The sequence below is a fragment of the Peromyscus leucopus genome, chromosome 14 (assembly GCF_004664715.2).
Source record: "Peromyscus leucopus breed LL Stock chromosome 14, UCI_PerLeu_2.1, whole genome shotgun sequence".
Taxonomy (NCBI): Eukaryota; Metazoa; Chordata; class Mammalia; order Rodentia; family Cricetidae; genus Peromyscus; species Peromyscus leucopus.
Genome location: NC_051075.1, coordinates 48,174,828 through 48,304,198, shown reverse-complemented (window position 1 = coordinate 48,304,198; position 129,371 = coordinate 48,174,828). Strand labels below are relative to the sequence as shown.

Genomic DNA, 129,371 nt, shown 5'->3' with positions numbered 1-129,371 from the left:
AAAATAAAGTTTCTGCCCAGCAAAGAAAGCAGCCATCAGAACAAACAGACAGCCCACAGAATGGGAGAAAATCTTTATCAGCTACATTTCAGATGAAGGGCTGATATCCAGAATTAATAAAGGGGGCTAGAGAGATGGCTCAGAAGTTAAGAGCACTGACTGCTCTTCCAAAGGACTGGGGTTTAATTCCCAGCAACCACATGGTGGCTCATACCCATCTTTAATGAGATCTGGTGCCCTCTTCTGGCCTGCAGGCAGAGCACTGTATATATAATAAATAAATAAATCTTTTAAAAAATGTATAAAGAATGATAGAAATTAAATACCAATGAAATATAACTGCTGAATAACAAATGTTCTAATAAATTAAATTGGTTAAAAAAAACAAACAAGGGGCTGGAGAGATGGCTCAGAGGTTAAGAGCACTGGCTGCTCTTTCAAAGGACTGGGATTTAATTCCCAGCAACCACATGGTGGCTCATACCCATCTTTAATGAGATCTGATGCCCTCTTCTGGCCTGCAGGCAGAATACCATATATATAATAAGTAAATAAATCTTTTAAAAAATGTATAACGGATGGTAGAAATTAAATACCAATGAAATATAACTGCTGAATAACAAATGTTCTAATAAATTAAATAGGTTAAAAAGAAACAAACAAGGGGCTGGAGAGATGGCTCAGAGGTTAAGAGCACCAACTGCTCTTCTAGAGGTCCTGAGTTCAATTCCCAGCACCCACATGGTGGCTCACAACCATCTGTAATGAGATCTGGCACCCTCTTTCGTATACACAATAAATAAATAAATCTTAAAAACAAACAAACAAACAAACAAACAAAAAACAAAAAACTCACCAAGCGGTGGTGGCACAAGTCTTTAATCCCAGCACTCAGAGGCAGAGCCAGGTGGATCTCTGTGAGTTCAAGGCCAACCTGGGCTAAAAGTGAGTTCCAGGAAAGGCGCAAAGCTACCACAGAGAAACCCTGTCTTGAAAAACCTAAAAAACAAACAAACAAAACAAACAAACAAACAAAAAAAAACCTCACTGCCAGGCAGTGGTGGTGCACGCTTTTAATCCCAGCCCTCAGGAGGTAGAGGTAGGCAAATCTCTGAGTTTGAAGAGCCTGGTCTACAAAGTGAGTTCCATGACACCTAGGACTACATAGACCCCCTCTGGAAAAAAATAAAACTAAAACAAATCCTTCACAAATGACCAATAACTTTTACATTTTTTTTTTTACAGTGCTAAGAATTGAACCCAGGGTCTTGTGTATACTAGGCAAGCACTCTACCAATGAATCTCTAGCCTGGATGAATAAGCAATCTATTTTTAAAACTATTTAACATCCTTAGTTGTCAGCGAAGTATGAATTGAAACTACTTTGAGATACCAGTACACCCAATCAGAATGACTATATCAAGAAATCGGACAATGTTGAGGATGTGGAGAAAGAGGAACCCTTATTCATCACTAATGAGAGTGAAAATTAATACAGTCATTATAGAAATCAGTTTGGAGGGTTCTCTCCTAGACCTTATGTAGCTGGAAGTTTCTCTGGTCCCGCCAGGCCCTGTGATCCTGCAGCCACTTATAAAAACAATCATTCAGAGGCTTATATTAATCACTAATTGTATGGCCTTTAGCAGGCTTCTTGCTAGTTAGCTCTTATAACTTAACCCATTTCTATTAATCTATAAGTTGCCACATGGCCATGGCATTACTGGTCTGCTGGCATCTTGTTGCTCCTTTGACGGTGGCTGGCATCTCTCTCTCTCTCTCTCTCTCTCTCTCTCTCTCTCTCTCTCTCTCTCTCTCTCTCTCTCTCTCTCTCTGTCCCTCCACTTAGATTTCCCACCTGGGTGTAAACTTTCTTGCCATAGGCCAAAACAGCTTTATTTACTAACCAATGAGAACAGCATATAATGGTGTACAGAGAGATATCCCATAGCACTTATACCCAGAGAAACCATATCCTTTCATTGAGATAGCTGCATACCCACGTTTATTGCTGCTCTATTTACCAGAGCAGGAACCTAGATGCCTATCAGCAGATGAATGGATAATGAAAATCTGGTACATATATGAAATTGAATATTCAGCATAAAGAAAAATGAAATCTACTACTAGCCTTGGGAGTATCACTCACATATCTGTGAGTTCAAGGTCAGCCTGATCTACAGAGTGAGTTCTAGGACAGCCAGGACTGCATGGAGAAACCCTGTCTCAAAAAAGAAAGAAAGGAAGAGGAAGAAGGAGGAGGAGGAGGAGGAGGAGGAGGAGGAGGAGGAGGAGGAGGAGGAGGAAAGAAAAATGAAATCACAAAATTTGTATGAGATGGTGATGGTTGGTTTTAATTTTGAGATAGTATCTTACTCGGCAGCCCAGGTTTGCATGGAACTCACTTTATAATCCAGGCTGGCCTGAGATTCATGGCAGTCGTCACCATTCTGTCTCAGCTTCCAACATGCTAGGATTATAGGTGTGAGTCAGCATGCCCAGAGCAAAATAGACTTTTGTCCCTTATGGACTATTATATAAGGAATTTTCTCACAATGATAGAAAGCTTACTCTCAGATTGGCCAGTCAAAAGACTACAGTTTGAATTGCACTCTATTAAACTCCAGGTTTCTCAAACTGATCAACCTCAGTAGATCTTCCTTATGCTAGAAACTACCTCCTCTCTACTCTACACATCATATTTATGTAACTCTCTCCACTATTGATCTAGCTATTAAAGACAAACCCTGTCCAGACAGGCACAGTGGCACATGCTTGGGGAGGAAGGAGGACCAGGGGTTCAAGGTCATCCTTGGCTACATAGGGAACTCCAGTCTAGCCTGGACTACAAGCAACACTGTCTTTAAAAAAAAAAAAAAAAAAAAAGCAAGCTAGAACCATGTGAAATGTCCTAAATTGCTGTCCCTCCATGATTTATTTTGAGAGTATGACTATGTACCCTGGCAGGCTTCAAATTTGCAGTCCTCTTGTCTGGTAAAATCACAGGCCTGTACCATAGCATGCCCACTCTTCCTCAGCTTTTGTAGGTCATCTGAGCAGTGGTCGTCTAACTATGAAGAAGTCATTGCTCCACTTCAAAGCCACCCTCTGTGGTCTGCTGGGTGAAGCTATGCTAGGATCACTGGAGTCTTCCTTTGCTTCCTGCTCTGGCAGGTGCTGCCAACACTGGAGGATCTAAAGGGATTATGAAGGGAGAGAAGACTTACTCCTTCCTGTTGCTTCCTGTTCCTATTAGTGTCACCCAGGCAACAGCTCCTCATGCCAACCGCAGCACTTGGATCCAGCTCAGATCCCTGCACCGTCATCATATTCCTTCCGAGATACTTTCACCTGTCACCTAGCAGCCAATCTTAAGGGTCACCACAATGCAGGGACCCTCCTCTGAGCTACTGGGGTACCACTATAAATAGGACATCACATTCTCTTCTGGATGTGGGTGTCTGCTATGTAAGGCTTCTCTTTCAAGTTGTTTGGTTGCAATGGTCTCAACTTTTTTTTATTTTGTTTGTTTGGTTTGTTTTCTTTTTCTTTTTCTTTTTCTTTTTTTCCGAGACAGAGAGGGTTTCTCTGTGAAGCTTTGTGTCTTTCCTGGAACTCACTCTGTAGCCCAGGCTGGCCTCGAACTCACAGAGATCCTCCTGGCTCTGCCTCCCAAGTGCTGGGATTAAAGGCAAAGGCATGTGCCACCACCGCCCGGCTTAATGGTCTCAACTTTAACCTTTTATTTCCCCATCTATTTCTTTTTAAAAAAATATTTTTAATTATATGTGTATATGTGTTGGTGGCTGATTATGTGCATGTGAGTGAAGGCGCTCTCAGAGGCCAGAGGTGTCGGATCCCCCTAGAGCTAGAGTTACAGACATTTGTGAGCTACCCAACTTAGTTACTGGGAACCAAACTTGGATCCTCTATAAGAGCAGTGGTTATGCACACCTTTTATCCCAGCATTTGGGAGGCAGAGGTAGGAAGACCTCTGAGTTTGAGGCCAGTCTGATCCAGGAAACCCTGTCAAAAAAAATAAAATAAAATAAACAAAAATGAAAGATCAGCAATGTGTTCTTAACCACTGAGCCATTTCTCCAAACTCCACCCATTTCTTGATTTCTTACAATGACTACCTCTTTCTCTGCTTTCCCCTTTTAGTTCTCCTTTATTGTATCTTCAGCAACTCTTTTCTCTGTACTGGGATTAAACCCAGAGCCTTGCTCCTGCTAGGCAAGCACTCTACCACTGAGCTATACCTGGAACCCTGTATTCTAAATTGAGATTTCAAGTTGACTTACTCATAACTTGGGGGTCCCTGAAAGCTCTACTGTTGATAGGGCAATGACCAGGATGAGGCAAGAAGGAAAACTAGGTTCAGCATGACTTAGCTGGGCTGGATCAGACTTCTGGAGTCTAACAACAGGTAGTTTATTTTAGACATATTTTAAGATTTATTTATTTTTATTTGTTATGTGCATTGGTGTTTTACCTTCATATATGTCTGTGTGAGTGCAACAGATTCCCTAGAACTGGAGTTACAAACAGTTGTGAGCTGACATGTGGGTGTTGGAAATTGAACCCAGGTCCCCTGGAAGAGCAGTCAATGCACTTAACCACTGAGCCATCTCCCCAGTGCCTTATTTTAGACATATTTAAGTAAAGTATAATTATTTGGAAATAAGTGCTGTGGGATGGTCTGTATGTCAAATTGCTCTGATTGGTCAATAAATAAAACACTGATTGGTCAGTGGCCAGGCAGGAAGTAGGTGGGACAAGGAGAGGAGAATTCTGGGAAGTAGAAGGCTGAGTGAAGGAGACATTGCCAGCTGCCGCCACGACAAGCAGCATAAGCAGCTTGTGAAGATGCCAGTATGCCACAAGTCATGTGGCAAGGTATAGATTTATAGAAATGAATTAATTTAAGCTATAAGAACAGTTAGCAAGAAGCCTGCCATGGCCATACAGTTTGTAAGCAATATAAGTCTCTGTGTTTACTTGGTCGGGTCTGAGCAGCTGTGGGACTGGCGGGTGACAAAGATTTGAACTGACTGTGGGCAAGGCAGGAAAACTCTAGTTACAAATAAGTTTCCTGGTAACAACCATCCCAACCCAACTTGCACAATAAAACTTAAGGTGTGACTACATTAAAACTCCTTTGCAAAGTACATGTGACCATGAAGATGGGTTCTATAGCTTAGGGCCTAGGATCTGGTGTGGTCTCTGACCAAGCTATTATAGAGGTCAGCAGGCTATAAAGTACATGTGACATCCCCCCTAAGGATGGGTTCTTTGTTTTGAAAAACAAAGCTAAAGATAAAGGTCTAGTGTTTTTAACTGAATCTCTATGGTTTGATTTTATCAATAGACTCAAAAGCCAGATGCTGGGGTGAAAACCTGCTAGCTCAGAAGGCAGAGAAAGCACCCAGATGCTTCCTCCTCCACTGTCATACCAGAAAGAGAGCTTTTTTCCTACACCTTCTGAAACAAAACTCCAACTGGATGTCCCTTCCTTCTGCTTCCTTTTACATTCTATGTTTTTTCCCCTGTGAACTGGTTGCTTGCTCCACCTTTTGACCTATGGTTGATTTTATTTAATCCTAATTACAATATCCAAGCAGAAAGCTCAGAGATTAAAGATGTGTGCTAGGGCTGAGCTACACCATAGCTAAAAGCAGGTTTTCCTACTAAATAGTGCAATCTCAGGGTTCACAGTGTGATCAAATATCCTGCAACAGTCTAGGGAGGGAGAGTCTAGGATAAACATTCTAGGGGATTTGGGTGAGGCCTAGCTCTACAGATAGCAAAGCTCACCAGATCATTAACAACATCCACTTCAGACTTCTGGATGGAAAACAGGTATTCATTTCCTCCATTGAGGAAACAACCCTGAATTGTAAACAATTCCTGGTTTCTCCAATGCTTATATACAAGCACTCATGTCTTCTATACATAGTACCATGGTACTGTTACATTCAAATGTGGTGTTGAGTAACTTATCAATGAGATATGGACTAGACTAGCATCACAAATAATCAGCTGCTCACCTTTAGTCAACTGTTTATAAAAAGACGTACTTTGGAGCAACATTTGATTTTTTAATAATAATTTCTACAACTGCAGATTGAAGGTGGCTTCATTTAAACACACTGAAGACTTGAAGAAATGATACATTCACGTGATTTAAGTATTAAGAAAACAAAAATTTTCATGACAAGTCTAAGAGAATCCCTGATTTTTGTCTTTACAGATGAATTTTTTTTGAAAGCTCAAAAACAAAATTTACTTATGCAGTTCTCAGAATAGCAAAGTAAGTTAACTTCACAGTATTGCTAAATCTCTCTAGAGAAAAATAGGGCACTTGTAGGTGGAGTTTCTCTGTATCCTGACAGCTGCTCCCCAATAATCACACAGAGACTTAATATTAATTATAATTATTAATTATAAATGTTCAGTTGATAGTTCAGGCTTGTTAAACAACTACATAACTCTTACATTTTAAGTTAACCCATATTTCTTATCTACTCACTGCAATGTGGCATGGTACCTATTCTCAGTATGGCAAGTTCATCTCCTTAGTCTAGTTCTTCTGCCTAATCTTATCCTGCCTACCTATTGATCAGTCAGCTTCTTTATTAAACCAATCACAGTGACATATATTCATACAGTGTAAAAAATATTCCACATTTCTCCCTTTTTGTCTAAATAAAAAAAGGTTATAGCTTTAACATAGTAAAATTATATACAACAAAAAACAGGTATCAAGTAAGAATTACAGTTACAATATCCACTTCATTTGTATTTAGCAAATATAAGGAAAATATTCTACTAGCTATCTCATCTTTGTGAGTCTAAATTTATATATCTAATTTACTTCTATCCTAACTTGTAATACCAACCCGAAACTATCCTTTTATGTTTCTCAATCTTATACACTTTACACCTCTTCTGTGAGTTTCTTTTCTGAATTTGGCAATAAGGGAAACTATAACTATCTAGTCTTCAACTCTATCAGAGATCTGAGAAGGATATAATATTACTTGAGTAAACAGGAAGTGAAGAGCAAACAACTTCCAAAACTATAGAAATGGCAGAAACAGCTGGATGTCTGGACAGTCACCCAAGTTTCCTCTGCAACACTGGGGCATCCATCTTTGGCATACAGACCTAGAATATCTGACAGACTTTTCTGTAAAGTAGGAATTTTAAAGTATTGTTCTGCCTTGTCTTGGCAAAGTTTGGCAGTTGCATTCTTTTGCATCCTACCTGTCCAGTTTGGACAGTATACTGTCAGGAATTGAGGCAAGGGGAGTTTTTTTCCCAAATGGCTAGCTTTTGCCATAAAGAAAGCAAACTCCATATGGAGGTTCTTCAGTGCCCATCATTTTCTTTTGAAGTAAATTGGTGCTATCAGGAGAAGACATGTCCCTCTGTCTTGAAAAGCCTTAGGTTATTAAACATATTAAAACATCATATTCTATAGGACGTTGAAGTGTTTGAAGACCACCTATCTAAATATATCTGTTTAACCTTGAAAATATACCTAATATGACTACAAGTTTGATTATTATAGATGACTATTAATCTGTATTTCTTAATTATACATTGCATTTTTAAATGAGCTGCATAAGCACAATACCCCAAATAAGAGTAGAAACATGCATACAGTATAACAAAACTAACTTTAAATTTGTGTCAACAAATCAAAATTCATACCATTCTAAAATATTTTGTCATTAATAGTTACTTTTTGGATTAAAATATATTCAATAATATACCCTTTTATCTCATCATTTCTATAGCATATCCTCCTTTTTTCCTTTAGAGAGAGATCTTTGAATTTAACTCCTTTGTTTAGCTTTCTTCCTGACTATGACTAATAACAACTTGTAACCAACCCACTTTAAATGATGACAAACATCCATAATTAATGTTTTGGGAATGTGAATTTTTTTCTAGACTGTTTCCTGTTGTCTGGAGGTGCTAGCATCTTTGAGGGACCCTGAGAAAATTTAGGATAATGGCTAAGTCTTTAGTATTTTGTGAGGTTGGACTATCTTAGCCAGCAGCCTTGAAGCTGTTTTGGAAAATATAACAGAGGCATTTTGAGATGCTTAATCACCTGGGTCATCTGTTTTCATTGGTGTCTGATCTCCTTGTTCTGAAAATATATAATTTTTTTTTTTTTTTTGGTTTTTTGAGACAGGCTTTCTCTGTGTAATTTTGGTGCCTGTCCTGGATCTCACTCTGTAGACCAGGCTGGCTTTGAACTCACAGAAATCTGCCTGGCTCTGCCTCCCAAGTGCTGGAATTAAAGGCATTCACCACGACCACCCAGCAAAAATGTATAAACTTTTGAAGATAACATACATTTTTTATATTAATACAAGTATAGACTGTGTGTTGTATACACAAGTTAACCAACAATAATTTTTTTGTTTTATGTTTGAGCAGGTAAAATATACATTATGTGTTTTGTTGTTTTTCTAGGTTTATTTCTTTATGTCTGTAGTCAAGATTTCAGCGGGGGGGGGGGGAATCTTCCCTGATAAAACCTGATCCATATCAACCTAGAATGAATCCATAGCCTCTTATTTCCTGTGGAAATAAAAGCATAAACTCTCCCCCAAAGCAACACATTTTTTACTTCCTTTTTTTTTTTGTTTTTTGTTTTTTGTTTTTTGAGACAACGTTTCTCTGTGTAGCTTTGTGCCTTTCTTGGGACTCACTTGGTAGCCCAGGCTGGTCTCGAACTCACAGAGATCCACCTGGTTCTGCCTCCCAAGTGCTGGAATTAAAGGTTGGCTTCCATTTTGAAGTCAAGAAATTTTTAAAATATATAGGTTGGTTTAATATACTAGTTTTAATAATCCAATGTCTCTTAGCAGCCATTACTTATTCAGCAGTCAAAAAATTCAAAGACGTAGGGTGGTGGTGGCACACACTTTTAATCCCAGCACTTGGGAGGCAGAGCCAGGTGAATCTCTGTGAGTTCCAGGCTATCCTGGGCTACCAAGTGAGTTCCAGGAAAGGCACAAAGCTACATAGAGAAACCCTGTCTCGAAAAAAAAACAAAACAAAACAAAAAAAATTCAAAGACAACATAATAGCATACAGGATACTGACTCTCTGTGTATTTCCTATCTTTATGTGGCTTATTTTTTTTTATTACTTATTCCTTTTTTTTAAAAAGGACTTTATTATTTTTAAAATTCTGTTTGTTTGTTTTGGTTTTTTGAGACAGGGTTTCTCGGTGTAGCTTTGGCATCTTTCCTGGATCTCACTCTGTAGCCCAGGCTGGCCTCAAACTCACAGAGATCCGCCTGCCTCTGCCTCCTGAGTGCTGGGATTAAAGGTATGCGCCACCACCGCCTGGTTTATTTTTAAACTATTTTTTAATCTATGACTGAACAGATCCTTTTTCTTTTCTCTCCCAAGCTATGTGTGTTTTTAAACACACTGTAACCCATTTAGAGGCTATTTTCCATCTAGATATGTCTTTATTGAGCATTTGTGTTGTTCTTGGATTGCATGAGGTGAGTCTTAAACTGCTAGGTCAGCCACCGGCACTGCTCAGCTTAATGAATGGTGCTAACGCATGCTGGCTCCATCCCACAGGCAGTTGCTGGGAGATGTGTCTCTGGACTGCAGCAGGCATGAGAGACACAAGACTAGGAAGTCGCGTTTGGCTCTGTTTTTGTGTGTTTAGAAATTTTTAAACCTTTCTCGGGTCTTATGTGGATGTAGATGCCAGACATTTGGGTACCATTTGTAGGTGGAGTTTCTCTGTGTCCTGGCAGCCACTTCCAAATAACCACACAGAGACTTAATATTAATTATAAATGTTTGGCTGATAGTTCAGGCTTGTTACTACCTAACTCTTACATTTTAAATTAACCCATATTTCTTATCTATTCTCTGCCACATAGCTTGGTACCTTTTCTCAGTATGGCAAGTTCATCTCCTCGCCATGTCTCCTCATGACTCCCCAGACTTCCTCCTCCTTCTTCTTCCCAGCATTCTCTTAGTCTGCTTCTCCCAACTAACCTTATCCTGCCTAGCTATAGGCTAGTCAGCTTCTTTTTTAAACCAATCACAGTGACATATATTCACACAGTGTAAAGGAATATCCCACAGGCACAGATTGACAGTGTAACACTGAAGCTTGGAATAAGGGTCTTAGGTCAATTTAGAGTTAAGATGCAGTGATAACCAAATTTCTTCACAAACTTCCAGTGCCAATGAAAGTGGCTTTTCTCTCCTTCACAGAAGTACTATAACTATCCCCAGCACTGAAGGGGAAAAAATAGCTTTAAAATATATTTAAATTCATGCAGGGCAGTGGTGGCACATGCCTTTAATCCTAGTGCTCAGGAGGCAGAGGCAGGAAGATCTCTGAGTTCAAGACCAGCATGGTCTACAGAGTGAGTTCCAGGACAGTCAGGGCTACACACAGAGAAACCCTGTCTCAAAAACAACAAAGCAAAACAAAAAAACCATTTAAATTCAAGGTAAAGCATAGATTATAGTGCATCTTTGGGGAAGAAGAAAAAGAAGGAGGGAGTAGGAAGGACAGGTAGATGAGAGGGGGAAATTGTTGCATCTGTGGAATTCATCCATCTTTCCGTATACATCATTGTCCATAACCTGCTGGGATGATGAACCTGCTGACTAATGGCTACAGCTTCAATGCCAGTGCTAGGGAGAGATAGCACCTTGAACAACTGGGATTCTTATCATAAAATTCATAACTGTCCAATAAGAACATACATTCTTCCATATATGTTGCTGCTTCTCCACAGGCAGAATACATGGATCCAGGAATCAAGGGTTAAAGATGGAAATGAATTGTCTCTAAATAGCCACTTCCATGATGTCTACTTCCATTTCTGCAACTTTGACTCCTTCAGCTTTGTAAGTCTTAGTTCCCAACAGAGAAATGCTTCCATCCTGAAACACAACAGTACCCTTGAATAAAAATTGAGACATTACCTAGCCACTTTGGGCTTGTCAGGCCCTGACCAGTAGCCAAGAAGAAAATGGGGTAATTGATCCTAATTATAATATGGGAATTGGATTTCTTTTCTTTTTTTTTTCTTAAGATTTATTTATTTATTATGTACACAGAAGAGGGTGCCAGATCTCATTACAGATGGTTGTGAGCCACCATGTGGGTGCTGGGAATTGAACTCAGGACCTCTGGAAGAGCAGTCAGTGCTCTAAACCTCTGAGCCATCTCTCCAGCCCTGGATTTCTTTTTTAAAAAGTGTGTGTGTGTGTGTGTGTGTGTTGTGGTGTGTGTGTGTGTGTGTGTGTGTGTGTGTGTGTGTGTGTGTGTGTGTTTGTGTGCAGGCACCTGCTGAGACCAGAAGAGGGCCTTGGATCCCCTGGAGGTGCATTTACAGGTAACTGTGAGCTGTCCAATTCGGGTGCTACAAACAGAACTCCAGGTCTCAGAGGAACAGCAGGGGCTCTAATGGCTGGATCACCTCTCTGGCCTCTGAGTTTCTGTTACCTGATGGGGACCAGTACCCAAGTTTCTCTGGAATCAGAGACTCTCTGGTCTTCAGCATGCTGTCATAGTCTCTGTGACTTCATGTGTCCATCCCCCCTGTGTGTCTGGGAGATGCCATTTTCTCCAGTCATCCACCCGCTCTGGCTTTTTGCCTTTGGCCTCATGACTTCCCACAGAAACTAGCACAGGAGCCGCTGGGCAGCTTCCTTCTTTTGAACGTGCTCGTTTACCTTATGTGTACCTGGGAGTGGGGAGTGCCACACCATGCATGGGAGGTCGGAGGGTAAATCACAGGAGTCGGTTCTCCCCTTACACCATTACAGTCTCAGGAGTTGAACTCACAGTCATCGTGAGCGAGAGTATCTACACTTGGTGAGCCGGCTTGTTGGCCCCTCTTCTAACTTCTTTTTCTTTTTCTTTTTTTCCTTTGGTTTTTCAAGACAGGGTTTCTCTGTAGTTTTGGTGCCTGTCCTGGAGCTCACTTTGTAGACCAGGCTGACCTTGAACTCAGAGAGATCCATTTGGCTCTGCCTCCCGAGTGCTGGGATTAAAGGTGTGTGCCACCACCGCCCGGCTCCTCTTCTAATTTCTTATGCATATTCAGAAAAAAAAACTCTCCTAATTCAATTTCTTCTTCTTCTTCTCCTCCTCCTCCTCCTCCTCCTCCTCATGTGTGTGATGTCTATGGATGTGTATATATAAAGCAACAAACCCACTCGAGTCTGTTCAAGAAGTATTAGGGAAATTTATTAAGGTAAATTGAGGAAACACACTCACGAATACAGAACGGAGTAGACAGCTGAAGTCCTCCTCTGATCTGACCGGGAGCAAATCCACCTCACAGGCAGGAGCAGGGAGAAGGGGCATGTGACCCTTCTCCAACTCCTCATAGGAGGTCACTTACAACGCAGGAAGTACCACCTCCTTCGGGCCCTATAACCCAAGGTCATGGGAGGAGCAAATACCAAATATATGTTTGCAAGTGTGTGTTTACTGTGAAGGGGCCCCAATAGCTTGACCACACAGCTGCCATGACAGGCTTAGGGGCCTAGACACAGCTTCTGTGACAGGCTTACTGGCAGGCAACACCCAGGTCCAGGAAAAGCCTTAAACTGATACCACCCAGGGATCCACCAAACATTCTAACCACTAGATAAGGTGGCCAGATGTCCTTGAGTCTAGCACACACCTATTTTTATTTTACAGATATCCCTAGACAATTGTCAGCCAATCAGGGTCCTGGACCCTGGAAATTCCCTCACCCCAACCTCTGCTATGATAAAAACTCTGTCCCACCTGAGCTCAGGGCTCTCTGCTCTCACCGCTGTGTTGGACAGATAGAGGGACCAAGCTCCAGAGCTTGAAATAAAGGCTCTCTGCTTTTACATGCGGGATTTGGTCTCCGTGGTGGTCTTTTGGGGGTCCCCGAGATCTGGGAATAAAATATTACCTATAGATGGATACTCTAATTTACTAATAAGTGTAAGTTTCCTCTACTTACAATGGTCCTCCCAGGGCTGACAAGATGGCTGAACGGGTAAGAGCACTTGCCACACACCTGATGACCTGAATTAGACCCTAGGACTCACAATGTGGAAGGAGAACTGACTCCCACAAGGTGCTTACCTCCACGCTGTCTGCCTTGTTCACATACACACACACACACACACACACACACACACACACACACACACACAATAAATAGATAAATGTAAAAAGAATGCTCCTCCCTAAATAACTAAAATTGTTCCTCTTTCATCTCATTTAAACCTTTAGTTTTTTTTTTGTTTGTTTGTTTGTTTTTTTATGTGTATGAGTGCTTTGTTTGTCTATGCACCAGGTGCATGCCTGGTACCCTCGGAGGCCAGAAGAAGGCGGTGTCAGATGTTCTGGGACTGGAGTTACAGAGAGTTGTGAGCTAACATGTGGACGCTAGGAATGGAACCCTGGTCTTCTCAAAGAACAATCTATCAGTGCTTTTAACTGCTGACTGCTGAGCCATCTCTCCAGCCACCAGCCCCACATTTCCCTCAACATCTTCCCCCTATAACATACACACAAAGTCTCACAGTGTAGTGCTGGCTGGCCTGAAACTCATAGAGATCCATCTGTCTCTGCCTCCCTAGTGCTGGAATTAACGTGAGCTAAACATTTTTTTTTGTTATTTTGCCTTTTTTCCTCCCAGAGCTGAGGACCGAACCCAGGGCCTTGCACTTGCTAGGCAAGTGCTCTACCACTGAGCTAAATCCCCAACCCCAACATTTTTTAATATTGGGAATTATTTGAACACACTTATTAACTTTGGGAGAAAGGCCACTGACATACAACGTATTAACATAGAAGAGGAAGCAGGGGCAGGTGACTAATGGGACAGGCCAATGAAAAGATCAAATGGGAAGCTTCTTTGATGAGATGGTATTTAGAGAAGAATTTTGCAGTGGGGAGACCTGAAATTCAGGCAGGTCTCAACCACATGATCCTTGAAAAAGGGCAGGGAGGTCAAGGCTGAGGACAACAGCTTGGAAGTATACTTGATCTAGAAATGTTACTTTTTTTTTTTTTTTGAGACAGGGTTTCTCTGTGTAGCCATAGGCTGTCCTGGAACTCACTCTGTAGCCCAGGCTGGCCTCAGCTCACAGAGATCCACCTGCCTCTGCCTCCCCAAGTGCTGGGATTAAAGGTGTGCAAAATCATCTGAGGCTGGTTTTGAACTCCTGATCCTCATGGCTCCAGTTCCTAAATCCTGAGATTTCAAGTGTTTACTATCACATACTGTCACACTCACTGAAAACTTGTTTTTTAACGTTAGGTCAGTCCAAGGAGATGTTTTTATCTCCACTTTGCAATAGTGTTCCACTTTAAAATGTGCCAGCTCACTGGTTACCTAATTTTCACAAGACTACACAGCTGATGAGTGAGGGAGCCATTTGGGGGAGTTCTAGTTTGACTTTTCTGATTTCAGTTCCCTAACTGTGTATGTCTCACATTCTTCTGTAACACGGACAGACAGGGCCTAAGCCACCTCATCCTCTAATACACTAACCTTACAGTAGAGTGGGGAGGGTACATCCACAGGGCGTGTGAGTCATTTGAATGTGGAGGATATTTCTCTTCCCCATCTGTGTGTATGGGTATAATTTTAAAAGATTTTATTTATTTATTCATTTATTTATTATTAGACAGTATCTCACATAGGTCTTGAACTTCTGATCCTATTTTGTCTGCCTCTGGAATGTTCAGATTATAGTAGTTTTTAAATCTAAGGGAAAAAAACCAAAATAATTCAGCTTTGTTATCTACTACATAGACAGATTTTTTAAAAGATTTATTTATTTATTATGTACACAGAAGAGGGCACCAGATCTCATCACAGATGGTTGTGAGCCACCATGTGGGTGCTGGGAATTGAACTCAGGACCTCTGGAAGAGCAGTCGGTGCTCTTAACCTCTGAGCCATCTCTCCAGCCCTAGATAGATGTTCTTATCCCTATTTTGTCTGGATGGTTTTGAGTCATTTTGGTGTCTTTCAAGACATAACATTCTTGTGGTTCAGATGTTCAGATGGGAGCTATTGCTCCCCGAGTAATATTTTTGTGGGGCCAAGATATGATGGTAATTTTTGTAGGAACATAAATCTTACATAGTAGGGTTTTTCTTTCTTTATTAGAAGATTTTATTTTTTAATTATGTGCGTCTGTATGTGGGTATGTGCACATGACGTCAGTGCACTCAAAGTCTGGAAGAGGGTGTTGGATCCTCCAGAGTTGGACTTACAGGGAGTTGAGAGCCATCCAGTATAGGTGCTGTGAACTTAACTTGGGTCCTCTGCAAGAACGGTGTGCTCTTGACCTCCGCATCACCTCTTCAGCACCCCCAGCACCTTCACAGGAGCAGTGGTTTTCAACCTGTGGGTTGAGACCCATTTGGGGGTCACATATCAGATATTTACATTCCGATTCACAACAGCAGCAAAATTAGTTATGACGTAGCAACACAAGGAAGTAAGTTTATGGTTGAGGTTGTCACCACACGAGGAACTGCATCAAAGGGGCGCAGCATCAGGAAAGTTGGGAACCCTGCATTACGGTCATCTACAAGGAGACTGGTTCATCCGGAAGGGATTGGTTTGATCCAGGGCTATGATAGGTGCTTCTTGTCAGGGTATTAAAATAATTGTCAAGATCTATAAATAACTTGTGCTTTTACAAAAAGTCAAGCATTAACAGTCTGCTGACTTTGTCAATGATAATAAGGCAGCTGTCAGTGGTACACTACTTTGCAAATACTAAGAAACAATATTTTTAAATTCTGTTCCAATGTAGGCTTGGCATTTTGACAAGTGAGAAAACAACTGCTTTTCAAAAGCTGTTCCAAAGAATATTTTGAAAAATGATATTTAGAAGTATTTCCATTATGGTATGTTTTCTGTTTTGTTTATTTATTTTTTTAAAAAATGCTATGGTCTCTGTGTGACCCTGGCTGGTCTGAAACTGACTGTGCAGAGTATAAAACAGGCCCAGAACTTGCCACAATCTTCCTGTCTCCACTTCTGTAGTGCTGGGATTATAGTTGAAGTCATTTTTCTCTTTATTTATTTTTCTTTTTATTTTTTGGTTTTTTGAGACAGGGTTTCCCTGTGTAGTTTTGGTGCCTGTCCTGGATCTCTGGCCTTGAGAACTCACATTCACCTGGCTCGGGCTGGGATTAAAGGCGTGCGCCACCACCGCCGCCGGCCTATTTTTTTTGTTTTTTGTTTTGGTAAATTTGTCATCAGGCATGTTGACTCACATCTGTAATCCTGTAATCTGTGACACTTCAAGGTCAGCCTGGGTTTCATACTGAAATCCTGTCTCAAGAACACCCAAAACTTAGCTGGGCGGTGGACTACCGAGTGAGTTTCAGGACAGGCTCCAAAGCTACAAAGAGAAACCCTGTCTTGAAAAACCAAAAAAAAAAAAAAAAAAAAAAAAAAAAAGAATACTCAAAACAACATATATATCATTAATTTCTAAAAGCTCACATATATCCGCATAAAAATAACTTTATGTAACCCTGTATAATGGTAATTTTTCAATGATTACATTCAGAGTTGAGGTGTAACTTTGCATGCTTGAGGTCTTAGGTTGAATCCTCAACACCAGAGCAGGATATGGTGGCTTCTCAGTACCTCTACAAAGATCAGTGTGTCAGTCTTTGAGGTTATGGAAACACTGAGAAGTGAGCCCTAAGGAATGTATGTTAGGCTACTTTCTTTTCCCCCAGTCAGGTTTCTCTGTGTAGCCCAGATGTCCTGGAACTCTCTCTGTAGACCAGGCTGGCCTTGAACTCAGAGATCTGTTTGTCGTTGCCTCCTGAGTGCTGCGATTAAAGGCATGCATCATTATGCCCTGGCAACTAAATATGCATTCTTGAACTCTTTTTTAAAATTATTGTTTATATACCATGTGTATGGATGGTGGAGGTGGGGTGCACATGCACACTAGTAGAGATCAGAGGACAATTTAATGGAGTCATTTTCTCCTGCCAACTTTATGTGGGTTTGAGGTTTGAACTCAGGCTGTCAATCTTTCAAACACCAGGTAACAATTGCCTTTACCTGTTGCAATATCTCACCAGCCAGTACTTTACATTCTTTTTTTAAAGATTTGTTTTTAACTGGGCATGGTGTTGCACACCTTTAATCCCAGAACTCAGGAGGCAGAAGCAGGCAGTTTGAGGCCAGCCTGGTCTACAGAATGAGTTTCAGGACAGCCAGGGCTACACAGAGAAACTAATTCATATCATCATCATTCCCCCCCACCCCCCCCCCCCCGCCCCAGAGCTGAGGACGGAACCCAGGGCCTTGCACTTGCTAGGCAAGCATTCCCCAACCCCCGAGAAACCCTATCTCAAAACACAACAACAAGATTTATTTTTAGGTCATGTGTATAAGTGCTTTGCCTGCATGCATTGCCTGTGGAGGCCAGAAGATGACATCAAGTTTCTTGAAACTGGAGTTAGAGCTGGTTATTAGCAGCCATGCGGGAGCTGAGAACTTCGTGTGGATCCTTAGCAGCCAATACTCTGAACTGCTGAGCCATCTCTACACTCTTAATATAGGCAAATAAATAACGTAGTGCTTCACTTCCTGAAGTCAGTTATTATAAGTAGTTAATTTGACAAATGAAAAATATAGGATACCCCAGCTGAGCTTCAATTTTGGATGAACAATGATGAATTACTTAAAAAGTATACCCCTGATAGTTCCTGGACACACTAATACTAAAACACAACTCCCCATTCATCTGAAATTCATACTTAACTGAATGAGCCGCCTTTTATTCTCCCTGGCAACCCTATTTATAGAAATGGGGATAATCCAGAGAAGCTGAGGGTGTAGTTCAGTGGTAGAGCACTTGCCTAGCATTCACAAAGCCCTAGATTCAGTCTCCAGATTTGCCAAAGAGAGGTAATAAAATCTGTCCAGAATAGCAGTAGGCTATAAAGACTAGGTGGTCCAATATCTTTGCTCCAGTTGGTCAATGAACAGTTAGGGAACTTTCCAGCAAAGCCCTAGAATTGAGCTAGCTTGTGACCAGATCCTGAACTATTTTTAGGCTGAGGTTTTTCCAGGGATTGGGGGGAAAGAGAGTCATATTTAAAATAGCGGATTAGAGTTATGTACTTAAGAGGGGGAGAAGAGAGTGTGCCTTACATTATTGACAGAGTAAAGGCCACCTCAGACACATCATTACTCGGCCTCTCTCCCCTACCCTAAGCAAATAAGGCAGGAAGGAATGATGGCTTATTAATTCAAAGCAGCCAGAGGGTACTTTTTAAATGTGTAGTTGAGTATGTCAGGCACAGGAACTGAGATGGGAAATAACCTTGCAATGAATAAATAAAACTTTATTGTAGTTTTGAGACAGGGTCTCTTGTAGCCCAGGCTGACCTTGAACTCCTGATTATCCTACCGCTACTTCCCAAGTTCTTGGATTACATCCATACACCACTGTGTGCATAGGATAAAACCTTTTCTGTTTTTTGTCTTTTGAAACAGGGTTTCTCTTTGTAGCCTTGGATGTCCTGGTACTCACTCTGTAGACCAGACTTAGCCTCTAACTCATAGAGATCCGCCAGGCTCTGCCTCCCAAATGTTGGAACTTGAAAAACAAAAACAAACAAACAAACAAAAATTACATATTTTCCTATTTAAAGGAGTATATTCCATTAGAGTTCTTCTTTTTGGATTTGGTTTCTCATAAGTTTAGAATGTTATAATATGGGCTTTCAAATTAACTATTTGCAAAAAGGCATAATTTTGCTTGATAGGTGAACCTCTTCCATGTTCATCCCATTTTCAAGAATTTCTTTAGTTCATTTTTTCATCAATGGTTGTATTCAACCACTCTTATGCCATCTCTGGTGCTGAGGATGTAATTCCTGCTAAACTGAAAGGGAAAAACGACACCTGCCTATTTCAAGAGTTAATTACCACTAATGACCGAGGATAGTTTCTTGGAAAAGCACTACATTGAAAAGGGGACTTTCAACTGTACCTGGTAAAATTCCAGTGCACTTACCCAGTTTCCTCACCGAGGTCAACTTGGGGACTCCTGCACTACTGAAAGGCGGCTACTTCTGGCCCGTATTGTGGCTGCTGGCTAACAGCTGTGCATCCTCAGGGCTCCACACTGGAGACCTTCGGCCTTACCACTATGAAATAAGATACAGCTATGTTCCTATAATGTTTCTTGTGGCTTGCAAATGCATCTGGAACCAATGGACACAGGACTTTCTCAATTTAATTTTGGCAATTTTCTTTGCACTTTCTTCTGTGGGGGCGTTGGTAGTGCTAAAGGCTTGAACTCAGGGCTTGAAGCATGCTAAAAGGAGGTGCTCTACCACAGAGCGACAGGCTCAGTCTCTTCTTTTAACCCCTTTCTCTTTTCACCTCCGTATACCAAGTGTCCTATCAGATTGAACAATTCGACCTTTTTTTTTTTTTTTAACCGATGGGTTGGGGGTGGGGCGGGTGAATTAAGAGAACTGAATTGGGGAATAGAAGGGTAGCGATAAATTTTTGGAGGCGGGGGGGGGGGCAGGTGCACTGACAAACACAGACAACCTCCTAGACGTCCAGTTCCATCCGGGGTTCCCTCATTTGGACAGGGACTGGGCGCCCCAGGGGGGCAGCGAGCAGCTCTGGGCGAAGCCGCTGCCCCTCTGGCAGGGGGAGGAGGAGGAGGAGGAGGAGGAGGAGGGGGGAGCCCGCCGCAGCCCGGCTGCCACTCTGATTGTTACGCGTGTCCAACTTCACAGAGTGCGGCGCGCCTGGGGGTGCACCGGGGCCGCCGTCCAGCGCCAACCGCGGTTCGGGGCGCGGGTAGCAGCCGCCGCCCGCCGTCGCCCCGGGCAGCGGCCCGCGGGGGAGGGCGGCCGGCCGGCGCCCGCGTTCTCCGGCCCGGCGGCCGGCGGAAGGGCCCCCGCACCGCGGAAGCGCGACCGTGGCTGGCGCGCGCGGGGGGGGGGGCGGCGGCGGCGGCGGCGGCGGCGGCGGCGGCGCGGGGGGGGGGAGATCAGCTGTTGGAGGAGGCGGAGAAGGCGGAGCCTAGGGGGGGAAGGGGAGGGAGGGAGGGAGGGACGCGACCGTGAGGAAGCCGCGAACGCCGCCGCCGCCGCCGCCGCCGCCGCCGCCGCCCGTCTGCACACCTCGCTCCGTCTGCCATGGCTGGTTAAAGGAGGCTCGGGCTCGCCGCGCGCGGGGAGGGCCGGGAGGGGAGCGGCGCGGCCGGGCGTGCGGCCGAGGGAGGGGCGGCGGCGCGAGCAGCAGCAGCGGCGGCGGCGGCGGTTCCAGCATGAAGAGGAGAGCTGGCCTGGGGGGCAGCATGAGGTCAGTGGTGGGCTTCTTGTCCCAGCGGGGCTTGCATGGGGACCCCCTGCTCACTCAGGACTTTCAGAGGAGACGCCTGCGGGGCTGCAGAAACCTCTACAAGAAGGACCTGCTCGGCCACTTCGGCTGTGTCAATGCCATTGAATTCTCCAACAATGGAGGCCAGTGGCTGGTCTCAGGTAAATCAACCCCCTTCCTTCCCCTCCCCGCGCCTCCCGGTTCCCCCTTCCAGCTGCCCCTTGCCCCTTCCCCACCATCCTCCTGCTGCCCCCCCGAGTCCCCACCCCCGCCCTTCCCAACCCCTCTCCAGCGGTGGGAAGATTTGGTGTGAAATTAATACCATTGCAGGGGGGGGGGGAGGGAGGGAAGGGGGAGGGAAGGAAGGAGGGGGAAGGAGAGGATGTCTTCTATATATTTATGGACCTAAAATGGTTGACAGGTCCTTAACGCGCTTTATCCCAAGTGCAAAGTGGTCCCTCCAGACGCCTGCCCACAAGTGTGGGTCGGGGAGGGGGGCGAGGTGACGGCTTGACTTAAGTTGGATGGCAAACTCTTCCTCTGCGTAGTTTAAAAGGTGCGGGGGGCACTGGGGGGGTGGGGGGGGAGAGCTGGCCGTGGGGAGAGGCCGTGGCGCGCCGGAGGCCAAGGGAAGCTCGAGCCCCGGTCCTCGGTGTCTCGGGAATTAAAAAAAAAAAAGGGGGGGGGCTCGGAGCCTGAGGCCGGCGGTGACAGGGAGGGACACGGAGGGGCCAGCGGGGTCGGGGCGGGTGGTGACGGGCCGCTGAGAGGCGTCCCCTCCCCCGGGCTCCCCGAGGGCCCAGTCCCCTCTCCTCCTCCCTTCTGGCCGTGGTAGCCTCTTCCGCGTCTTGTGTTTTTATTATGGTTCCGAGAGTGGCGAGGGCGCTGGAGACGGAGGGACCCGCCAGCCTGAACTTGGATGGGCTGCTGCGCCAGGGGCCAGGGGTTCGGGGCGACCCCCGAGGGGCTTGCTGGCGGGAGGCGGGCCCCAGCATCCCCCCCCCCATTCAATCCGAGGCTCCTGGGGGCAGGGCCGCTCCCCCCCCAACTACCCCCCGGTTTATCTAGGCCTACTTGCCTCCAGGGTCCCACCTCCCCCCCTCCCCCCGCTGGGGTGGGGAAAGTGGTGCAATCGAGGCCGGGGCTCCGGCCGGGCGATGTAGGCCTTGCTCTCTCGGGGCTCCTAGCGACAGGCAGCTGAATCGATAGCCTATTGCGCCCGGGGAGGCCCGGGCCGAGCGGCGGCGGCGGCGGCGCCTGCGTACGCCGTGGTCGGGGTCGCCGGCCGCCGCCGCCCGCTCTTCCCTGGGGTCGCGGCCCCGAGCGGAGGCGGGCGGGTGGGGCTGGGCTCTCGCCGAGGAAGGGGCGGCTCCCAGAAAACCCGACTGCGCTGCAGAGGGCCTAGACCAGCTCGGGCGTTCCCGCTCGCCGCCTTCCTCCGCTGGGAGGGTGGAAGCGGGGAGCCCGGCACTAGACGTGGCGCTTAACTTCACCCAGGTGGCTCCCCGAAGGGCTTCCTAATTTGCGTCCGTGGGCCAGCTCTCCAGAAACTTCAGCGTTTAAGGCAAAGCATCTGTCTTTGCGAGTAACAGGCGGAAGTGACACCATGAGTCTGGTCCAGTGTGTGGGTAGCAGAGGTAAGAGGTCTGTGATTAATTCAGGATAAATCAGGGATTTCTCCAGAACTGACCCCATCTTTTCACACTAGATCATATTCTCCTTGCATAGAGTTTGGACCCTAGATGACACCCTACTCCACCCCCAAGAAACCTGATAACACCACTTCAAAGCAGACCCATCATTAAAAAAAACTTCCACACAGCGCCTTAGTAGAATTTTATCTAATAAGTTTCAAGAACAAAAATGGAGAAAGACCCCTTCTTTAAAGGCTGTTTCTGTGTTAGTAATACAACTCTCCTGAGACTAATGCTTTACAGCAGAGAGGCTCCCAGACAGTTTACCTATGGAATGAGCGACTCCGAGGATACCCTTAGAATGAGCTAATTAATCATAACCGATCACACATAGCCCCAGCTTAACTCACATTAGATATAAACTTGAAATATAATATACATACCATAAAGTTATCCCAGTCAAAGTTAATGCACTTTACACCTTTTTCTTTTGTTTTTCGAGACAGGGTTTCTCTGTGTAGCCCTGGCTGCTCTGGAACTCAATCAGTAAACCAGGCTGGCCTCAAACTCAGAGATCTGCTTGCCTCTGCCTCCTGAGTGCTGGGATTAAAGACGAGCTCCATCACTGCCCTGTGCATTTTACACTTAATCCTAGCCAAATGGCAGAGAAGTAGAGAAGTAATAGTTACTACATTTTTAAAAGCACCAGAAGGGCCACAGAGCTGTATGTACTCCCAGCATTATTTTGTGAGCCTTACCTTGAGGATCTTTTGTTGTTGTGTGGGAGACAGGGTCTTGCTCTGTCACCCATGCCTTTCTCTGTATCCTCTATATTGTAGAGATAACCCCATTATCTCTAGTCTTGGCCAGTTCATTTCTTTTTAATTTTTGTTTGAGAGTGAGTCTGTATAGTTCAGGAGGGTCTGAACTCCGTATGCCACTGAGGATGGCATTGAACTCCTGACCCTGCTACCTTTACCTCCTGAGTGCTGAGTTTACATTGCTTTATTCCTTTTTCTATTTTTAGGAGCCAGGGCCTCACACTTCGCCCAGGCTATTGTGGAACTCTCGTTGAAGTTCTGGCGGGCCCCAGGGCCCTCAGCCTGCAGAGTGCTGGGGTTGTAGGTGTGAGCTATGGTGCCAGGCTCCTACCTTCAGTTTATACTGTAGAGCAGGACTAGTTGCATAGGGGCAGGCCCTGGTTTTAGGTATTTGTTTCCTTTTCTAGTCCTGAGTTCATCCCTGTCCATCAGTCAGTACTTCCTGGGTTCCAGCTGGCCTGCCCTCTCCCAACACTCCTTCTATCCCTGTTCTTCCTGGTGTGTGTGTGTGTGTGTGTGTGTGTGTGTGTGTGTGTGTGTGTGTGTGAGAGAGAGAGAGAGAGAGAGAGAGAGAGAGAGAGAGAGAGAATCTACTACTGCCCTTGCTCGTAGTCCTTCCAGCGTTCAGTTCTATTGGCCCTTCCAGTTTGACTCAGGTATTTATTCCCAGAATACAAGTTTTTGTTAAAAGCAATTCACCTTCCGTTATCTGTACACAGCTTGTGTTTTAACACAGAGTTCTTCCTGCTTGCTTTTGACAAGGAAGCCCCTTGGGGGTTCATAATACACCGTCACTCGTTAAAGCTAATTAAAAAATATGTTTTCCCTTGAGAAGTCCTTAAGTGATCTTCTCAAGTTTAAAACTATTTGAAGTGTTATATTTACATGCTTTTTTTATTTTCCATTGGTTTGTTGAGACAGGGTCACATAGCCCAGGCTAGCATGGAACTCGGTACGTAGCTGAGGATGACCAGTGAACTCCTGATCCCCTGCTTCCACCTCACAGGTGCTGAGATTACAGGCGTGAGAATCCCTCCCCTTTGTAACTTTCAAGTTCAAGGCTCTCTGCAGTTCTCCCACTCTTGGATACACACACACACTCCTTGAACTTCTGATCCTCCTCTCTCCACCTCCCCAGTGCTAGGATGGTAGGTGTGTGCTGCGACCATGACTGGTTTCAAGGACAATTAGAATATTTCCATCAAAAAAGTTACTTTTATTATTTTTTTTTTATCACTGACAAAAAAAAAATACCCCATGAAAACAAAACTAGTATCACTATGATACCTCCCGTGGAAGCATTGTGGTATGTGGCATGACAGGTAATTAAAATCGTTGCTAGGCTACTTAACCCTGTGACCCTAGTTAGGTTGCTAAGCTTCTCTGTGGTGTTTCCCTGGTCTGTACAATGGGACGACCAGGGCCTTCCTGAAGGGCTGTTGTGAGACTTACAGGAAGCAAAGTGTGTGCTGGGTGCAAACATCTCATAATAAAAACTGTTGGCTTCCTTTGCTTTTTGGTGCTTGCATGGTGTCCTCATAGCTGCCAATGTGCTCTACCACTGTTGGTAGTGGACCTGTGCAAGTTAGGCAGACAGTATGGTTTTTCGACTTTTTTGTTGCCATGCTGAGGACTGAACTCAAGTATTTGAGGCAAGTGCTCTACCACTGAGCTATATTCTTAACCTTTAGTGGATTTTGTTTTGTTTTGTTTGTTGAGGCAGGGTCTCACCATGTAGCCTTGACTGGCCTTGAACTCATTGTTTAGACCACACTGCCCTTTAACTCAGGATCCACTTGCCTCTGCCTCCCGAGTTATTGGGATTAAAGGTGTGCACCACCATGCCTGGCAGCCCTTAAGTATTTTTGAGATCTCTCTCTCAGGCTGGCCTTCAACTCTGGATCCTTTAGCGCTGGCTCCGAAGTGCTGGGATTCCAAGTGTTGTTAGTTTTATGACTTTGTGAAATGAAGAGGCAATGTGATATGGAAAACACCTGGGGAAGGCTGACGTGATTTGAAGTTAGAAGTCTTAGCAGTCACAGATTGTGTGGATTTAGGTAAATTACTTTATTCTTCTTAAAATAAGGGTAATAGATTGCCCTAACTGCAAGACAGATGGTAACGAATGGTCAGTGAAATTGCTATGCCTGAAAGTGCTGAGGTTACGGATGTAGTTCCCTTAACAGACGGCTCATCTAGCAGGCACGAAGCCCTGGGCTCGATGACCATCACCACATAAACCTGGCACTGGATAAAGCTGTTTAATCACAGGATAAACCATCAGTCAGGGTGGTTCATGCCTGTGATCTTAGTACTTGAGAAGTAGAACCAGGAGGATCAGAAATTCAAGGCCATCCCTGGCTACACAGTGAAATTGAGGCCAGCCTAGGTTCGTGTTTCCAAAGTCTAAAGCAAACCTACAAAAGGGCACACAATAAGAAAAAGGAAAAAACTGAAGAGGTAGTGAAGAGTGTACATACAGGACCTGGGAATGTAGTTCAGTGGTAAACTACTTGCCTAGTGGGCCTGAAACCCTAATTTCAAGCCCCACAACTACAGGTAAATAAACCACACCAAAGTTCCCCTACATAGCTAAAAGGTTAAATCCAGGATATCATATATATATATATATATATATATATATATATATATATATTACTCTAACCCTATTAATATCATTAGGATTGCTTGCAAGAAACACTCATCCCTTGAATAATAATGCAATATATATAATATGCATATATATAACTAATTATAAGGCTTAAACTTTTAAAAGTAAGGTTTACACAGCTGGAGAGGAAGCTCAGGGGTTAAAAACACTGACTGCTCTTGGAGAAAATTCAGGTTCAGTTCTTAGCACCCTATTCACAGTCATCCATAACTGTTTGGATGATTATGAGTAGCCTCCAAGTGAAACATCTTTTTTGAGATTTGTTCAGAAGACCAATCAGAAAATAGCTCTGTGTGTATCTGACATGGATTATAAAACAGCCTTCATACACACACACACACACACACACACACACACACACACACACACACACACACGAGTATGGGTGGTTTGCTGCAGGTGTGTCTGCACCACTTGTGCCTGGTGCCCAGAGGCCAGAAGAGAGAGTTAGCTCTCCTGAACTGGAGTTACAGATGGTTGTGAGCCACTGAACTCAGGTCTTCTGGAAGATGAGCTAGTGTTCTTAAACACTGAGCCGTATTTCTGGCCCCGCTTACATCTTATTAATGTAAAGGTTTGTGTAAACAGAATCTTAGCAGTTTAAGAAAGGGATTTCTGCTCTTTGGGAGTGATAGTTTGCTGTAATAATATTTTCCCTTCATTGAGGTATTGGACTCTGTAGAGCTAGAGGATTAGTAGCCTATATGTGCTAAGTTTTATATACAGTAAGATTATTTGTTACCTCATTCTAGTGCTTATGACTAAAATGTTAAGAAAAGTACTTCCAGCTGGTTGATGGTGGCACACACCTTTAATTCCAGTACTCGGGAGCAGGTGGATCTCTGAGTTTGAGGCCAACCCGGTCTACAAAAGTGAGTTCTAGGACAGCCAGGACTGTTATACAGAGAAACCTTATCTTTCAAAAATGAAAGAAAAGTACTTCCAGAAGTTTTCATATGGCAGCTATGTTGTTCCAAAGTGAAGGTTGTGACTAAGGAGAGAGGTTTAGTTTTTGGTTATAATGTTTTATAAAGGGGGATAGCAATTTCGTCAATTCCATGTACATGGACCGCCAACATCAATGGTAGGAATCCATAGTTATGAAGAGACTGAGATTGTTCACTCTTGCTAACTTCGTTACTGCCTTTGACAAGTCCTTTGTCCTCTGTGTCAGAAGGTCAGCAGTATCTCATGGGCTGTGATGAAGACCGAATGAGCTGACACAGGGCCTTAGGCCTGGCCCTTGTCTGGAGGTCCTACTGCTGCTACAGTTGCTGTTTCATTTGAACCTCACAAATGAACAAAAACAAAGACGTGCTCAAGTAGTGTCACGCTCTCTGAGTGGGTTCTTTGCCAGTGTAGTCTATCTGCAGTTTCATTGTCCTAAACATAGTTGTTTTTATTAAGCTGGTGACCCATAAGGGGAGATTTTGCAGGGTAGAGCTAGGCATTCTCTCCTGCTGAGTCTTCAGTATTAAGCTGAGCTATACTTCTTTTACTTTGGCAGGTCTTTGTTTCCTTTCTAGAATATTACTCAAGAAGAGGAATTTGTTTTTCATTCTTAAGACTGGTTTCATGCAGCCTGGGTAGGCATTGAACTTACTATGTAACTGAGAATGACCTTGAACTTATGATCCTTTTACCTAAGTGCTGTGATTACAGGCATAGGCTACCACACATGGCTCAGGAGGAGGGTTTTTTGTTTTTTTTGTTTTTTTTTTAAATCTAGATACCTGTCAAAATCTTGTTGCACAGCTTCCTTTATTCTGAATTCCCATTCTTCCAAGTCTTTATCGAAATTCTAGTTGTTTCATTTGGCTTTACTACTGAAGGTGGAGTTTTTCTTTGGGATCACCGACTCCCCAAATAACCACACAGAGACTTATTATAAATGCTTGGCTGACAGCTTAGGCTTGTTACTGACTAGCTTTTGTAACTTAACCCATGTTTCTTATCTACACTCTACCACGTGGCGGTGCCTTTTTTCAGTATGACATATTCATCTCCTGCTTCTTCTGTATCTGGCTGGTGACCTTTTCCCTAATGTTCTCTCAGTCTTAACCTCTTTCTGCCTAGCTATTGGCCAGTTGGCTTTTTATTAAACCAGTGAGAGTAAAACATCTTCACAATGTACAAAAGGTTTATCCCACAGCACACCACTTAATTGGTACCCCTGAGGATTGTCTTTCTTAGTGACAGATAAGTTGACTGAGTTTGATGACTTAGTAAAAATACTTTAAAGGTTACTTTGCACAAAAATACTTTTAAAAGGTTACTTTGTACATGTGTGCACATGTGTGCATGCATGTGCAGGTATTTGATATTTGAGTGTGGGTCCCAGAACGTGTATCAGGGTCAGAGGACAATTGTGGAGTTGGTTGTCTTCTTTCACCTCTAGATGGTGTCCAGGGATTAACCTCAGGTCTTCAGGCTTGTACATCAAGTACATTAACCACTGAGCCGTCTCCATAGCTCACTTTATTACTTATTGCTGTTAACAGCCTCTGGCAAGAACAACTGAAATGGGATGTTTGGCAGCTTTGGTTCAGTCCCAGAGTACTGGTGGGTGGGTAGTGACTGGTGGGGTCTGTATTGATTCAATCTTAGAATTGTTCAAAAAGATAAAGAGCTTATGGTGTTAATTTTTCCTTTGCAAAGAGTTTTGTAAAAGTATAGGCAAGTACAAAAATGAAATCATAACTGCTCAGAAGGTGTGCATGGAGTGTCTGGTGTAATCAGAAGAACTTACAGTTTTCTACATCAGAAGAGTTGAGACTGGAAAGAACAGTGGCTTGTGGTCTGGGAATGTTTACATTTGCAGCAGCTACTGTCTTAATTACTCCTCCATGGATCCTTACTGTTTAAGCACTGAAAAAAACTGTTTTCAGTGTCTAGCTCTGTTCTAATTGCTTTTGTTCTTTTGAATGTCAACAATTCTATACTTGGGTCATATAATTCAATAACGACATTCACAATAGTTATCAGACTATGACAGTTATAAGATAATCCTCCCATCCATTTGTTATTTTTATTTTGTTTGTTTTGAGACAGCATATCACTTTGTAGCCTAGGCTGGTCTTGAACTCATAAATATCCAGCTGCCTCTTGAGTTCTGGGACTAAAACTGTGTGCCTTTTATTTTTTATTTTGTGTGTATGTGTGAATGTGGACACTTAGGAGTCATGACGTGCATGTGGAGAGCAGAGAACAATGCTTAGAGGTCACTTCTTTCCTGCCACTTTGGAGGATCTAGGGATTGAGCTCAGGTCATCAGGTCTCTGTGCAAGTGTTTCTGCCCGCCCGCCCGTACCATTTCTCCATGCTTGCTTAGTGTTTTGTTTGTTTTGTGTGTGGTAGGGGAGGGAGTGTGGGGGATGGAAGTCACTGTCTCATGAATGCTAGGCAAGCGTTCATTCATTGAGCCCTACCCCCAGCTTCCATTTATTATTTTTGCAAACATTTGCTAGTGAAAAAAGTAATTCTGGGGGCTAACGGACTAGGTGGCTCAGTGGTTAATAGCACTTGCTGCTCTTCCAGAAGACTGGAGTTCAGTTCCTAGCACCCACATCAGGCAGCTTCTAACTGCTCATGACTTCAGCTCAAGGGGATCTGAGAGTCCCCTCTACCAGCATCTGCACACATGTGGCGTACAGATGCACAAACACACTTAAATAAGGCCATAAGTAAATGAATGAATGAATGAATGAATGAATGAATGAATGAATAAATAAATAAATAAATGAAAAGTAATTCTTTCTACTTTGGATGACTATTGTTAATATCTGGAACATATTTTTAGCCTTTTTTGGTATGTGTATGTACTTTTTTTATTTTATTTTATTTTTTTAGCTAGAGTCTCATGTATCCCAGGCTGGCTTCAGACTCTATTTGTAGCTGATCCTCCTGTCTCCATCTCCTGAGTGCTAGGAGTGAACTGTGTAGTGATTTGACTAAGAATAGTCCCCATAGGCTCATCATGTATTTGAATATTTGGTTCCCAGTTGGCAGACCTGTGTGGGAACAAAGAGGCATTGCCTTGTTGGAGGAGGTGTGTTGCTGAGGGCAGGCTTTGAGGTTCCAGTGATTCTGAGTCTTCTCTCTCTGCCTCGTGGCTATGGATCAAGATGTGAGCTCCCTGCTCTTTCTTTGCCCTGTCGTCAATGGGCTTGAACCTCTGAAACTGTAAGCCAGACTAAATGCTTTCTTTCATAAATTGCCCTGGTTATAGTGGTTTATCAAAGCTGTAAAAAGTAACTGAAGACATGTGCTTACAGGTGGGCAGCACTGTGCCTTGTAAGCCCTTCATTTGGGGCCAGGGTCTCATTATGTAGCTCAGGATGACCTCTGTTCTTTCATGTCAGCCTCCCTGGTGCACATATATTTGTGTGCCACCATGCCAACTCTATTTTCAAGTTATTTATTTATTTAATTTTAGATGAGGTCTCATGAAGCTTAGTCTTGAGCTCACTGTGTGACTAAAGCAGGATCTTGAACTCCTGATCTTCTGTCTCTGTTTCTGAGTACTGGGATTATAGGTATATATATCACCCTGCCCAGATTTATGTATATGTTTTTAAAATAAAATTGGAATGAGTTCATCTTCTATTGTTTTGCAACATTTTCTAATTAAAGTGAATATTTTCTTGATATGTTGACTATTCTGAAGAATATTTTTCTTTTAACTTAGTAATATTTCCATGGGGCTGAATACATTTTTGTTAAGGTGGGCTATTGTGTGCACATGAGCAGCCTCTCCTTAGCCTTACTCGTTATATCCCTTTGGTAACTAGTTCCCAGTTGTAACAAGGAAAAAATGTCTGTAGATATGCCTAGTGCTATGGGGGGCAAAACCACTTGGGTTAAAAAAAAAAATTGCCGTAAAATGAAATTCTCAAGCTTTTGGTCTAAAGACTTTTTTATATTGAAATCATTGAAGATCTCAGAACTAGTTTCTCATCTTTATGATTTATTATATTAGAAATATGAAAAAGTTTAAATATTCATATAAAACAATAATAAATGTGTGAGTGAGAGAGAGAGAGAGTGCATGTGCATGTATGTATGTGTGTATGTGTGTTTCTATTTCTGTTCATTTGTCTTGGAGATAAGGTCTTGGTATGTAGCTCAGGCTAGTCCAAAACTCACTTTATATCCCCACAGGCTGGCCTTGAACTCGTGGTCCTCCCACTTTAGCCTCTTGAGTACCGGGTTTATGTGTGTGCCTTGCCATTACTTGGTCTTAAAGTTAATTTTTATTTTGTTTTGAGACCAGGTTTCTCTGTGTAGCCCTGGCTGTCCTGGAACTTTCTCTGTAGACCAGGGTGGCCTCGAACTCAGAGATCCACCTGCCTCTGCCTCCCAAGTGCCAGTATTAAAGATGTGCGTCACCACACCCACCTTTTTTTTTTTTTTCTTTTCTTTTCTTTTTAAGTCAGACTCTCATGTTTTCCAAGCTGGCCTTGAAATCAGTGTGCAGCCTAGGATGACCTTAAACTTTTGATCTGCTTACCTCCTGAGTGTTGGCATTGAACGTGTGCCCCCATCCTGTGGTTATATACGGGAACTAACCCCAGGCTTCATGTATGCTAAGCAAGCATGTTACCGACTGAATCACAGTGCTGCCTTTTTAAACCTTTAGAAGCCATCCGTCTGTCTGTCTATCAATTGATTTATGTATTTTTGTGTGAAGGATGTCAGAGGACAACTTGTAGGACTTGGTTCTCCCCTTCCATGGTCAGGCTTAGCAGTAAGTGCCTTTACCCACTGAGCCGGTTCACTGGCCCCTTAAACTAAAAAAAAATTAAATCACTTTGTTAATATTGCCACAAATTTCATCAGAAATATCTTCACACACTAACAAATATTGAGTTAACTGTGGCAAATACAAATTTTTGGAAATTCTTTTCACTTGAAAAGTTGAATTATATCATTGGCTATATATACTGCTAGTTATTTTCTCTGAGATCAAACAAAGGCTTATCTTGTTCATTTTTCAGAAAATATTGCCAAGTCCTTGAGTCTTGAAAACCCTCGTTTGTCTGTTTCAGTAAAAATGGAAATGACATACAGTTCAGCTAATGATGAGGAAATCATTGTTCTTCTGCGAGCTTGTGTTTTATTGAGTACTTTGAGTTTTATCATAGAGTGTTAGGGAGTATTCTGTGGTTGAAATTTGATTTAATTATTTTTACTGATTCTAATAGGTTTTTTTTTTTTTTTTTTTTTTTTTTTTTGGTATCCCAATAGTAGGATTTTCTGACAGTGCAATAAGCCAGATCAAGCTGAATTAAAAAGACCAGGTTTATTGAGCCAAGCACTCTCAGGTGATCTTTCCAACTCCCCAGAGGTGAGGCAGGGGAGGGAGGAGGAGAAATCACATGGTGCACTTACATACCTACAGACAAAAGACTCAGACTCATAAGTAAAAAGCCTAAAAATATTGTAAAGAATATACTGACAGTACAATTTGTGTTACTGCTCTAATCAGCACTAAGATATCAGTGGTTTACTCATCATTACTTTTGGAATGTCAGTATAGTGTCAACACAATTTAAAAAAATGGCTGATGAGATGGCTCAGTTGGCTAAGGGGACTCGCCATGCAAGCTTGATATCTGTAGTTTGATCCCTGGAACCCACTGGATAGAGAAAACCCAATCCCAAAAGCTGTCCTCTGACCTTGTGGTGGTTTGAATTAGAATGGCTCCCATAGGCTCATAGATTTGAATGCTTGGTTCCTAGTTGATGGATAGTTTAGGAAGGATTAGGAGGTATGGCCTTGTTGAAAGAGGTATGCCAATGGGAGTGGACTTTGAGGTGTCAAAAGCCTATACCTGCTCTCAGCTACTGCTCCAGCTCCATATCTGCCTGTCTGCCTCCATACTCCCCACCATGGTGCTCATAAACTCACCCTCTGAAATTGTAAGCCAGCTCTAAATGCTTTCTTTCTTTCTTTTTTTTCCGTCTGTGTAGCTTTGGAGCCTGTCCTGGAACTCACTCTGTAGCCCAGGCTGGCCTCGAACTCACAGAGATCTGCCTGCCTCTGCCTCCCGAGTGCTGGGATTAAAGGCCTGTGCCACCGCCCAGCTCTAAATGCTTTCTTTTATAAGTTGCTTTGGTCATGGTGTCTCTTTACAGCAATAGAACAGTAACTAAGAAATTGTTGCCAGTAAGTGGTACCTGTTGCTGTGACAGGCCTGACCACACTGCTTATTGGTAAAATATAGACTTTGGCTTAGGAAAGTGGCTGAACGCAGTAAATGGGGATTAATGAGCCATCCTAGTATGAGCATGGGAGACAGTAGTCCTGAGAGCAGTGTGGGCTATGAAGGCCCTGCTCAAGATTTCAGAGTGGAATGATATTAACAACTGTGCTAGAGACCATTCTTGTGATGTTTTGTTGTTCTAAAAATCTGCCAGATGTTAAATTGAAGAGTTTTGGACTAATGCCACTAGCAGAGGAGATTTCAAGACAACCTAGTATGAACTGTGCTGTGTGGTTATTAGTAATCACTCTTATGCAGATCTGCAATGAAAAAGAACAAGTGGGGGAAAAAATTCTAAATGTACAGTGTAGGAGAAAAAGAGCACAAGGAAACGTAATGTTGGAGCCAAGTCCTGTGTTCAAGGAAATGAGAACTAAATAAAGGGAGTGGTGCCCTCATGGCAAGACCCCACCCAGCTAAGCTTCCAAGTTGTGAAATGCCTAAGAGATCTTCTCCTAAAGCAAAAGAAAGTTATTCAACAAAGGAAAGCATCAACAAAAATCTATGCAAATGTAACTCATGGAGGGGGCCAGATTCCATCTCAAGCAAGCAGAAGAACTTGGCAGCTTCAACCAAAGCGGTTCTAGCTTTAAAGCCAAGGATACAGGAGTAGAAGAGTTTTGGAATCTTCCTCCACAGTTCAGGAAAGCCGCTGAGGCCAAGTGTGTGCAGGGGTGTCCCTTCATGAGGCCCAGAGAGACCATTGAGTGAAGCTGTGAAGGTGAAGTCTGGATTTCTTGGAGATCCCAAGATGTTGAAGATGCCAGAGCCATGAGGTACCTGCCAGGGAGAGCCCAAGAGAGAGTAGTAGTTGCAGTCAACAAAGCTGAAAGGAGCTGGAGATTTGAAGAACGATCAATCTAAGAAGCCCTTTGACATCAGACATGGAGTTAGAGGGTTTGGAGTTTGACCTGATGGGTTTCAGTCTTGCTGTGGTCCAGTGTCCCCTCCCTGTGCCCCCTTTCCTCCCTTTTGGAATGCTAATGTATATTCTGTGCCACTGTTGTTGGAAGTGTGTAATTTGCTTTTTGATTTTCCCAGGGGTTGTAGTTAAGAGTTTGCCTTGAGTCTCAGAACAGATTTAGGACTTTTAAACAGGTTTGAGACTGTGAAAGACTATGGAGATTTTTGGAATTGGACTGAATGCATTTTATTTTATTGTATGACTATAGGCCTATTGGGCCAAGGAGTGGAATGTGGGTGGTTTGAAAGAGAATGGCCCCCATAGGCTCATATATTTGAATGTTTGGTTTTCAGTTGGTGGACTGTTTAGGAGGGATTAGGAGGCGTGGCCTTGTTGGAGGAGGCTTGTCACGGGGGTTCCAAAAGCCCATGCCAGTCCCAATCTCTCTCTCTCTCTCTGCCTTGGACTTGTGGATTAGATGTCAGCTCTCAGCTACTGCTCCTGAACCACGCCTGCCTGTTTGCACCTTCCCCACCATGATGGTCAAGGACTCGCCCTCAAAACTGTAAGCAAGCCCCCAGTTAAGTGCTTTCCTGTGTGGCTTGCCTTGGTCATGGTGTCTCAGCAGTAGAACAGTAACTAAGACAGCCCTCTGTGCTTTTGAATGTCTATTCACACACACATTGCTTTTTCAAAAGCAAATAAAAATTTGTCAGGCTTGCTGAAAACATAATAATCCCAGCTATTTGAGTGGGTAAGGCAGGAAGATTTTATTTATTTATTTATTTATTTATTTATTTATTTATTTATTTATTTATTTATTTATTTTTTGATTTTTTTCGAGACAGGGTTTCTCTGTGTAGCTTTGTGCCTTTCCTGGAGCTCACTTGGTAGCCCAGGCTGGCCTCGAACTCACAGAGATCCGCCTGGCTCTGCCTCCCGAGTGCTGGGATTAAAGGCGTGCGCCACCAACGCCCGGCTATTTATTTATTTTTAAAGACAATGTTTCTTCACATAGCTCTGGCTGTCCTGGAACTCGCTTTGTAGACCATAGACGGGCTGGCCTCGAACTCACAAAGAGCCACCTGCCTCTGCTTCCCGAATGCTGAGACTAAAGGTGTGCTCCACCACCAGCTAAGGCAGGACGATTTCTAAGAAAGAGTTGTCTAGGCCAATTATCTTAGTGAGACCCTGTCAAAAAAAGGCCTGATGGTGTAGCTGAATGGTAGAGTGTTTATGTAACATCCTCAGGCCCTGGGTTCAACCCTTAATACACTCAAAAGGAAAATGAAAAGTTGGTTTAGCTTTGCAGACTTTCTCAGGTTCTCCCAACACACTTTGAGACCAGCTGTTCTAAAGCATATTCTGACAGCTTTGTTTGTTAAACATCTGTGTTAAAATTTAATCAGTCCTTTCTCGTTCTACTTAATTTTTGCTTTTTAAAATGATTTATTTATTTATGTATACAGTGTTCTGCCTGCATGGATGCCTAAACTGCAGAAGAGACAACCAGATCTCAGTGTAGATGGTTGTGAGCCACCATGTGGGTGCTGGGAATTGAACTCAGGATTCTGGAAGAGCAGTCAGTGCTCTTAACCTCTGAGCCATCTCTCCAGCCCTAACTTTTGCTTTTTTCATACTCCTTGTAGCTAGATCATCTTGGAAATTACTTTTTCCTTTAGAACAAGTCTTTAGAAACATAATTTTGAACCAATGAGTATGAATATTTTTTTGTATTTTAGAAGTGTTTTGTAGTTTGGTATTATAGCATACTCCTATAATTCTTGCCCTTTAAAGCTGGAGGCAGGGGACTCAGGAGTCCAAAACTAGCTTCAGTTACATACTGAGTTTGAGGTTAGTCTAGGCTACATGAGATTCTATCTCAAAGAACCAGAAAAATAAATAAAATACATTTGACATATATCACCCAATAATCTTCTAAAGATGCTAGAATCAACTTATGTCCAGTTTATTCTAAGAGTCTATCATATGTATTGATGGGCATTATTTTATATTCACCCAATCAACCAGTATGTGAAAGTGTTGTTACTAAGTTTGTTGCTGAAGTTCTCTTAGAGCTGCCCTTGGCTACTAGTGAGGTCAAGACTTGTATCTTAAGCTTTGCCTGTTGTGTGGCCTTGGTCTGATTACAGTGCAGCTGATTTCATTGTAACCTTTCAACTTTGTTAAAATAGTTTTTCTGTGCCTTCTGAGATTATTCCATGCTTCAGGTGTTTGCCTTAGGGAGTGTCTCTGCCTCAGATTAGAGATTCTCTCTTGAGGTAGTGAAGCTGACTGGTAATTTGTTTTCTAAATTTCAGAAGTTTGAACTCTGATTTTTGTTTTGTTTTTTAATTCCCATCATATTTAAGGGATGCTACTCATGCTGTTACTTAGCTTTCTTTTTCTTCAAAATTTACTCCATTTATCTTTGTGTGTGTGTGTGTGTGTGCACGCGCGCGCGCTTGTGCACACACATATATGGAGTTGCCTGTGGAGACCAGAAGCACATATTGGTTATATCTTTTAATCACTCTCCACCTTACTGTTTGAGAGAGTCTCGTTCTGAACCTAAACTCACTAATTTGACTATGTTGGGCTGTCTGGCAAACTCCAGGGATCCTCTTATCTCCACCTGCTGGGCACTGGGATTACAAGTATATGCCACCCCAACCCCAGCTCCCACAAGAAGCCATAATTTTATTGGTGATACAAAAGGTGCAGATTTCAAACCAAGCTGTACTTCCACTTTATTTTATTTTATTTTTCTTGACAGGGTCTCCCTGTGTAACCCAGGGCTGGCCTGGAACATAGTATTGTAGACCAGGCTAGCCTTGAACTCAAGAGGTTTACCTGTCCCTGCCTCTGAAGTGCTGGGATTAAAAGCATGTGTACTCCTGTCTTGAGTTCCACTTTTGAAATGGGGAACAAAAGGGTCCTTGTTTTAAGATAGTTACATTGTTAATTCCATAACAGCATTTAAGGATCCCCATTGTCATTTTAGGGCTCCCACAGTCTTTGCATTAACACATCTACTTGTGACTTGACCAATTCTGGTTTTAACTGCCACACCTGTTACAGCAGCCCCTTCCTCTTCTTGTGCAGTTGGAGTCTTATTTTCTTGAATGTTTGAAATACCTTCACCTTGTTTCTCAGTAGGTGTCAACTGTGTGTGCTGAGATAAATCTTTAGTATTGACTTCCCACAAAAGTATGTAGGTGTCTGAAGCTGGGCTCCTGTAAACATCTGGCTTTGTGATGAAAAGAGGATATTCTTAGATTTCTGTGTAATGCCTCTTGTAATCCCTGGAATCTGTGGAAGACCCAGTTGGGACACAGACTTTCATCTCATTACTGATTGGTTCTTCATTGACTTCAGCTGCCGCCGCCACCACTGCTTGTGTGTGTAGTAGGTGTGACTCTTAGTCCTCGAGTTCTGGTACTGATCACTATTGAATTCTGTGCAGACCTGTCTCAACCTGAGGCAACTGTAGCAGAGGTGGTTTCTTTGGATTCACTGGGCATTTTGTGCAGAGAACATGGACCCAAGATGGTGGAAGAAAAAGAACAATCCCTTTGTTGTAGAATATTATTTTAAGGTGTCTTACTTTTGTTTATGCTCTGGAACATTTGTTTAATGATGCAAAGATATCTTTGAGTAAATAAAATTCACCTGTGGTCAGGAGGCAACTAGTTGGCAGGAAGTGGTAGGGAGGAGCCAGGTGGAGAATTTTTAAGGAAGGGCGAGGAGGGCTTTTTGGAGGACAGGAGCAAGGAGAGGAGGTGACCTACTTCCTAGTCAGCCTCTCTGGATAGCAGAATTCCACCTTAACCTTTGAATCTTGAGTTCTTTAGAGGGACAGAGGTTTAGTTAAGTTTCCTTCATAGCTTTGAAAGAGTCAATGCCTGGGGGAACAGAATCCCCTCTGGCTATGGCCCTTGCAGGCTAACAGCTGGCCACCTGGCTGTTGGTAGTAACAGAGTTGAAGTTGCTGATTTGGACAGCTGTGGCTTAAAAGGCAGCAACAATTAATTAAAAGGACAACAATTAATGCCCCATATGGGGCGCAAAATTGTTAATGCTTGTTCTTACTCTTTTTTGGGGTGGCCGCCACCCAGCTCCCAAATAAATCACTCACAGAGATCTTATTCTTAATTATAAATGCTTGGTCTTAGCTTGACTGGCTTTTTGCCAAGTTTTCTTATCTTAAATTATCCTGTCTACCTTTTGTCTCTGGGCTTTTCCTGTTCTCTTCTGTAAATCTTATTCTTACTCAGTTGCTGGTTGGGTGGTTGGGTGGCTGGGCCCTGATGTCCTCCTCCTTCTCTGGCTCCTCCTTTTCAATCCCTCTTCCCAGATTTCTCCTTCTTTTTATCCTCTCTGTCTGCCAACTCCACCTATTTCTCTCTCCTGCCTCACTATTGCTTGTTTAGTTCTTTATTAAACCATCAGGTGTTTTAGATAGGCACAGTAACACAGCTTCACAGAGTTAAACAAATACAACATAAACAAAGTAACATACCTCAAAATAATATTCCCCAACAGCCCTTGGTTGATGCTTTTTGTATTGTTATTTTTTTTTTCTTTTTCCAGAGCTGAACCTAGGGCTTTGCTCTACTACTGAGCTAAATCCCCAACCCTGTATTATTTTTTGATGTAGGTGCTAGGAATTGAGCTCAGGTCTTGCAGAAACAGAAGAAATCTACCATGCTTGAGTGTGCTTTCTCCTCACCCCAGTCACAGAATAGGGTTGGAAAGGTACCTGGGAGATCATTTTTCCAATGGCCCCATTTTGCCTATCAACAAACAGATACAAAAGAGGTTAAGCTCACTAGTCCAAAGGACTACCATCAATTAGAGGAAGAGGGGAATTGAAGTCCAACATGTCCCTGTGATTCTTCTCTTTCTGCTCAGGAATTAGGGACATTGACTGGATTTGAGTTTGGATTTTAAAGCTTGGATGCCCACTTCCTATTGAATGTAAAATGCTCCACGCCAGAAGCCAAGACAAGTCAGACCTCACTTTCTTCTTCCTCCTTCCTGAGGCAGGATCTCATTCTGTACCTCAGCCTGGCTTCACATTTCCCTCAGTTCTCTTGCCTCTTAAGTACTGGGATTACAGGTATGTGCCACCGTGCCCAGCCCTTATCTTTTGACTCCTTTAAAATGGAAATAACTTTGCTCTCTTACCTAGTTGAGGGTATGAAATAAAATTAGATAAATAGGTTTCTCTTTCAAAAGAAAAGTACTAGAGAGGATGCAGCAGAAGTTAGTTCTAGTAGATTAGATTAGATTAGATGTAGATGCTATTCCAGCTCTGGCTTAGTCTGTAGCCTAGGGATGCCTTGAAGTTTTCATCCTTCTGCCCCAGCCTCCAGAATAGTTTTAATTACAGGACTATGCAGCAAGGCCTGACTCGGCCTCTGGCAACCTCTGCAGTAAGGTGCAGAGTCCATATGTCACCCTTGTCTCTTCAGACCTGCCAGTATGTGCCATTTGATTCCCCTTATCCACAGTCCCGATTTAAGAAGTGAACGCCAGCTCTGTGCAGTCACCGAACCTTGCTTACCTATGGACAGAATGCAGCCATCATTCAGTCTACAAACACTTGGGCAGGTGGTGTAGCTCAGCTGGTAGAGCATTTGCCTAACATTCAGGAAGCCCTAACCTAGTACCACACAACCTGATGACGTCTTGTCTGTTGCCTATAATGGAGGCAAGAGGTTCAGGAGTTCAAGGTCATTTTTAGCAGCATTGAAGTTTTGGGCCCAAGCCAAATTAATTACATAAGACTGTCTTTTTTTAAAAAAAAGTTCTCACCTTGGCTATTTAATCTGACTGGTTTCAGGAACTCTTCATTGCCTGGTCTCTACTCAATAGACTGGATTGGGGTAGAATAAAGAGTGGTCTCTGGAGCCAGATTACCTGGATTTGGAGCATTGTATTTTTTCATCGTTCATCTGTAGGCCAGATTGGCCTTGAATCCTGATCCTCCTGCTCTGCTTGCCAGGTGCTAGAATTGCAGGTGTGTGCCACCACGCCCAACTAGTATTTTTAAAAATATTTATTAATTCTTTGGGAATCACACATCATGCACCTCGATTGCACTCTTTCCCCGTCTTCCATGTCTGCCTCCCTATGACCTTCCCCTCCCTCCAGAAAAAGACAAATCCATTTTGTGTTGTCCACATATTCACTGGAACATGATCAAATTTGTAGTGGCCAGCCCGGCAAGGTGAGGGAGGATGAGTCTTTCTCCATCTGCATCTGTCATAAGCCATGAGCTGAGGAGAGCCATGTGGTGGCTGGAACTGGGTGGGACTAGCTCTCCCATGAGGGACAGGGCCAGCTCTCCTGCATCCACTGCTGTTGCTGCAATGTGTTGCCACAGTGCGGTTGCTACTGAGGGGCAGGATCAGGTCCCCCATGAGGGGTGGGGCCAGCTCTCTCTGTGCTCACAGACAGTAACATGGCTTCAGGTGTCAGCCCCGACCACAGACATCAACAAGACCCGGGGCTGTATCAGGACCACTGACTCACTTATGACCTCATTGGCTGCACAGACCATGAGCCTCAACATGGTCTCAGGCGGTTACACATGCCACTCACATCAGCAGAGCTCCCAAAGGCAGCAGAGCCTGAGGATATCACAAAGGCATGGGGCATTGCATGGACTGCATATATACATATGGATCTCAGGCTTCAAAGTGGCCTGGGACATGAGCATGGACCACAGACACCAACATGGCCCCCTGTGGTACCTTAGACCACGGTGGTCCTTTGAGGAGGTCCAATCCAGAAAGTAAACCTTTCTTCATCTCAGGCCTCCACCTTTGCCCAGAGCCAAGGGCATCCCGAGGCTGGCCTAGCGGCAGGTTTCAGGAGCTGAGTCTGTGTCTGCATAAGTTCGAGCCTGTTGTACATCATCCTGCCACCCTGTACTGCAGTGACAGCATGTAGACCTCAGCCCTCTCACCTGTCACTGCATCATGTGTCCAGTCCTGCCTCTTTCCCTAGTGCACATACCACTCTATTTTCTTCTATCTTTCCTACCTCTCCATCACATATTTTTCCCCCTTTGGTTTTGGTTTTTCAAGACAGGGTTTCTCAGGTGCTTCTAATATTTTTGTTTTTGTTTTAATATTTTATTTATTATGTATATAGTGTTTTCTGCCTGCATGTATCCCTGCAGGCTAGAAGAGGGCACCAGCTCTCATTACAGATGGTTGTGAGCTGCCATATGGGTGCTGGGAATTGAATTCAGGACCTCTGGAAGAGCAGCCAGTGCTCTTAACCTCTGAGCCATTTCTCCAGCCAATATTTTTGTTTTTAAAATGAATATGTGATTTATAGTCTGATATTATCTAAAACATTTGAAAGACAAGGATAAATTCACAGATGATACATTATTATTATTATTATTATTATTATTATTATTATTATTATTATTGAGATAGAGTCTCTCTACATAGTCCTGGCTGTTCAAGAACTCACTGTGTAGACCAGTTTGGCCTCAAACTCAAAGAGATCCACCCCTCTCTGCCTCTTAGGTGCTGGGATTAAAGTCATGTGCCACCATGCCTGGCTTAGCATACAAGCGCGCTGTGTGTGTGTGTGTGTGTGTGTGTGTGTGTGTGTGTGTGTGTGTGTGCGCGCGCGCATGCATGCATGCATGCATGCATGCAATACCCACAGAGACCAGAAGAGGGTGTTGGATCCCCTAGAGTTACATGAGGTTGTGATCCACCTGAGGTTGTGATCCACCTGAGGTGGTTGCTGGAAACCAAACCTAGGTTCTCTGAAAGAGAAGCAAGTGCTTTTAACAGCTGAGCCATCACTCCAGCCCCTATTTTGGCATTTTGAAACAGGGTCTCACTCTGTATTCCAGTATTGCAACTCAGTATTCATATCTCAGGCTGGTAATCCTCAGTCTCCTGAATGTTGGGAATACATCACTACTAAACAATGATTTTAGCTGGACTTTAGTTGCTGGACATTTAAATGGTTTTCAGTCTTGTCTTTTCAAGCAGCTTGTGCTGAGGAGCCTTTCCCAGAGTGTCAGGGTAATCCTTCAGTCTTGGCCTGTGCTTGCCTAATTTCTTGAGGAAACTAAAAGCAAATTGTTTCCTTCTGTGCTCAGCTGTTCTGGACTATAAAGAATGTCAACTGACTGCTTTTCTAATAGCGTGGTGTAGGGTTTGCATGGTTTGCTGCTTAATGCTAAGGACCTTCTGGGAAAGGGTGCTCTTCTGTAACTTCAGAGCTTCTCTATCATCATCATCATCATCATCATTATTCCTTAGTGATTTTGGTGCAAAGTGAAATGAACCCAAGTACCCAGTAGCTGCACTTTCTTCCAGTTCTCAGAGAAGCTGAAGCTGTGCAGTGTCTGAGGGAACGGCCTAGAAAAGCTGGCCTTTGCTGTAGCTGCTGCCCAGTGCAAGAGCACTCCTGTGGCACGTGGAAGCCCAGGGTTGGAGCTCTAGTGCCCACCCACAACAAGCAAGCAACAATGAACACACACCTGAGTCTGCTTGTCTGTTGTGTGGTGCTATGGTCCAGGCTTCTGTGAGGTACCTTTGTGCTTCCTCAGGCACCCAGGAGAGGTGGGGCCTCTGGGAACTTGACCCTGGTTGGAGTGATGAGGCAGTGAAGGGCAGACGCACATGTAGGGCAGTTGCGATCCAGGGGGCTGCTCACTCTTGTGGAGCAGTGCCAACAGCACAGCAGCCTGGAGCAGCAGCATGGTGAAGCACACACACACACACACACACAGCACAGCAGCCTGGAGCAGCAGCATGGTGAAGCACACACACACACACACACACACAGCACAGCAGCCTGGAGCAGCAGCATGGTGAAGCACACACACACAGCACAGCTGGAGCACCGTGGGAGGGGGTAGCTAGTCTGGGGAGAAGGTCTCTGCAGCCGAGTAGTCTCAGGCTGCAGCCATTCAGGAGGAAGCTGCAGCGCTGAGTTTTGTTTATTATTATTATTATGCGAATGAGTGTTTTGCCTGCATACCTGTCTGTGTACCGCGTACATGCTTGTCAACATGAGCCCTGGACCAGAAGAAGGCTTTGCCACTCCCAGGGGTTGAGACATTGGGATCTTTGACAGGACTGTGACCATGTCAAACAGTCTGCATTCACTCAGGACTTTGTCTGCTCTGTTCATATTCCCTCCTGGCTTCCTTGTCTCTCCATACTAGACCTGGACTGAGCCTGAATCTGTAAGCAGCCTCATGCCAGGCTCATGAGCTACCTTACATGATTATATTTTTCACTTGGACTGTTTGCAGGTCAGACAGTTTTGTTTTTTGTTTTTTCCAGACATTCTTTCTACCTTTTAAAATTGACTAGATGGGGCTGGAGAGATGACTCAGTAATTAAGAGCACTGACAGCTCTTCCAGAGGTCCTGAGTTCAATTCCCAGCAACCACATTGTGGCTCACAACCATCTGTAGTGGGATCCGCTGCCCTCTTTTGGCATAAAGACATACATGCAGATAGAGAGCACTCATACACTTAAATTAATTAAATAAGTAGATTTTTAAAAAAATGGCTAGATGAGGAGGCTGGAGAGATGATGCAAGCATAAGGATCCCAGTACCCCAGAAAGCTAGTTCTGGCAACATTTGTGGTAACCCCTGTGCTGCAGGCAGAAGGGTTTCAGAGGGACACACAGATCCTGGGAGCTTGCTGGCCAGCCAGTCTAGCAAAAACAGAGCCACTGGTTCAGAGAGAGAGAGGGAGAGGGAGAGAGGGAAAGAGGGAGAGAGAGAGAGAGAGAGAAGATGGAGCGCTATAGAGCAAGACATCTGATGACCTCTGACCCCAACACATTCATACATGTGTGAGCACACTCCCACATGAGTGAACACATAACACATACACACAAATAAAAGTTTAAAAAATAGATAAAATTTGTAGTGGTAGAGCACTTGCCCTAGTACTCAGGAGGCCCTGGGTTCAATCCACAGCACCACACATACGAAGGGGTTGGGATTAAAGAAAGCAGGAATACGGTTGACTAGGGAGAGCTTGGTGTGATACTCATCTGTAATCCCAGCAGGGACTAGCAGTTGAAGGCCAGCCCTGGCTACATAAGAGCCTGCCTTGGAAGCAAAGCAGCAGGGTTTGGTAAGGGATTTGGGGACAGGAGAGTCCTCGCTCAGGCACGCTGCCCTGCTCTCTGCTGACCTAAAAGCAGACCTCAGTTTGTGCCACTGAGTTTCTTTGCCACATGTGGTTGAAAGTGTGGTCTGGGCACAGGGTTCTTAACACCTTGCTTAAGGATGCCGAGGAGACAAGAAGGGGTGAGGTGGAGAGTGTGGGTGAGGGTGGGACTTCACATTTCACACTTAAGGCAAGCGCTGCCACTGTGATTTACCTCAGTGATTCCAGCCTCCCATGGAGTTTGCAGCACATCATCATGTTTTGTGGAAAGGTCATTGTTGCTAATCCCAAGGCACTCAACAAGTAAATACTTGGAAGAATTAAATCATCCTGCAAACGCCCACAGTGATTAATGATGATGCTATTGGATGGTGACACAAGCCCCGACTTTAAGTGTAAAGGTGACACACGTTGATTTCAGCTGAACAGTTTTTTCTTTTAAAATATTGTAAACGTTTATTGTGTGTGCACATGTGCCAGAGCATGGGTATGGAAGTCAGAGGACAGTTTTCAGTAATCCTCGTGGGTTCCCAGGATTGAACTCAGGTTTGGAGCCAAGAGTCTTTCCCTGCTGAACCATCTCACTTCTCCTGAATGCCTCTTTTTGTTTTGTTTTTGCTTGTTTGTTTTGAGAAAGGGGCTCACTATGTAGCCTTGCCTAGCCTGGAATTAAATATGTAGACCAGGCTGGCCCCGAACTTTAGAGATCCACTCACCCCCTGCCTCCCAAGTGCTGGGTCTAAAGTCTAAAGTTGTGTGCCACCACTCCCTGCCTGTCTCCCCCACCCCCGTGTGCTCTAATTCAATTCCGGCTGATGTTTTAGTAAGAGGTGTCCTCCATTGCTGTATTTCTTTGCAATAAGTATTCTGGCCCATTGCATAAAGCCTTGTTTTCCTTTTCTATTGTGAAATTTAGAAAGTCCAGAATATTTTATTACAGAATTGTGGTGTGTGTGTGTGTGTGTATGTATGTATGTACGTATGGAGGGCATAAGAGGGTGTCAGATCCCTGGAGTTAGCGTTACAGGCATTTGTGAGCTACCTAGTGTGGGTGCTGGGGATAGAACTCAAGAGCAGCACCCAGTCTTAGCCTCTGAGCCATTTTTCCCACCCCATCTTTTGGAAATTTTTTTTTTGTTTTGGTTTGGTTTTTTGTTTGTTTGTTTTGAGATAGGGTTTCTCTGTGTTGTTCTTGCTGTCCTGGAATTCACTCTGTAGACCAGGCTGGCCTCAAACTCACAGAGATCCACCTGCCTCTGCCTCCCAAGTGCTGGGATTAAAGACGTGTGCACTACTGTGCCCAGCAGAAGTTTTTAATCATACACAAAGGGAGAATATAACTATAGCACCATTATTCCTATAATTCCTTATTTAAATGTAAAGAACTATAAATACAAATCAGATTTGAAAAAATGTTGATAACTTGTTAGATTTACTTTTAATCATGTTTGTTTACCTTTTTATTGAATATAGATTCTTTCCTCATACAGTAAGTCCTGGTTATAGTTTTCCCTCCCTCTACTCCTTCCAGTCTCCCCGCTCCTTTCCCTTCCCTTCAGTCTCTCATTAGAAAAGAACAGGCTTCTAAGAGATAACAACCAAACACGCTAAGCCATCATATGGAAGTTGGACACATCAGCTCGGTAGGAGGAAGAGTCCAATGGCAGGCTCAAGAGGAGTCAGAGACCCACCCCTTCTCCAGTAGGAGTCCATAAAAGACCAAGCTAATACCTATAATAACTGCAGAAGACTGGCTGTAGCCCCAGACAGGCCCTGTGCTTGCTGCTTCCGTCTCTGGGAGCTCATATGCTCCTTACCTAGTTGATTCAGAAGGCCTTGTCCTCCTGGCGTCCTCCATCCCCTCTAGCTCTTACATCTCAGGGATTCCCTGAGCTCTCAGGGGAGGGATTTGATGGAGATGTCTCATTAGAGACTCTCACCACATAACGTCTGGCTGTGGGTCTCTGCATCTCTTCCCATCTGCTGCCAGAAGAAGATTCTGATGAATGGATAAGACCCTGATCTGTGAGTATAGCAGATATCATTAGGAGTCATTTTATTGATTTTTGTTTGTTTGTTTCACCCTAGGTCTCTGGGGTAGCTAGTCTCTGGTCCTTGGTTACCCCAGCAGTGCCGGGTATGAGTTCCTTCTTGTGGAGTAGGCCTTAGATCAAATCAGACATTGGTTGGCCACTCCCACGAGTTCTGTGCCACCATTGCCCTGGCATATTTTTGAAGACAGGACAGATTGTATCTTTCCATACCAAACAGACTAGAATGTAGGGGTGAAAGCTCCATGTAGGCACCAGCCTGACTACTTCATGTTCATGTTGCCCTTAACAGTGTCCCCCCCTTTGTAAGTCTGCAGAGAGCAACCCTTTGTCTTAGCAACAGCCTAGGTTGTTTGGGGATTTCTGTAGACCCCCCTTGGCCAACAATTCAATTGAATGTCCCACCTCTCTCTGGAAGCCTCCCCTAGCAGCAAGAGATGACCAGTTAAGATTCTATATCCCCCATTACTAGGTGTCCTCATTAGGACTACTTTTATAGATTCCCCTGTACTAGGTTTCCACACCACCCCTCAAAAGTCTGCCAATTCTAGCTGTCTCTGCTTGCTCTCTCCTTCTCCCTCTCCCTCATCTTCCCCCTACTTGACCCTGCAAAGACACAATTCCTGGATGCATAATAAAAGTGTCTTTAGTTCTGTAAGAAACCATCACAGTATCTTCCCAAGTGGCTGTCCCATTTAACTTCCCATCAGTCTTTGTTCATTTGGTGTTACCCAGATTTGAGCACTTCAGTAGATACAGTAGTACCTAATTATTTTCATTTCCCTGGTGATGGGTTGCTTATTTCCCCTTTGCTTATCTTTTTTTGATGACGTATTTGTCATTTTAAAGTTATATTGGTTTTTTTTGTTGTTGTTGTTTGTTTTTGTTTTTAAGGGAGAAAGAGTTCATTTAGGTTCAGAGTTCAAGGGTATAGTCCATCGTGGAAGGGGAGCCAAGGTGCAGGAGCTAGAGGCAGCTGGTCACGTGGCATACATAGTCAGAAGAGCAGTGAATGTGTGTTCAGTGCCCCCCTTAGATATTCAGATTTCTTCCCGTTATCTAGTTCTAAGGGTCCTTTATATAATTTGAATAACTTACCAGATAGTGCCTGTAATTCTTTTCTGCTCTGTGACTTGCTTTGTTCTCTTAACAATGTAAGATGTAGTTCTTTTCCATTTTTACCATATTGAAAAGAAGTGTCCCAACACTGGCCTAACAGTCACAATGGGCACTGCAGCAGCTTCCTGTAAAGCACCTAGGCATGGCTGTAGGGGATGAGCAGAAATGTGCATGCATAGTCATGTTCAGGGCTTACCTTTAAAACGATTTTTATTTTTAACTTTGTGTATCTATATGCCTTTGTGTGTGAGCGCAGTGCCATGGGAGGCCACAAGAGGGTGGTGGACCCTCTTGGAACTGGAGTTACAGGCCATCCTGAGCCGCCTGATGTGGATGCCGAGCCCTGAACTTTGTCACCCTGTAAGAGCAGTACCTGCCCGAACTGCTGGGCCTTCTCTCCAGCCCAGCACTTGTTGGTTCACTCATTGAGGTGCAGGCAATTCTACAGAGAACAAAACTGCCAAAATTCCTGCTGTTGGGTAGCTTGAAAATAATTTTTTTACACAAATGGATGATGGAGTACATACTCCTTTACACCCAGTTTTTACCCTTAGCAAAGACCTTTGGCTATCTCTGCATTGGCCCTTACAAGTCTAGTGGCGTAGTGCTCTGTGGCATGACCGTGTATAGAGGAGCTGTAAGTAGTGCTAAGTACGTAGTCAGCCCAGCACAGCTTCACCACCAGCTTGGCTGTTCCATTCATCGTAGTTCCAATCTTGTGTAGGTGGGGAGCCAGAGGCTCAGAGCTGCTGTCATTTATTGCTCTTGTAACTTAATTTTTTTTGGAGGGGGGAAGAGTATGTTATTGGCTTATAAAAGTCAAGCAGGAGGTGTGGGAGAGATGGCCCAGCTTTGGGTGCTCTTCCAGAGGACCCACATTCAGTTCCTCAGCACCCATGTCAGGCAGCTCACAACTATGTCTTCCAGGAGATCCAACACCTTTGACCTCTGCAGTGGCTGCACTCATGTGCACATAACCACATGCAGATACACACACCCACACACACATTTTCTTAAATCAAGTAGGAATGGGTATAATAGTTCAGTGGTGAATACTTGAACCTTGATAGCATGCACAACAGGCTCCAGTAGGGGGCAGCAGTGTGTGTGTGTGTGTGTGTGTGTGTGTGTGTGTGTGTGTGTGTGTGTGTGTGTGTGTGTGTGTGTGTACACCAAGTGATAAATGTAATCTCTACTTCTGTTTCCTGGAAGTAATCTTTGTTAATAGTTTGTTCTTCCTCCTAGATACTTTTTAACACATCTGCAAATATATAGAACAAGTATATTCTCATTCTCTAGGAGCTAGCTCATACAGTATGCTATTGCTTTTGCAATTCAGACCTCTGAGAATTACACAGAGGGAAGAGTTGGGCTCCTATGAGAGCTGGGTTACATCAGCCTCCTATTAGGGTCAGGCAGGCCCTTAGTTGTCCATATACCATCTCATAGTCACTAAAACCTCATCAAGATTGCTTTGCAAATTATTATGCTAGAAATACTAAGAGTTCTTGGTTGCCAGCAGTAGAAGCCAGTTCAGGTTCTATTGGCTATTCCCTGCTCCCTTCCCAAAAGGTAATAAACAAATATTTAAATACCATGTCTCTAGAAAGACAGGACAACACAATGGTATTGGGTGCGGAGTGTGTTCTCAATGTCAGTGCTTATCCATTTTAATTTCTGTGTTATCTGTTTAAGAGTCAGACTTGAAAAGGGATGGGACTGTAGCGGTAGAGCACTTGCCTAGTGTACACAAGGCTCTGGTTTCCATCTCTGTTACTACTAAAATAAAACAGGCAACCAGACAACAAAAATGAAACCCAAACAATTCCTGGGAGAATGTGGATGATTTAGAGTTCAGATACCTCACGGATAAAAAGTGTGCCTTCTCAGAATCTTCCATAGCTGGGGAGGTGTAGATTCAGAAAGGATGGGAGTTAGTCTTGCACTATCAACGGTTTAACCCTAGCCTCTTGCTCCCTGCTAAAGGAGGAGATGACCGCCGAGTTCTGCTCTGGCACATGGAACAAGCTATCCATTCCAGGGTCAAGCCCATACAGCTGAAGGGAGAACACCATTCCAACATTTTCTGCCTGGCTTTCAACAGCGGGAACACCAAAGTCTTCTCTGGAGGTAAGGAGAGACTCTACCTTGGGAATTTAGTTAAACGAGTGGTAGGATAACACATTTTTCTTCCTATGTCTTACTGAGCTGTGGAATTACTGCCTTCCTATATTTTGTTTGGACATGTGAATTAGAGTTCCATCCTCCTCCTCTCCCCTCTGTTCCTCCCTCCCTCCTTTCTTTCCTTCCTTGGTCCTTTCTTTGGCAGAAAATCTTCATATTGTAATTTGTTGCAATATACACAGAAGAAGCAATAACCTTACCGTGTATGGTGCACTGATTTTGCTTTCTGTTCTGTTCTATCTTTTCTGAGATTTTATATTTGTTACTACTGTATTTATTTTTAGTTATTACTACACTCTTTACATAGCTTCCAGGAATTGAACTGGAGTCACCAGGCTTATGCAACAAGCTTGTTTACCTCCTTTTTTATTTTTTGTTTGTTTGTTTTCTTTTTTTTTTTAAAGATTTATTTATTTATTATGTATACAGTATTCTGCCTGCATGTATCCCTGCAGGCCAGAAGAGGGTGCCAGGTCTCATTACAGATGGCTGTGAGCCACCATGTGGTTGCTGGGAATTGAACTCAGGACCTTTGGAAGAGCAAGTAGTGCTCTTAACCTCTGAGCCATCTCTCCAGCCCCTGTTTGTTTGGTTTTTTTGAGATAGGGTTTCTCTGCACAGCCCTGGCTGTCCTGAAACTCATTCTGTAGACCAGGCTGTCCTTGAACTCACACTCTACCTCCTGAATGCTTGGATTAAAGGCATCTGCCACCACCGCCTGACCTTTTACCTCCTGACCCATCTTTCCAGCTATAAATACTCATCTAAAAAGAAAGATTTGACCATGACTTTGTTTTTTGAGACAAGGCCTCATGTAGCCAGCGCTGAGGATGACATTGCACTCTCTGACCTTCTGTGTCTGCCTCCTGAGTGCTGGGATTACAGGCCTTTCCTGCCTCCCTTGCTTTCCATCTCTGCTGCTGCTGCTTGGTCGATTGATGACCAAAGTCTCAGATAGCCCTGGTTGACCTTAAACTCCTACTTCAAGTCATGGGATTGTAGACCAGTAACACTAGGATTGATTTAAAAAAAAAAAAAAAAAAACTTAAAAAAAAAATTTTCATTTGCTTATTTGAGGAGCACGCCATGACAAGCATGTGGAGATCAGGAGATCAGAAAACACTAAAGTTGGCTAAAGTTGGTTCTCTCCTTCTATCATATGGGTCCTGAGAATCAAACAGTGGCCCATCAGGCTTGATTTTATATATATGTATATGTATATTTGACATGTATGGATGACACACACATACATACATATATATACATACATATATATATACATATATATATTTGGTTTTTCGAGACAGAGTTTCTCTGTGTAGCTTTGAACCTTTCCTGGATCTTGCTCTGTAGACCAGGCTGGCCTCGAACTCACAGAGATCCACCTGGCTCTGCTTTCTGAGTGCTGGGATAAAAGGCATGTGCAACCACCTGACACATTTTTTCAATTATGTATTTTATATGTGTGTGTGTGTACGCGTGCGCGCGCTTATGCATGTGTAGAGGCCAAAGAATACCATTGCATCCTCCAGAGCTGAAGCTGTGAACGTTTGGGGGATGCCTAGCTTGTTAGGCAGGCTGCTGGGATTCCAGCTCCACTCCCACGACTGGATAACAAGCACTCTCAACCACTGAGCTATCGTTTTATCCCCCACTACTAGTTCATTTGTAAAGATACTGGTTGTGACTCAAGTTGGTGTCCTGGCCTATAGATGACTCTTGTTTGAAAAGGTAGTGTGTTAGGGTGCAGTTGGAGTGGCTGATACGCCACGTGGTGATGGCTACTTCGTCAGATAGTCTGCTGCAGCATTTCTAGCCCTGACCTTCTGTTAACTGCAGATTTCCCCGTTGGCTGTCTCCCATGTTTCAAGGCACTTTGAATGCACCTGGCTGGCAGGACACTTGCCTAGGACATGCAAGGCCCTGATTGACCCTCCGCATGGCCAAAATAAGGGTAGAGGGGACAACAGCTGTAAAAATCAAGTGAAGGAAACTGCTGCACATATTTCAACTTGTCAACAACGCCATTTTTATGAGGTTCCCATTTATCTTGATTGATATTGTTTTGTGATAAGGTTTCCTTTAGTAGCCCAAGCTGGCTTGAAGCATGGGATTCTCTGCCTTAGCCTCCTGAGTGCCACCATGCCTGGTTCCATGGCTCATCTTAATAGTAGCCTTGAATTCACTGTATACAAGGCAGGCCTTGAACTCCTGTTCTTTATATCCCACCTTCTAAATTCTGGGATTATGGATGTGAGCCACTATGCCTAACTCATCAGTGACCTTGAATTTACTCTCCAACCTGCCTTTTGTTTGTTTGTTTTTTGTTTTTTGAGACAGGGTTTCTCTGTGTATTTTTCTTTCCAGTGACCTTGAATTTACCCTCCCTTTTGTTTGTTTGTTTGTTTTTTGTTTTTTGAGACAGGGTTTCTCTGTGTATTTTTGGTGCCTGTCCTGGAACTCACTCTGTAGACCAGGCTGGCCCCGAACTCACAGAGATCCACCTGGCTCTGCCTCCCAAGGGCTGGGATTAAAAGCATGCACCACCACCCAGCCCAACCTGCCTTTTTTTATTTTTGTTTTTGTTTTTTTGTTTTATAGTCTGTCAGACCTCTCACTCTTCAAGTCATTGATTACACAGAGTTTCATTCATTTACGTGTTTAGAATGACTTCTTAATTGGTCGTGTGTGCACAGGATGTAAGAGTGCATTGTATCTACAGCGGTGAAAGGGCAGCTGGGGTCGGTTTAGCCCTTCCACCTTGATGTGAGTCCAGGCATCAACATCTGTTGCCCCTGAGCTGTCTCTCTCTCTCTGGCCATAAATTTTCATTAAAAAATATTTGCTGCACACCTTTAATCCCAGCACTCGGGAGGCAGAGCCAGGCGGATCTCTGTGAGTTCGAGGCCAGCCTGGGCTACCAAGTAAGTCCCAGGAAAGGTGCAAAGCTACACAGAGAAACCCTGTCTCGGAAAAAAAAAAAAATTGCCGCACACCTTTAATCCCAGCACTTGGGGCAGAGGCAGGTAGATCTCTGATTTTGAGGCCAGCCTGTTCTACAGAGCAAGTTACAGGACAACCCAGGCTAAACAGAGAAACCCTGTCTTTAAAAAACAAACAAACAAACAAATTGACCGTGTTTTTCTTTGTCCCAGAGAGTAAGGTCTAACCAGTTGACTCTCCAGACTCGGTTCTCTTGCCAACTAGACTACTTGATGACTTGGGTGACATTGGGCTGCTTTATTTGCCTTGTTCCTCCCCACCTTTTCAAGTTTCTTGAGGCTGGGTCTCACTACAGCCCAAGTTGACCTAACCTGGCCTACTGCTCATTGTGTAGCCCAGGCTGGCCTTGAACTTGAAGAAATCTTCCTGCCTCTGTTACCTCAGTACTGGGTTTATAGTTCCCAGCCACACATCCAGCTTATCCTTGTCCCATTAGCAGGAGTTTAAAGTTGCTTGAGTGTCTGATTCACCCATATACTTTCTCTCTGAACATGAAGGGGATAATTGTCCCATTTCCCCATAGTTCACCCTCCTCCTCCTCCTCCTTTGTGTAATTGGACTCAATTCTTCCCCCCCCCCCTCTCTTTTTCTGTTTAACCCTGGCTGTCCTGGAACTCACTCTGTAGAACAGACTGGCCTTGAACTCACAGAGATCCACCTGCCTCTGCCTCCTGAGTGCTGGGATTAAAGGCGTGCGCCACCACCCGGCCGGACTCTCACTTCTTAAAGGACTGGACAGAATCTTATTCTCATGTCCCCAGTGCCCCACTGTGCTGGGCCCTTGGAAAGTGTTAGTGTGAGTTCTCTTATGTCGTTAGTGTGTACCCACTGGAGAATTGATAGTTAGGACTTTGAAAGTTGAGATGACTTAGATCCCGTCCTTACTGCTGTTTTTGCCTTCTATTTAGATGGCTTTGGGCTATGCATTTGAGAGTGGGATATGGCTTTTGTTTTACACGTGCATGCTTTAACTTTTTTGGCTTTATAAACCATTTGAAGACATATCATAAATATAGTGTTTTAGATTCTTAGAATACGAATATGGGAAAGTTGTGGAAGAAAGCTTTACCCTCATTTAGGATCACACTCATCAGATTTTAATGCTATGAAGGATTAACTAAAACAAACATTTATTGGGAACCTATCAAGTGCTCAGCCCAATTCTGAGTGCCTTTATAGGCTCATATCCTTGTAACAGCCCCATAAAGTAGATGGTTATTATTCCTATGTTCACATAGACAGCCTAAGCCTAGAATTGTTAAGAGATTGTATTCCAAGTTGTAGCCGTTGATGGTTGCTTTGCCCTGGGTGTGAGGTGGCTTAGTGTGGATGAGTGAACTGTTTGATTACTCACTCTTTTCCTGAGTGGCTAACAGTTTATTTGCATCTGATCCGAATAATGCATTCTAAGAACTGTTACCAGGATATACTTGCTTTTTAAAGAACACAAAACAAAAACTCAAAAGACCGCTCTGTCCTTAATGGTTTTTTGTTTGTTTGCTTGCTTTAGAGAAAACATGTGGCTTTTGAGACAGGTTCTCATGTGTCCTAGGCTGGGTCTGAGCCTCCTCACCCTCCTGCCTCCACCTCACCCTCCTGCCTCCACCTCACCCACATGTTGGGATTACAAGCAGGTGGTACTATACCTGGCATCTTAAATGGTCTTCATGTATTTTTCTAACTTAACACTCCTACTTTGTATTTTGTATCATGTTGTATTTTGAGAGTGTTGATATTGTGTGTGTGTGTGTACACACAAGTGCCAACCACAATACACATGCTATGGCACATGTGTAGGACTACTTTCAGGATTAGTTTTTCTCCTTCTACCATGGGTTCTGGGGATTGAATTTAGGAAACAGGCTTCCACCTACTGATGTCAATATAGGAATTTTTTCCTGAAAAATTTAAAATCCCATATTGTCATGTGGAAGGGACCATCTTGCAGGAATTATGAAATGTCTGTCTTTTTCCTTTGTAGGGAATGATGAGCAAGTTATCCTCCATGATGTTGAAAGGTAAATAAATTATTGGTGTATGATGACAACTCACCATTTTCTAGATGAACAGAAGCAAATATCTCCTTAGATGTGAATTTTAGACCTTGAAGAAAATAATATAGAACCAATATTAGTTTTCTGAAAAAAAGAAAATGATTGCTATAATAGTTTGAGGGATTTTTTTATTTAAAAAAGAAAGAGATTTACAAAGTTGGCATACAATTACAGAGATAAGAGGGAAGGATTTTTCCTCTTTATTATACTTATTTGATATTATTTATACATAATAAAATTAGTAGTTAATAATGACTAATATTGATTGAGTTTTTACTGTCCTGTGCCAGACACTGTTCTAGGGATTTAATGCACTGATCAGTTTAACGTCACTTTGGTTTTGTGAGGTCCTGCTGTGACATCGTGACATGAGGGAACAGAGGCGCAGAGTTGTTGGTGCCATAAGGGCAGGTGATGCTGGGGCTTGTGCCCTGGCTCTGTACAGCTCAGAGCTCTGCTGTCAATCACCATGCTAGTCTGCTGTCACCAGGTCCGGCTGCTTTTAGACCACCCCTTTGTCTTTGGAATTCTGTACCACTCTCAACTCTCCGTACAAGTAGATGAATTTGTGATAAATAGAAACATTAAATATGCTTAGTATGAAAAGTATAAAGATGATCCCTTTAAATGTATACGTACATATTTTATGCACATACATTATATACTTATTTTTTCATTTGAACATTGAACATTACCTTTTAGCTAATTCAGTATCTTGTTGGCTTACCTGGGTTAACTTTGTCCTGGGAATGAAAGAAACTGAGCTAGTACCGTAGGGCTGGAGCTCTGCACCATGTCTGTGTGTGTGTTTGCGACAATGTGCTTCTCTCCTGTTTCTCAGCAGTGAGACCCTGGATGTGTTTGCTCATGAAGATGCAGTGTATGGCTTGTCAGTGAGCCCAGTGAATGACAACATTTTTGCCAGCTCTTCAGATGATGGCCGGGTTCTCATTTGGGACATCCGGGAGTCTCCCCATGGAGGTAGGTCACTGTGTACAGAGTTGTTGGGTTGTGCCGAGCAGTCTGATAGCAAGCTCCTTGTGTGTTTGCTCTATTTATAATCTGCGTGGGGTTACATCCGGGGAACAGAAGTCTAGGACGCTGACATGTAGCACAGATGTGACAGTGGAGGTCCCATCCTGGCCGGAGCAGTCGGAAGGAGAACACATTAGCAAACATTCTGCAGCTGCCAGGGACTGTACAACCCAGCTCCTTGGCACTCCGTGGCCTGGACGCAGAAGATGTGTTGCTTCATTGTGGAGGGTAGCTCCCAAAGCTCCTCTTGGCGCTTGTCCACACGTTTGGGTTGTTTACGGAGAAGAGGGATGCTGTGTACTTCTTGTTTAAAAGCCACACAGACCCTCCCCAGACTCCATGTGGGTAAGTGGTGGCAAGCACACTCCGCCTCTGAATAGTCAGTGAACTCCTCCTCCACAGTGCTCTGCAGGATGACTGAAGGACTTGATTATTGCCTGGAGTTCTTCAGGAACTGTATCTTCTTAGCTTATTTCCTGCAGAGGGGTTTCTCTCTTCCTGTTTCTTCTGATTCTGCCACCGTGCCCGCCTCTGTCCTTAGTTTGATTCTGTAATGGTCAAACTAGGAACGTGTGAACCCACAGTTACTGTCTTGCCTTCTTCGTCTGGCAGAACCTAGGTCTGTATTTGCTCATATATCAGACCTTCACAGGTTCAGGATAGCAAAGAAGCCTGTCCCCGGGGTCAGCAGAGCTGGTCACAACAGACAGTATTCATTGCTGCAGTTCTGGATGCTTGTATGGACACTCTTCCCTTTTCTGCATTGCCGATCTGTCAGGTGGCTGAGTACTTCCCCTGCCCAGGGCCCTAAGCACAATGTATTTGGAAATCATAGATGAAGAGGTGATCTTTGTCTTTGATTATAAAAGATCCCAGAGGAGTATGGGAGTATTCTTCCCTCACCAGGAGCTGATAATATATGTAAAGGGTGCAGGAGTCAGGTCAAGTTGATTAGGAACTGGCTGGATTCAGAGGCAGCTCAAGTGTTAAACTTTAAAACAAAAACATAATCTGGGTCTTCCTATGTAAGCTGGCTTTAAACTCACAATCTTTCACCCTTAATTGCAGAAAAGGGGTACCAGGCTTTTTTTTTTTTCCTTTCTTGAGACAGGGTTTTTCTGTGTAACATCTCTGCCTGTCCTAGAACTTACTGTGTAAACCAGGAACTCACAGAGATCCACCTCTGCCTCCCTGGACTTAAAGGTGTGCACTGCCACCACCACCTGGCTCAGGCTTTGTTTGTTGGTTTGTTTGTTTGATTCTGGAAGTCAAGCGCGGTTCTGCCCACCAAGGGAGGAGCACCATGAACCAGAAGGCAACTGCACTGTTGCTTGGCTTTGTCTTAATTTTTCACTGTTTCACTTTGTCTTCATTAAATCTATTTGTTTACAAAACGTTGCCAAGCAGTGGTGGCGCACGCCTTTAACCCCAGCACTCGGGAGGCAGAGCCAGGTGGATCTCTGTGAGTTCAAGGCCAGCCTGGGCTACCAAGTGAGTCCCAGGAAAGGCGCAAAGCGACACAGAGAAACCCTGTCTCGAAAAACAAAAACAAAAACAAAACAAAACAAAAAAAAAGTATTAAAGGTATAGTAAAAACTTTACCAGGAGTTGTGAAATTTTTTTAGTGGAGTTCATTTTTCTCTAAACAGGTCACTTTTCCCTTTGAAACACTGGGATCTGAGTGTTATACTTCAAGTTTGACTGTATACATTTAATTGGTATTGGAGGGCTCAGGGAGACATGATGGTAGGGTGCTTGTGGGGTGTTCACTACACCGAGTGGCAGCATCTTGCATTCACACTGCTGCTCAGCTGTCTGCCCCTAATAAACGGTGTCTCATTTCTGTTTTCACAGAGCCCTTCTGCCTGGCAAACTATCCATCAGCCTTTCACAGTGTCATGTTTAACCCTGTGGAGCCCAGGTTATTGGCCACAGCCAATTCAAAGGAAGGAGTGGGACTATGGGACATTAGAAAACCTCAGAGGTAAGACCCAGACAAGGAAGAACTTCAGATTTTGCCTTCTTCGTTTCTCAGGGAGTAGAATCAGCCAGCAAGTGTTGCAAGAACTTGTGTAGCAGCTAAGCTCAATTGGGCATCTCTTCTTTCTGTTTTGGTTTGTTTCTTTGTTTTTCAAGACAGGTTTTCTCTGTGTAGCCCTGGCCATCCTGGAACTCTCTTTGTAGACGAGGTTGACCTTGAACTTACAGAGATCCGGTTGCCTCTGCCTCCTGAGTTCTGAGATTAAAGGTGTGTGCCACCACCATCCAGTTGGGCATCTCTTAACATGTCCTGCTTTTTTAAAGCCAGCAGACAGATGAGAGATTCACTCTCCTTCCTGTGGAATCAGAAGTTGTAGTCTGGACTCTAGACAGGTAGTTTCTGGACAGTTCTGTGAAGAAGTTAAAACCTCCCTTAGTGCCTCTGTACTTGCACAGAAGCTCTTCTGGGTGGGCTGGGGTCTCCACGTTCCCTGCTGCCGAGCTAGGCTTTGTTAACTTCAGGCCACTGGGTGTCCCTTGGTAGGGCTTTAGTAGAACTGTGAACTCTATGCCACAAAAGGCAGAATGTGGATTCCCTCTGCCAGCCTGTTCCCAGCCTGCTTTCTATGCCACTTAGAGTTGCAATGAATGGCTGGCTATTGGGGTGGAGCCCTGGGGTTGTCTCCAATAGAAAGCTTGAGTAATTTATGATATCACAGCAGTGTCGTGAGGGGAGTGTTAGCCACCTTCTTAATTCTGGTCCTCCCCCAGGCCCCCCAGCCAGTTTCCTTCCTGCTGTGCACTGGATAGGCCCTCTTTCCCCCTCTCCTTGGCTCCTCACTAAATATGATTTCTTTTAAATTTTCTAAGACATACACCATCATGTTTGCTAAGTAGTAGGGAGAAGGTGAAAAGATATTTAAGAGCAATTCCAGGTCTATATGGAAGGGTGATGTGCAGAGGAACAGATGAGGTGGGAGAACAGAGCCTGTAGGAGGGGTCCGGCCCCTGATTGTTGTTTTATTTGTACAGTACCATTTATTGGATGTAGAGCTTTTATGTAGAAAAGTGTAGAGAGAAAGAAGGAAAAATCCGTTTGAGTACATCAGTTCATTCTTCTTAGTCTGTGGTCACTCTAAAGGTAGCTAGAGTGTACAGTTTCTTAATGTGTCTATCTTCTTAGATATAATTTAATGCAGACACCACAAGTATACATCCTATGAGTGAGGGAAATGTAATAATACCCATGCTCTCAGCTTTCCCTCCATTTATTTATTGTATACATGTATGCATGAGTGCACACATACATACACATTCGTGTTCCACAGTACATGTGTGGAGGTCAAAGGACAACTTTTGGGAGAAAGAACATTCTTCCTCTACCATATGGTCTCAGGGATCAATCTCAGGTCATCAGGCTTGTCTATCAGTAGGTGCCTTAAATCTCTTAGTCATCTCGCTGGCCCTCAGCGTTAATTTTTTTTTTTCTATTTATCAATTTATCTATTAAGGCTTTGGATGTCTGGGAACTCACTATAGACCAGGCTGGCTTGGAACTCATAGAGGGCCACCTACCTCTGCCTCCCAAGGACTGGGGTTAAAGGTGTGGGCCACCACATCCAGCTTAATTTCTTTTTTTTTAGGTATGTGTATATATTAGAGATTTATTCATATCAGCACTACAGATCTGGCACATTCTTCAAGGGCTTCATATTCCATTAATAGTATGTACTCAAAGGCTAAAACTTGTTTCTGATAAACAAAGCTATGTTGAACCTGGTTGCCTATCTATTTGACCTACTTTACAAAACACCTGTGAGGAATTGGCGCACCAAAGAGTGTGTTTTACTTTAAAAATTACTTATTTGTATAATATCTTTATGTGTACGCGGGTGAAGGTGAGGGGTGGGTGCTATAGTAAGCATGTGGGGGTCAGAGGACAGAGCGAGGAAGTTGGTTTTCTTCACTGTGGGGGTCCAGGGCATTGAACTCAGGCCATCAGGCTTGGTGGCATGCATTTACCCACTGAACCACCTGGAGGTAGGGTGTGGTATTTTAAGTCCCTCCCTCCTTTCCTCTCTCCCTCCCTCCCTCCCACCCTCCCCTTTTTTTTTTTTAAGGTTTATTTATTTATCTTATGTATATGAGTGCTCTATCTGTGTGCATGCCAGAAGAGGGCATCAGTTCCCACTATAGATGGTTGTGAGCCACCATGTGGTTGCTGGGAATTGAACTCAGGACCTCTGGAAGAGCAGCCAGTGCTCTTAACTTCTGAGCCATCTCTCCAGCACCCCCCCCCCCTTGTTTGTTTTTTGAGCCTGCATTTCACATGGCCCATTGCTGTGTACCCCGACTGAACTTGAACTCGCGATCCTCTTTACCTGGCTTCTGAAGCACTAGGATCGACGTGCACTGTTACTTTCTGTTCTCTCCCCTCTGTCTTACTTCCTGTCCCTTTATCAGGAGCTTCCTTACTGCTAGCCCGGGCTGCCAACAAACTTAAAGCAAGATGTTAGTTTTACTGTTACTCCTGTTGTTGTTGTTGTTATTATTGTGGGAGTGTCTTATGCCATGACGTGCACATGAGGCCAAGGACAGCTTCCAAGAGTCAGTCCTGCTTTCTGCCTTGGGTCTAGGGACTGAACTTAGGCCTTCAAGCTTGCCTTGCAAAAGTTTTTACCCAGTGACCATCTTGCCTCCTTGAGCTTTGAACTTTGATCTTCTCATCTCTACCTCTGAGTGATTACAAATGTGTGTCACCATGCCAAAGGAAGTGTGATTACAAATGTGTGTCACCATGCCGAAGGAAGGTGTTTTCTGATTTAAAAAAAAAAAAAGTCAAATTGTACCCTCACCACCAAAGGCTACAGTGATTTACAATCTACCAACTGTATTAGTGGCTGTGTATTTCTCCAGACCTGTACCAACAAACTGCTAGTCTTCAGGCAGAAGACGATATTTATTGTTTTGATTTCTTTAGTTATGGCTGGACTTTTGTGTTTTTTCTGGTAACCTACAGTTTTCTAAGTACATGTTAAGGAAAAGCATCTACTGAGGCCAGTGGCAGCCTAGCCTGGTTCTGTTTTTGGCACCAGCGGAGCACAGTCCCATGGGAACAAGATCTTTCCTTGTTATTTCAGCTCTTCTAATGTTCTAGAAGGCTTTGTTGGTGCTGGATAGAAAGGGGCATGGATACTCTTAGAGGCTGAGTTATGTCACCTGTCATTACCAGCGATAATGACAACATATGAGCTCTCTTTCTCTCTGTCTGTCTCTCTGTGTCTCTCTCTCTGTCTCTCTGTCTCTCCGTGTCTCTGTCTCTGTCTCTCTCCCCATGTCTGTCTGTCTGTCTGTCTGTCTCTCTCTCTCTCTCTCTCTCTCTGTCATTCCTATGTAGCCCTGACTGTCCTGGAACTACAAAGCAGGCTGGCTTTGAACTCACAGAGATCCATCTGCCTCTGTCTCTGGAGTAATGGGAGTGCTTGGACTAAAGGCGTGTACCACCACCTTCCAGTGGAGTAATTTCCAGCTTTACTTTTTATGAGATAGGTTCTTTTTGTTTTCTGGGTTTTTTGTTTGCTTGTTGGTTTGGTTTGGTCTTTTGGTATAGGGTTTCTCTGTGCAGCCCTGGCTGCCCTAGAACTTGCTCTGTAGACCAGGCTGGCCTCAGATTTGCTGTGTAACTGGGGATGACCTTGAACTCCTCGTCCTCCCTCCCCTGTCTCTTACAGGCCGGTGCCGGCGCGTGTGACTAGGTTCTAAGTGCTGTTTTTGTTTGTTTGTTTTTAGTATTATCCTTTAAAAAAAGATTTGCTTATTTTATGTGTATGAATGTTTTGCCTATACACACACACACACACACACACACACACACACACACACACACACACAAGCACGCCACTTTTAAAAAGTCAAAATATCTTATGTATCATTGAGCCTTTTTTTCTGTAGTAGCAGCCAAAACGGAGTTCAAGGTTCTCCTTTAAACTTCGTGGTGTCTTCAGGCTCCCATCATTTTTTTTTTTTAGATTGATTTATTTTCTTTTATGTGTATGGGTGTTTTGCCTGCATGTGTGTCTGAGCACTGTGTGTGTGTGCAGTATCTGCAGGAGAGGGCACCGGATCCACTGGAACTGGAGTTACTTACGATTGTGAGCTGCCTTGTAGGTGCTGAGACTAGAACCCAGGTCCTCTGGAAGAGCAGGCAGTGCTCTTGCCCACTGAGCCATCTCTCCAGCCCCGACCCACTTCTTGAAGGCTTAATATTAATCTTAAACCCTCACATTTCTTGCCTGGCCCTAAAAGGGAAAGTTCAGCATTAGGAGTTTGGGTGGTGATGACTGGGCCACAGGGAGGGAACTTGCATAATTGACTAAAGGAGAGAACTTCACACCTACAGGTATATCTGACATGTTCAAACAAGATTTGACTGGTTCCGTTTCGGTGTTTCTATGGGTCTCCACAGTGTCCCTCCTTGTCGTTGCCAACATCCCACTTAGGTCATGCTCGGACCGTTCAGCAGTTGGAAATAGTTTTAGACCTGCGGTCCTCTATCTACTGTCTGGAGACTGGAGAGAGAGCGAAGCTCCCCAGTGCTCTGCCTATCTCACCCCATCCACTGCTTGTTTCAGCTGTCTGCTCACCCACCATCTCTTTCCCTTTCCATCTTTTTAGTTTCTGTCAGGAACTGTTAGTTTTATGCCAAGTAGGAGTCTCTAGCTTTGACAAGGACATTGGAGAAAGTGGCTCTCTCTCACTTAATAATAAAACTAGGCAAGGCAGGAATTCCTATAAAGATTTACCTTAGTTGATGGTGTTTCAGACACTGTATAAATGACACATGAAAAAATGAGCATCGAGAAAGTACACATTGCTACTTGTGTGGTTAGTTTTTGTCAACCTACACAAACCTAGACTTATTTGGGAAGAAGGAATCTCATTATGGAATTGCCTCCATCACATTGGCATGTGAGCATGTCTATAGGACATTTTCTTGATTGTGGATTGATGTGGGAGGTCCCAGCCCTCTGGGGTGCTCCCCCCCCCCATGCGGGTCCTGGGAAGAGGTGTAAGGAAGGGATCCTGAAGCAATCCAGTAAGCAGCAGTCCTAGTCTCTCTTCAGTTCCTGCTCTGGGTTCCTCACAGGCTTTCCTTGCTGATGGGCTGTAGCCTGTGCGCCAAGTAACACCCCGCCCCACCCCAAGCTGCTTCTGTCAGTGTTTACCACAGCAGCAGAAGCAGACCAGGACACCACTCTCAGAGGAAATTGCTCTTGGGACCGGGCCTTGCTCTTGGGATTGCTAGGTTAAAGAGTCTGCTCTTTGAGACCTGTGCCAATCCTACGTCAATAGAGACCAAAATAAATGTAACTCCTTGCCTTCTGGACCAGCCAAGAAATGTGTGCCATATTGCATTTGAGGTTACTCATATAAAATGTTAAAACTTGGCATCCAACATTAAAGCCTTGGGGGTTTTCTTCAACTTGAAAGAATGAGGCTCTCGACCTAGACCTCTGTCCTTATCAAAGAGGACAAAGAATTTGAGACAGGGTCTTACTTACTATGTTGCTCTGCCTGGCCTGGAATTCACAATATTGACCAGAGATGTGTCTGCCTCTGCCTCTGCCTCTGCCTCTGCCTCTGCCTCTGCCTCTGCCTCTGTGTTCCAAGTGCTGGAATTAAAGGTGTGTACCACCATGCCCAACGAAGTAGATAGTTTTCTTAAATAAGCAGTTGGGCACTCTGGCCCCCCAGGCACTTGAACCCACATGTACATATGCACACTCACACCTAAGTACTTAGCACTATTCATAAAAGAAAGGGTTACTAAGGCTGGGCAGTGGTGACACACACTTTTGATCTTAGCATGCAAGAAGCAGAAGCAGGTGGATCTCTGAGTTCAAGGCCAGTCTGGTTACAGAGTGACTTCAGGACAGTCAGGGCTACACAGACAAACCTTGTCTCCAAAAACCAAATTGGATTTCATAAATATTAAGAACTTTTGTTAATTGTTGTGAAATGGCGCATGCGAGGCCTCAGCAGCTTTGAGCCGAGGTGCCCTGGCGGCCATGCAGATGTGGCGGGCTGCGGCATGATGCCGTGGAAAGCTAGACATGGCATCCATGCAGAAAGTTTTATTATTAAAGTGGAAAAGGGGGGAGGGGAAGAGAGGGAGAGGGAGGAGAAGGGAGCGGGGGGGGGGGGGGGGGAGGTGTGCACTACCTCATGGCAAGAAGGGGAGGAAGAGGAAGGAGGGCTTTTCCTCTTAAAGGGGACTTTACATAAGACTGGGCAGGTCCCTAAGGGGTGGTTCAGAATGCTAACATTAATCAAAGACAACATTACATCTGTGAAAAGATAAGCCAAGGACAGGTACTATATGTTAATACATATATTGAATAAGAATTCATATCCAGAGTATATAAAGAAGTATGAATCTGTAAAAGAGATTTTTTTTTTTTTTTTTTTTTTAATTTTTCAAGACAGGGTTTATCAGTGTAGTTTTGGTGCCTGTCCTGGATCTCGCTCTGTAGACCAGGCTGACCTCAAACTCACAGAGATCTGCCTGGCTCTGCCTCCCAAGTGTGGGGATTAAACACATGTACCACCACCACCTGGCTGTAAAAGAGATTTTTAAGTAAGACTGTATATGGGTATTTTCCCTACATGTATGTCTGTAAGCTGCGTGTGTGCGTGCGTGCATGCGTGTGTCTGGTGCCCAAAGAGGTCACAAGAAGGTATAGGACTCTCTGGAATTGGAGTTACAGACAGGTGGGTACTGGGAATCTAAGCCAGGTCCTCTGGAAGGGCAGCCAGTGCTCTTAACCACTGGGCCATCTCTCCAGCTCTTAAGTTCCATTCTTTAAAATCAGCAGAAATGCTTTATCAAATAAGATAACCAAATGACAATAAGCATTTGAAAATTTAAGGTTTCTGGCTCACAACTGCAATCCAGTACTTGAGAGATGAAACTAAGAGGATCAGGAGTTACAGGTCATCTTCACCTGAATGGCAGGTTCAAGGCCAGCCTGAGTTAATGAGACTTTTAAAAAAGGAAAGAAGAAAAGTTAAAGGTTAAAGTTTTGCAGCTTCATTACTCACAAGGTGACTGGAAATGCTCAGAATGATTACAGTGGAAAAAGATTGGTAGTATGAACAATGCTGTGGACCTTAGGAAGCCATCATAATTTGGGCCAATCTGAATAGGTACAACTGTCAGGGCAAACTGTAAACGTCTACCAAGGCTAACCAGAGGACTCAGCAGCTTCGCTCTTAGATCTACCTAAGGGATAGGATTATGTGTTTCCACTAAAGGTAAATGTGAGAATATTCCCAGCTGCTTTGTTCATAGCAGCCAAAAGTAGAAACAAGCCTAAATGGCCACTACAGGAAATGGGCAAGTAAAGTGTGTGGTGGCCATGTACTGGAACCCTGGCCATACCGTGAAAGGAAAGACTGTTGATACGCACACTGATGTGGATGAGCTCCTGGTTATAATTCCGAGTGAAAGAGGACAGCTCAGCCACAAAGAAGCCTGTCCTCTGTGACTGCATCTGTGTGGTGTTTACGGACAGGCGGACTACAGGTGTCAGTCAGAGGTCACCCCAGGGTAGGAGCGTCACTGAGCTATGCTGTGTTCATTGTTGTGTGTAGGTGTGTGGCACAGAGGATCAAACCCTGGCGCCTCACACTTGGTAAACACTCTGCCAGTGAGGTACATCCCTAACTTATGTTGTATCATAAAATAAGTTTGATAAAAATGAACCCAAAATGGAAGCTGCAAACCAACCATGTAGACAAAGGAGAAAATGTCTTTTGTCTGCAGAAGGCAGCGATCCTACATGAAAATGGAGGTCTCTGTCTGACTTAGGACAGCTGGCTAAGTCTGATCGTTCACCTCCATACAGCCTTTTAAACTGTCGCTCTGAATACTGTTTTCCTCGGTATCTGCTGAGTAAATGTACTATATTATATTACAGAAGTGAGCAAAAGAAACCAAGTGAAGTACTTCTCCATTCAAAAGATAAAAAAGAAAGGGAAGAGAAACAAAAAAAAAAAAAAAATCCAAGGCTACTTACTCTTGCTTCTAGGAGTATTTACCCTGTTCCCTGTGAGGCCAGTGCTTGTAACAACCTCATTAGCCCTATGGAGAGCTGACTTGAAGGTACAGAGAACAGAGTCAGAAGGCCCCAGAAGTTTAGATGACATGGTAGGGAACCCCAGCAGAAAACCAGGCCTCACTGGAGTGGTTGTCAGAGGTCAGCTCGTAAGTGCCTCTGTCCTTCTCCACCCCTCCCCTCCCTTTCCCTTTTAAATTTTCTTTGTATTTTGAGACAAGATCTCACTGTGGAGCCCCAAATAGCCTTAATTTCTGGCAGTCCCCTGCTACATCAGCCTTCCAAGTGCTCGGGTTACAAGAGTGAGCCGCCATACCTGGCTTAGCCGTTCCTCTTCTCTCCCACTCGTCTTTACCATGCAACCCTTATGTAAGTGCTCCACCCACTGGGACGCTTGCTCAAAGCCCGCTTTCTCCCCCAGCACTGTATTCCGTTCTTTGCTTGATCAATGCTGTCCTCGTTCTTACATAGTTCTGGGTGAAATCCTAGAGTCCTGTGTAAGTTTCCCATCTTTACCCATCATTATTATGCCTGGGACCTCCTGAGTTCCAGGACCCTTTCTCCATCTCATAGCCGCCGTCACCTTCTTAACATCCATGCTGTCTGTACTGGCTCTTGGCCTGTTGTGTTTAGTGCAGAGCCTTAAACGTCATTTTTGCTGTTCTCTCATACCTTGCTTGTGTTATCTTTGTTCATATACATATCCCCAGAACCTGTATTGTGTAGGATGCTATAAAAATATAAATTTTTTTAACAGACTTAATTCACTTTTATTTTTCTTGTATGAAAACCCTTATGTGGTGGTCACAGCTGGAGCCTGTGTCCTCTGAACAGAGGCTCTGGTGTGGGTTTTCACAAGATCGCCAGTGAACTTCTGATAAGGAGACTTGGTGAACACTGTCTCCTTCCAGAGGTCGGGGGTCAGGTAGCTGTAGGTCTTAGAGATGGCATCACAGGTGGCCTTGGCAAGTTGTCCAGGGTGGCAGTGCAGCCCCTGGCTGTCATCAATACCATAAACAGCAGCAGCTTGGGCACAGGAGCAGAGATGAAGCCAGTGCCTCTGGGGGCAGGAATGAGGCGCACCAACACAGAGCCACAGCGGCCTGTCACTTTGCACGGAACAGTGTGAGCCTTGCCAATCTTCTTTCCCCAGTAGCCTCTTTCTTTGCACAGGGACAATGGAAGGCTTGGCCAAGATGATGGCCCTGCGGTGGCAGTGGCTGCCTCCTTGGAGCACTTCATACCAAGACCAACATGACCATAGTAGTCTTCAATAGTGACAAAAGCCTTGAACCTGGTCTGCTGACCAGCCTGATTCATGCTGACCTGGCATGATCTTTAGAACCTCCTCCTTTAGGGATGTACCCCGAGGAAAAAAAGACCAGGTAGTCTAATAAAGTTGCTTTCTAGCTTTAAGTCACAAGGTGGCGCTGTGAAACTAATTTTGCTCATTGGTGGACTCCAGGCTGGCATATCCTCCTGACCTCATGATTATCAAATATCAGAATCACCTGGTTGCTACTTAAAGCAGTCTTTAATGAAATTTGTACACAGGGGTTGAATTGTTGGTCTAGAGCAATGGTTCTCAACCTTCCTAATGCTGTGACCCTTTAATACAGTTCATGTCATGGTAACCCCCCAGCCATAAAATTATTTTTGTTGCTACTTCATTACTGTAATTTTGCTACTGCTATGAATCATAATGTAAATATTTTTGGAGCTGGAGGTTTACCAAAGGGGTCGCTACCCATGGTTTGAGAAATTCTGGTCTAGAGAGACCTATGAGCTGCTGTTTTAAGTAAATACTCTATAAGCAATTTTAGCAATTTGGCTTTTTTCCAACAGTGGAAGGTGTCTGTGGTTAACTAGAGAGGTCTGTGTTGAATGGTCTCCATGGCAAGTTCCAGGACAGCCAGGATTACATAGAGAAATCCTGTCTCAAATTTTTTAAAAAATATACACACATACACATCCATATAATCTATGGGCTAGGTATTCCATTTGATTATGCAGAGATATCTGTCAGAAATGTAATTAACTCCTTCAGTAAAATTTAAATTTCTGGATGTTAAAAACATGAACTCAAACTCATGGAGAATCAATCACTGGGGACAATAAATTTGTGCAGTCACAGATCGAAGATTATGATGTGATTTTTCTCAGGCTAGTTGTTCAGGCCTGTTCCCCCTCTGGGAGGTTTCATTCTTGGGACTAAGGGTCAGACTATTTTGGAAAAACAAAAGTGTCTTGTGGTCAGGAGCTTGATGTTTGAGTCTCGGAACATGAGGCCATACTCGAAGCAGAGAGAAAAGAGGGGAAGCGTGTGTGTAAAGCCAGCTGTGGGACAGGACAGCTCGTGGCAAAGGACGGGGAGGGGAGGGGCAAGCTCTTTGCTTCCCTCCCAGCTCATATAAAGACACAGTTAACGTTCATCGGGTTACTAAGCAGAGTTCAATGGATAATATTATACCTATTTCTTGTGTCTCTAGGATTCTTTGTATTCTGTGTATTGAACTATAGAGATTACAAAATGGGCCAGGTTCCATATTGGTCATCCTAAAGCAGAAACTCACATGGAGAGATTTTGTCCCTGTGGTTGACTTGACTTCTGTCTCTCTGCTTGCAACATGAACCGGCTCTGATGCCTGAGTGGTAACAGCAGTGCCTTGGCCCAGACATAGACTACTGGGGGAACTGGTGCCAGGGTGTATTGGAAATCTTGTTGGCAGCATCAGATGAGTTACTTAGTCATGGATTTATGGTAAGGTACTTTGTGGGGTCTACGCTTGGAAGCTTTTTCAGTTCCCCATTGTGGTGGTTAGAATGAGAAGTCCCTATTTGTCCCTGTCCCGTTCCCCCATTCCCCCTCCCCTCCCCTGCCATGGGCTCATGTATTTGAATGCTTGTTCACCAGGGAGTGGCACTATTTGAAAAAAATTAGGAGGTGTGGCCTTGTTGGAGGAAGTGTGTCACTGCAGGTGGCCTTTGAGGTTTCAAAAGCTCAAGCCAGGTCCAGTGGCTCTTTGCTCCTGCTGCCTGTGGATCCAGATGTAGAACTCTCGGCTCCTTCTCCAGCATCCTGCCTGCTGGCATGCCCCCATGCTCCCTGCCGCGATGACAATAGACTAAAGCTCTGAAACTGTAAGCAAGGCCCATTTCCATGCTTTCCTTACAGACCTGCCACGGCCATGGCGTCTCTTCACAGCAGCAGAGCGCCGACTAATACTCATACTGAGCTAGACACGATGTTCCTAATCACTTCCTCGGCCTGTTTTCTTTTCTTTTCCAAGGCCTTGGCCAAGTGTTTTTATCCTGCTAGAGCCATAAGAGGTCCAGCTGAGTGTTTTCTTCCTGAACCTGAAAATATTGTGGAAATAACCTTTTATTCTCCCGTTAGGGATGTTTCAGTTGACTCATTTTAATGTGTTGACCAGTGCTTCAAGAGACCCCTCACGTGTGGGTGTGCAGCAGCAGCCGCAGCCATTTCTTGAGCAGTAGAGATGGCGGCAGCTTTGTCATTGGTGGTTTGAGCTGGGCAGTGGTGATACATACACACCTTTAATTCTAGCACTTTGGGGTGCAGCGGAGTACAGGGGCAGGCAGATTTCTGTGAGTTTGAGGCCAGCGCGGTCTACACAGTGAGTTTCAGGAGAGCCAGGGCTACATAGAGAGACGTGGTTTTTAATTTTTTTTTTTAAAAAAAAGGTGGCTTTCTGAGAGCAAGGAGAGGGCACCAGATCTCATTACAGATGATTGTGATTAGATAACCATGTGGTTGCTGGGAACTGAACTCAGGACCTCTGGAAGAGCAACCACTGCTCTTAACCTTTGAGCCATCTCTCTAGCCCTGAGCCATCTCTCAAGCCCTGAGGCAGTCTTCTATAAAATGACTCAGTTCTTGCTGGGTGTGATGGCACACACCTTTAGTCCCAGCACTCTAGGAGACAGAGACAGGCCGGTCTACATGAATTTGACACCAGCCTGGTCTACAAAGTGAGTTCCAGGACAACCAGGGCTACAAAGAGGAAACCCTCTCTCAAAAAACAACAACAAAAAGAAAATCACTCAGTCCTCATAGAGGAATGAACATTTTCAGGGAATATGTTAAGAATGGAGGGTGGGGTAGAAACAGACATAGGAGATATTGTTGGTGGAGTGGTACTGTGATCTCAAAAGGAATTTTCTGGTAATAGACAAGAGGCTGTAAAATTTTCCATATTGTTTGGTTTGCATTTCATTGAGACTCTGGTAATCTCTGTCTATCTTGCTCAGCCCCATTCCAAAATAGAATCATGTTTCTGAGAAGTCCACATTAAAAAACACTTGTTTATTCTTTGACAATTTCCTATGTGCATATGTTTCATAGTCAGCGCCCCACTGTCCTCTCTGACCTCCCTCCCGCTGCCACCCAACCCTTTCACCCCAGCAAGCCCCCCTCCTGCTTTCTGTTTCTTTGTTTTCAGACAGAGTCTGACTGTGTAACCCTGGATGTCTGGAGCTCTTCATGTAACCAGGCTAGCCTCGAACTCACAGAGATCCCTCATCCCTGCCCAAGTGCTGGGATTAAAGGCATGAGTTTAATTAAAGTTGCATACATGAGCCTGGTGTGGGCAGCTCACCAGTGGCCACCCTACTGGAGACAGTGACTCCTTCTCCCGGTGGTGACCACCAGTAGCTCTCAGCCAGGGGTAAAGCTCATGACTGAATGTGTCAGGCTCAGCCTTATGCGGTCGGCACAGCTGTTGTGAGTCAGAGCACAATGGCCATGTCCTGCTCCGAAGAGCACTTCAAAGCACTGTTTCCTACCCTCTGGCCCCTAAATGGTTTTTATCACCTCTGCAACAGTGTTCCTGAGCCTTGTGGGTGGTAGGCATGCCCTATTTAGGGCTGAGCACTCAGCAGTCACTGACCAGTTTCGAGTTTCTGCATTAACTGCTACCTACTCTTAAAGCTTCTCTGACCACGCCTTGAGCAGTACTCACCTGTGGGTATAAACATAAATATTTAGGTCTGGCGAGATGGTTCAGTGGCTAAAGTCACTTGCCACAAAGCCTGATGATCTGAGTTCAGTCCCCAGGACCCACGTGGTAGAAGGAGAACCAATTCCCACATTCAAGTACCCATACACCTGCATACACACAGAAGAGAGAGAAAATATAATAATCATAAATATCTGAAAGACCATTTGGCAACATATCCATTTAGCAAGCGATAGTAATGTATTCCTCCCTAGAGCCTATGGCCTTCCCAGCCATGATCCTTTGACCAAGTTTACAGTTTACAGGGGCTGGATTCTCTCCTGTGAATGCAGGCCTCAGATTCAATAGGAGTGTGGTTGGTCACTCCCATAGCAGTCCCCTATTGCACAGTGGGCACATCTTGCCTGGGAGGATGGTATTGTAGCATAACACGCGGGGTCCCCTCCTGGGTAAGAGACTTGGATGGCTTTCCCCCCCAGTAGCCTGCATATATAGCATCTTTCAGCACTGCGAAAGCTAGCCAGTAGAGAGGGAGTTTCCACTTCAGTTCGAGCTTGATTTCTGTGTCCTGCAACAAAGTGTAATGTTTTCAGCAATAGGACCTTACCATCTAGTTCTGGTGGGCAACCAAGAGCAACAATGATAGTGTGTATTCTTTGGGGGCTTCCCCAATCAATAACTCATAGGGAAGTATCCCGTGGAGGGAATGGATTTTTATCTAATAATCTGAAAGCAAGCATTATCCACCAATGCAAGGGACCTGAGTTCAAACTTTTTTCCTTTAATTTTTTAAAGTTAGCTTACTAAAGTAAGCTGATTTTCTAAATTTAAAATTTTTATTGGGGTGGTGGTGGCACACACCTTTAACAGACTCCCAAGTTACACAGAGAAACCTTGTCTCAAAAAAACAAACGACCCCCACAATATACATTTGTGTGTGTGCACACATGTGTGAGTACACACATGCCACAGTGCACATGTGGTGTCCGAGGACAGCTTTTGGGAGTTGATTCTCTCCTGCCTTGTGAGTCTGGGGATGGATCTGGAGTTGTCAGGCTTGGTGGCAAGTACCTTACCTGTGGAACCATCTCTCTAGCTCTCCATATAGCTTTTTGAAATGTCCTTGGTTTTAGTTAACTTTCCCCTCACCACCTCTTCTCCTCTACCTCCCCACCCCCACTTAAACCTTTGTACCCCCGGTGCCCCTCCCAGTACTCACATCACTTGTGTTCTACTACTCCTACCATGACTACCCAACCCCACTCTGCTGCCTTAAGTCCCTCCTGCCCCTAATCTGAGCCCTTTTATCTTACTGGCCTCTACAGAAATTTCAAATTAAACATATATCTAAAAATTCAAAGCTAGGATGTATATGTGAAGGCCTGGTTTACCACACTCAGAATAATACTTTCTAGTTTCATACATTTTCCTGGAAATTTCATAATTTCAGTTTCCTTTACAGCTGAATAAAATTCCATTGTGTATTGATGGACATCCAAACTGATTCCATTTCCCAGTTATTGTGAATAGAGCAGTAATGAACATGGATGTACATATCTTCGTAGTAGTCATTTGGATATGTGCCCAAGAGTGGTATAGCTGGGTCATATGGAAAGTTAAGATCACCTTTAATCCCAGCACTGTAGAGGCAGAGGCAGGCAGATGTCTGTGAGTTCGAGACTAGCCAGGTCAACATAGTCCGTTCCTGGACAGTCAGGACTATGTAGAAAGACTGTTTCCAAAAAAATAAATTTTTTTCAATAAAAATAGAGTTGTAGATATCCTCCCTCCAGCCCCTAATGGGGTCTTGGCATGTAGCCCATGCTAACCTTCAACTTGTGTCTCCTGAATGTTGGGATTATAGGAGTATGCCATTCATTATGCCTGGTCTCTGGTCTCTGTGTGTGTATGTGTTATGTATTTGTACACTGGAGACCAGCAGAGGGCAGTAGGTCCCCTGGAGCAGAAGTGACCGGTGGTTATGAGCCCCATGACCTGTGTGGTGGGAACCAAACTGAGGTCCTCTGGAAGAGCAGTGCATGCCCTTACCCCCTGAGCCAGCACTCTAGACCTGAGCTGCAGAATCTTGAGCAGTACTCTGTCCTGACTATGAAGATAAACTGCTGTTAAACCTTTTCTCTTGGCAAAATAGATCATTCCTTATTCTCCCTGGGTGTGGCCAGCTGCATTCTCTTACTTTCTGGAGTTAAGGTATCATTCCATCCTTTCGGAAGGAATCATATTTTGTTCCCTACGAAGCAGCCCTAACTACAGCAGATTTTTAGGCACCCTCTTTGTGTGAGAGATGAATGTTCCTACCAGAAGCACAGTAAGGAGAAAAGTCACAGGAGCCACAGAAACCTGCACTGTAACCAAATTACAAAGGACTGATGAAGGAACTCGGGTGGGAATAGAATAGACCCACAGGCCAGTGCTGGGCAGGCTCTTCTTGGGGCCTGACTAGAATGGACAGAGACAATTGCTGTTAACTGATGGAAAGGGGCCTGGCAGAGGCCCTGGCTTCCCGTTGGGGACTTGAGCTAATGCAAACCCTGCTGCCTTGCGGTGGGGCTGGCCAGGCTGTTTCTGTTGAGTCTTGTTTCACCCCCACCCACCCTCAGTTCCACAGATGCTGACTGGAGACTGAAAGCCGCTCATTGTGTTTAAACTCTTGTTTAGATAACAGCACATGCCTGTGGTGGCCAGAGCACCCTGTCAAGGAAATGCCTGGGCTCCAACAGCCCTGTCTTTCTTTCTCTGTGTGAGTGTGGCTTGTGCTCAGGACATTATACGATCACTTCTTTCGACGCAGGGTTTATTACTTGGGGACTTGAGGGATTCTAGGCTTCTCCTTGGTACTTGGAATGCTGGCATGGTTTTTTGTCTTCCTCCCTTCCATCCATTCCACCCAGGAGGATTGCAGGCTATTTTATCGAAGCCTTGTTTGTACGCACAGCTGGACCACAACAGCATTCCTCCCCTTGGTGAGACGATTGCCTGGGAGGGTGAGGTAGGCAGGACTGTGGCTGGTGTTGGCAGTGGTTTTTATGACGGTGGTAGACCTGCACTGATATTTCCGGGGCGACCCTTCCATAGCTATCTTCATTCCTCTCTCTTCATCACTCTCCCGCCCCCACAAGCTTCGCTGGGATGGCTCAGTAAGCCATAAGAGTACTTACTGCTTTTGCAGAGGACCCAGGCTAGGTTTCCAGCACCGTCTTGGTGGCTCACAGTCATCTGTAACTCCAGTTCAGCGGGGCTGATGCCCTCTTATGACCCTCGTGGGCATCAGGTACACATTGAGTCACATACCTATTTGCAGGTAAAATATACATGATACATAAAGTAAATTAATATACAATTTTTTAAAAATCTAAACCTGCGCTGGATATGTTCATTTGGTAGTTATTGTTTGCCTAGCATGCATGAAGCCCTAGGTTCAGTCCATAGCACCATGCATGTATGGCCTGCTGTGGTGCCACTCATCTGCAATGCCAGCACTCAGGAGGTGGAGACCTGAGGAGCAGACAGGCAAGTCAGGACCTTGTCACCAAAAGAAGTTACTGAAAAACATACGGGTTTGGTTTTGTTTTAATTTCATATCTATTGGTGTTTTGCCTGTGTGTGTATCTGTGTGAGGGTGTCAGATCCCCTAGAATTGGAGTGATAGACAGCTGTGATCTACCATGTACTAGTACTGGGAATTGAACCTGGGTCCTCTGGAAGAGCAACCAGTGCTCACCAGCCCCCACCTCTATGCCCACCCCTGCCAAAAACAAAAAACAAAAAACCAACTTTTTTTAGCTGTGTGTGTGAGTGTATGTGACATGTGTGCCATCGTGTGTGTGTGTGTGTGTGTGTGTGTGTGTAGAAGTCAAAGTAAGTATAACTTTGGGGTTCTTTTTTTTGTTCTCTTTTTACCATGTGAGTCTCAGGGTCTGAACTCAGGTCCAAAGGCTTGGCAGCAAGTGCCCTTACCCACTGAGCCATCTTGTCCTTGATAATATTTTCTTGTAAAATTATTCAAAATTTACCTTTGGAGGTTGAAAGAAAGGCTTACGTTTTAAATAACTTATTTTAATGTAATCAAGGAACCATCCCCCTACCCAGAGGAGCTGTTCTTTTTGTTGTTGGTTTGGTTTGTTTTTTTTGCTTTTTGTTTTTTGTTCTTTTATTTTGAGACAGGGTTTCTCTGTGTAGCCCTGGCTGTTCTGGAACTTACTCTATAGACCAGGCTGGACTCAAACTCAGAGATCCACTTGCCTCTGCCTCTGAGTGCTGGGATTAAAGGCCTGTGCCACTACAGCCCAACTTCAAGGAGCCATTCTTAACATAATTATTATATCTAATAGAAGATACTCTTACATTTAAATACCTTTGGGTTGACATTCTGATATAAGCCCTGCAGGACAGCCTGGATGCATCTGAAGAAGCTAATTCAGTGTGTGTTATGCCCCCCCCCCCAGACTTGATCCTTGTCCTTTGCCTTCCTTCCAGTTCCCTCCTGCGCTATGGTGGCAACCTCTCTCTCCAAAGTGCCATGAGTGTGCGATTCAACAGCAACGGGACCCAGCTCCTGGCCCTGCGGCGGCGCCTGCCCCCTGTGCTCTATGACATCCACTCCCGCCTGCCCGTGTTCCAGTTTGACAATCAGGGTTACTTCAACTCATGCACTATGAAGAGCTGCTGTTTTGCAGGGGATCGTGACCAGGTCAGTGCCTTGGCTGTCTGCATCTCTCCATGTCTTACTGTATTGTTCTCAATTTCTCTTTTGTACCACACGAAGTAGAAACTTTGGAGGGGAAATAGTGATACTGATATATATATATATATATATATATATATATATATATATATATATATATGTGTGTGTGTGTGTGTATGTATATGTATGTATATATATGTATATATATAATTTTTTTTAATGTGTTTTGTCTGCATGTATGTCTGTAAGGATGTTGGATTTCCTGGAAAAGGAGTTACAGACAGTTTTGGGCTGTCATGTGGGTGCTGGGAATTGAACCCAGGTCCTCTGGAAGAGCAGCCAGTGCTTTGAACCACTGAGCCATCTCTCCAACCCCTGATTCTGCTTCATAATGACTGTCTTCATCCAGGATGCCGGGGGTGCATTCATGCAAGGCACACCCTAAACCAAGGCTAGCTACAACCATGTTTCTAAGCAGCTGCTCTGCCACACTTGTGAATGGATCTTGAGATTCTAAGAATGTGCCATTTGAAAGGAAAGAGGAGCTGGTGGCAAATGAGCCTGCCAGTGGAAGGTGTTTCAGTACCACAGTGATGAATGAAAACCCACATGCCGTCCGAGAGACATGTCTCTTGAATGGCTGCTTGGATGGCATCATTTTCTTGGATGAAATGGCCTCAGCAGCCTTGTTTGAGAAAGAGCCAGCATCATAACAAGAACTTTCTAGCCCTAGCTGTATGTTTCTAGTCTTTTCTGAATTACTGGGATTAGAGATACTGATGTTGATTTAATGGGGGCAGTTTAGGGGCTGTTGAGAAGGCCTAAGGGTTAAGAGAACTTGCTGTTCTCATAGGGGACCTGAGTTGGGTTCCCATTACCCACACCAGGCAGCTCACAGCCACCTGTAACTCCAGCTCCAGGGGATCCTGTCTTCTTCTCACCTCTGAGAGCACCCGCACAGGTGCACCATGCATAGATACGCAAATGTACACTTAAATGAGTTTAAAGGGGGCAGTTTAAAAGTGGACTTGGTCCTCTTATATCTGTCTGAGCCAGAGAAATCCTGAAGTAGTTGTCAGTGATCATTTGGACTGGCTTCAGCAATTGAGCTGAGTAAAGAATCTATTGCTAAACTGGGAGGTGTGGCGCACGCCTTTAATCGCAGCACTCGGGAGGCAGAGCCAGGCAGAGCTCTGTGAGTTCGAGGCCACCTGGTCTACTGAGCGAGATCCAGGACAGGCTCCAAAGCTACACAGAGAAACCCTGTCTCGAAAAACAAACAAAAAGAATATTGCTGGTGACTCTGTGTAGCTTTGCGCCTTTTCCTGGGACTCACTTGGTAGCCCAGGCTGGCCTCGAACTCATAGAGATCCGCCTGGCTTTGCCTCCCGAGTGCTGGGATTAAAGGCGTGCGCCACCACCGCCCAGCTTGCTGGTGACTCTTGAGCAATATAGCTTTCTTCTCAAGGTTCAAGGATAATGAGTCTTATTGCTCCTTACATCCAGATAGGGAAAGAAATGCTAGTGTCTTATGAGTACTGTGGCACATTTGACATTAAAGTTGACATGGGCAGCGGGGTGTGGTGTCACACGCCTTCAATACCAGTACTCCAGAGGCAGAGGCCGGGGAGTCTCTGTGGGGTTGAGGCCAGCCATTTACCTACATTGTCAGGTCCAGGGCAGCCAAGGCTACACATCAAGACAGTCTCAAAATAAATAAATTAGTTAATTAGTTAAAGTCTCATAGACTGTGCCTCATCGCTTCAGAAATATTTGTTTGCTTTTGGAAAGAGGCATAAAAGAAAGAATTCTTTGAGAATCTTGAAAGAGCCTGGTTTTCTTTTTTGTTTTTTGTTTTTGTTTTTTTGTTATTGTTTTGTTTTTCAAGACAGGGTTTCTCTGTATAGCCCTGGCTGTCCTGGAACTTAATTAACTCTGTAGCTCAGGCTGACCTCGAACTCACAGAGATCCGCCTGCCTCTGCCTCTGAGTGCTGGGATTAAAGGTGTGTACCACTACTACTCAGCTAAGATAGTCACCTTTTACAGGTAGAGAATAGGTGTCCAAATTTAGGATTTGTTCTCAATTCGGAATCCTAGGGCCTACTTAATTGAGATCTACATTGAACACTACTAGATGGTTAGATAAGGGATGTCTCCTAGGGAAGGCCACAGAACCTGAATGATTTTGTTCTTATTTGCCTGTGTGGTATTATAGACTTGAGATAAAATTGTGTTTGTGTGTCTGCATGAGTATATGAGCCCCAGGTGCATGTTTGAGCGCACAGAGACTAGAAGAGGGCATCGGATTCTCTGGAACTAGAGTTAACGGGGAGTAATGAGCCACCACTCGAGTGCTGGGAACCAAACCCGGTCCATTACAAAGAGCAGCAAATGCTCTTAACCACTGAGCCATGTTTCCAGCTCTCCACTCCCACCCCCCCCCCTTTTTTTTCTTCTTTTGAGGTGGGGTTTCATGTAGCTCAGACTGGCCTGGAACTCAGCATGTGGCTGAGAAAAACCTTAAACTTGTTAATCCTCTTTCCTTTCTTCCTGGGTCACATGTTGGGGTTACAGGTATAAATCACCAAGCACAATTATTGCTGCTCTGGGGGTAGAACCCAGGGCTTTGTGCATGCTAGAGAAGTACTCTATCAACTGAGCCATGCCCTCAGGCACAGATTTTTTTTTGAATGAAGGATGAAATAGGTAAAGAAAGTAGATGTTCTGTTTTCTTCAGACGATATTAGCATCCAAAGCCTGTCTTCATGGTATCCTTCAAACACCCAGAACAAAGGCCTCTGCCGAAATGTAGAGCGTGTAGGACCACGGTCTCAGTCGTAGCACTGTGAGTAGTTTGGCTTGATGAGTCTTTGTTATGATGGGTTGTTCTGTGTGTTGTAAGATGGGTAGCAGCATCCCTGGACTCTCCTCACTAGATGCCAATAATGTCATCCTCTTTTGTCCTCCTAAGTGACAAAAGATGGCCAGACATTGCCAAGTGCCCCTTTAAAAAGGAACGTGTTCCCTGGTTGAACAACTATGATCTAGTAGATTGTAAAGATCCAGCATGCCCAGAAACACTTATATTGCCAGAGCGGAGCCATGTAAACTGTTTTGAAGATATGACTGGGTTTTGCTTTGTAGATTAATATGTAATGATAAAAAAGATGGTGTGCCTTTTGGTTTTCTCTGTTGAGATTTGACTAAGTTATGTGTAAACATTATAGTCTCTTTGATAAATAACATTGCTTTTTTATTATAAAAAATGGCTTTTCTTGGATGAAAAGGATGTAAAAGTTATTGACTCTGGCCTTGAATCAGTCTTCAGTCTACTCATGTCACCCTTATAGATTATCAGAGACACCTAATCTAGTGGATTAGGAGATAGATTTATGTTTGACATTTCTGTTCACTCCTTAGGGATGACGAACATAGCCAACCCTCATTGTCTTGTCTCCAAGTCCTAGGATGTAGTAAGAGCACAATAAAAATACTTGTTGAAGTGATTCTTGGGTGCTTTTGATGGATGTGGTGTTTAGTGCTCTGGACAGAAAGCTTCTACAACTATAAATCAGGATTGGTAATTATTTCTCCTGTCCAACTCCTAGAGGCCTTGATTAGGATGAATTAAGTAATGTAATGTATAGTGAAATAGTCAACTAAACTTACAGTTTTAAGTGGCAAACAGACTTAATGTCCTAGCATTGGAACATGTCTCAGAGGTGATTCATAGGCTCTGATTTCTAGGGTCAAGGCTTACTCAACGGCAGCCAGTCTGTGATCTGTACAACTGGGAGTTTTTCACTAGTCCAGACAGGATCTTTTTTGCTGCTTTTAAGTTGTTTGGGACAGGATCTCAATATATTTGCCTAGTCTGGCCTCAAACTCACAATCATAATGTCTCAGCCTTCTAAGTGGGTAGGATTACAGGCATTTGCCACTGCATCCAGCTTTATATTGACATCATTCCTATGTCCATACTCTGAAGACTCCTGTAGCCTGGGGCTCTGTACTGTGCACTCTTCATTTAGTCACAGGCTGGGTAATCATTACAGAGAGGAATTTGAGAATTTCCATAATAGGAATGAATGAACATGGATGATCCCATCTATCTGGAATAGCCTTCTAGCTTTTAATTACAAGAAGATTAGTCAGGCCCCATGAATGGATCCAAATACTGTGCCAGAGGGCCTGAACTTTTTTTTTTTTTTTTTAAACCATCCTACGTTCACTAGGTAGTCCATTTGCCTCAAAATGAAATTAATATTTTGAGAAATTAGACTCAAGGAATAACGTATGAAATAATGCTGTGCCCACTTTGTGGCCTACAAGTTCTAACCACAGAGCTTTCAGAGGTCATTTTGAACCAACTCTTCCTTTTGAGAAAGCTGTGATTCAGAAAGGTAAGGTGCCCAAATCGCCACATGTGTTCTTGTAGCTGAGTGAGGACTAGAACTCAGACTCTTAGAAGCAAGATAGACTGCGAAAACGAGTCAGTTTGTCTGAGTGTACAGTAAGGAGCAGTGGGAGCTGTGGTTACCTGGAAAGCCTGTGTTCTGTCAAAGTGGGATGGTTCCCACTCCGTTTGTCCGTCATTCCAGGGACGGCCTCCATGTTGCCAAGTATTGGATTTTTTTTTTAAACAAAGGTAGATTTTCTTGTGAAATACTGCTTTTAATTACTGTAACAAGTTGATACCTCATTGTAGTATTATAGCAAATCTGTGTATTGTCTGTATTCTGATGTAGGCCACCTTGAGATCTCTGTGCCTTACTCCACAGGATATTTTATCTCATGGTTGGTTCATGGTCTGTCTGATTAATGCTTGAGTGAAAACAACATTTCCTAGCTTTATGCCTTTTAAAATTAATAGAGCAGATGTTTGGTGAACATTTATTATGCTCCAGATGCTATGGTGGACCAATTCACATGGCTTTGCATGGTTTGATTTTCATTCCAAGCTCTTTATATAGTCTTCCCTGCTTTAGGCTACTAATGCATGGTTCATTTATCTCTAGTATATATAATAATATTCACTGCTAGATTAGGGAACAGTAGCATTTAATTTGCTGAATATCAACAGAAACAAAACCCTAACAAAAGATTTGAGCTTTTTTTTTTCTTTTTGAGACATGGTCTCACTATGTAGCAGGTTTTTTTTGGCCACCAACCACCTCCCAAATTACCACATGGGGACTTATTATTCGTTATGAATGTTTGGCCTTATCTTATGTTTGTCCCACTAGCTCTTATAACTTAATTTTACCTGTTTCTCTTCATCTATGTTTTGCCTCGGAGCTTTACCTTTCTTTCTCTCTGTTTTTTTGTTTTGTTTTGTTTTTCGAGACAGGGTTTCTCTGTGTAGTTTTGGTACCTGTCCTAGATCTCACTCTGTAGACCAGGGTGGCCTTGAACTCACAGAGATCCACCTGGCTCTGCCTCCCGAGTGCTGGAATTAAAGGTGTACGCCACTACCACTAGCCTTTCTTTCTTTCAGTATGTCTTACTCTGTGTCTGGCTGGCTGGCTGGCTGGCCCTGAGTGTCTCCCTCTCTTTCTTCTTTATTCTCTCTCCTCTCCCTCAAGCCTAGATTCCTCTTCCTATTTATTCTCTCTGTCTGCCGGCCCCACCTATCCCTCTACTGCCTAGATACTTAGCTTTTATTAGACCAGTCAGGTGCTTTAGGCAGGCAAAGCAACACATCTTTACATCATTAAACAAATGCAGCATAAATAAATGTAACACATCTTTACATAGTTAAATATTCCATAACACTATATGGCCCAGGCTGACCATGAACTTTTGGCCTAAAATGATCCCCCAGTCTCAGCTTCCTCCCTTGAGCAGCAAGGGCTATAGGCATAGGCTGACTGCCCCATTCTTGGAGTTGATTTTCAGCAAGTACACCTAGTCCCAGAGTCTAGTGAGTGACCTTGCAGCAAAACAGCATTCCTACCCTAGAAGTCACTTGAGTTCAATAGTTCTCTCCTCAGTCATGAACCCTTACATTTTGTTTTGTTTTCTTCCTGAAGCTGGACTGGCTACACATTCTGTTCTAAGCTTTACAGTCTCATGTATACCCTGGGCGAACTAAGCTCTTAACAGGGTTAAAAGAATGTTAATACTCCACCTGCTGGCTTTGCTGGTGTACACTCACTCGCCTTTTATTCTCTTGATCTTTAAATGGCTCTTGTCCTAGCCTGGGTCTAGCGGAATGCCCAGGCTTCTGAGTAGCCAGTCTTTCATGCTAACAGCTTGTGTACCTGGAAATGGACGTGCTGATTATTTACAAATCTTCTCTCTTTAGTCTCAATTAATGCCTGGGCCTGCGTGTCCTATATCTTGCTGAAAGAGGAATGGGGAAGGAAAGAGCAGGATAGCCAAGTGTTCTTGAAAAGGCTGGGCAGCAGGGTGACAGAGCATTGGGATCTCTTTCTTGTGGATTTGACAGTTGGCAAGGGCCTCCAAAATCATGGTAATGAAATCATTTGGCCCCTCTCCCAAAGGGCTCTTGTACTCCCTGAATCCAACAAAGTTTGTGACCTGGTCAGACATGATGTCACTGCTCACCCTCTCTCTGCTGATGCAGTGTGGGTAGGACGAGCATCAAGACTGTATGTGTAAGAACTCACCAGACTGGAGAATTGCCCTGTAAACTGTAGCTCTACTTTTCTGGGACTCTTGTCTGTCCCCCTTTCCCCTAACACACACAGCCATGTGACTGCACATGTGATATGCTCTTCTTCATAGGAAATAAAAATAGACTTTTCTACAGGAAAGTTGAACTTTTGGGTTCCGTCCTTTGATTTGTGTTATGACTTTCGGCTAATTTTTTCTACTTTCTTGCTTTCTGTTTTTCCTCTTGTATTTGAATCCACATAGCGACCTTCAGGTATAGTTGGTTTCATCCCCCTTGAAAGTAAGGCCTAGAGTGGTTTGAAATGGCTGGCCGTGTCAGGACTGAACCAGGGTTAACTCCACATCCTTCCCTGTGATTATGGCCTCTTCTCGTTACCATGCTGCCTCCTGTGTGGCTAAGATCAAGTGGTCTTCGTGGGCCAATGGGGAGCTGCACACAGAGCGTGTGGTCAATGAATCCTTGTATGCATTGTTTAGGGAGTGGATTTTTAAAGGAGTTTTTGTTTTTGTGTGTGTACACATGTGCCACAGCACTACATGGAAGACAGCCTTCAGGTGGTGTTCCTTACCTTTCCACCTTGTTTGGGATAGGGTCTCCTCACTCTTTGTCAGTGTGAGACAGGGGAGTGTTGTCAGAATTTTAGACAGTCTTTTAATAAAAAACCCAGAGCCAGATATCAGGGTAAAAGCTGAAAGATTAGAGAAGCAGAACAGCCAGCCACTAGTTCTTACCTCTACGAAATCCTCAGCCTCAAGAGAGTGAGTTCCGGTTTCCTCACACCTTTCTCTGCCCAAATACCACTTCCTGGGATTAAAGGCATATGTGCTTCCCAAACAAAAGGCATGAGATTTCAAGGGCTGGGATTAAAGGTGTGTGCCACCACTGCCTGACCTCTATGTCTAATCTAGTGGCTGGCTCTGTCCTCTGACCCTCAGACAAGTTTAATAAGATATACAATATATCATCACAGGGGAGTCTTCTGTGTCCGTTTCCTGTTTTCCTCTAGGGACATCCTGAGCATTAAAGATGACTTTTGTGTGGGGTCTGGGGATCCACAAGCATGCCAAGTGCTTTTACCCACGGAGCCATCTCGCCAGCCACTAGGGAGTGGATATCTTATTTATTTGTTTTGTTTTCTTGAGACATGGTCTTACTGTGTAGTGTAACCCTGGCTGACCTGGAACTGGCTACAAAAGCCAGGCTGGCCTGGAACTCATGGAGATTCATTTACCTCTGATTAAAGGCATGTGCTACCATGGCCTGTGAGTGAATATTTTAGAAGATTTTGTTTTAACCAGGTGCAGACCTGTAGTCCTAGCTGCTGCAGAGGCTGAGACAGGAGGATCCTACCATCCCCAAAGGAAGGACTAGGAAGGGCTGTAGCTCAGTGCTGGCATGCTGGCCTTCCATGTGTAAGGTCTTAAGATCTGATCCCCAGTACCAAGAGAGGAAAGGTGAATCGAAGAGCACTTGTTTATTAAATCAGCTGTTTTGAATTCTCTTAAATCTTGGGCCATTTTGAAAATCTGAGCACTGTGAATACTGTCAGAAAATGTATATAGCTGAGTGATGGTGGTACCTGCCTTTAATCTCAGCACTTGGCAGAGGGAGGCAGATATCTGAGTTCAAGTCCAGCATGGTCTACAGAGTCCGAGGATAGCCAAGGCTACACAAAAACCCTGTCTCAAAAAAAATAAATAAAGTGCATATAACTGCATAATGTTGTAGATAATCATAAAGGTTTTCAGGACGCCAGGGACCTAGATGCTCAGCTATTACCAATCTTGAACAAAGAAGTTTTCCCTTGGGTGAGGTTCATCTTGTAGTCCATTTACTGATTCAGTTTAAGAACTTAGAAATCATGGAAAGCCCACTAGAGGTAGTCTAATTAATAACTGTTTGGCTGAAAAAGAACACAAGGCAATCTGGATTTGTTCTTAGGTTAGGAATAAGTAGAATTGTTGCAACCTGGTAACAGGACCTGACAGTTCCCCTTTAAGCACAGCCTTAGCTAGGAGTGTGGACCCAACTGGACACCTTGGCAGACATTAACGAAGTAGGACCGGTCAAAGTGCCTGCCAGTCTCCTTCGCCATATGACCCGGTCAATAGCTTTGCCTCTTCTTCCTGCTCCTCAAGCTTCGGAGAAAAGGGGAAATCATCTAAGAGTGCTTAGAGCCTTGACTTGAGTAACCAGTATAGTTGGACTGAAGTGAGATGGTCCAGTCCCCGGCTACCAAAACTGTGACCAGTGGAGGGAAGACTGGGTACTGATGCCAGCTGGCTAATGCTGCGTCAGCCCAAACCTGGCTTTCCAAAATGAGTTTCCACAAATTCTTGTCTTCAAGTAAGGCAGGCTACTTGCTTATAGCACCTGCTGTTGATTTGGATGGAGCTTTTTGTAAAAGTTTTCTTCCTTACTGATTATTTGAATATTATCAGCTGCTGTTATAAAATACTTCTTAACATATTTTTCCCTACTCAGACCTCATAAAGTTTGGTTATTAATAAACCAAAGAATTCCAGAAGTTTAATAGAGCTAAAATGGCAAGTGAACCAAAACAACAAGAATAATCTAATTTCACATGCAAAACCAATATTATTCTTGTGGGTATGAATATGTATATATGCTCTCATCCTCTGGGTATGCATGTATGTATGTTTTCATTAAGAGCCAATACAATTCTATTTGTCTTATCACCAGTTAAATCTGTCGCTTGCCCATCTCCAGAGAAAATTTGCTGTAATGCTTTAGATAATATTTGTGGCAGGGACTAGTATAAATAAATGTATAACCAGACATGTGTTTATACAACTAGTAAACCTTCCTCTGGAAATGATCTCTAAAGAGTCTTCACAAAGTTGTACTGTCTTATTTTTTCCTCCCTTCTAACAAAGTTCAGGGGAACTAAAGAGCTATGTTAATTAAATAAAAATAGCAGTTTCTCTTCTATTACTGATCCTGGCCAAAGAGCCATCTGGTTTTTCTAGCCTAGTCAATACAGTTAATTAGACAGGCATGCCATTTACTGGAGAATAATTAATCAATTACTGTGGAAGGAGCCCTTGGAGAGAACTCTAAGTTGATCAACATGCACTGAGTAGTAACTGATTGATATATTTCCTTCAGTAGATGTTGGGGAATATTGAGAGCTATGCAGACATGCATACCCCCCCCCACACACACACTTTTATGTGTGTTTTTCTTTCCATCCATCCAGCCATCTCCATAGCTGTTAAGAAAGCAGCAAGAGATTTTTCTCTTCCAAAGGCCTGTTGAGACTTATTCTGAGTATTAATTGGACTATGTCTAGTGGTTGGCTTGTCTTTCTTGTTTGTTTGTTGTTGTTTTTTTCCTTTTAACTCAAATTTTTTTTGTTGGTAACCATATTTCTAAAATCATATAAAACTTACAAGTAGCTGCTAGGAATTTACCTGTACTCCAGACAGCACTCTGAAATCACTTTTCTGTTGTAGGCCTAATTTAGATCTTGATTTGAGCTTGTGTGTGTGCACACATGTGTGCATTTACATCTTGGATGTTTCTTGGGTGAGCTTCTCAGATAGTAAAAGCACCTTGCAAACAGAAAGAGAAATGTCTAGAGAAAGTTGTTATTTAAGAGATGAAGAAGAGCACTGGAAAGATGTTATGTTAGTTACTTTTCTGTTGCTATGCTAAAACACCATGACCATGGCAACTTATAAAAGAGATTAATTTGGCTTAAAGTTTCACAGGGTTAGGGTTCATTAAATAGTGTTATGAAGGAACAGCTGAGAGCTCACATCTTGATTCACAAGTAGTGATGGGGAAGAGAGAGAGAAAGAGAGAGAACACAAACACACAGAGACACACTTCCTTCCAAAAGGCCACACCTCTTAATCCTTTCCAAATAGTTCCACCAACTGGAGATCAAGTATTCAAGTATATGAGCCTATGAGGGCTGTTCTTGTTCCAACCATCACAAATGACTCAGTGGTTAAGAGCACTTGTTGCTCTTGCAGAGGGCCCAGGTTCAAGTCCCAGCACCCACCTGGTGGCTCCCAACCATCTGCAGCTCCAGTTCCAGGGGATCTGACGCATGCACGTGGTACACTTCCATGCATGCAGGTAAAACATTTGTACACATAAAGCATATTTTTAATTTTTTTTTTTAAAGAGAGGAATGAGAAAGTAGGGGCTGGAGAAATGACTCAGTGGTTAAAAAGTATAGCTTGTTCTTCCTGAAGACCTAAGTTCAGTTCCTAGTATCAACATCTGGTAGCTCATAACCACCAGTAACTATAGCTCTAGGGAGATCTGACTCCCCTGGTCTCTCCGTGCACCTGCACTTATACATACACATAATTACTTTTTTTTTTTTTATTTAAAAGAGAAAGATGAAGAAATGGGCCAAGTGTTGGGTTTTATCACAGCACCAGAGAATAACGAGTGTCACCCAATGACTATTTCTGTATGCATTAGTTAGTGAGCTGACACAGTATCAGGGCAAATAAACCCACAGCACTGCCTGTGTGCTGATCTTTTTGTTGGTGCTGTTTCTGGTGTTGCTTCTGATGTGTTCTTGAAATCTGATGTGAAGGAGTGATTGTTGAGCCTCCCTGTGCTTGATCAAGCTAGTATCTCTGTATGCCAGTGGATTCGATTAAACGCCATTGTACTCTTAAGTGAATGATGATAGGAATCATTGTGTAGCCAGCTATTAAAGCTTTGATACTAGTTGGAAAAGATTGTGGAGAATCTGAACCCTACAACCCACGCTCAGTTTTGTATTGTTGTTACCCTTCTTGCCCCAAAGCCAAAGTATGTCTCCTTTGACCCAAGGTGGTATATGGTTCTCCTACCTTTCTTTAACTCCGAGTATTTGGAAATGAGGACACCATTCAAGTAGTCTTTGAAATAGTCTTCCTCCTTTGGCATCTTCTTGTTCTACTCACCTACAAGGTAAAGCCTCCTAAGAACTGAGTTTTGGGGGTTTTGTTTGTTTTGAGACAAAATCTATATAGCCCCAACTGTCCTGGAACTCTCTATGTAGAGCAGGCTGACCTCAAACTCACAGAGATCCTCTTGCCTCTGTCTCCCAAGTGCTGGGATTAAAGGCATGCACCACCACACCTGGCTGAAACTGAGTTTTTAGTTTGTTTAGAATGAGGCTAAATAAGAAATTTACCTGAGAAATGGCCAGCTCTTCATTTTTATGTACCTGCCTGGCTAAAAGCCATTTTTACCCCTTTATTTTTTCCACCCTTCTTCTCCTTTCTCCTTTTTCCCTTTTGAGACAGTTTTATTTTGTAGCCCAGACTGTCCTGGGACATCAGTTTCCCTGCCTGGACCCCCAAAGTGCTGGGGTTGAGGCATGTACCTGCACACCCAGTTTGACACCTAATTTCAAATAGCATCTGTGATTTGTACCCAGAGAACCTGCTTTATCCAAAGCTGATCCATGGTCCAGAGAGCAGTAAGGTTGGTACCAGAGTAGTTACCCCAGATTCGTATGATTAGCATCTCTGTCCCCTTTTATGGTGTTCACATTTAAAACATCACTGTAGGGCTTGTGACATGGCTCACCAAGCCTGTCAACCTGTTTTATCCCTTTGATCCCTATGGTAGAAGGAGAGAACCAACTTTCAAAAGTTGTCTTCTGAGTTCCACACGCCCTTCATGATACAGGTGGCCACTCACATGCACAGCACACACACACACTTAAACAAACATCACCATGGGAAAATCCCACAATTTACTGTAAAGTTTTACAAGAAGATTGAGGCAGGATCACACCTGTAATCCCAGCACTCGGGAGGCAGAGGCAGGCGGATCTCTGTGAGTTCGAGGCCAGCCTGGTCTACAGAGCTAGTCCAGGACAGGCTCCAAAGCTACAGAGAAACCCTGTCTCGAAAAACCAAACAAAAAAAAAAAAAAGATTGAGGCAGGAGATCTGATAGTTCTAAGCCAGCCTAGGCTAATAATAGTGAGATACTGTCTCAAACAGGTGGGGAAGGAGGGAGGGAGAGAAACAGTAGGTAAGGAGAGGAAAGAGGCAGAGGGAAAGGGAGAGGAGGTCAGAAGATGAGGAGTGCTAGGCTGTTTGTAAGTGGAGGTCAGCTTGGCCTGTATAAGACTCTTTCTTAAAAATTAACCAAGCTAAAACAATTTTTAAAAAACCAATTGAAATTGGGTGTCAAGATAAAGGGAGACGATTAGAGCTGGGGAGGTGCCAGGCTGGTGAAGTGCTTGTATGTGAGTGTGAGGACCCAGTTCCAACACCCCAACACTCTCCAGAACCATGCGGAAAACTGGATCATGGTGGCCCAGTCTTTAATCCCAACAACGTGGAAAAAGAGATAGAGATAGATAGAGAGAGAGAGAGAGAGAGAGAGAGAGAATTACACCTCTTTTTTCACCACTTAAGATGCTTTATGGGTTAGTCCAAATGATTATGTGTAAGGAAAGTTAATGAGATCGTGCACTGTAGCTTTCTCTTGGTAGTGACCGGCGGTAGTTAGCGCTCTTCTGTCTTTGTTTCTTGTCCAGTCTCTGTCATACACACAGCAGAGTGCTTTTACGGGAGCCCACCAGGACTTCAGTGCCTTGAGCTCCAACCGTTTGCAGGCCTCACTCAGTCGGAGGCTTCAACCAGCCCAGTCCTAGGAGGCAACCTTAGGAAAGGAAATTCTTCCTGTGGTGATATTAAATGCCTCTCTATACAGGCCCTCTTGAAATAATCTTCTGCCCAGCTTTGAAAAAAAGCAAGGCCTGATGACAAAGGCCTGTGATCACAAGTTCAAGGCCAGCCTGGGCAAGCTAATACGATCCAGTCTCAAGACAATGAGTTTTTAGAAGACTGGGAGAGGAGTTGAGTGGTAGAGTGTCCCCTCGGCATGTAGCCCAGGCTGACCCGGAACTCTTATGTAGCCTAGGCTAGGGTCTTCCTCACTCAGCTCTTTGCCTCAAAGCCTTTGGAACACTTGGATGGCAGGTTTGAGACATTACACACAGTTTGCTAATTTATATTTTTGAAATATCCCAGAATCCTCTGCCCTTTTCTGGAATAGTTTGCTCCCTAATTTTCTCCAGGGTTTTGTTCAAAATGCCATTTTATCAGAGGCCTTCTGTGAACACCCTACATAAAACAGAAACAAGCTACCCCACCACTCCCTAGATTCTTCACCCAGATGATTGGCTTTTCTTTGAATGTTTACCGGCCCCAAGAACATTGTGTATGTGACTGTTTCTTGTCCCTAGCTTTGTGCCTTGTCCACATTTATAAGATGATAGTTCCATGAGGGTGGGGACAGGGTCTCTTTTCCTTCCCTGGAACTGTGCTCAGCACATAGTAGACACTCAATAAATATTTGTTTAAAGAATAAAAGAATGAACTTATTTTTATTTCGGACTCTCCCAGTTAGCAGTATCCCAGGCAGCCCAACTGTTAATGTTGGCCGGAGTCCAGCAGACAACCACTAAATGCCATAAATGAATTCCTCAGGGCATCTTGTAATTCCAGTGTTAGTGAGCACTTACATAGTCTGACTCGGTGTCAGTGGGTTGAGACCCCTCCCTGGAAGTTCTCCCAAGCAGTTCTGTCCTGGGAGATGAAGAGAGCTTTTAAGGGGAAGAGCTATCAGAACTTGCCTTATCCCCAAAAGCATTTAAAGCATTCTAAGCATTTTCTGTGTGTCTGAGGAGCTACCATATTAAAGCCAACAGGCTTAACTCTGTGGGAGCATTTTCTTCCTTCTAAGGCTGTCTTCTGAGTCAGCGTTCTGTCTGGACAGGCGGCCCTTTAACGTTCCCAGGGCTCTGCCCCCGGAAGCACTGAGCAAGGGGCAAGCACCTATCCTTCAGTGAAGTAACCCTGACAAGCATGGCCTGGTAGTACTTTTTTAGTATGACTTTTTGTTTATTTAGTTTGGGGAAGGAAGGAAGCAGGAATTCTATGTCAGGTTTACAGCCTCTTTCAAGCAGAACATGAAGCAGTGAGATATCGACTAGCGAGTTTTAGTCCATGCTTACATGCATACTTGCATGTAATTAGATGATTCTTTGGTGTCCTGGTGTCCTCCCCTCTGTCTTACGGTGGTTCAGTTTTCTCTGGAAATACAGTAAGCAACAGCAGAGCAGAGGCGTGTGAGAGGGAGAGGACGACTGCAGGAACCGCCTGTGGCCACCGGCAGTTTGAGTTTGCCCGTGACGGGGAAGCTGTTCTTCTGTCAGGGCAGGGAGCTGGGCTTCTCAGAAGCCTGCTCACGTCATCTTTGGTTAATGGCTGCTCCTGTGCAGCACTCATGTCTTAGAGCAGTCTGCAGACAGGCTTTGGAGAAAGGCTTTGGGAAGAGATGTCGAGCCTGGCAGTTGGCAGGCAGGCAGAAGGTGGCCCGAGGGATAGGGAGTTACACCAGTTGAGCCCGCAGGCTACAGGAGAGCCATTGCTGTGTTCTTCACCCCCACGACTTTCTCTGAAGCTAGCTTAGTGCTCACACTGATCTTGTCTCAACTTACCCCCCCACACACACACACACACAGACAGGGTTTCTCTGTGTAGTTTCGGAGCCTGTACTGGATCTCGCTCTGTAGACCAGGCTGGCCTCAAACTCACAGAGATCCGCCTGGCTCTGCCTCTCCAGCGCTGAGATTAAAGGCGTGCGCCACCACTGCCCGGCTTGTCTCAACTCTTATTATGTTTTTTAGAAAAATCATTTACTAGCCTTCAAAAACCTTGAGGAGCACGAGTAAGAGGTGAAGGCAGGACATTTACAGTGAAGCTGTGTTCTCCTCAAGGGTCCAGGCAGTGAGGAGAAAGCCCTGACTTAGTATCTTCGCCTGCTAAATGAGAGAGCCAGGTTGTTGTTCTTCAAGAATGAATGGTGGAACCCAGATGAGACCCTGATGTCCCTGTCTACCACCTAAGTGGTTGACAAGTCACTCACCATGTAAATTTGCTCAAGACTAGGAAACCCAAAGGTAACAAACAATGCTACACTCCAATTGAAAAGTTTCCTTGCAGTTCAGAAGTTGGAATTCAGGAGCCCAGGAATTTCACACCAAGATTAACAGAAAAGATTTACTCACTATATACTAACCTGGAGCAGTTGATATGCCAGCCACGCTGTTACTCACAAAGGCATGTAAAGTGACACCTGGATTCCCAAGGGACTTACATCAAGTAGAAAATGTAAAACATGTAGGTATACAAGTCGCTAGGTTCCATTAAGAGAATACAGGCTTGGCAATTCCCAGAGTTGAGACAGGATCAGCGTGAGCACTGGGCCAGCTTCAGAGAAAGCCATGAAGGCCAAAGAGACACGCAATGTGTTTATGCATCTAATTAATTAGATCTAGCAATAATGACCCCTTTCAGACGGGCAATTTGACGCTGCTGCATTAAAACAATGCTATGTCCTTGGCACTAAGTCATGTTTGGGTTGGCAGCAGCTTGTCAGGGGGAGAAACTTCAGGATGTCAGGGGGATGCAGAGAAACTCCAGGATGTCAGGGGGATGCAGAGAAACTCCAGGATGTCAGGGGGATGCAGAGAAACTCCAGGATGTCAGGGGGATGCAGAGAAACTCCAGGATGTCAGGGGGATGCAGAGAAACTCCAGGATGTCAGGGGGATGCAGAGAAACTCCAGGATGTCAGGGGGATGCAGAGAAACTCCAGGATGTCAGGGGGATGCAGAGAAACTCCAGGATGTCAGAAGATGCAGAGAAACTCCAGGATGTCAGGGGATGCAGAGAAACTCTAGGATGTCAGGGGGATGCAGGGAAGCTCCAGGATGTCAGAGGGATGCAGAGAAACTCTAGGATGTCAGGGGATGCAGAGAAACTCTAGGATGTCAGGGGGATGCAGGGAAGCTCCAGGATGTCAGGGGGATGCAGAGAAACTCTAGGATGTCAGGGGGATGCAGGGAAGCTCCAGGATGTCACAGGGATGCAGAGTTTAGGATGTTTGACCTCACGTTAATGATCTCTATAAAGATCCTAGTTTATTTTCTACCTTGTGATCTATAAATATTTGTACTAGGCTATTTGCTTTGTGGCACCTTAAATATATGACAATCTATACTGTTTTTTAAAAATTGTATGTGTGGCGGAGAAAAACTGTTCTTGCCTTCCACTGTGGGATCTGGGGATCAAACTCAGGTCATCAGGCTTGCACAGCAATTGCCTTTGCTCACTAAGACGTCTCACTGGCCCTGTTGTAAAAAAATTTCTCTTTACAGAATGACATAGGTATGTCGCAAGGTTATATAACATCTATTATTATTATTATTATTAATGTAATTGAATAATTATCTCCCCAATTATGAAATAATAAATGCAATGTCTCTTGTTCCAACAGTATATCCTCTCAGGCTCTGATGACTTCAACCTGTACATGTGGAAGATTCCTGCAGATCCAGAAGCAGGTGAGTATGTCCCACTGTGGATATGGTGCACATTGGCTCTCTTGGCCTATGGCATGCCGTTCCCTGAGAGAACACTGGTACAAAAGATGAATATATGTCTTTTAAAAATATTTTTTAGATTTTTATTTCATTTTATGTGTATGAAAGTTTTGCCTGCTTATGAATATATGTGTATATGTGTGTCTGGTACCCTCAGGAGGGTGTGAAGTCCCTTGGAAGTGGAGTTACAGATGATTGTGAGCCACCATGTGGGTGCTGGGAACCCAACCTGGGTCCTCTGCAAAAGCTAAAAGTGCTAACTGCTGAGCTTTCTCTCCAACCCCTAATACTTCTTTCTTTTAATATAAGCAGTTTATCAGAAGATGTCCAAGGGAATTTTTAAAATGAAGATTAGAAGTCAGGTCATATAAATCGTATCTGGCATAAATGATACTTAGATATTTTTTTCCAAGAACCTCCTTTCTTTTTTAAAAGTTTATAATCTACTTATTTGAGTGTGTGTGTGTGTGTGTGTGTGTGTGTGTGTGTGTGTGTGTGTGTGCGCGCGCGCGTGCACACTAGCCATGGTGCACGTGGAAGTTAGAGGAGAGTTAACTTGCCGGGTCAGTTTCCTCTCCCCCGTGTGGGGCCAGGGATTGGACGCAGGCTGTCGGCTCCGCAGTGAGCACCTTACCCCCTGAGCCGCCGCTCTGATCCCAGAACCTTCCTGCTGTCAGTCACTCTTTTCTTCCTTTGGTTTGGTTTTTGAGACAGGGTTTCTCTGTGTAGCTCTACCTGTCCTGGAACTCACTCTGTAGACCAGGCTGGCCTTGAACTCACAGAGATCCACCTGCCTCTGCCTCCCGAGTGCTGGGATTCAAGGCGTGTGCCACTCACTCTTTCTGCGTGAGATTAGAGGTAGTTCCTAGAAATAGGGTTTCACTATGCTAACCTGGAGTTCTGAATCCTCCTGCCTCGACCTCTAGATTGCTGAGATTTAAGTGTGTGCTACCACACCCTCCTCCTAAAAATCTTTCTTTAGACCTTAGGAATTTTCTCTATATCCTGTTTCAAAGGATTTTCCCAGAACATTTATAATTTTTTATTATTTTAAATTGTGTGTGTGTGTGTGTGTGTGTGTGTGTGTGTGTGTGTGTGTGTGTGTAGGTATGTGCACACGAATATCAGTACCCCTGAAGGCTAGAGGCCTTGGTCCCTTGGAGATGGGAACATGGGGGCTGGGAACTTAACTCTAGTCCTCTACATGAATAGGAAGTGCTCTTGACTTCAAAACCATTTCTCCAGCCCTGGAGTTTTTTTGTTTGTTTTGTTTTAGGTTTTTAAATATATATGTTGCTGTTCATTGCTTTCCCTCCTCCATCACACACCCTGCTGCTTGTTTTATGCTTGATTGGTTGCTTGGTGATGTTAACTAAAGGAGAGCCTCTCTGATGACGGGCGGGTGTGTTTCTTGAGGTTTGCTAACCCTAGGCACCAAGTAACCATTCCTGTACTTGCTCTAGATGTATGCAGACAAAAGCCTAGGTTTTCCATAAATTTGGATTTAAGTTGTCTGAGTTTTTAACATTTTTTAAAAATTGCTTAAACATGTTTTTTTTTAATTTGTTTTTATTTTATGTGCATTGGTGTTTTGCCATGGGTGTCAGGTCCCATGGAACTGGAGTTACAGTTGTGAGCTGCCATGTGGTTGCTGGGAATTGAGTCAGGATCCATCTGGAAGAGCAGTCAGTACTCTTAACCACTGAGCCATCTCTCCAGCCCCTCAACCTCATTTTTTTTTTTTTAAGATTTATTCATTTTATTGTATTGTATTTTGCCTCCATATTTGTCTGGTCTGTGCTCCACGTGTGTGCTTGGTGCACATGGAGGTCAGAGGAGGGCATCAGATTCCCTGGAACTAGGGTTACAGATGATTGTGAGTCACCATATAGGTGCTGGGACTTGAAGCTTGGTCCTCTGCAAGAGCAACAAGTGTTCTTAACTGCTGAGCGATCTCTCCAGCCCCTCAAACCTCGTTTTCAATAATGGTGTCCTCACCTATTTAATGTTACCTACTGCCAGAAAAATGTCTTGTTTTTAGTTTGAGGACAGCTCAACTCAACCATCTGATATAGGTGATACATGGGTGGCATCAAACTGGAAAATGGTCATCAGAAAAATCACAGGATTCTGCCAAGTATGACACAAAATATGTCCGGTGCTCAGAGCTGGGAGATATTTCTTCAGCTTTGTCTGTTGCTGAATGAATAATGTCACTACCAAACTCCTAAAATGGGGGTCGGGTGGGGTGTATCCAGTTGCTGTGGTCTGATTACTGAGTAAGTTATAAAGCACTTTGCTTCTGGAATTTGGAAGTTGGAGAAGCAGCCTCGCTCTCAAGCACAGCCAGATGTGCAGCAGTCTGCCCGAGCAAAGAGAACGCTGGCATTGGAGTTTATTCTGGAGTTCACCACCCCCACAGCTCATAGATTGATAGCTGAGAAGTAATCTTGGGGTTTAAGTGTATCTTTCACCTGGACTTGTGGTAGTTTTAATTATTAAACCAATGTATCTTTTAAAGTAGAAAGGCTATCCCTTCCCCTTTCTGGAACTGTTCTCTGCAGTCTTTTCACACTTCTATAAAGAAAAATGGGAGTTAGCAACAGAATGGGAGTTTTTGTATCTTTTATAGTGGTGCACACCTTTAATCCCAGCATTCAGGACCAAGGCCAGCCTGGTCCACATGGTGAATTCCAAGACAGCCAGGGCTATATAAAAAGAACCTATCTTATAAAACAAAAACAAACAAAAAACCCATAAATGTATTCCCTCATATTTCTGTAAGTTGAAGGGTCAAGGTACCACCAGTAGATTGTGTTTCTCTCTGGCTTGAAGATGGTCTTTTTCCTCTGTCCCCTCTCCCTGATGTCCCTTCTCCTTGCAAGGTGGCTCTCAATTCCCTTTCAAGATGTTCTTCAGAGATGGCTTATTTTATAGTTCCTCGGGTGAGGTTGGTTCTTCTTGCTACACTGATTTCTCTCTTAGTCTGTCCTGTCTCTGTGTGTCAGTTAATCCAGTTAGTGGGTTCCGCAGATGTAGTCAGACTGGGCCAAAGGAAAACAAAGTCTTAAAGTGTGCTACAAGGTGATTCAGAAAGCACACCCAAGGCCAGGTGCACACCTTTAATCCCAGTACTGGAAGACAGAGGTAGGTGGATCCCTGAGATCGACCAGAATTATATAGTGAGAGCCCATCTTAAAAACAAATAGCAAACCAAAAAGTACAGCAAGTTTCGTATAAGCTGTTGGAGGCTACAAACCCCACATCCACTTAAATTATACTTGAGTTAGTCAGAAACCCACCATCTCCACCCTGGCTATTGCTGACTTCAGTGTCAAGGTTTCTCTGTTTGCAAGGGCAGGGCCATATGGTTTCCCGCTTGTTGGCTTCAGTAGCTGGTGGTTGTGGGCTTTGCTTTCTCTGTGTGTCTCCAGCATTACATCATCAGTCACAGAAAATCAGTTCCTTTAATCATCATCTTGTTCTGCATGGAATGAAAGTACCTTTTGCAGTTATTTTTAGTAAGCTTGATTCATCTGGAATACCAGCCTGCTGCCACTACTGACGGAACCCACCTAAATTCTCTCTCTTATGTGTGGACTTTCCTCTTCTTTCTGGGCATCCTCCTCCTTTTTCTCTACTTCTGCTATTACTGTAATTAAATTATTTTTATTAAAGTCATACATGTGTGTAATTTTTAAATCAAATAATTATTTAAAACTTAAAGCCTTCTCTGCTTTGTTTGATAACAGCTTATAATTTATTTGTTTGCTTAATTTTCTTGTCATTGGATTTTGAAGGGGGAGATTGAGTTTTTGTTGTTATTTTGGGTTTGGGTTTTTTTGGCAGGGTTTCTCTGTGTAGCCCTGGCTGTCTTGGAACTGGCTCTGTAGATCAGGCTTCCAACTCAGATCTGGGATCAAAGGCATGTGCCACCACGCCCAGCTTATTTATTTATTTATTTATTTATTTAGGGGGGGCGTTGAGATAGAATTTCTCTGTGTAGCTTTGGAGCCTGTCTTGGAACTTGCTCTGTAGACCAGGCTGGCCTCTAACTCACAGAGATCCACCTGTTGTAACACAAATCTTAAAAGGTCTTACAATAAAAAGCCTCAAGCCAGATATTGGGGTGAAAGCTGAAAGATCAGAGAAGCAGAACAGCCATCCACTAGCTTACCTCTACGAAATCCTCAGACTCAAGAGAACGAGTTCCTATTTCCTCACGCCTTATATACCTTTCTGTGTCCTGCCACATTATTTCCTGGGATTGAAGGCATGTGTCACCACTGCCTGGTTCTGTTTCTCTTGTGTAGCCCAGTGTAGCCTTGAACTCACAGAGATCTGAACGGATCTTTGCTTCCCGAGTGATAGGACTAAAGGCGTGTGCCACCACTGCCTGACCTCTATGTCTAATTTAGTGGCTGGTTCTGTCCTCTGATCCCAGGTAAGCTTTATTGGGGTACACAATATATCACCACAGTGTACCTCTGTCTCCTAAGTGCTGTTTATTTATTTTTGAGACAAGGTCTCACTGTGTAGCACTAACTAACCTGGAACTTGCTATGTATCTTTTTTTTTAATATTTATTTATTATGTGTGTGTGTGTGTGTGTGTGTGTGTGTGTGTGTGTGTGTGTCCTGTCTTCAGAGCCACCAGAAGAGGAAACCAGATCCCATTATAGATGGTTGTGAGCATGTGGTTGCTAGGAATTGAACTCAGGATCTCTGGAAGAGCAGCCAGTGATCTTAACTGCTGAGCCATCTTTCCAGCCCCTTACTATGTATCTTAATTTTATATGGAGGCTATTTGAGGGACAGTTAAAGTACGGCTGTAAAGGCCAGCGAGCTGGTTCAGCCGACAGAGGTGCTCGTGTGCAGCCTAACGGCCTGAGTTCAGTCCCTAGACCCCACAAGATGATGGGAGACAAAGAGTTATCTTCTGACCTCTCTACCCAGAGTACGCCCACACTCACTCACACTCACTCACACACACACACACACACACACACACACACTCGAATTTAAATTTAATATGACTGTAAGAGCCATGCAGCAATGGTTCTCCTAGATATCCAGATTTTTCTTTAATTGCACCTCCAGTTTATGCTCTTAGATCGGAACCTTTTGGGATCACTGTCGGTTGACAACACCTGTCTCAGCTTAAGTGGGGTGTGCAGTTCCTGGCAGGTGGGCTCTAGAGAAATGTGTGATGGTGTAACTGCTCTCTGTTCACCTTCTTAGCCTTCTTCAGACTGGCTTCAGAAATGCTTGACATTGCCAGATGATGTGGCGCCACGCCTTTAATCTCAGCACTTGGGAGGCAGAAGCAGGCAGATCTCTGTGAGTTCGAGGCCAGCCTGGGCTACAGAGCGAGTTCCAGGACAGCCAGGGCTACACAAAGAAACTCTTGTCTTGAAGAAAAATGAAAAAGAAATGCTTGACATCTCTTTTTATATGTAACAAACAGCTATACTTTTTTAAAATCGTATTTCTGTGTGTGTGCACAAACATGTACACATCTGCACTCAGGCACACATACTCATGTGCCCTCAGGCACATGTGGAGATTAGAGGACAACTTGGGGGAGTTGATTCTCTCCCACATATGGTTCCTCAGGATTGAACTCGGGTCGGACGACTTAGCAGCACATCACTGTGCTTGCTGAGCCATCCTTCTGGTCTCTAATTTTTAAATGCTAGCAATCAATTCATAGTTGTTGTTTTGTTTTGTTTTGAATATCCAGCTAGTTGGGCTTCCCCTCCTCCCTCTTTTCTTTTTGGGTATTAGGGGTGTGGTTTCTTATTTAATGCTATACAAATTCTAAAGAAATTAAAATTTTTGATGCAAATAATTCCAACTTAATGATTTGGCCAGTAATTCATGTAAGACTTTCTAGTTGTAAGACCTATACTGTAAAACTCTACCTAGCAGGGTCAGGTCACCTTTTAGTTGATAGAACTTCCCAAATCCCCTGTAACAAGTCACAGGAAGGAATAGAACTGAGGGTTTTGCTGTGGCAAAGCAAATGCTTGTGTGAATGTTCACACCTCCCAAATGGAAAGAAAAGGTACCTGTTGTGTGTGGTAATCCTGAAAACAAGAGAGAGAGATTGCAAGTCACATACACAGCGAGAGGAGCATCGGGCCTGAACTCCAGTCCAACCACAGCTGAAGAGCTACGTAAGGCAGGTCTCAAAAACAGGATTGCCTAAGGCAGTTCCTTCTGTAAAATGTCCCCGTTCTTGCCACGTTTTAGTGATTTAATAGTCCTAGGAGCTTTCTGAAAACAGTATATAGAAATAGAAGACATGGTTTCCCAGATGCCAAAGGCCTTAGCTGCCAAGCCTGATGACCTGAATTTGGTCCTCAGGACCCACGTGGTAGGAGGAGAGAACCATCCCCTGCAAGTCTGCAGGTTGTTCTCTAGCCACCACACACATGCTGTGGTGTGTGCATACTCATACAGATAAGCACACACATAAATAAATAAAATCTTTTTTGTTTTTTTTTTAAAAGACAAGGTCCTACTATGTAGCCCTGGCTAACCTAGAGTTCAGTTTGTAGACTATGCTGGCCTTGAACGCAGAGATCTACCTGCCTCCGCCTTCTGAGTGTTAATAAGTATTGCACTACTGCTACTAGGACTATTATGATCAGTGTAGATACAAAGCATTTTCTCTCTAGTAACTTAGATATGTGGAAATAATAGATTTGGCAAAGTAGTGGGAAAGATGAGTTAAATATTAGTGTTTCTCTTTCTTCTAGCTTGTGTAAGCTTTAAGGTGTTCACAGATAGAGCAGCTTCCCCTGAGATATGACTAATTTAATGCCATACTACATATATGTTTCTCTTCTTCTCTTTCTCTGGTGTGTGTGTGTGTGTGTGTGTGTGTGTGTGTGTGTGTTAACTGATGTAACTCGAACTGCTAAATGGTCTTATTAATAAAAAACCCAGAGCCAGATGGGGTGAAAGCTGAAAGATCAGAGGAATAGAACAAGCCAGCCACAAGTTCTTACCACCAAGAAATCCTCAGCCCAAGAGAGCTACTTGCTGTATATTCACGCCTTATGTACCTTTCTGTGCCCTGCCATCTTACTTCTTTTTCTCCGCCCAGCTCTATCAGTTCCTGTCTGTCTGTCCAGACCTCCAGAACTCTATGGTTAACTAGTGCTGGGATTAAAGGTGTGTGCCACCATTGCCTGACCTCTATGTTTAATATAGTGGCTGATCCAGTCCTCAGATCCCCAGGCAAACTTTATTTGTTAGAGCACAAATAAAATATCACCACACACTGTTGTTTGAACCTAGATAGAGCCTCTGGCATGCTAGGCAGGCACCCTACCACTGAGCTATATCTCTAGCCCTGACCTTATTATTTATAGAGAAAGGTATAATGCAGATAGAATGATAGTCCTGTTTTCCTGATCCATTCATCTTATAGTCGGGGGCTGTAGAAGAACACTCTAACCCTTCCAAACTGTTTCTTCCTATGTAAAGTAAGAACAGTGACATCAGTGAAAGCCATAATGTCCACTTGGTGTTACTGTGAGAGTACTTAGTAGCTGTTCAGTGATTGTTCTTCCTCATTTAAAAGTCTCCTCCCTTTCTGAACATTCCTTTAAAAAAGGCAGGATAGAGACACTGTCCTTTGTGTCCCCGTGAATGACTGACCCAGTGGTTCTTACGTGAAGACTGCTGGAGTCATGAGTCATCTAAAGGGCTTCCTTTTTAACAAACTTTTCACTGTCAAGTCGCTTCAGCCACCCCCACAGGCCAGAGGCTGGAAACAGCCATAAGGTGTATTTGTCAGCCTGCATGTGTGTGTAGACAATAGCTATTCCTCTTTTCTATATTTAATTTTATTCTGTGTATGTGTGCGTATGCACAAAGGTCAGAGGACAGCCTACAGGAATTGGATCCCTCCTTCCACCATGGATTCCAGGAATCGAACTGCTCATCAGGCTTGGGATTGCATCTACCTGCAGAGCCATGTCACTGGCCCTCCTTTGCTTTTCCCAGACATCTGCTCTCAGTGAGTCAGGCTCAGACATCTGGTTTGTGCTTTCCTTGTAACTGGAAAAACAACTGTTTGCAGTTGGCCACACGTAGTTGGCTGCAGACACATGTGAAGTCCATATGAAGGAAGAGCTCAGTACACTTGTCTCTCGGTACAGCTGAACATGCTGCCTGTGGAGTCCTGGGGCCCTGCCGACAGCACCGTAGTCCCCATCTGGCTCCTCTCATCTCTTAGTGCTTTCATGTTCCCCAGAGACAGAGACGCTCCCTCTGTCTTGTCAGTGTCTTTGTGTTTCTCCACAACTGTTGGCCTTTGGAATGAATGTTCAGGTTCCTCAGGGCATCTCTTCTAAGTATGTAGGAGGAGAAATGTCTTTTGCCCTTCATATTTGTAAACTCTCTCATTCTACCAGTGGAGTCAAAAATGAAGTGGGCTGATTTCTCAGCAGCTATTCACCAAATCTTATCCTTGCAGGTTATAGCTCCAGCTTTCTCCTTCAAGCTTTGTTCCAGAGACTACGGCATGGGGCTTTACTTGAGTTCGTTCACTTACTGAATATCTTAGAGAAGACATTATTGCAAAGTCGTTTGAACAGATCATGAAAAGATAGATTCTTTTATTTTCCTTTACAGTGCTATGGGAAGCTTAACCCAGGCCTTGACTATACTAAGCAAATGTTCTACCACAGAGCCACACTCCAGCCACTTTCTTAACTTAAGAATTTCTGGCTGGATGGCAGTGGTGGCGCACGCCTTTAATCCCAGCACTCGGGAGGCAGAGGCAGGCGGATCTCCGTGAGTTTGAGGCCAGCCTGGTCTACAGAGTGAGTTCCAGGAAAGGCACAAAGCTACACAGAGAAACCCTGTGAAAACCAAAAGGGGGGGGAGTAATTTCTGTGATAAGAGGGATGAGCAAAAGGGTATTACCTGCATGTGCACATACTTAATTTAAACATGATTCTGGTTAGGTATCTTAAGACTGTCATGGAATATTTGTACACTGTGAAGATGTGTCTGCCAAGGCACCTTCTGATTGGTTTAATAAACAGCTGAATGGTCAATGGGCAGGAAAGGATAGGCGGGGTTTCCAGGGAGAGGAAGAGGAGGAGGAAGCTAGGCATGCAGATTTCGCCAGAGACTGAAGAAGTCAGACATATGGTACAGAACAGACATAACCAAGACACGTGGCAGAATGTAGATTAATAGACAGGTTAATTTAAGTTATATGAACTAGTTGGGAAAAAGTCTAGACTAAGGCCAAACTTTAATAATAATAAGTGTCCGGGTCATTATTTGTGGGCTGGCAGTCCAAAGATAGTCCCTCAAGAAGGCTTGCTACGTAAGACATAGGATTCCAAGGTCCATAGACAGGTAATTACTAAGAAGAGTATGAATAGACTTAAGGAGCTTAGTAAGATTTTCATGGAACTGACACTTGAAAGCATCATGAAGGCTAGATAGATGGGAGTTTAATTGCCTTTTTCTTAGCTCTTTCTTACTGTGGTGAGAAACCTATAAAAGAAACATCCAGCCAGGCCGTGGGGGCACAGACCTTCAATCCCAGCACTTGGGAGGCAGAGGCAGGTGGATCTCTGAGTTTGAGAGCAGCCTCGCCTACAGAGCGAGTTCTGGGGTAGCCAGGGCTACACAGAAAAACTTTGTCTCAGAACAAGAAAAAAGAAAAGAAAGAAAATCCAAAAGTAGCATCAGGAACATAGAGACAAAGAAACATCTAGATAAATCCATATTCTGGGTATTAGAGCCTACAAGTGGAGTTGTTGTTTGGTTTGGTTTGGTTTTTTCCCTTATATTCTACAGTCTAATATATTTGTTTTTCAGTTTGTTCATCAAATATTTATTGAAAACCTGCAGCTAGGCAGTGTTGTAGAGACTGGGGTACAGCAGAGCCAGAGGCCTGCCATCAGAGAGTTCACTCTTAGTGAAGAAACTTTTCTTCAGATACGGTAGGCATGAATAACACCAGTGTCCAGCTGTGCAGTGGAAAACAGTCAAGCAGAGTAAGGGTTGTAAGAACGGCATTGGTGGGGCTTGGGAAGCCAAGAGATGCAGCTTTTGATTCAGTAGAGGCTTCATTGAGAAGGTCACAAGTTGAGTGAAAACCTCAGAAGGTAAGAGAGAGAGCGCCGTGTATCAGTCCGGGGAAGGACATTTCAGGGAGCCTTCAGAAAGAAAGGTCTTGGAACAGGAGTGGGCCGTGTGTATTTGACACACGTGGAAGCTGATGGGTTGAGCAGAGCGAGGATATTGAAGGGGCTATACAATGGGAGATGAGGTCCAAGGTAAATGAACAAAGGAGGATGGACAGATATTCAGCTGTGTGAATTTATTGAAGAACTGAGGAACCATTCCAACCTGACGTGACCTGTTTTTAGAGGATTGCCCTGGCTGCTGAGTCGAGTGTAGGTGGTAGGGTGCTGTCAAGGAGAGGACAACGGGGAGAACTACTCTGTGTTTCAGGAGACACGGGAAGAGCTAGTGGTGGCTTGAACCAAGGTCCAACAGGTAGACGAGAGATACATGGAGGAAGCAAAAGCATTATAATTTCTTGATTAGCAAAAAAAGCTAAGAAAGAATGACCGTGGCCAGGCGTGGGGGTATATGCCTGCAATCCCTGCTAGGTGGCTGAGGCAAAATGAGTTCATGGCCAGCCCAGACTACATAGCAAAGCCTGTGCTGGGAGGGGAGGGGAGGAGGGAGAGGGGGAGGGGGGAAAGAAGGGGAAATAAGGAAAAGAAAAGGAGGAAGGGAGATCAGTAGTCTTGGGAGAACAACATGAAGGGTAGTAAGCTGTGTCAATAAGATCAGTTGGGTTGCAGACTGGATTAACCATTGGATTCTTTAATAAATATCACATGCTCTCATCTGCTAAAGTTTCCTAAGCCCAAGAAGGTAATTTCAGTGTTGTTGTTGTTATATCCCTTGTGTCATTTGAATGACTAGTTACCTGATACTTCAACTTCTAAAATGTTGTATTGTTTGTTAGTATTTGCTCATAGCTGTACTTTGAAAATCTGTTAAGGTTCTTCTGTGACTGCTTAAAACATTTCCTATACAACAATCTTTTTTGCGTGAGTCTAGAATGATGTTCCACTCCTAACAGTTGTTCTTTTGACAGTCATCCTGGCTCTGTCTTACTAGAGTGGGCATGGCAGCATCCAAGTCTGCAAAATCTGAGTTCTTTTTCTCTTCATGAAGGCCTGGGCGCTTGCTCGGAAATGCACATTTTCTTTTTTATTTTTTTCTGCCTTAATTTTTTGGTTTGTTTTCATTGTTGTTTTGGAGCAAAGTCTCGCTATGAAGCCCATGGCCTCAAGCTCAGAATCTTCCTGCCTCAGCCTCCTGGGAGCTGAGATAACAGGTGTGCACCATCACACTCAGCCTGTTGTCTTCCTCGCCTCTGTGTCCTCCCCATCATCTGCTCTCTGGCCCTCAGGACTGCTTTAATACTTCGCCTTCCTCATCTTAGTGTTGATTTAGCGGTTTGCCTTCCTCTTCTCACAGCAGTGTCTGGCCAATGATTCCAACAACAAGAAAATCAATAATGGTATTTCATTAAGGTTGCATTTTGGATTGATTTTGGTACAAAATATAAGTTTTCTATCTGTGTGGTACTGAAGACCACGTCCCTGCATGATTAATTAGGTACTTCTAGATAAAAAGCATGAACAAATCTTGACCATACTGCTTTTAGCTTTTAAATTGAAAGTGTAGTTGTTCTTGGTGGACTCGGGAAGTCGATGATGTTGGCGAGAACCAAGTAGCTGGAGTTGACAAGTGAGAGGAATGTCTGACTCTTGAGAAGCCTAAGGAGGTAAACCCCTGACTGACCAGATGTCATGAGAAGAGATAAGTAGAGAAGAGGACAGAAATTAGGACTTTAAGGTGTAGTCCTTTGTTTTCTCTGTTGGGAACATTTGGCTCAATTTGGAGGAGAAAACAAAAGCCAATGTGGCTTCTTCCTTCCTTCCTTCCTTCCTTCCTTCCTTCCTTCCTTCCTTCCTTCCTTCCTTCCTTCCTTCCTTCCTTCCTCCCCTCCTCCCTTCCCTCCTCCTCCCTTCCTCCCTTCCTTCCTTCCTGTCTGCCTTCCTTCCTTCCTTCCTCCCTCCTTCCCTCCTTTCCTCCTTCCCTCCTCCCTCCCTTCCTCCCTCCCTCCCTCCCTCCCCTCCCTCCCTCTCTCTCTTCCTTCCTTCTTTTTTTCCTTCCTGTCTTTCTAGAGATAGAACTAGGCAATTGAACTGTGCACTTGTAGAGGTCAGGACAACCTCAGGTGTCAGTCTTCACCGTCCTTGAGACAAGGTCTTTTTAAATTTTTTTTTTCTGTTTTGTATATCAGGCAATATATGGGTCCTGGAGATCTGAGCTCAGCTCTTCATACTTGTGAGCAAGCACTTTACACACTAAGCCCTCTTCCCAGCCTCAACTTTGACCTTAAAAAAAGAAAAAAAAAAAAAAAAAGGAGCCGGGCGGTGGTGGCGCACGCCTTTAATCCCAGCACTCGGGAGGCAGAGGCAGGCAGATCTTTGTGAATTCGAGGCCAACCTGGTCTCCAAAGCGAGTTCCAGGAAAGGCGCAAAGCTACACAGAGAAACCTTGTCTCGAAAAACCAAAAAAAAGAAAAAAAAAAAAAAAGGATTATTTTATGTGCATGGGTGTTTTGCCTGTGTGTGGTACCCACAGAGCCTTGAATCCTCTGGAACTAAGGGGTTGTGAGCCACCACGTGGGTGCTGGGAGCTGACTGAGCTTTCTCTATAATCTCCATTGACTTTTGAATAAAACCTGCAAACAAGTGCCATCATGTTTGACAAAGCCAACCAGAGCAGATGGCCCCAAGAAATGACTGTTTTACAGAAGTGACAGCTCAGGAAGACCTGTCCTTTTTTTCTGAGTATGTTTATTTGTTAAACTGTTAACTTGCAGTTTATTTGTTGATATTCATTATTAGCTACTAGATCATAACTCAACAAATATTTGCATACACTGTACTGTTACATCTATATTTGATCAGTCATTTGAAACCCAAGAACCAGAGTGCAGAGCAGGATGTCTTTATCTGTCCCCACTGCAGCTCTTTTCCCCTCCCTGGGGATGTAGGCATAGCAAATAGGTGTACAAACCAAACAGCTATGGGTAGTAAATGATACAAATGTGTTTTAAAACAATTATTTGGTGTCCATATAATTTTAGCATTTAGTATAAAAATGAATGAAAATTTGCATCCTAATGAAGTGGACGTGCTTGTTCATATACTTACTGCATGCTGGAGATCGGCTCAGCACCTCGAGCTTGCTGGGCAGTGCTCCACCGCTGAGCTACATCCCCAGCTCGCCTCTTTATTTTTATGTAAGGAATTAATTCCATCTTGGCTGAGTGTTTGAATCTGCGAACATAGAGCATCTTGAACATTGTCCAGAGCTGATAGACACTTTGATTCTGTAACCATCAATGCTGAGCATGTACCTCACATAAATAGGTAGTACAAAGTGACAGGCTATATTTCGGGATCTTTGAAAAATTGTGGGGCATTCTGACCTAAACCCCAGCAAAACTCATTTTAACAATTTTTTATGAAAGTCAAGTTAGCAACTCAAACAGCAAGTTTTGGAATTGAACATTTTAGCACACAATGCAGTCCAAAGATGTGTTGATGCTAATTTGGTGCTTCTGTGCTGAGGAAAGTACTGTACGTGCATTGAGAGCCCATCCACTGCTGTGCTTCTGGGAACGTGGTCTTGGTTGCCCTAACAAATGGCAGAAATGCTTCCTGTACCTGTTTTACCATCAGAACCTTGGCTCTGTTAACCTGGATCCTTTTTCAGATTTCCTGGATTCCAGTTTGGACAGGAAGAAAAAAAAAAAAAAAAACCCACAGTAGGATTAAACAGAAGATTGACACTAGCTTCAATACCATTTCTTTACTAGTGACCACCCCATTTGGGGTGTAGGTTGACCTTGACAGGTCAACCTTTCCTACAACAGAAACAGACACGCAGCTGCACATGCTAGTCAGTCTTCACGGTCAGCCTAGGAGTTCCTGGGAAGAGGGCTGCAGGAAGGATTGTCTAGATGAGGTTGGCCTGTGGGCGTGCTTCTGGAAGATTGTTTTATTCTGGATTTTTTTGAGACAGGGTCTCACTTTGTAGCTTTGGTGTCTGTGGAACTCACTATGTAAATCAAGCTGGCCTTGAACTCAGAGGTCCACCTGCCTCTGCCTCCTGAGTTAAGGGTGTGTTCCACCACAACCAGCTGGAAGATTGTTTGGATAGCCTTCATTGATGTGAAGTGGGCAGCACCATTTGGACTCTGGCCTGTATCTGTGTAGAAAGCTAGCTGAATACCAGCATGCCTGCGTTCCTTCTCTCTGCTCCTGACTATGGATGTGATGTGGCCACCTGTCTCAGGTCCTGCTCCAATACTGGCCCTAGTAATGGACTATAATGTGGAACTGTAAGCCAAAATAACCCTTTCTTCCCTAAGTTGCTTTTTGTTGGGATGTTTCATCACAGCAACAGAAGTAAAAGTAAAAGCGTGCTCCTGAGGGATCCTGTGAGCCCTGTGCCTAGAGAGCTGCTGTGTGCCCTTAGGTTCCCATGGATCCCTTTCCTCTCCCTAGGCCCAAGCCATCTTTCCCTCCTCCCTCCCACCCTCAGGTACTTGACATTGTGACACAATGTGTCAGGCCACACTCTTGTCCTGGGACACATGCAGCCATGGGCCACAGGTCAGACACACCTATACCCCACCATGTCAGCCTGCATATCCAGGAGGCCAAATGCAGAAAGGTTCCCGGAAAGAGGCTACTTGGGGGAGGCACATTGTCTTAGTCAGTGTTCCTTCTCTGAGATCCTGGGGAATGTCTGGAATGAGTGTTGATTGAAGTATTGCTAGGAGTGGGATGGGGTACATAGGACAGAAACAGTACTTAACAGTCCTTTGCCTCTTGGTAGAGGCACAAAGTATCCATGGCTCAGGTAACACTGGTTTGTGTCTGGATGCCTCACTCTGCCTTATTAGCTTTGTGTGTACTCAGTTGTGGGTGACCACTCAGAAGCAACTTTGTTCAGAATGCAGAGCAAGTGTTTCGTGGGGATGTAATGCCATTGCCATTCTGTATCGAACCTCTGAGTGTGTCCCAAGTTCATTAATGACAATATCTTTACTGTGTTAACACATTCCAGGCCCTTGGTACTTTTTTCTTTCTCTAAAGGATACTTACAAGGTGTTCCTGAAAATCCAGCTTTCAAGCGTGGCGTGGTAGCACACACTTTTAATCCAGCACTTGGGAGGCAGAGGCAGGTGGATCTCTGTGAGTTCGAGGCCAGCCTGGTTTACAGAGCGAGATCCAGGACAGCCAGGGCTACCCTGGCTCGAAACCCTGTCTTGAAAAACAAACAAACAAAAATTATAAAGCTTTCTATAAGTGGACTTATTGTTGAATGGAACTGTACATGTTGTTTTCAAGGCCCACTCTGTAATTCAAATTTTTTAATTATTTTTAATTACATTTATTTATTTACTTTGGGCAAGGACAACTCCTTCCATGGTTGTGAGGCCCTAGGATTGAACTCAGGTTGAGTCGGACAACAAGTGCTTTTCTCCACTGAGCTGTCTCACTGGTTCTACCTCCAACTCTTAATACTTGCTTATTATGAACGTGATCCAGGTCTCCTTTGTCTTCAGCTCTCCCTGCTGTTCGAGGACAAAAAAGGATTCTTTGCATTGTTACCCTGTTTTCCCTCCCTCTGATGTCGTCTTAGTATAAACTGAGAGTTGAACAGATCAAAGACGCACGCCTTGTGTATTTAAATCGTCACAGGTTCCTGGTTTGCATGCTCCTGGCTTAGCTGTTTAACTCGTCCCAAGCATTCAGTCTCATTTTGTTCTATTGCATTTCCTAAGATGACATTTGGATTAGAACTTGGAGACCAAAAACTTGAAGTTTTAAGTGGCTTCGGGTCATTGACAATGGAATTGCTGTGGGTGGTCGTGGGCATTGCTTGCAGGCTAAAGAAAGACAGGCTCTTGGGAAGAGTGCATATGCGGGGAGGTGTTCCATCCCTCTTTCCATGGCAACCTTATCTGAGGTTATGCATTCTGCTCTCACAGAGTTAGGAAGAAATCTCAGCTGCGGTTCTGAGTTGTTTATGCGTCATTACTGGAGCCTGTTTTATCATTTGACTCGGTTTCCTTTTGTCTTCCCAGGTGGCATTGGCAGGGTGGTCAATGGAGCCTTCATGGTGCTGAAAGGGCATCGGTCTATTGTTAACCAGGTCCGGTTTAACCCCCACACGTACATGATCTGCTCTTCTGGTGTAGAAAAGATTATCAAGGTGAGACACTTTCTTTCCCCTTCCATCATTTTTAGGGAAAATGTTTGTAGTTGTTTTTTTTGTTTTTTTTTTTTAAGAGGACTGAACCCAGGGCCTTAAGCGCTCTACCACTGAGCTAAATCCCCAACCCTGTAGTTCATAACTGGAAGAAACTGGAACAATGTGTATAGGGATTTATATCTATAAAGCATTTGTTAAAGTTCTCAGTGAGTGCCAAAAATGGTGGGCCACGCCTGTAAGCCTGACACTTAGAGCTGAGGTTAGGAGAACCACAAACCCAAAGCCAGCCCTGCTGCAGAGCAGGACTCTGTCTTTAAGGGGATGGTGTGTCAGTGATTTGACATATTAGAAAATATTAGAAGTTTATATTGTAAAAGTAGGTAAGGGTCGGGTGGTAATGGTACATGCCTTTAATCCCAGCTCTTGGGAGGCAGAGGCAGGGGGATCTCTGTGAGTTCAAGGCCAGCCTGATCTACAGAGTTAGTTCCCAGACAGCGAGGGCTACACAAAGAAACCCTGTCTCAAAACCCACCCCGACCCCAAAAAGAGTAGGTGGGCGTGGTGGTATATGTTTACATGTTTTTAATCCCAGCTCTCAGGATGCAGAGTTGAGCAAATCTCCGAGTTTAAGCTATCATCATCCTACAGGGTGAATTCAGGCCAGGCAGGGCTACAGCTGTTTGTTTGTTTGTTTGTTTGTTTGTGGTTTGTTTCTGTTTGTTTTGTTTTGACACAGGGTTTCTCTGTGTAGCAGCCCTGGCTGTCCTGGAACTCACTCTGTAGACCAGGCTGGCCTTGAACTTACAGAGATCTGCATCACTATTCCCCTGCTCCTTTGTTTTTTAAGTGATTTTTTAATGACTTCCTTTCAGAACCATTGTAACATGTTTATGAGCAGAACTCACCAGCCAAGATCAGAAACTGCTAGAATACAACACGTAAAGTCGTGTGCAGAATACACTCCATGCGTCAAAGCCTGGTGACTAGCTTTAAAAGTGGGTCTGGCCAGGCGGTGGTAGTGCAGCCTTTACTCCAGCACTCGGGAGACAGAGCCAGGCGGAGGTTATGCTTCCCACAGTAGTTGAAATTCCTCAATGTTTTTAGTGACAAATGAAACCTGAGAAAATTTGTCATGATTTAGTATTATTGTTTGAGGATTTCATACATGCACATGATGTCTTTTGATCAAATCCACTCCCTATTCCCCCAACCACTATCCCCTCCCAACTTTGTGCGCTTTGTGTTTTCAGCCCACTTAATCCATTTCGCACTGTCGCGATGTGTGGGGTTAGGACCTTTATTGGGTGTGTGCCGCCTCCTGTGTCTGGTACCTCTGAAGAAAACTGAACTTCCTCAGCAATCACCAGTTGCTAATAGCTCCTCAGCTGTTAGAGTTTTGTGTGGCTTGAACTTGCCTCTGAGAGTTCCTCTGTGCAGCTGTCCTACTGTATCCGTCCAGAATGCGGTTTTGCTGCTGCTCCACCACCTCTGGCTCTTAGAGTTTGTCCACCCTCTCTTCTGCAGCGATCCCTAAGCTAAGGAGGGAGAGAATATCGATGCATCATTTGGGATGGAGTACTCTGCAGTCCCTTATATTTGCAGATGATGAAATTTAAATCACAAATTGCTGTTGGGGTCATGTGGTAATGTGTAGAAAGCCAGGCTGAAGCCTTACCTCTCCATGTCCACCATGCTTTGGGAAGGGAGTGAGTGGGCAGCTGACTGGACCATCTCAGCTGTCCTTCACTTGGACAGTCACTGCACTAGCCCCGCCCCTCACGTTACTCCACTCTCCCTTGGCCTGTGATGAATAGGTTGGCACTGTAACATGCCCTTTCTAGGCCTGTTGACGTCATTCTCTACAGAGAGCTCTCCGCCTGGGCATCTCCTTTAGAAGAGAAATTCCTGTTTGGCGTGTGCTCGGATGCTTCTGTGCTGAGTTTCCCCAGATATTGTTTAGTCAACTGAAGTCTTAACTCTAAAGGTCATAGGTTGGAAACTGGCCAAGTTCTCAAGAAAGAGGAGAAAATGTTTTCTCTGTGAGGTTATCCAGATTGAGCTGCGGAACTCAATGCTCCCAGGTTCCCATAGGAACGAAGAGACACAGTTGGCCATTTAAAACCTTAAGTGTGCACAGTGAGAGAAAAAGACAAGGGCTTCTCGGGGGCTCTCAGCTTCGGTTTCTCACAGATGTCTTCCCATTTGCCGTCTGGCTGGGAATACCACAGAATGAAGAGCATTACAGGTTGGGTTTGGTGATGCACACGGGAGGCTGAGGCAGGAAGATAGTGTATTTGCAGATCAACTTGAGCTACCCAGTGAGGCTTTGTCTCAAAAAAAAAAAAAAGGAAAGGAAAGGAAAAGTCAACGCAGGAAGGAGAGGCAGGGAGAAAGGATACAGTTGAAAGTAAGTGCTGCTGGCCTTCTCTCTGTTGGAATTAGTACCCTTGCCTGAGTTTACAGCATCCTAAAAGGCCCCTAATTCTCTTTAAGTGAGGGCGTGCCACACCTTTGCCTGGGGTTTGCTGGGCCTGGCAATTGCTGTTCAATGGAATGTCACCTTGTGATTGCTGCTTCTACAGCGTCAGGTCATGGGCTCCAGAGCATCGTCTCCCCTGAATTCTGATTTTCTCTGTCTACTCTCCTTTCTCCCTGTCCGCATCCTTTACGGCCGTCTCTTCACCTTGGCAGAGAGCCAGCCTCTTCACACTCAGAACAGGTCCTCTGTTCTGGATGGACACTCCTGGATGCCACACTCAGCAAAAGAAGGGGTTTGTTTTATAGCTAAAAGGAAGGGGAAATTCATTTTTCCCTCAAAGCTCTATATTATTATTTTTTTGAACATAAAAACAGATTATAATTCAAAAGTCCAGGGTTATTTGAAACTGGAAAATACTTTCTCTATAGAAAATAGTAAAAATGGGGCCTGAAGAGATGGCTCAGTGGTTAAGAGCACTGACTGTTCTTCCAGAGGACCCGAGTTCAATTCCCAGTACCCACATGGCAGCTCACAACTGTCTGTAATTCCAGTTCCCGAGACCCCAATATCCATGGCAAAACACCAAGGTACATAAAATAAAAATAAGTTTTTTAGAAAGTCTCACACACACACACACACACAAAGAAAATAGTAAAAATGATAACATTTCCCAATAAGCCCTTTTAAGCCAAATAATAGCTGAATTATAAATATTGATTAGATTCTGGGATACAGAAGAAACCTGTCTTCATCTATTCAGAGAGCTATGTTTTTTTCTCTTTTTTTTCTTTTTTTTTCTCTTTTTTTCTTCTGAGAGCTATGTTTTACTTAAGTTGTGTAAGTGAGATTTTTTTCTTTCATCTTCCCCTTCACAATTTGATTTACAGCAGACATTTTTCTATAGGCTAATCCATAGTCTAAAAAGATTTTAGCCTCTCCTCCTCAAAGTACAGCTAGCATATTCTTTCAGCTTGATACGGTACAAATTTTTATCCTAATAGAGAAATGTTTCACTAAAGCTTGCCCAGTGCTTGGGCAAAACAAAAACTTATTATAAGCCACAGTCATTCTAGGGTCCCCCCTGCTAGGTAGCCTCCCTGGATCTGTGGGTTGCAGTCTGATTGTTCTTTGCAAAGCTCTATATTATGATACATCTGTTGTGTGCTGTTCATGGTAGGCCCTATGGGAAGCATAAAGATAAAGAAAGGTCACACAAGTCTTCCTAGGAATTGATGGCCCAGGAGGGGAGAGAAATAAAGATAAAGGGTTCCTGAGACATGAGGACAAAACACCGCAGAGGGATTTTTTTCATTTGGGATCATCTCAATAGAGGTGACTGCGCCATCTTTCCAGCTCTTAAAGTTTGAAGGCTGAAAACATGTATCCAGTGCCAGGGACCCATCTGGTAGAAGGAAAGAACCAACTCCAGCACTGCGATTGTCTTCTGCCCTCATACATGCACTGCGCTTCACACCTACACACAAACATACAATAAATAAAAGTGTGTAGGGGGACAAGTCTGGTTTTGTTGGATTAAAAAGTATTCCTTTACCACCTGCTCTGTGCCAGGCATTGTGCTTATGAGGAAATGCTCAGAAATGGGAAAATGCATGACTGTTGAGAAAATGATCTTGAGTGGCCAAAGGCAGAGGATAAGGAGAGGACTAGGGTACCAGTCTGGAGGACCCCAGAAGGTCCTGACAGCCACATTGCAGAGTCTGCAAGCCCCACCTAACAGTTGAGGACTTTACCTATGTGCAGGTAATTGTGGGTTTAGTAGATGGTCCAATTCAAAGGACTTACACAGAGAAGAGGACTTAGAGCTGCTACTTCAGCATGTTCTGGTCACCCAGCTCAAACATTTGCTATCCATAAGAATTGAGTCTTGCCGGGCGGTGGTGGCGCACGCCTTTAATCCCAGCACTCGGGAGGCAGAGCCAGGCGGATCTCTGTGAGTTCGAGGCCAGCCTGGGCTACCAAGTGAGTTCCAGGAAAGGCGCAAAGCTACACAGAGAAACCCTGTCTTGAAAAACCAAAAAAAAAAAAAAAAAAAAAAAAAAAAGAATTGAGTCTTATCCTTTTCTGCAGCTGCTTGAGAAAACTGTGCCTGTCGAGAAAGCTGCTCAGACCTCAAGGAGGCACAGCTAACCACATTTAATAAGTAATGGGGTCCCCTCTTCAGAGGTAATTGCAATATAGATTTAAGCACAGTTGCTAAGGTACAGAGTGGGCACTTGAAAATGACTGCATATCCAAGATGCGGGGTTCCCAAAAAAGTCTAGCAAGTTGTTTTTTTTTTTTTTTTTTTTTCATTGATTTGCTTTAAAAAAATTAATTTGTGTGCGTGAGTGTTTTGTCCACATGTATGTATGTATACCATATGTTTGCAGATGCCTGTGGGGTCCAGACTGCATCAGATGCCCCTGGAACTGGAGTTCCAGGTGGTTCTGAGCTGCTGTGTGGGTGTTGGGAACTGAACTTTGGTTTTAACCACTGAGCCATCTCTCCAGCATTGCTTCACTTTTGAATTGTTGACTTTGAGGTAAAGAAATGGACCATTTCATAAATGGTTGAAATGGTTCTGGACCAGGATAGTAGGGGGTCAGTAATTCTGTTGTCCAGCTAAAGCATTTTGGTCTTAAAGTTTTCTGGCTGTGGGATTCGGCCACCGAATTAAAGAGAAAGCAGCATGCCAGTTAGTGCTTGGCTATAACTTATGTTATCTTATTACTCTTGAATCTGTGGTTGAGAAATAGAGACTTTCCAGGATGAAGGCATTTGCTTAGGATGTGGGAAACGGAGGCACTGGACTCCTGCTGCTCTGTACTGCTCTCAAACACACACTGACTTCTAGGAGGGCGTTTTGTTTCGCTCTGAATCTTAGGACTACATTAGGGCCCATCTAATTCCCTGTTTAGAATAAGGAGCCAAGCCTCATGCAGGGTCACCAGTTAGCTAGGAGCCAGTCTGAGAGTCCACTCTCCACATCTCCTGCCTTCTGATCCAATCTCATCTCATTGTCCCAAGCTTTGAAATAAACAGTTCAGCTTAACTTGACACATTCCAGAGCCCAAATAAAACTAACCTTTAATGCTGTGATTTTCATTCCTGAAGAGAAAATGTGAGGGCTGGGAGATTAGAACTTTAAAAATGGCTTGTCAGAGGGCTGGAGAGACAGCTTAGTGGTTAAGAGCACTGGCTGTTCTTGCAGAGGACCTGGGTTCAGTTTCAGGGGATCCAACTACCTCTTTTCACCTCCAAGGCAGGTAAAACACCCATATATAGAAAATAAAATTTTAATTTTAAAAAGTCACTTATGAAGTAGTTAGGCCGTTTATGTTAGCAGAGTCTGGATTTCTATGAAGAATACGTAGATTTGTTTTCATATTAGGGGAGATAGCAAATAACATTTTATTATTTTTTAAACTGGGAAAATGAAGCACTTGGGCCAGAATTAAGAATGAGACCCCAAAAAGCATCGTAAGGTGGTTGGTTACCTTTTGAGCCCTTCAGTTCCCTTCCTAGGACACCAAATTCTTATTTCCTGAGAAATCTGTGTGTAGAAGTGGTCATCTGTAGTCTTGTGCTGCCTAGGTGTTTTCCAAGCATTGGCTGTCACGAAGAATTTGAATGTCCCTCAGACAAGATCTTTGTTTTCTGCTGCTTGCTTTATACTTACTATATGTTAGTGTTTACTAACCCTGCCTCACCTCTCCTGACCCCTTGAGTCACATCTCTGGGGCTTCAGAGTCAACCCTGTTCTGGAGGTATCTCTTGGGCACACTAAAGTTGAAGGATCACTGCTTTCAAGTTCCTGGGTGAGAATTTGAAGCTGGAGAGGGGAGGACCTTGAAGAGCTGTGGACAGGAAACAAAACGGAAAGAACACACCTGGATTGGGGGGGGGGGTCCAGGAGGAGGAGCAACTGGCCCTAGGTGTCCTCAGTCTCCTGTGAACTGGAATCTTCCAAAGAGATCAGCTCTCAGGAAGCGCCAAGGAATTTGTGGGAGGGGTAGGCCTGGAGACAGTTCCTAAGAGGTGAATTTGTTCTTCGCTTTAGTGAAGTGAAGGGGGACAACGACGACGACACTATTCTCTTGAGTTTGATGTCATTTAAAGATAAGATACCAGCCTGTCAGACAAGAAAATGTCTGGAATTCCACAAGATGCCATGGCTATGGGCTGGTGTAATGGAGTTGCTCTGTACTGCTCTGTAGACCAGTTGCAGTCAGGGACAGCTTAATTACCTTGAACTTGATTTTGCATAACTTAACACAGCTGTACAGCTCAGCTTTTTTTTTTTTAAACTTTTAAACAGTTTTATTGAGGTAGAATGACATAAAAATGAGAATATCTTTAAAACAAATAACTTGGCAAATTTTGATACATAGATACATTTGTGAGACATCATCTTAGCCAATATAGTAGACATTGTTGTCACTCACCAAAGTAACCTTGTGTCCTTCTTTAGTCCTTCCTTACCCCACTCCATCTTCTGCTGACCCCCACACTCCACTATTGAATTTTGAGGGACTTCTGGATAGAAGTCTTTTTTTTTTTTTTAATGCCAAATGCTGTTTATTGAAGGAGGGAAGAGGTCTTAAATACAGGCTTACAGCACAATGGGAGAACCCCAGAAGGCAGAAGTTCGCTACTGATGTTTTACAATCTTGCATCTAAGCTGTTAACGCCCATTATGCAGGATACACAGACATGAAACTTCCCTTAAGCATTCAGGAGGGTAGAACCCAGCAGGGAATTAGCATAGGGAGGATATCAAGGTCAAGGTCAGCAAGCCAGGCAACGGTTACCCAAAACGGGAGGGGGGGGGGCAGGGCCCTACAGGTCCCCACTTTACTAAAAAATGAGCTTCTGATTTAGGTTGCGTGGGACCTTACCTGTCATGGAGATGCCTGTCCAGGCCACACAGGTGCTCTGTCTTAGGTTGGTGAGCACACACACACACACACACACACACACACACACACACCCGCCCAGGCATTACCAGTCTCTAAATACTCATTATCATACAGTCTCAATCATGTGTGAGCTGCAGAGTTAACTGCTGCCAAAGATCTCAAAGTGGCACTGGGCTTGCAATCTGTGTGTTCGACAGAGAAAAGACCGACAGAAGTCCTATCCTACCCATAGCCAGTAGGCTAAAGGCAACTGACAGCTCAGCTTTTGAGTCAAAAATACCTAAATTAAAAACTCTAGTTTTACTGGGTGGTGGTGGCGCACGCCTTTAATCCCAGCACTTGGGAGGCAGAGGCTGGTGGATCTTTGAGTTTGAGGCCAGCCTCGTCTACAGAGTAATTTCCAGGATATCCAAGACTACACAGAGAAACACTGTCTTGAAAAAAACCACCACCAGAAAACAGCCTCTACTTTGCTACTTTCTAGCTGTGGGTGTAGGTCCTTGACCAGGGAGGAATGACCAGGTAAAGGATGGGGCTGCCTGCAGTCCCCTTCCAGGGAGAGTATGTCTTGCCTCTTCCTGAAGCTAAGAGAATTACCTGTAAAACAAGCAAGTGACACCCTGGTTAAGAGAACCCAGTTTCCTGGGTAACTGACGCCTGCATGTCCAGGAGGGAAGTGCAATGTGGGCAGTTGTCTATTCTTATAAGCTCCAATGAGTAATTTTCATTGGCTAAAATAGAATATAGCTGTTTGGGAGAAGTGGAACGATAGGCTGAAGTCTTTTTAGGGTGTTTGTTTTGTTTTGTTTAGACAAGGTCTTACAGTGTAGCCCTAGAAGGCCTGAAACTTAACTGTGTAGACCAGGCTGGCCTTGAACGCACAGAGATCTACCTGCCTCTGCCTCCCAAGTGCACCACCGTGCCTGGCAAAGCATACTTTCAAATACACTACCTAATATTCGTGTCATCTTCCACCCTTCCTTTTGGATTAAGGCTATAATTTCTGGTGAGGAAAGAGACAATATGTGGGTATCCTCCACCTAAAGACATCCTTAGGTCTCTGACTACAATTTAATTCTATGCTCTAAACGGCTTTCAACCACCCCTAAAAGCCTCACTTTGGATGCACATTTTATAAGAGTCATATAACTTGTTCTTTTGTGTAGGGGTTGGTGACTGTTTTGTTTTGTGTTTAGACAAGTTCTGGCTATGTAGCTCAGGTGATTCCCCCTTGTGATCTCCCTGTCTCAGCCCCCCAAGCCCTAGTATTACAGGAGTGTGCCATTGTACCCGGGAAGAAAATATTTTTAAAGGTGTTTGGTGACTTTAATATGACAACGTCTGGGAGAAGCTCTGCTTTGGTGGTCTTTATCATGGCCCACTATAGAACACTTCCCATTCAATCCTGGTTGCTTTTGTTTTTCATCTTCTGTGTAGATCTGGAGCCCATACAAGCAGCCAGGATGTACAGGAGACCTCGACGGTCGGATTGAAGATGATTCCCGCTGCCTCTACACCCATGAAGAGTACATCAGCCTTGTATTGAACAGTGGGAGTGGCCTGTCCCATGACTACGCTAACCAGTCTGTCCAGGAAGACCCCCGGATGATGGCCTTCTTTGACTCTTTGGTGCGCCGTGAGATCGAGGGCTGGAGCTCCGACTCGGACAGTGACCTCAGCGAGAGCACCATCCTACAGCTGCACGCGGGCGTCAGTGAGCGCTCCGGCTACACTGACTCGGAATCCTCAGCCTCCCTGCCCCGCTCCCCGCCTCCCACGGTAGACGAGTCTGCAGACAGCGCCTTCCATCTGGGGCCCCTGCGTGTCACTGCCACAAATGCAGTGGTGTCAACCCCGGCCACGCCCACATGTGAGGATGCAGCCTCTCGCCAGCAGCGCCTGTCTGCTCTGCGGCGCTACCAGGACAAGCGCCTCCTGGCCCTGTCCAATGAGTCTGATTCTGAAGAGAATGCCTGTGAGGCTGAGCTGGACACAGATCTCTTCCCCCGGCCAAGGTCGCCCAGCCCTGAGGATGGATCCAGCAGTTCTAGCAGTTCCAGCAGCTCGGAGGAAGAAGAGGAACTGAACCAACGCCGAGCCACCACCCGGCAGCGAAACGCCATGCGGAGGCGACAAAAGACGGCCCGGGAAGAGCGGCCCAATGCTCCAGTCAAGCCCACCAACACCTACATTGGAGAGGACAATTACGACTACCCTCAGATCAAAGTGGATGACCTCTCCTCCTCCCCAAACTCCTCCCCTGAGCGGAGTGCTTCCAATCTGGATCTGGATCTCCAACCAAGCCGGGCACCAGCAACTGCCAACATGGAATCAGTAGAGCGAAAGATTTATAAAGCTTACAAATGGCTCCGCTACTCCTATATCTCATACTCAAATAACAAAGATGGAGAGACCTCCTTAGTGGCAGAGGAGACAGATGAAGGGAGAGCAGGAACCAGCCCCAAAGACAACCCAACCCCTTCTTCTAGTAAGGAAGCCTGCCCAGCCCAGAGAGACCAGGACCTGCCCCCTGAAGGCTGCAGCAAAGATGCCGGTAAAGAAGGGACTCCCACCAGAAACCCCAGCAGTGGCGCCAGCCGTGAGCACGGCAGCCATCCTTGGGCAGAGGTGCCAGAGGGCACCTCTCAGGACACTAACAATAGCGGCCCTCTCGAACACTCTTTTGAAACCAAGAAGCTCAATGGCAAGGCCCTGAGCAGCCGGGCTGAGGAGCCGCCCTCTCCTGTCCCCAAGGCCTCTGGTTCCACTCCCCACAGTGCGTCTGGCAACTGTTCCAGGACCCAGTCTGATGACAGTGAGGACAGGAACCTTGACACCCTCTGTGCCAACCACAACAATGGACACCTGCACCCCCGGCCCCCTCACCCCCACAACAATGGCCAGAACTCTGGGGAGCTGGAGACAGTAGTCTGCTCTTCCCCGGGACACCCAGACACTGACCATGATGACCCACCCCTGACAGGGATGCTTCTGCACAAAGATTGTTGTGGGTCTGAAATGGCCTGTGAGACCCCCAGTGCTGGAGTGAGAGAAGACCCCTCTGACCCCTCGGCCATGGGCAGCAGCAAGGTTGTTCATGGCCACAGTGGCCTCAAAAGGCACCGAATTGAATTGGAAGACACAGATTCAGAGAATTCCTCCTCAGAGAAGAAACTAAAAACATGATAAATACAAAGGGAAAACAAAAAGCTACAGGAAGTAGCCTTACAAAGTAATTTTTTCTTGTTTAGTGAACACAGAGGAAAGGAAAAAGTATTAAAGGCGCATAAAACCAGGGCCTGAACCGTGTCTGCTGCTGCCCCCTCTGTTCACCACTCTCCAGTGGGTCAGAATGTCCGGCTGGCCCCGCCTTGTGCTCTGCTGACGGGGGAGACTCCTAAGGGCTCTCTCCTGGTGAGATGGGAGCCTAGCGTTCCTGTGCAGGCTCGGGGACGGTGACCCTGTCTTGGGACATTTGGCTTGTTGTTGTGTGTATGTACCCACTGGCACATGTGGGCTTGTTGTCTTCTGAGGCCTTTCTTACCTGTCCATCAGCAAAGCCCTGTGGGTCTGTAGAGTTTACCATCTCACCTGTTCATTGTCCACATGACATAGGTGTTCTGGTCCTAACCAAGAGTGTCCCTAGATCAGACTGGCTGCCGTGACTTGTCGATTTACGCTAGCAGAAAGGAGAGGCCTGCCTTCAGCCTGGCCCTGCTGAAGAGGAAAACATGGCTCCTTTCTAAATGGTCCATGTTTTCTGCAGCTGACACATCATTGAGCATTTACTGTGACTCTAAGTGGAACATTGTTCCCGCTAAGAAGAGGTTGACACTTGAGCTCAGATCCCCATAGTGTCACTGTTTGCAGAAGGGGCAGAGATACATTCGGTGTGAGGTCCATTCAGTAGCTAGTGAACAACACACTTTATCCACTTGTGTGCTGGCTCCTAAGAGGCGCTCAAGGCCAGCAGGTGCTTCCTTGGCTCCAGCTGATGGAGTTCAGGCATACTGGAAGAAGAAAGGACCCCTTGGGAGAGCTTTTTACCCAAACTAGTAAAATGGCTGGTAGAGGGATGCTAACAAGTTGTAGTGGAGAGCAGAAGGTGGTACTTACTGTATCCAGTGCCAGTCCGTCAGTGAGAATGTGGTACTGTATCCATTGCCTGTCAGAATTGGCAGGCCTAGCATCTTCCTTGGGCTTGGAGCTGTCAGAGGCGGTGGGGTTCCACCTGAACTTTACAGAGTAGTGGGCATATGGAGAGACAAGTCTCTGGTTTGTCTCCTGGCTCCCTGAAGACACTGTTGTGTTGAAGTAGGTAACAATGGAGAGAAGAAAATGTCAAGTTTCCAGTTTATATTGGTGATGGTGGTCCCTGAGTTGTCAATGAAGGGTTGTGCAAGATAGGACCTAAGGATGCCCAGAAATCCTGTTGGTGTAGCAGGAGGAAGAAAGAACAGTGGAACTTTAGATGCAAAGGTGCTGGACAGCTGGAGCCTGGCTGGAGCTGGCAGAGGGAGGACTTAGCACCAGGCGACTGTGGCCTCACTGACACATCCTTTCAGAGGAGGACCTGTCCCGCTGGGATGGAGCCAAGAGAAGACCACTTGTGGAAGCTGAGGAGTGGATGCTGTTCAGTGCTGGGAGCCAGGTGCTTATAAAAGGAAGGCAGTTGGTAAGCCAGGAGGATAGAGCATCTTGCTGAGCTTTGAGGAAGGAAGATGTGCTTAGTTTAGTATCTGGTGATGTGGCTGAGGTGTGAAAGCACGGTTTGGGAAGGAGAGGAAGGCGCCTGAGTGGGGATGCATACAGTCAGCAGCTGGACTCATCCTGGGGAGCGGGACAGCAATTCTGTAACCAACGTTAGAATTTCTTTAGATTTGTAATTAAAATGGTTCTATGATTTATCTTTTGGCTATTCACAGATAATTGTAAATTCTGGTTTTATAAGCCCAAGTCATTTTACATTTGCTTTTCCAAAATTATTAAATTGGAATTTTTAATCCTTTATATACAAAAAAGTTATAACCACTCAGTGTGTGTCTCTCTTCCCCTTAGCCAGCACATCTGATTCTTCTGTTCCATTTTACCTTAATCTAATCAGATAGACTCACACCCCACATTCTCCCTGGAGGGAAAAGAAAGCAAAATTAGCTATTGATAATTAGTTTCCAAGAGCCCAGGGTGGTCTTTCATGTAAAAGCTGTCTATCTCATTTGGGTACTCAAAACATTCAAAATTCAGAGTTCACTTATTTCATAACTGTAGACGCTGAAAAAGATCATCCTTTGAGGGATGTGGTCCATCCTGGGGAGAGACTTCCAGCACCATAGGTTGGGTTCTCAAGGTTGGGCCCTGAAATAGCCACCAGAACAAGAGAAAGAGGGATACTTCTTTTAGCCACTCCACATTCATTTCCAGAGGTCTTGTGTTGTGTGATCCTGATACTGGAAGCCTGATGGGAACCACTTCGAAGATCCCTTTGCCTGGACCATTGTAGAATCCAGGCCTCCCATGTTGAAGACATATTTAATCCCCAGATTCTTCCATGATGGGTGTTTTTCCTAGCAAGAGAGGGCACTGATGAGGCTAAGAACTCCTGGAAGTGCCTCTTAAGGATTTTTTTCTGCATCCTGTATATAATGTTTTAAGCAGCAGGTCCAGGTACGTGAAACTGTTTCTCTTCCCTTTATTTCCCACTTGGTTTTGTAAATGATTCTCAACAGATAAATGAGTTCATTGAGTTGTTGGCTTGAGGCAAAAGAAGTTTGTGCTGATATACTAGGAGTCTCGTGTTGTCTGTCAAGGTGCCTTCCTCTGCTGAAGCCTTACCTCCTCAAAGCCCTGCCTCCTCTCACCCAGCAACGCTGACTCTTCTCTGTGTATATGCAAATAAACCTATTAATCACTTCTCCCCGGCTTCCTCCTCTCTTCCTAGGAAGGCTTGGTTGCTTAGACACCCTCCTTCTTTATTTATTTGCTGTTTTCATCGCTGCCCGGTTGGAAAATTGATTTAGATCCACACTGAAGACAGAAGACAAATCCCATGTCTAACAGGTCACTTCTAGGTATTGGGACAGAGGTCACATCTGATAATAAAGGGAAGGGAGGTGCTGTGTCCACTTGGTCTCCTTCCCCAGGCTCACAGGGACTCAGGACAGTGAGCTCCTGGAACTGACATTTTTATTAGTTGGAATTTCACACTGTAGTGAAGTAGCACAGCCACCCCCTCCCCCAGCGGATGTTTTCTGATGCTTCCAGAGATGATGCTTTTCATGATGTCTTAGGTAGGTACATGGCAAACTTTTTTCTTTAAAAAGAGGAGAGTGAAAAACAGTGAAACTTGTGCCATTCTCTAAAGCTGTTGAACATAGGCTATGTTTAATTGAAACATTCCTACCAACCAAGATGCTTGTCAGGAAACCCCTGCAAAGGAAGCCTGTTCTTCCCTTACAACCTGAGTCCAACTGTATAGTGTACACTAGGGGGATCACCAAGGTGCAGTCACACTCCTGAGTCCTGGGCTTGTCCCCAATGGCAGGATAATGGCTTTTTTTTTTTTTTTTGGTTTAATGGGAGGTGGCGGAGGGCCAGGAGGAGGTAGGGTTAGTTTGGGTGTTTAGTTTTATTTATTGTGTTTTGCTTCCAAAAAAGATAAAAACCACAATCTCATAGTAAAGCCCAAGCTATTCTCAAACTGTAACAGTCCTCCTGCCTCGGCCTCCTGAGCACTAAGTTTCCAAATGTAGACTACCATTCCCTGCTTGTACTGTATTTAGGACAGTTTCACTAGTTGGTCTATACTCCTGCCTCCAGTGCTGGGATTGCAGATGGACACACACACACACACCATCACACCATCACACCCAGCTCTAGGGTAATGGTCTTCAACAAGCTGTGTGGCCCTCTGGTGGGGTGTTCTAGTCAGAATGTTCATTTGTCCTTGAGCAAGAATGAAATACTACAATGAAACAACATGAGTTTGATTAAACAAACTTTCATTGTCTTCAGAGATCCAGTGCTTCTGACAGTATGATGAGAATCTGACTCATTTGGACTCTAGTTGTATTTTGTTGCTGCTAATAGGCAAGATGCTTCTTGGGATTGAAACTTAGAGGCAAAGATGACTGGGAAATCGGCCTATGTAATATGCAAACAGGAGGAATCAGTTCCATTCCCCATGTGTAGAAGTGCTCTGGGGAGCTTATCCTACTGTGAGGTTATCTAGCATTTCAAATGGCCTAAGTTGGGAAATGACTCTCTTCTGAGCTCATGAGCTATTCCAGCAGAACTTTATCTGCCTGTCACTACCCCACCAAGCCTGGGGAAGGACACACACTAAGACACCCAAGTGACCACAAGAGTACTTGGACAGGAGGAGAAAAGTTGTGTTGTCTAGGGAAGTTGAAAGGGAAGACATCTGGGGGTTTAGAAGACTTGGAAGACTGCAATGGAAGAGATGGAATGCTAAGTAGGGTCAACAGCTTCCTGGATCCACATAACTGGCATTCAACATGTTCATTAGGGGAAGAGGCTCAATGGTATAGTACCACTGAAAAACAACAAACACCAACCCAAACCCTCAGGTGTAATCCCAGATTTATCAGTGAAGTCAACAGAAATGTAGAGAAACTCTCCTAGAATCCATAAATACTATGGAAATGGCCCTAACTAATTTCCTTTCTTCATAAGAAACCTGTGAGTGGAAATATCATTGAACTCGCACAAGAAGTGCATCCTACGTTGGTTCTGAGTGAAGAACATTCGTGAGTCGGGCAACTCCCCAATACTCTTGGGAACTATCAGATAGGTCCCTCAACTCTGAAATGTAACTCCTCCTGTTCCAGAACCTTGGATCAGAGGGCTCTCTAGATCCTACTCAAACATTACCGTTTTTTGAGACATCTCTGTAGTGCCCACCAGAGCTGGTTGGTGAGCCAAGATCTTTGTCTCAAGTTCCTCTGTGTGTGTGTGTGTGTGAGAGAGAGAGAGGGGGGGGGGAACCAACAGGATCTATATGTATGTATTTTTTAAAATTTGTTGTACAATAAGGCACAAATCTGAGAATGACATGTAGAGAGAATACAAGTACTCACTGTCCTTGGCACATCTCTTTTTTTTTGTTCTTCTGCTTGTTGACATGACATCCATGTGCACACCACTAGAAGGCTTTTTGGAGAGCGGTCCACCAAGGCATATGGGTAGTCAACATCCTTCAGAGAAAGAATGGCTGTTTATTAGCAAGTTTCAGAAACTACGGTAAAAGAGATTGGCCCCATTCCCATGGACCACATGAAGCTTGCTTTAGAGCCTTTGGCATGACCTCTGAAAATCTTAAAAGCTAGGCATGGCTGACAGAGACCTCATGGATCTTTGCACATGACAAGCTTGCAAAGGTTGGGATAAGGAGTGGTACATTTTTTTAAGCTAAATTCTTGATACCGCCTGGGCGGTGGTGGCGCACGCCTTTGATCCCAGCACTCGGGAGGCAGAGCCAGGCAGATCTTTGTGAGTTCGAGGCCAGCCTGGACTACCAAGTGAGTTCCAGGAAAAGGCGCAAAGCTACACAGAGAAACCCTTCTCGGGAAAAAAAAAAAAATTCTTGATACGGTGATATTGGAGAAGATCTGGACCTTAAGAGCTAAGACAGCAATGCTCTTTTGAGTTGCTGAGGTCAAGTTCTTGGACCTGGTGCTGGGCCAACTCTAAGAGAACCTGGAAAGGGCCAAGTCATGGAAAAGTGCTGTGTGTGCCAAAGTGGAGTTAACCAGTTTTCCATGCAGGGTTGAGTGTGTGTGTGTGTGTGTGTGTGTGTGTGTGTGTGTGAGAGAGAGAGAGAGAGAGAGAGAGAGAGAGAGAGATCTCAGTGTCCCATCCAAGAAGTCGCTAAACCATAAAAACCAACAAAGAAGTCTGACGAGACCAAGGAAGGAAAGGTGAAGTTCACTGCCTGCCTCTGTAATAAAGGAGCTGGATTAGCGACGTGGGGACATGGCTGTGGTTCTTGGAGCGGGCAGAGAAACGTGAGAGGGGTTTTGCATTGCTGGTGGAAAAAGGGCAATGGAATTACACTTAAATTACACTTTACCTGAAACTTACATGGTTTCAAGTAAAGCACATCTGCCTGAAGAGAGGCCAGAACACAGTATCATAGGGCAGACGAGGCATAGAAGAGTCAGAACCTAAAGAAGTACTTTGGAGCTGAGACGAGAGGGGAGGAGAGAGGGCCCTCGTCAGCCAGCTGCTTCTGGTCCATTCTAAAGGTGAAAAGTCAAATTCCAGTTGATGATTCCTAAGGCCAGTGTTTCCATCAGATCTCACTGCCTGCTTCCTGAATATGGTTCCTGGGTCCTTGCTTCCTGCGTGAAGTTCCATTTGGCCTCATTCTTACCAAGTGACTGGGACTTGATCACAATGTATAGCAATAGTAAGGGACTGTATGTAAATGGTCACATGGAGGCAGGCTGAGTTGGGTGGAGCCTTTGGCAAAAGAGTGGATTGAGATTGGATCACCCTTACCCTACACCCAAGAGTTTGCGCCTCTGACCACATTCTCAACTGTTTGGCTGCAAGAGAAAAGCCGTCAAGATGCTGGGGGCCTGGGAAAGATGAAAGGAACTGCAGTAGGAGTAGGAGCCCGGTTGCTTAGGTCTGAAGTACGAATGGACTTAAGACTAAGAGAAGACCCTTCGAGTTCCAGAAAGGGCTTGCTTTTGTGTAGTGAGTGGTACGTGGCTTTCGTCCCAGCACTCTGGAGGCAGAGGCAGCTTTCTGGCCTGGCCTGCACATTGAGTTCCAGGACAGCTGGGACTATATAGAATGACCCTGTCTCAAACAAAAGGAGAAAGGTCCTGGTGAGGAAAGGAATCTTTTCAAATGCAATCCTCCCAGTTACGAGCCCAACTATTATGACCTTCTTGAACACTGGGTCTTCTTAAACTAACTGGAACACACAGTTTGCAGCTCCTGTCTCTCTATGGTTCGGGGGTGGGTTGGTTTGTCCTGTGGTACAAAGGGTTGAACCCACTCAGGGAGGTAGGTCAGCACCAAAGGTGGACAGTTGGTCTCAACTCTACCTGATTCCGCACAGGATTTTTTTGTGGGAGAAAGAGTTGGTTAACACAAAGGCCTGAGCCTCCCCTGGAGAGACCTAAGGGAGAAGTCACAGATTTGAGTCCCTACTGCTTCAGTGGGGTACTACTTCGATTCCTCAGGAGGTTGGTTAGTTCTTCTAGTCAGCAACTATTCTCTCTACTGACTTTCTCCCCCTGGTTTCAAGTCCAGTAGGCAAACATTTCATAAGACCAGGAGATATGCCTGGGGAACAGTTTGGACCTTCTAAATGCTGCACTTACACCTCTTCACCCTCCAGATCTTCATGAAAGGAATCCAGAGGAAGGTAAGTTCTTGGATTCTACTTGGAATAAAGGAAGGGAAGGAAGGGTAGGCTGGGCTGATGCCCGTGACACAATTGAAGTGTGACTCTAGGGTCTTCTAAGAGTCAGACTTACCCTAAAGACTCACATTGCTGGGAGGTCAGGTTTGCAAAGTCGAACTAGGGCTGGAGGTGCAGGTGCACATCTGTAATCCCAGCACCTGGGAGATAGAGGCTGAAAGAGCAGGAGTATAAGGCCAACCTGGTCTATATCATGAGTCCCAGGCCAGCCAAGGCTACATAGTGAGACCCTGTCTCAAATAAACAATACTCTCCACCAAAAAAAAAAAAAAAAAAAAAAAAAAAAAAAGCCAGTAGGGCAATGGTGGCACACACCTTAAATCCCAGCATTTGGGAGGCAGAGGCAGAGGCAGGCAGATCTCTGAGTTTGAGGCCAGCCTGGTCTGCAGAGTAAATTCCAGGACAGCCAAGACTGTTACGCAGAGAAATCCTATCTCAAAACAGAAGCCACGCTACATTTTTTGTTTAAGATAACCAGCTCACCTCTTCTAGTTGGAATTGTCTCTCGCCGTCATTAATGCGGTCATAGATCACGGACTGTCCCACAGGGCTGGGACCAGGCCTTGGCAGAGACAGGAAGGAAATCAAGTCTCTACTCTCCCCAGATGCTGGGCTTCCTACCTTCAAAATCTGGACTGTAGAGGGCAAGGCCAAACTCCACACAACCAGCTTGACTGCCATGGGTCATACAATCCTTAGCAGGTGAAGTAGCCAGTCCAGAAAAGGGCATTAGCGCCTTTCAGCTCTCTCTCTCTCTCTCTCTCTCTCTCTCTCTCTCTCTCTCTCTCTCTCTCTCTCTCTCTCTCTCTCTCTCTCTCCTTTCTCCCAGAGCATGCACACTGACATTCAGTCCCCCTCCCCCCCTCCCAGCCCCAACAGCAGCTAGCCCAGGTTATTGAGAGATCAGGTGGAGGGAAAATCTGAACCAACACACGCACCTTGGGCACCTACAGAGTTACAGGTACTTTCTCCTATCAGCCTTCATTGGGAACCAATGAACAGGAGTGGTTATGCGAGTTTCTCAGACCTCTCCTGCTTTTCAAATTATGACCCCTCAAGGGAACATCACAGACCCCACTCAGTGGAATCGAAAGAGCAGGCTGAGAAGGAGCTTTTGTACCAGGTCCCCAGGTCTTGTACCCCACACCATCCTGCGTCACTTCCTGCTGCTTCCCCTAAGTTCCAGCAGAAAGAGAACAAGACATAGGGAGAAGTAGAGGGTCCCGGGGACTTGTCTAAAAATGTCATCTCTCAATCAAGCTTCATTCTCAACATTTATGTATGCACACATGCAAATGAAGCTCACGGTGGCAAAACCGGGGGCCCCTGCTTTTGCTAAACACTTGGGAGTAAAATGAGCCACAGAAGCATCTAGAAAGCCAGAAGCTTTGAAGGGAGTGAAATGGCAGCAGTTTGGGGGAGCAGAAGGTACCAGTAGCTACTCCTTTCCATCCCAGCTGCCAGCAGGCCCCCAGTGACATTGCCGGCGACATGCTGGTACTGACTGTTCGTTTAGGGCTGTGGTCTGTCCAGCAGGGTTATTGCTTTCACTTTAAAAAGAGCCTATTATGAGAAAAGCAGACTCATGAAGTCGAAATGAGGACAAAGGGATTCACATTACATACAAATGGATTCTTTGCCTAAGACTTCTGCAGACACCCCACTGCCTTTAAAGAGGCACCGTGGGGTGGAGGCATGCACAGCAGCTCTTGAGTGGGATCTTAAAGGAACCCATATGGTGTGACCCCCCACCCACCCCCATGGCCCTCAGCTTCGCCCAAGTAACCAACATCTCCAACATTCTCAAGAGGATCCTCTCCATAGGAGGATTTGTGTCTCTCTGGGAAGCCTCCAGCCCTCATAGGTTAGAATTCCCATCGAATCATTTCACGTCTTTCCTCCCCATTCTGTGGTCATCCACGTGCCAGCAAGGGTCTCCAGAATCATTCCTTCCCATGACTTCTCCCCAGTTACAAAACACAGACATGATTACGGGGTTAATATAAGAACACAAGCGGCCGGGCGGTGGTGGCGCACGCCTTTAATCCCAGCACTCGGGAGGCGGAGCCAGGTGGATCTCTGTGAGTTCGAGGCCAGCCTGGGCTACCAAGTGAGCTCCAGGAAAGGCACAAAGCTACACAGAGAAACCCTGTCTCGAAAAACCAAAAAAAAAAAAAAAAAAAAAAAAAAAAAGAACACAAGCAAGTTCTTGGACTAGTAGTTTCCCTTGAAAACTCTACTCCATGGGGCATAAAGAATGACCTCACTTCACAGGGCCAGGACGTTGAAGGGGGATTGGTGAGACACGAAGTAGAAGATGGACCTGGGCTCGGCAAGCCAAGGTGCTTCCATGCAAGCCTAGTGACGTGAGTCCCATCCCTGGAACCCACATAAAGAGGGAAGGAGAGAGCCAACACCACAACGTCGTCGTTGACCTCAACACGTAACTCATGTGCCCCTCCCTCCTCACCTCTGCACACACAATAAAAAATAAATAAAAGATGGAGCTAGCAACTGTCCTTCTGTCACTGGGCGTACCTCATGGAGACCCGAGGTTTGCAGATCTGCCTGCGCACAGGGAGTGTGTCCTAGCTGCTGTCTCCAGGTGGGAAATCCATGAGAACAGTCCTGTCTTCCTGTGGTCCTAGGCTTGTTGCCCACCAGGAGGGGAAAGACTGCTCACCATCCAGAACCTCAAAGGAGGGGACCACACATTCTCTGAGAGAGCAATCCACTCTTGGACACGTGTTCTAGATGTTCCCACCCGGTCCTGAAACACACCTACTTGGATGTCCACTGCCGGTCTCTACCGGTAGCAGAGAGCTAGGGCCGAGAGGTATTCATCCTCATAGGGAATGGATATGCAAGATGTGGCAGCAACCCCTTCCCAGAGGCTACACAGCTGCTGGCAGGAATGACCGACCAGACATGCTCATGGCAACATGGGTCCTCCTAAAAAC

At 44.5% G+C, this 129,371-nt stretch overlaps 1 protein-coding gene and 1 non-coding gene across 4 annotated transcripts; both read left to right on the top strand.

Moving 5' to 3' along the window:
* The first annotated feature begins 20,278 nt into the window (after positions 1–20,278).
* Positions 20,279–121,867, top strand: Dcaf5 (DDB1 and CUL4 associated factor 5). 3 transcript variants are annotated; one of them, XM_028876132.2, is made up of 9 exons: positions 20,279–20,569; positions 49,040–49,183; positions 54,222–54,258; positions 55,136–55,275; positions 57,184–57,313; positions 74,903–75,116; positions 92,088–92,154; positions 108,430–108,557; positions 117,393–121,867. In XM_028876132.2, the coding sequence occupies exons 1-9, from the start codon at positions 20,356–20,358 to the stop codon at positions 119,139–119,141; spliced, it is 2,823 nt and encodes a 940-aa protein (XP_028731965.1). In that variant the 5' UTR covers positions 20,279–20,355; the 3' UTR covers positions 119,142–121,867. The 3 variants fall into 3 exon arrangements, with proteins under 3 accessions (XP_028731965.1, XP_028731967.1, XP_028731966.1); XM_028876134.1 differs by having other exon boundaries at positions 20,309–20,390; XM_028876133.2 differs by lacking the exon at positions 20,279–20,569 and adding an exon at positions 21,786–22,045.
* LOC114697796 lies at positions 65,079–65,217 on the top strand. The gene has a single exon (XR_003735240.1).
* Positions 121,868–129,371: the final 7,504 nt, after the last annotated feature.

Excerpts from the sequence above, each read along its gene's own strand:
- Dcaf5 (XM_028876132.2), top strand. The coding sequence starts at position 20,356 with ATGAAGAGGAGAGCTGGCCTGGGGGGCAGCATGAGGTCAGTGGTGGGC. Across the intron at positions 75,117-92,087 it reads TTGCAGGGGATCGTGACCAG|TATATCCTCTCAGGCTCTGA; the intron begins GTCAGTGCCTTG and ends TTGTTCCAACAG. Across the intron at positions 92,155-108,429 it reads TCCTGCAGATCCAGAAGCAG|GTGGCATTGGCAGGGTGGTC; the intron begins GTGAGTATGTCC and ends TTGTCTTCCCAG.